This window comes from Diplotaxodon limnothrissa, linkage group LG10 (assembly GCF_057381915.1).
Source record: "Diplotaxodon limnothrissa isolate DT_005_m linkage group LG10, D_limnothrissa_male_GT1.1, whole genome shotgun sequence".
Taxonomy (NCBI): domain Eukaryota; kingdom Metazoa; phylum Chordata; class Actinopteri; order Cichliformes; family Cichlidae; genus Diplotaxodon; species Diplotaxodon limnothrissa.
This window is the reverse complement of record NC_140605.1, coordinates 35,759,135-35,861,634: the sequence shown is the minus strand read 5'-3', so window position 1 is coordinate 35,861,634 and position 102,500 is coordinate 35,759,135. Positions and strand designations below refer to the sequence as shown.

Genomic DNA, 102,500 nt, shown 5'->3' with positions numbered 1-102,500 from the left:
CGCAGGAATAAATGATGTCAGATGTTCCCGGAGCCTCGCTGCAGAAAATCTAAACCCCGCCTCCGCAGTGACTCGCCGGAGCGCGAGGACGGCATTAAGCCATTCAAGGTCGGCCCGTTTCAGGCGGTATAAGTATGCCGTGGCGAGGCCGCCGTCTATTTTCAGGGTGGCCAGAAATGTGCACCGTGCCGTTGGCAGCGCAACAACAATAACCCCCTGCAGAGGTGCTGCTGCGTGCACAGCGCAGCAGCCAATCAGAGGCCCGGGGTGGGCGGGCAGCGACTCCCGGCTGACGTCTCTTTGAGTCTTCGTCTGAAATAAATCCCCCGGCAGGACGGCGTGTCCTCGGGTCGGCAGTCAGAGGGAATCACCTGCTGATCGCAGAGGTCAGAGGTCAAACTGGTTGGAGCTGATGGAGCCGACTGTTGGGGGGCAGCGTTCCCGACGGCTGCAGGAATGACTTCCTGGTGTTCTGGGGTCGACTCTGGCCCCGCCTCACAGCTCAGCCCGTGCAGGAGGACGCGGAGCGGCTCGCCAACAGGAGAAGCTTTGTGTTTTAAGCACCGCCCCCTCGCCGTGACTCGCCTCAGTGTTAACACGGCAGGTTAGCCTGAGTGCTGCTCCTGTCTGTGCAGCGTCTCTTAGCGTTCCTAATAAAGCGTCTCTGTGTGGAGAACATAAATGTGACAGGTCAAAGTTCACGAGTGTTTATCTAACGCGAGGCCTGATGGGAGTAATTTAAGGCCAAAGTCGGCGCTGCTGTTTGTGCTGTCGGCGTGCTCGGTGAGGAATGTGAGTGGGAGCGAGGTGAGGCGGCGCCTGTAAACCGAGGGAGCACAGGGGCATGATGGGAAACAGATTTACAGGCCGTCCGTGCGCCACGTTCAGATCGTACTTCACGCAGACGGTTATTGATCCTCTCGTATCTTTGATGACATCATTTCTAAGAGTCTGCGGCCGCTCGGGGCTGATTTACAGTTTCAGGAGCGTTTTTGTTTATTTGCAGGTCATCGATGAAGAGCGACGCAGCGAGCGCCTGCAGCCCTCTGCTTACTCAGTGCACGACGCATTAAACACGCTGCAGCTGGTTGGAGCTGCTGGAGCTCATCTACCCTCCGTCATCGAGGCTTTCTGAAAACATGACGGCTGTGCTGAAACCAGAGCCAGCGGCGCCTCGCACGTCCCGTCAGTCTGTGGATGTTTCTCTGCACCCAGAGAAGGCGGCTGCTGTTCCAGCTGTTGTCAGCGCGTGGCACGATCATGGTCGCTCTTTAATCGTACGGTGACTCCACCTTCAGTCTGTGTGCCGCTGACGAGGGTGCAGGAGGATGTGACAGCGTGATGACGAGGGGTCGAGTCCTGCTGTGTTTGTGACATCGCTGGAAACACGGCGTGGGCTGCAATGGCCTGATGCTAGCTGTGTTAGCGGTTAGCTCTGATAAGAAGCCGATGCAGCAGAACTAAAGATCTTCAGCAGGTCAAAGGTTAAAGATCATGCTGATACTCAGAGCTCAGGTCGGCACATCGAAGCCGTACATACTCAGAGTTTCCCTCGGAGCTCCGGGCGGAAATTTGGCTCTAATGATCTGTTCCAGTATTTCTGATCCCTCAGAACTTCCAAAGTATCGGAGATTTCCACGTAAAGTCTTCAGGGAAGTCGACACCATGAAGGCCAGAGCCTGTGATGAGCAGCTAGCACCGAGTGTTCGCTGAACAGGAAGTTCACAGCTGAGGCTGGAGAGCGGCAGCGAGGACGTGCTGTCCCCGTCTGTGTTTACACGACGCTCAGAGTTTATTATATGTTTAACGTGTGTTTGTGTTCTGAGCCTCAGAGAAGCTCTTAAAGTCAGAAGTATGGAAGTCTTTTTAAAGTAAAGTACAGTTTTTCAAATTAAAAGCTTTCATTTGCTGATGTCTTCTTCTGTGGTGTCTCAGTCCTGACTGGTACAGGTGTTCTCACCTGCAGCTCCACGACCTGCTCGCTCTGATGCACCGTGTGACTCACTGTGTGTGTGTGTGTGTGTGTGTGTGTGTGTGTGTGTGTGTGTGTGTGTGTGTGTGTGTGTGTGTGTGTGTGTGTGTGTGTGCTCACTGGTAGCTGCCAGCGCTCTGTCAGCAAACACTGCATTAACAAAGGTTTGGACGCGGCTCATCTCTCAGCTGCAGGGCGACCTCACACACACACACACACACACACACGCACACACAGACACACACACACAGTGCGGTGGACAGCACTGCAGCAGAGGGCGGTGCATGCTGTAACTGCAGCGATGGAAAGCGGAGCAGCTTCTTGGGGCGACTCGTTCTTTCTCAAACGTCTCTCGATCCTTTAATCCGAAGCACAAACACATGCGATTATCCCAGTTTTAGGGGGACGGAGCGCCGAACCCTTCCCATGACCCCGAGGCCTTCGTGTTTCTAAAGTATGTCACGAAACGTCTTACGCCGCCGCGTTCGGATACAGTCTCATAACCATCAGCGCTGACCCCCTGAGGGGCCCCGGGCACTGGTTTGTTGTTGGGCCCCCACTGACCCCATTACCCATGTCAGTCTCTTTACCCAGAATCCTCTCTGCAGGATTTTAACAAAGACGACACACTAACATCAGTCTCAGAGCTCGAGAAACTCTGTGTCTATTCAATGACATAGACCCCACCCCCTCGCAGCGTCCGTGAGAAACACGAGTGAAATGTCCTTTTAAATAGCTCCTAAAATGAGGAGACGAGGCTCTGAGTGAACGAAGGTCACGTCAGATTAAAAATACCCGAAAATTTCATCAGCGCTCCAGCTCTGCTTATTTCTCTGCTACAGCAGCTTAGCATGAGTTCATGCTCAGCACTGCTGTGACTGCAGCACAGCCTCCAACCTTTAAAGTTAGAGCGGTGAGTGGGTGAAGCAGCCCGGCTGTGGTCTCTGTGAGGACTCACTCCTGCTGCTGTTTAACAGTTAGCACACACGACTCCAACGTTCATTCAAGCAGGATTACACAAACTGATCCCCAGCTGCTCTGTGCATGCACACACGTTGATTACACGTTTATTACACGTTTATTACACGTTTATTACACGCTTATTACACGCTTATTACACGTGTATCTGCTGTTATCTCATGTGTCTGTTATAATTCTTCTTCTTTGGCCTTAGAGGTCATCAGAACAGCCCGTATCCCAGCATCCTCCTCTTCTCCTCCTTCCTGGCAGCTCCATCTTCATCCTCCACCCTCCCTCCTCTGCACATGCTCAGACCGTCTGATGGACTCCTGACCATCTTCAGCTCAGCCTTCTGTGCTTTTGTTGCAGTTCTGCTTTAACTGAAATAAATTATTTCTATTTCATTTTGAGGACACTTTCTGTGTTGATACATGGAAGCATCCTTAAAGCTACAAACATGTGCATGGGCGTGTTTGTCACATGGAATACTTGACAAAGCTTTATTCATCCCACTGACGATCAGTGAGGACTGATCGGACGTTTGAGGTCTTTAAAAATCAAAGCAAAACGATCTGAAGTCATTACATACATTATAAAGAATAACTGATTATTGAAGTGCAGGAAACAGAGCGTCTGTGAGCTGCTGTGTGAACAGCTGGATGAACAGCTGGATGAACAGCTGGACCCTCCTGAAGCTGCGTTTGCTTTAGATTCAAAGATCTGCAGCTAAAGTAAACATGCTTGGCTCGTGTTACCGCCGCTCTGAAACCAAAGTGAAATAAAAGGAGTCAGAAACTGTGGACGGCGCTCAGCTGAGTGAAGCTGGCTCATAAAACAGGAACGTCTGTTAAAATAAGGCTCTCGTGCTTTAACCCTTTAAGCTTCCAGCTGTTTGTTGAGATTTCACCTCTAAAAATATCCAAACCCGCTAACAGCTCCAGGGCTGCCGGCCCACACAAACAGCCCTGGAGCTGCGGCTCAGCCAGCTGGAGGAGCCTCCATCCTCGGCCCGAGGACGCCACACTGAAGCTTTGCAGCTGATCTGAGCAGCGAGGTCAGGAGTGAGGGATGGAGGTGGAGGGCGGCGTGGAGGAAAGCGTCACGCTCGGGCACAGCGTGGACTCCGAGGGCTGACGAGGTGAACGCCGCTTCCTCGCAGAGTTCAGGTGGTTGGGGATGAAGCCACCGAATCACAAGCAGTTTGGAGAAATGAGATGTGCTCAGGTGTCAGGAGGTAAAAGAGGGCGGAGCTAAAACAGCTCATTTCAGACGAGGAGCTGAGCAGCAGCGCCGGACAAACAGCGATGTTGAAATCTCTGAGCTGATGATAAACTGATCTTCAGAGAGGAAAACTGCCTCTAATGGTGCTGACATCACACATCCAGGAGGAGGGGGGGCGGGGGAGGCGTGGGCGGGCGGGGGAGGGGGGTGGAGGATTAGGGACTCAGAAACTCATTTCAGTGTTGGTGTTTGAGGATGTTTGAGCTGCTGCAGCTTAAACTTCACTGTGTTTATGTGGTTTAAGGTTTCACGTTATTTCCTGGATCCAAAACGCTGAAGATCTTCATCATCATCAGCGAGGGAGGAAGACCCTCCAGCTCAGCTCGGCCAAAACCAGCAAAGAAAACCCACGGCCTCGTCTTCATCTTCCCCGAGTCTGATTCTCTGACTGTCAGCCTTACAGAGTCACGTGACCCAAGTTTTACTGTTTATCATATGAAGCAACAACTGACACATAATCTCAGTAAACGAACATCAACAAGTTTTTAGTTACTTCACCATACAATAAACATGAATTAATAAAATGCTTTAAAGGCTGGCAGCACGGTGGTGAGCACTGTTGCCACAGAGCAAGAAGGTCCCGAGTTCAATTCCACCATCAGGCCAGAGCCTGTCTGTGTGGAGTTTGCATGTTGTCCCCGCCTCTCGCCCTGTGACAGCTGGGATAGGCTCCAGCGCTCCCGCGACCCTGAAAAAGTGGAAGCGAATGGATGGATTTAAAGGCTGTTTTTCTTTTATTTGTAGCAAACGTGGCTCGTGTGGTTAAAATATGAATAAATAAAAAGTGTGTTTTCCCACACGTGAACTTACCTGACATATTTGTTTTGTTCTTTTTATTTATTTATGTAATTATTGCCTTGTTTGTTTGACCAGTTGTTCTTCGTACATAAGTTGTTTATTTATTTACATGATAAGCTCAGCTGTGATTCTGACTGTATCATCACCAGCATGTTAAACTGGGGACAGTAAACAGTTTGCTTTTTTTCTCTATGGTAATAAAACATGGGTCCTCAGGCTCCTCGCCTCCTACCGTGACCTTTGACCCTGAGAGTTTATTTGGCCGCTTGGCCGCTCGTACACACGAGCTCACAGCAGCTTCAAACGCTCGTTTGTTGTTGCAGAGAAACACTCACGATGCAGCGGGGCAGGAGGCGGTGGCGGAGGGTTCCCCACATGACCCGAATGTGCCGCGCGGCAGGATGTTTGTGACCTCACCGAGTGCGTCCTCAGAGGCCACGGCGTGCTGAAACACAGCGAAACAGGGCGAGGAAATGTGTGGTCTGGGGACCAGAAGACGATCATGTGACTGGAACAAGCTAGTCACATGACCCTTACAGGAAGTAATAAAATAATTAAACCTCCAGTTTCAGAAGCTTCACGTGTGAACGGTGGGTTCAAATCTGGGCTCTGTGGCCGGCGTCCTCTGGAGGACGGTTTCAGCTGTTGTGCAGGCACAGATGAACTTCCATAAACAAACTGTTTGTTCCAGAAATGCTGCGTTTGCATTTTTCTGCATCAGATTTCTCCTCTTTTCTTTTTTTGAAGCAGCTCCAAAGACTCGTCCCAGAGGACACGATGACCATCAGTGCAGCTCTGAGCAGTTTGCTTCATGTCTGCAGGAAGCTTCAGTCAGCTGTTATTGTCCCTGCAGCCAATCACAGCGCCGCAGCGCCACAGTGAGGACGCTCGTTTCATCTTCAGGAGGTTTCCTGACTCCGCCCACTGAGGATTGCTGTTATTGATTTTATCTGACCAATGACGACAGTGTTTGTGTATCTGTGTGTGTGTCTGTGTGTGTTTGTGTGTGTGTGTGTGTGTCTGTGTGTGTGTGTTTGTGTGTCTGTGTGTGTGTTTGTGTGTGTGTGTATCTGTGTGTGTGTCTGTGTGTGTCTGTGTGTGTGTGTCTGTGTCTGTGTGTGTGTCTGTGTGTGTGTGTCTGTGTGTGTATCTGTGTGTGTGTCTGTGTGTGTGTATCTGTGTGTGTGTATCTGTGTGTGTGTGTCTGTGTGTGTGTGTATCTGTGTGTGTGTCTGTGTGTGTGTCTGTGTGTGTGTGTCTGTGTGTGTGTCTGTGTGTGTGTGTCTGTGTGTGTGTCTGTGTGTGTATCTGTGTGTGTATCTGTGTGTGTGTGTCTGTGTGTGTGTCTGTGTGTGTGTGTCTGTGTGTGTGTCTGTGTGTGTGTGTCTGTGTGTGTGTGTATCTGTGTGTGTATCTGTGTGTGTGTCTGTGTGTGTCTGTGTGTGTGTGTCTGTGTCTGTGTGTGTGTCTGTGTGTGTGTGTCTGTGTGTGTATCTGTGTGTGTGTCTGTGTGTGTGTATCTGTGTGTGTGTATCTGTGTGTGTGTGTATCTGTGTGTGTGTCTGTGTGTGTGTCTGTGTGTGTGTCTGTGTGTGTGTGTCTGTGTGTGTGTGTCTGTGTGTGTGTCTGTGTGTGTGTGTCTGTGTGTGTGTCTGTGTGTGTGTCTGTGTGTATGTGTCAGCGAGGGCGACTGTGGCTCTGGGGGTTGGGAAGCACATCTGTTACCGGAAAGTTGCTGGTTCGATCCCCGGGCTCTCTGTCCTGGTCGTTGTGTCCTTGGGTAAGACACTTTACCGCCTACTGGTGATGACCAGAGGGGCCAATGGTGCGATACCAGTGAGTGAATGAATGGTGGCATTGTAAAACGCTTTGAGGGTCTCGAAACACACTGTTGTCATCGAAATTATTATTATTATTACAATCAGAACTGCTCCCAACAAAAATAGATGTTTACATCTGCGCTGTAACTGCAATAAGTTAATTAACCAATTCGCGATACAACCTGCTCTGCCGCTTATCTGTAGTTATTTTTATTTAATTTAATAACTGTACAGTACTCTCTGTATATAGTAACCTGTCCTTGATGTTTCTGTCCTGTGTCCTGTTTGTTTGTACATGTGTCTTTTTGGCTGCTGTTACAACCAAATTTCCCCTTGTGGGACAATTAAACGATTATTCTATTCTATTCTATTCTATTCTATTCTAATTAGCATTTTAGCATAGCATTATCATAACGCAGTATTTTTAGGTCATTTATTTTACTCTGGCGTTTCACTCGAGTGTGATTGGTTCATTCTTTAGGTTTATTTCGTGAGACGTCTTCACTCAGACTGTTTCCGTGTGAGGAACACGGACACGCTTCCTCTCAGAGGCAGCGAGCGTTTCATCAGAGCAGGTTCAAAGAGACGCTCTGAGGTCATCAGCGCTCTCTCTCCCAGGTGTGATGTTCACATCTGTCAGACTTTTAGAAATAAGTTCAAGAACAGATTAAAGTGTTCGACAGCCGTCACTGAGTCGTGCTGCGTTGTGTTTTCAGCCTGTTTGTCTTCATCATTCAGATCAGGAAGCTTCAGCCGGTCTCGCAGCGTCACCACAGCAGCCCACGTGTGTCTGCGGACGTCATGTGATCGTCTGAACAGCCGTAATTCCCCAGGAGCTCTGATCTATGTGGAAATGACATCATCACCCCACCTGAATGATGGTCGATGTGAAACTCGGGCTCCCTGCTTTACTGCAGCTGTGTGGATGTCTCTCCAAGTGAATCCTGTGACCTTTGACCTCCTGCTGACTCAGCCTGTTCTGTCTCTGAGCTGCTCTGAGAGTAAAGCATGTGAACGTTAACATGTCAGCGCCACGCCCCCCGCCCACGCCGTGACCGTGAGTTATTAACTGCCCGGCTAAAAATGGCAGCGCGTCCCTCTAAGTTTCACATTCCTGAGATTACAGCGCACTCAGTCCTGATGCAGTCAGGCTCAGAGGCATGCTGGGTAACGGCGTGATCAACTCTGCCTGAGCGCAAACAGGTTAGCACAGGGTTAAACGCTGAGCTGCACAGCAGTCAGGCCTCTAGATGGAAGACTCCTTCCTCCTCCTCCTCCTCCTCCTCCCTCTGCTCTATCCATCAGCTGAAACTCGCACCAGCTTTACAAGCGGCCACCGCTCACCGCCATAACTCAGCTCCAGCTGGAGCGGAGGAGGACAAATCTCTCCCGAGAGGAACCCTGACCAACGCTCTGAGTTTACTCGCAGAGCTGAGTCAGCCGACTTAACCTGATGGGACCCTGAGCTTCACATCACAGGTGACATCACAGGTGACATCAGCAGAGACCTTGCTGCAGGTTAAATCAAACAGGAAGTTTGGTTTGAAAGGACAAACAGCTGATTAGAACATCTGTGCATGAAGGTGACACGCCCCAGCCCCCGACACAGGCAGCTGTGTTTCATGCATTGTCATGACAAAAGTGTGATACCACCACCATGAACATGAGCTCGTCACTGTCACCAGGGGAGGAAACCAGCCCTGTCCTTCGTGTCCACACAGGAAGTGATTCAGTCACTGTGTTGACATTTTGTTGCCTCGGCAACCCTCTAATGAATCAGAGGCGTGCTTCCCTTATTGGCGCTCGCTTCAGTTGTTCACCACAAACTGAGCTCAGTGCACGTCATTAACTTTCTGCGGTCGCTGGTCGTCGTTGTCACTTCCCGTTTGGACGCCGCTGCAGCATGAGCACAATCTGCAAACAGCCTTCATGTTTGCTACAGCGCGACTGACACAGACCGAGGAAGTGTCACGGCGTGGAGCTCAGTCAGCTTTAGAGTGGTACTGTTAATCCCATGTGACCATCCTGACCCAACTACACCTGCAGGAAGTTCTTAAGTCGCGTTCCCTCTCGTTAAAAACATAAATAATCATTATGATAACCTATAATTGACAAATACGATATTTTATCAAAATAACATCTGTGGTATTTTTACCCATGATGCATTTCATCTGTCCTAACTGTCACTGTGACTGTAAAAGGAAGGAGTGTGATCTGTGGTGACATCACAGCGTCCATCACTTATATAGGGATGGATGGAGGGGTGGGTGGATGGGTGGAGGGAGGGAGGGAGGGAGGGAGAGAGGGAGGGATGGGTGGATGGATGGCTGGATGGATGGGTGGATGGGTGGAGGGAGGGAGGGAGGGATGGATGGGTGGGTGGGTGGGTGGATGGATGGATGGAGGGATGGATGGCTGGATGGATGGATGGCTGGATGGCTGAATGGATGGATGGAGGGATGGGTGGATGGGTGGATGGATGGAGGGATGGAGGGATGGATGGATGGATGGAGGGAGGGATGGATGGGTGGATGGATGGATGGATGGATGGATGGATGGATGGAGGGATGGATGGCTGGATGGATGGCTGGATGGAGGGATGGATGGATGGATGGATGGATGGATGGATGGGTGGATGGATGGATGGGTGGATGGATGGAGGGATGGATGGATGGATGGATGGATGGATGGGTGGATGGATGGATGGGTGGATGGATGGATGGATGGGTGGAGGGAGGGAGGGATGGATGGATGGGTGGATGGATGGATGGGTGGGTGGATGGATGGATGGAGGGATGGATGGCTGGATGGATGGCTGGATGGATGGATGGATGGATGGATGGATGGATGGATGGATGGGTGGAGGGAGGGAGGGATGGATGGATGGGTGGATGGATGGATGGGTGGGTGGATGGATGGATGGAGGGATGGATGGATGGATGGATGGATGGAGGGATGGATGGATGGATGGATGGGTGGATGTGAGAGTCTTGTTCTGAGTTTTGTTCCTCTCAAAGTTGAGCAGACTGTTGTTACATAACCGGGTGATTCAGCAGAGAAAGAGAGAACAGATTTAGTGAGGAAGATGAAGATGGTGGTGGTGGTGGTGGTGGTGGTGGTGGTGAGCAGCAGGTGCAGTTCAGATGACGAGGCGGAGGGTGAGCATGGTGATGATGAAGATGAGGTGCAGCTGGAGTCTTACAGCAGACGATAAATCTCTCTTTTTTCTCTTGATTCTTTGCAGACACAGATTTCTGCCTTTCTGTCTGTGAGGACCATCATGGCATTCCCAGCATTCCCAGACACAAACCTGGAGCTGGGTCTTACAGAAGACCTGAGATATCAAACAGGTCGTTGAGGGTTTATCTCACAGTCAGGACCCAATGAAGCGTCATCACTGTCCACTCTGTGTCCTCACAATGTCTGACAGTGTACCAGGTCCTCACAAAGACAGTCATGCGAGCGCACACACACACTCTGTGTTTATGGCCTCTGCAGACTATTTTTAATCCCTGCTGAGACGTTTGAGAACTTTACAGCGGCGTGCCCTCCTTATCACTGCTCTGTAAATCATCTCAAACCGCTCCTTCTTAAAAACAAGCCCCGCCCCCGCTGCCTTTAAACGTGACATCACTGAATTATCTCCTGCTCTTCAAAGAATGAGCCCACAGTTTGTTCAGCGTGTTGTCAGAGACGCTTAGCGCCTCCTGTTGGTCGTAAGCATCAGTCAATTTGGTTGTGCAAATCTTCCAAAGTTACATTAACCTGGAAGTGACATCGTGGGGGGGGGGCTGACAGCAGGCTGACAACTGAGACCTCCGCCCACTTTGCCCTGACCTTTGTCACTCATTGGCTCTCGACGTATGGCTGACAGCCAATAAACATGCACTCGTCACAATTAGTTTGAAAACACCAAAAAACGTCATCTTGAGGCTTTAAAACAGGTCATGTAGTAACTACGCCCGTGTCTTACACCACCCGTGGTCCTCCGTCTGCTTCCATGGAAGTCTGTAACTGAACGAAAAACTGATGTCAGCAGTGTTGAAATGAGGTTTTATTGTTTAAGGTAAAAACAATCGAAAAGCCGACCGTGCCGACTGTAAACGTTGCACCAGGACCGGGATGAACGCTGGGAAGTGGAAGGAAGTGAGCCTCAGACAGAAACTTGTGTTTGTTGTTCTTCAAACTTGCATCGAATCAGAGCTGTGAGCGCTCGGGCCGACTGTGGTTTCAGGAATGACTGAGTGGAGGTCTCTGAGGACCCCGCTGTCTGCACGTCTCAGCAGTTTGTCCTTCAAAGGAAAGTGAATGCAGAGAATGAAACAGCGTCTCTGTTGGTTTCACTTGGTCTCCAGCCAGAAACAAAGTGCTGACCAGCAAACCCAGAGACGGCGAGCGGCGGCGGCGGGCTCCGACCTCAGAGGAGCTCTGATTGGAAACAACTGTGAGCTCCGTCCTCAGAATGACGTCGATGCTTCTCTGCCAGACTCTGATGTTAACAAGCTCCGTCTGACAGACGGGCTCAGTTTGTTTATCGGCCACGACACGAGGTTAGAACGCCTGAAGGCTGTGATTGGACGGAAACACACAGATTAACAAGGGAACTGTGGAACGTCACGATGTTGCCAGGCAACAAAGATACACGCTGACATCCAATCAATCGATGCGTTTGATATGAGCGGCGGGGCCTGACCCATCAGAGGGAGGTGGACCAGGAAGAGCAGGTAGACGGCCGTGACCTATGTGAGTCCTCACAGGTGCCGACACACCTGAACTCCACCCGAGTCTCAGGCAGCCAATGATGGAGGTCACCTGTAGTATTGGTCAAGTTACTTGAAAAAAGTAATCAGTAACTAATTACTTTTTTTCAAAAGAAATTAGTTACTTAGTTATTTAGTTACTTAGTTACTTTTTTACAACCTGAATAGGTAACAGAGTGATAGATCTTTCAGCCCAGTTCTACTGTTTCTGCATCATCCATCATATACATGTAATCAAATGAAAACGTCTCTGTTTAAAACTTGTTTTATTAGTTTGAATCTTTTAACTTTATGCATCAAGCAAAAGTTAGACTATACACAACATCCTCTGATTGGACAGCCGGATGTTTGCCCCGGTGCAGGTGAGCCGCAGCCATCAGTGGGAGGGTCCGGGAGTTTCTCTGTGTCACACTCCCGTGGCAGCGCACTCGGTGCTCGCTCGGAGGTTTAGGGGTTTTTCGTTGTAAAAAGAAGTTTTCTTCCCACGCAGGACGCTAGTGTTTTTGTCACTTTTTATGGAATCAAACTCAAAGTAATGTGAGTACTTCCACGCTTTAAACGCTGCACGCTCATACTCTCTCCTGCACTCGATATGTGATCCATTGTTGATCTGCACACAGCTGTTGCCACGAACGTCGCACTCGGTTACGTCACTGTCAGGAGACACTCTCGCAAATGAAATCACGGTTTTAGTAACGCAGTAACGCAGCGTGCTTACGGGAAAGTAACAGTAATCTAATTACCGTTTTTTGCAATAGTAATCTCGTACTTTACTCGTTACTTGAAAAAAGTAATCGATTACAGTAATGCATTACTGCCCATCTCTGGTGACCTGTAAGGGACAAGGCCACGTGTGGTATCTGAAGCCCCGCCCATGGATCATGGTGCGCGGTCCAGGTGTCTCTCACCGAGCTCCTCCTCAGTGATGACATCACCCCGAGTCCAGACACAGGAAGTGCTGAGGGTGAAAATCTAACACAACATCGATGTAAAGGATCAAATATTTACATTTGATTTATATATTTGGTTTTTGTTAGCGACTAAAAAATGTTTCTTATTTTGGGGGCGTGGCCTGTGGACTGCTCAGTTCCTCTGCTCTGCTGCTGCTTCACCTGAGCAGGTGAGAGCAGGCACGCCTCCACCCTGTGACCCGCCCTGATGTGAAACGTTCATCTCTGAGACGTCTTTGGGAAAAAGGGACATTTTAACCACGAGTCAGTTTTTCCACATTATAAGGAAACAGCGCTGTGACGAAACCACAGCACGGCGCCTCCACTGTAAGAAGGGAAGAACTTTTTTTACTGTGTGAAAAAAGAGAACATCGTTTGTGTTACTGATGTGATTTAAACACATGAAACAAGAAGAAACGAGAGTGAGACAGAGCAACGCTTACAAACTGGCTGTTTTACAGCTGATCAGACGTTTAGGACCACACCTCCAAATAAACCAAAATAATAATGGAGCGGTTTACAATGCCACTATTCATTCACTCTCACACACTGGTTCACCACAGCTGCCCTGGGGCAGACTGACAGAGGCGAGGCTGTCGTATCGCACCATCGGGCCCTCTGGCCAACACCAGTAGGCGGCAGGTGAAGTGTCTTGCTCAAGGACACAACGATCAGGACAGAGTGCCCGGGGATCGAACCGGCGACCTTACAGTTACAGATATGCTTCCCAACCCCCTGAGCCACGGTCGCCCCGAAAACAGAAACCAAAGCTCCAAACATGAACTCAGTAATGAGGAGCTCCACATTATTGGTGACCACTGCAAAAACTCGTTGCAGTATACTCGATGCGAGCGTTTCCACGAGGTGATGGGAACATCACCTTTATGTCTTAAAGACATAAAGACCTGGATGGCCGCTAACTTTCTGCTTCTTAATTCAGATCAAACTGAGGTTATTGTACTCGGCCCTGAAAAGCTTAGAAATATGGTATCTAACCAGATTCTTACTCTGGATGGCATTACCTTGGCCTCCAGTAACACTGTGAGGAACCTTGGAGTCATGTTTGACCAGGACATGTCCTTCAACGCACATATTAAACAAATATGTAAGACTGCGTTCTTCCATTTGTGCAACATCTCTAAAATTTGAAATATCCTGTCTCAGAGTGACGCTGAAAAACTAGTTCATGCATTTATTACTTCCAGGCTGGACGACTGTAATTCATTATTATCAGGAAGTCCTAAAAACTCCCTGAAAAGCCTTCAGCTGATCCAAAATGCTGCAGCAAGAGTCCTGACAGGGACTAGAAAGAGAGCAGATTTCTCCTGTTTTGGCTTCCTGTTAAATCCAGAATTCAAAATCCTGCTCCTCACATACAAGGTCTTAAATAATCAGGCCCCATCTTATCTTAATGACCTTGTAGTACCATATCACCCTATTAGAGCACTTCGCTCTCGCTCTGCAGGCCTACTTGTTGTTCCTAGAGTATTTAAAAGTAGAATGGGAGGCAGAGCCTTCAGTTTTCAGGCCCCTCTTCTGTGGAACCAGCTTCCAGTTTGGATTCAGGAGACAGACACTATCTCTACTTTCAAGATTAGGCTTCAAACTTTCCTTTTTGCTAAAGCATATAGTTAGGGGTGGAGCAGGTGACCCTGAATCCTCCCTTAGTTATGCTGCAATAGACGTAGGCTGCCGGGGATTCCCATGATGCACTGGGTGTTTCTTCTTCACTCACTGTATTAACAGACCTCTCTGCACTGAATCATATCTGTTATTAACCTCTGTCTCTCTTCCACAGCATGTCTTTATCCTGTCTTCCTTCTCTCACCCCAACCAATCACAGCAGATGGCCCCGCCCCTCCCTGAGCCTGGTTCTGCCGGAGGTTTCTTCCTGTTAAAAGGGAGTTTTTCCTTCCCACTGTCGCCAAAGTGCTTGCTCATAGGGGGTCATATGATTGGTGGGTTTTTCTCTGTATCTATTATTGTACGATCTACTGTACGATATGAAGCGCCTTGAAGCGACTTTTGTTGTGATTTGGCGCTATATAAATAAAATTGAACTGAATTGAATTGAACATTTCTCCAAATGGTGAAGAGGGCTGCATGAAGGCATCTACTGTCTGGAGCTGTCGTCCATTTCTGTAAACTTCGCTCACCAGCCATCCCTGAAGGTTCTCAGTTGGGTTTAGATCAGGGAGCACGCAGGATGGTCCAACAGAGTGATGTTATTCTCCTGGAAGAAGTCGTAGCGTTGTCCCGTTGATAAACCCAGTGGTTACCACACAGACGAGGGCCAGGTCAGGAGGGATGTTCTCTGCAACATCTGGACACAGCCAGCAGCTGTTTGACAGCCCTGCACCTCCTGATGTTCCACTGAAGGAAAAACCACCCCCTCCACTGTGGAGTGTAGAAAACACCTCAGCTCATGCGGTTCAACAACCCGACCACGTTCAAACAGGGAGCATCCTGACAGGAAAGGACAACGAAGCCACATTTTTGCACAGATTTGGCCTTTTAAAGGCATCAGCTGTAAAACAGCCAGCTTCAGTGTAAGCGTTGCTCTGTCTCACTCTCGGTTCTTCTTGTTTCATGTTGCAGCTCGAGTTGCAACCTTGTGAAGATCCAAACATGCAAAACAGGATGTTTTGACATTTTCAGAACTTTTGATCGGGACTGTTTGATGACGTCACACACTGATTCCAATTAATGAGTAAAATCAGTGACTGTTGTGTGTGCAGGGACAGCCTGAGTAAATAAACTTTATTACTATCAGATTGTTTTTATTGAACCCGTCCAGCATTACTGTCTGTGTGTGTTTGCAGTACTCCTACTCTGTAGCAGTTTTAGGACATCTTCATCCCTCAGCGTGTGTGTGTCTGTGTGTGTGTGTCTGTGTGTGTGTGTGTGTGTGTGTGTGTGTGTGTGTCTGTGTGTGTGTGTGTGTGTGTGTGTGTGTCTGTGTGTGTGTGTGTGTCTGTGTGTGTGTGTGTGTCTGTGTGTGTGTGTGTGTCTGTGTGTGTGTGTGTGTGTGTGTGTGTGTGTGTGTGTCTGTGTGTCTGTGTGTGTGTGTGTGTCTGTGTGTGTGTGTGTGTCTGTGTGTCTGTGTGTGTGTGTCTGTGTGTGTGTGTGTGTGCGTGGGTTTGAATCGTGTTGCAGTCTTATCGCCCCCACCTGAAACACTCAAACCGCCAAACTCTCAAATGTTCCTGCAGGAAGTCTGTGGGTGAAGAGCGAAAAATAGAGACTCATCTTCTACATCCTGAAGCTGTTCCCTCCTACAGCAGGCCTCTGATGTGTGCGTGTGCGTGTTTTCATATCTCTGTGGGGACCAACAGTTTGAGACTCAAACCGTGTTTTTAGGGTTACAGTCAGGCTCAGGGTCATGTCAGCTGTGACACGTAAACAGACTCCATGTTATGAGCAGTGCTCCACATCAGGGGGCGGGACGAGGCTCATTATGGCAACGCCGCCCTTTAGCTCTTAGCTCAGGAACATCCTGACTGACTCTCTGGTCCCTGTAGCAGTGTGAGTGGGCGGGGCCTCCCCGTGCATGGTCACAGTGCAAACACGTGCACGCATCAACCACCTCATTAACGGGGGACGTTTCCTCTTTCGTCTTCTGTGCAGGCGTTCACATCTTCATCCTCATGTCCAAACGATGCTGGAGGTGGAGTCGATCATCCCGTCAAAACAAAACTTTTATGAAAGAAGGCGGATGCCAAACAAACCCGCTGGGACCATCTGCAGCTCTGACCCCGGGAAGGAGGAAGAACGCCGAGCTCCGCCTCCTGGTCCAGGAATACCAGGGCGAGGCGGGATAGCGTGGTTGCTCGCAGCGGAGGTGGATGTTTGTTCCCACATCCGTCCATTTAAAGTCTGCCTGGGCGAGGACTGCATCGTCCTACATCACAGAGCGCACACCATCGCCTCCGAGAGGAGAGAACAACCGGACAGGTGGAGTAATGCAGCCTGTCCTCATCAGTCTTACAGACAGAGCAGAAAGGGTCAGAGCGAAACCTGAACCCTGTGACCTTCGACCCCGAGGCAGCAGGATGAACCTCGGCGTCACACTGTCAGTGAAGCCAGATCATTAAAGATATCCTGATACGTTGACCTTGGATCCAGCAGGTCTGAGTGCAGCTCACAGCTACCACAGACGTCACTGTTCGGTTTGTTTCTTCCATTTGCTCTGTGGGAACAGAGTGTAATCAGAGTACTCTGTGGGGTCGTGTACACTGATTATGTGCTAATGGTGTCTCATAAAGACATAATGAGTGCGGCTGCACGCTCTTCACTCACACCTGCTGTCATAGAAACGCCTGACACAGACGCCGTGCTCACATTAGCTCACGGCGTCGACGCCGATGCTAATCTCGTGCTCATTAAGCTGAGAGCCTGCCTCTGGACGCCAGCTCGCTCACGGGTCAGAGACGGCTTTAACCTGAACGCACGCGCAGCATTTGACTCAGTTTTAAAGCTGATCTGTGATCAGCAGCAGGGAGCTCAGAGTTTCAGGCACATTCATTCATCACAGTTTCATTCTCTGTCTCTGCTTCCTGGTCTGGTCTTTGTGGTCGATGCTGGTTTCCTGCTCCAGGTTTCAGGCCGTGGTCGGGTTGTGGGTTTGAATTCCTCTCGGGTCGTGACCTTTGACACGATTCATATCAGATTAACTCTCTCACGCGTTGCTTTTTGAGGTTAAAGAGTTCATTTGTTGTGCAAAGTGTTTCATTGGAGCTTTTTTAATGACATCACGTCCCCGTGCGTCTTCTTCTTTGGTGTTTAATGGCAGCAGCTGCAGAATCAGCAGGTCGGATGGAGACGGACGTGTCGTCTCCTCGTCTCAGACACTGAAAGAAACAAACATGCTGCTTCCATCATCGTCGCAGTCATGGCAACCACCAATAAAGTGACATCAGCGGGTAACGAGGTCGACCTGATTTCCCTCCGTCTCCGCCGGGTTAACGAGGCTCTGACCTCCCTCTCCTCCTCAGCAGGCGGCGTGTTGTTGTTGTGAACGTCTCGGCAGCATGAATTAAATCTGAGCTGCGGCTGAGCGCGAGAGGCGAGCCTCCACCTGCTGGGTAACACGGAGATGACTGCGGGCGGAGGAGGCGGGAGGCCGGGCGGGAGCGCATCGTCAATGAATCCTGCAGAGTTTGGAGTTCAGTGAACGTAACACGACCCTCACCCAGCAGGGCGAGAGGCGGAGCACACCTGGACACGTCACCACATGAAGAGAACAGGGAGCTGTGAGAGTTGAACCTGTGGTCTCATGACTGCAGGGGGAGCTGCTTTACCTGCTGAGCCACTGAAGACTTCAGTCCAGCCTGAACCTGAGCTAACAGCAGTGTGAACCACAGAGAGCTGCACGTCACCTCAGAGGCTCTGATTGGCCCTCATACCAGCACCAAACATGGACTCCTCCTCCACAGGTGACGCAGCCTTCATGCTCAGTTTCTGTGCTGAGGCTTGTTTTCCTGCTCAGACTGTGTGCAGGTGTGTAGTGAAGGACCCGAGTCTGTTTTCTGCATCAGGCTTCATCCTGCTGAGGCTTCATCAGCGCTGAAGATGGTCCACGAGGGAACAACGCTACATCCAGCCCGGAGCGTCAGCATCACAGCGTGGGTTCGACTCCCACTGCAGGTATGCAACAACTCAAACCAATAAACTCCAAACTAAAAACCTTCAAGCTAATAAACAAAATAAAAACCTAAACAACAACTAAAAGGAAACAAAACAAACAAACTCTAAAGCTCGCTGCGTCTCACTTGCGTTCGCTTCGTGGATTTGCGTTGTCATCAATTTGTGACTTCCTTCACCTGCGACACACCAGACTGAAGGTAAGACAAGGTGTGTGGGCGAGCTAGCTTGGACTAAGCTAGCTAGCTCAAGAGCTTCTTCTTACTTTGATTAATGCTAACATGTTAGCTGTTAGCGCATTAGCTTTCTAATGAATAGCTAAGCTAGCTGGGGAGTTTTGTTGTAAATCTGAGCCATAACTCAGGTGGACCTGCTGCTAACACTGAGCCTAAAGACCATTTAAAACTGGTTCTTTGCTCAAGAGCACAGAAATCACAACCAAGTGTGGCTGCCATGAAGCAACAAGGAATAGTACAGCACATTACACCTGATGATGCTGCTCAGGTCCAAATGTTTAAAGTTCCACCTTAAAAATAATTCACTGTTATTGATAGATTGATTATTGATCAACAGCAGCAGAAATAAACTGACAGGAAACATCTTTAAACTCTAAACAGAATGCGAAACCAGGCCAGCAGAGTTACAGCTCACTGCAAACAATATTTTACTGATATTGGCAACATAATGGAAAAAGCTGCTGATGCTGTCAAAGCTTTAATAATGATTCTGCAAATATTGGACCAAATCTGACAGAACGAATTCCTGAGTCACTGCCATCAGCAGAGAAATGTTCCTCACAGCAGTGGGAAAAGGAATCATTGAGACTGTAAACATGTAAATATAAAACATGCACTGATTGTAAAGAAGGTCATAGAAGGAATCTCAGAGCCACTGACATACATCTGCAACTTACTGCAACTTATACGGGGCGATCGTGGCTCAAGAGTTGGGAGTTCGCCGTGTAGTCGGAAGGTTGCCGGTTCGAGCCCCGGCTTGGACAGTCTCGGTCGTTGTGTCCTTGGGCAAGACACTTCACCCGTTGCCTACTGGTGGTGGTCAGAGGGCCCGGTGGCGCCAGTGTCCGGCAGCCTCGCCTCTGTCAGTGCGCCCCAGGGTGGCTGTGGCTACAATGTAGCTGCCATCACCAGTGTGTGAGTATGTTTACATGAGTGTATATATATCTTTAAGTTGTTTTAAATAAATATATTTCTGATGGACGTAACAGGAAGAAAAAGTGTCGACTACTACTTACTGTTAGTTAGGAAACAGGGGGGTGGGGTTAAATAAGCCGATGCTTCTTCCTGCTGAGTTATTTGTGATTATTGTTTGACTTTGTTTGTTTGTCTTTTTTTCTCTGTTGTTGTTCAGAATAAAGATACAAAAAACAAAACTGACATTTGTTTGATGAAAGGTGAAAGGTCATTGTCAGGTGAGCTTTAACCTGCTGACCATGCTGTCCGTAGTATTGCCGTGAGCACGCTCTGACATGGAGACATGGGGTGGAGCGACGTGGCGCTCTGATGGTGCGACGGCTCATCTCAAACATGTTTGCTGACCTCCGGCCTGTTTTGTGCCGGCGAGACGACTCTATGAATAACTGAGTGGAAAGAGGAAGTCAGAGCGACAACTGACTCATCTGACTGCTCATCCATTTGTCTGTCTGCAGCAGGAACAACACCACCATGCTGCCGCCGCTGCACGCTGTCTGCGTCCTCTCAGGTGAGTGTAACCTGTAGGTCAGGGTCGCTCAGAGCTCCTCTGGGCTGTGGATGTTTGTCTGAGACTGCTGGACCTGGATCCTCACAGAAAAGTCAGAGTCTGGAATTAAAGCAGCCGAGGAGAAAATCTGTCAGGATCAAACTTTTCATGTGTCCAACGCGACACGGACGCTTCTTGAAAGCAGTGAGTTTACAGACGGAGGCCACAGCAGTCATTTAAGGAGGACCTGGTGCTGTCAGGACTTTTTGTTGTTTGGAAAACTCGAAGTGTTAAAGTTTTACCAAGAGAAACTCCAGACTGTGGGAAAGATGAGACCACAGACAGAGCGCTGGACGGACCACAAACACCTCACACCTGCAGGTCGTCAGTGGACACGCTTGAATCAGTTCAGTTCAGCTTTAATTATACAGCACCAAATCACAACAACAGTCACCTCGAGGTGCTTTATATTGCACAGTAGCTCGTACAATAATAGATACAGAGAAAAACCCAACAATCATATGACCCCCTGTGAGCAGCACTTTGGCGACAGTGGGAAGGAAAAACTCCCTTTTAACAGGAAGAAACCTCCAACAGAACCAGGCTCAGGGAGGGGCGGGGCCATCTGCTGTGATTGGTTGGGGTGAGAGAGCCAATAAAACCATTGATGATTTGAAATGATCCCAAAGCTGTCCTCGGATTGGTCAAATCAAACCTCTAAGTTTGTTATCCGGTCGTTAAGTGATGACGTGACGAATCCTGCTTCCGGGTCTAAAGTAGTCTGCGTTTAATATGGCTTTTGTGTTGTTAACATGTTTAATGTTTTGTATTTTCTTCTATTTAATCTCAAAAAGCTCCTAAAACAGTCAGTGATCACTGTTGACCTCCCTCGGCTTTTATTACCGCTAATCATTTATTTAAGCTCAGTTTTTAAAACCTTAGGATGTAACTACAGCCCAGCCCATGCAGCAGTATATGAATGACTAACCTCGTATTGTGGATGGATTATCTCAGTTGTTCTCCTGGCTGAAGTTTGGTCCTTTTACAGCATCCTGCCATGCGATTACATTTGTTCCTGACCACCGAGAACACTCATGTTAACTTTTATCGAGTGGAAAAAAAGTTAGCTTGTTTATATTATGCTAACATAGCTGTGTCGCTAGCGGTCACGTAGCACAACATTATATACCAGCTAGCCCAACTTCAGTAACCCTACAAACGTCACTGCTGTTTAGTTTTCTGTCTTCATTTATGCTGGAAGTGATAACAGAGCTGTACGTTTGAATTTGTTTCCAAAACCCCGCAGTCAGGACATGCTATATTGTATTTAGATAGAAGCTAGCGAGCTAACTCCCTGCTAACTTCTAACTCCGTTAAATGTCATAAATTCCGTTTTCATGGATGCCTGGATGTTAAACTCAATTGTTACACCTGGTAGAGCAGAACGCTGATCATTTTATTAAAGATGAAAGACTTTAGACAGTTTTTCAACTCTCAGTAATGCCATAGTGATCGTTTGATATATGGACCTGCAGCGGAGTTTAGGCCCAGACACGGCCAGTGGCGTCAGACTGAACAACCGGATAGAAAAAAAATCCTCCTGGATGTAAAGGGGCGTGGCCTTGCTGTCAGTGTTAAGCTGAGCTTAAATGTGTTCATGCTAACATCTCCTGTAATTATGAGCGATCAAAGGTCCTGAGTATGAAAGTGAGGTTTCTCAGATTGACACGTTTGAATGTTTCTCCACAGCAGCCTCACGTTACCATCAGCAGCCAGGAAAACAGATTTCTGTCTCTGACCCTAAAATGAGTGAAGCAGACAAATTAGACCACAAAGCTTTGAAAGGTCACGACCCCGCCTCCTCAGGTCGCCGTGAGGTCTTCGTATCTGCAGATGATACGTTTTCTGTGTGTTTGCGGTAAAACGGCTCCGTGATCATTACCTGACAGAAGAACGTGACGCACCTGTCACGGCATGGCTGGCTGTAGCTCAGGTGGCAGAGCAGGTCAGCCACTAATCAGAAGGTCGGTGGTTCGATCCCAGGCTGCCTCCTGGCTGCATGCCAAATGTCCTTGGCCAAGATACTAACCCCATGTTTGCCTACTGGTGGTGGTCAGAGGGCCCGGTGGCGCCAGTGTCCGGCAGCCTCGCCTCTGTCAGTGCGCCCCAGGGTGTCTGTGGCTACACTGTAGCTGCCATCACCAGTGTGTGAATGTGTGGATGACTGAATGTAGTGTAAAGCGCTTTGGGGACTGAGTAAAGCGCTATACAAATGCAGGCCATTTACCTGTCTGAAAGCTCGCTCGGTTTGCCGCTGCGTGCTCTGAATATTCATGAATAAGAGTTCAAAAAAACACGGCTCACATTCTTTCTTCCTGCTGTTCGTTTTTAAACCGTTTCTGATTTCTGGGGCTGACTCTCAGTGTTTGCAGCTCGTCTGGAAGCCTCGGCGCTCAGCGGTGAGCCGTGACATCGTGTCTGCTGGAGCAGCAGCTTCAGTCAGACTGGTGATGATGGTTTCCAGTATCGGCTGTCCGCTCTGACATCATCAGGTGTCTTTTTAACTCACTCCTGTGTTTGTCTTCCTGTCAGCGCTGACCTGTGTGTCAGCGGTCACCATGGAGACAGTGGTGGGCCACGTCGGGACAAAGGTGATGCTGCCGTGTCGCACAGGGGCGGGCAAACAGGGCGGAGTGGAGGTGTGCTGGGGGCGGGGCAAACCTTCACTGTTCACCTGCCACAACGCTGTGATCAACAGCGCTGCAGCCCGCATCACCTACAGGAAGTCACAGAGGTGAGCGCAGGTGTGCGTCCCATCAGAGCAGACTGTAGCTTCCTGTCAGCACGTGGAGTAAAACCAGCCTTCGTCCCTCCTGTGCAGGTACTCTGTGTCTGCCTCCTCCTCCTCTCTGTCCATCTTCCACTCACAGCCGTCAGACTCGGGTTTCTACCACTGCAGAGTTCAGGTGCCCGGACTCTTCAACGACCAGACCTTCACTGTCCACCTCATCATCCTCAGCAGCCGTACGTCCACACACGCCTGTTCAGAGCGCTGAAAACAACATGAAAACCTCAAAGTGTTTGTTTGTCTTTCGCCTGCAGCTCGCTCTGTGGCCGTAACAGAAAACACTGAGCTCTCAGACGGGGACCTGAACGCACCGCACACCACCACAGGTACCGTTCTCTTTCTCACTGCATGTCTTTACACTCATAGAAGAGTCGCCCCCTGCTGGTCATTAATAATAATAATAATAATAATAATAATAATAATAATACATTTTATTTGAAAGTGCCTTTCAGAGCACTCAAAGTCACTGTACACAGTAATGAAAAAAGCAACATAAAAGCCAGCAGTTTACACAATCATAAAAGAATAAGACATAAGACACATTTAAAATAGCCGAGTGGAGAGGTTATGTGGGATAAACTATTTTGAACTAGTGAGTTTTGAGTTCGGACTTAAAGAAAGAGAAGGAAGAGAAATTATATTTTAGTGTTCGTTTGGAGCTTCAAGAAGCTGCTCGCTGATGCTTCATGCTGTCAGTACAGGAAGCTGTTTGTGTGACGCGGCGTTACCCTGCAGCTGTTGCTAACGTGAGGTCACAGCCGTGACCCTGTGAGCGTCACACAAACACGTCCTCATGTTCAGCATCTTTAAATCTGAACACAAAGTGCGGTCAAGTCAGACGTAAACAAGCATCATGTGTTGGCCAGGTCACATCGCCCAGGAGGCAGGAAGTGACATCACAGGAGACGACACCACGCAGCCAGTGGTGGCTCTGGTTCAGGTACAAACACTTCATGTTTATGTGTTGATGTGTTATGTGTTTCTTTGTTTGTTTTTATTTGTATTTGTTTGTTTGTTGACAGTCAGCTGAGCAGCAGGTAAACGTTCTGCAGACGTTTGTTGGAAACACAGTGAGAGCTTCCTCCCTCGTCTTCATCCCAGCTCTGCTGCTGACCGCAGCTTACAGTCAGTACACACACACACACACACACACACACACACACACACACACACACTGCTTGCACACATTTAAAAACAGTTTTTGATGTTTTTCTCTTTTCGTTTTTGTCGAACCTGTGAAACAGCGCCACTCTCCTATACGTTCACGTTGTGGTTGAAAGCGGTACTGCAGCTGTGGTCACAATAAACCTTCACTGTGGAGAAGTGGTAAACAGCGCCACCCACATACATGCAGTCATTTAGTGGTCACAGCTGGTACTGCACAGTATGAGTATCCCCGCGGGAGACCGGGGTTCGATTCCCCGACCGGGAGGCGTGATGTTCTTCACCTCCATTATTGACTCTTGTAAAGCTGCTGCTTTGTCGAGACATGAGCATAGACACTTCTGTGTTCATGTCTCAGCTGACTGCAGGTTTCCAACATTATAAACACTCCATCTGCATAACTGCTGAGACTAACACTGGGTCAGCTCGGGCTCATCGTTGATCATTTACACACTGTCACACCTGTTCAGCCAATCACATTCATTCAGGGCCTGAAAGCTGACAACCACCACCCTGACCCCTGACCCCGTTATCTCTGACTGAGGTTTAGTTTTTGTTGAACTCAGAGAAAGCCTGGATCTGTGACAGGAAGTGTGTTTGTGTTCCTGCAGGAGTCTGGAGGTCCAAACAGGAAGCAAAGAGGAGGCCAGACCAATCAGAGAAGGAGGAGGAGAGCAGCGCCGTGTGACACCGACCTGATTATGAAAGTGTTTGAATTCCCATCTGGAACATCTCGGAAAGCCTCAGTCGAACGTTCTCTGCACAAGAAGCAAAATAAATCTGCTGCACTCACCTCAGGAGTGATGTCACTCACGTCACAGGTGGACGCCCTCGCCCCTGAGTGACACGTGTCCTCTGTGAGCTGTGACAGGAGCGATGTTTGTTAATAAACTCCATCGTCAGACTGTGCTTAATGTGTTTAATAAAGTTTTCATGTAAACAGTGAAGAAGTCACTCAGTGTAACTCAGGTAACTGACTCCGCCTGTCTGACATCATCAACAACGTACCTTCAGTCAGCTTTTAGCCTCATGCTCGGTCTGAGCTCCAGCAGGTCATCTCCACATGTCTACCCGCCTAAATGCTGAGAGCAGGCCTGTGATTGGCTGATTAAATATTTGGACTAACGGTGTACCCAATAAAGTGGCTGCTCTGCCTGTTTCCTTGTTCTTGTGCTTCACACAGTTTGCAGAACTTTGTAAGGAAGCTGCTGATAACAGTAAAAACGTTGGCTCAGGTCTCACCACGCTGAGCTGTCACTTTATTAGGTACACCTGTCCCACAGCAGCAGCAGCTCATGTGGAGCTCAGAGCGACCATCAGGACAAAGATGGCTGAACAGGTTTGTTGACGTCACGCAGGCTGCTGTGCTGGGGTTTTCAGCTCCAGGGTTTACTGGGAATGGTCCAACATGAGGAAATCTCCAGTGAGCAGCAGCTCCCTGTGAGAGGAGCATGTCACAGCAGCAGCTCCAATACCAGAGTGTGCAGGAGAGCCTCCATTGTCAGCATCAGCAGGACAGCTGTGGGTCAGTCGGAGAGGGTGGAGTGTTTGAGGTGTCTGCCCCACGCTCTGATCTCATATTATTTGAGCCTGTTAGCAGCACAGCTCTCAGCCTCATGGCCATGCAGGCTGCAGACACCTGTCCACGTCAGGCACGAGGTACAGAAAACACCTGTTAGTTTTACATGTTTTATTGTTTTTATTCACTTCCGTTATTTTTTTATGAGGTTGCATGTTTGCTTTTTTGTTTTTGTTTGTTTGGTTTCTTAATAAGTGAAACGATTTCTAAACTGTCGAAATGTCCCCTCCTGCTGTGATCAGCTGTAGTACTGCTGTCAGACAGCAGGGGGCAGGCCGACCATCGTAGTTATGTCATGGTCACTTTCAGGTAAGACACGTTGTGGATAAAACGAGTACTGCAGGATTAGGAAAAGAATTACTCCTCGTTAGTATAGTGGTGAGTATCCCCGCCTGTCACGCGGGAGACCGGGGTTCGATTCCCCGACGGGGAGGAAATCTTTTTCACCTCCGTGATTCACACATACAGAACAGGCTCTTGTTTTTATTGGACAAACACACTGTGGAAGCTCCGCGTAATGCTGGGCAGACACTGTGCGACGTTTGGCCCGTTTTGAGTCGTGCGACCGTTTTGGCGATCGGCCCGATTTTGGCCTTCATCGTGCGTCGTGTCGTATACGTGGGGTAACGAGACGCGATTAACACCTCACGACCAGCTCCCGATCATCAATGGCTTGATTTGAAATCCTCGCGACCGTCGTGAGGGTGTCAGCGCAGCTTCTCACACTGCGCACGCGCAAACACAAGTGTCAGCGAAAAAGACGGAGCAGCGGTGCAGCCTGTGATCGGGACACAAGCGACGGAGGCACAACTTTTGTGGCCTCACAAAATGATCACGACCACAACGACCGTGAAAATAGTTGGATTTACATCGCTGCTCAATCACAGCTGATCATGTTTTTCATCAGCAATTTAGCAAAGCTGGTGGTGTGTGTGTGTGTGTGTGTGTGTGTGTGTGTGTGTGTGTGTGAGACAGAGAGGGAGAGCGATAAGCTTCATGTTATGGACGCACAGTGTGACTCGGGTCGCATCAGAGCATCGTGACCTATGAACTTCTAACCCCTGCGAGTCAATCGTGCAGTTTGAGCAGAAGCTGAATAACACGACTGAAAAAAATCGCGCAGTGTAGCCCAGCATTAGACAGCAGGAGAAACAGAAACACCAGGTGGAGAAAATAACATACAGTTAATCACTGAAAGAAAAGTCAGTGAAAAACTATGTTAGAATAAAATTGGCTTCACAGAGTAAAATAAACGAGTTCATTATACTTTATAAGAATAATAAAACAACATAAAAGTGAAACCACACAGAAATCAGAATGAGGTCAAAATAATCAGCACTTAACGATCGATCACAAACTCATCAACTAATAATTTCTTTATCATTTCAAGTCAAACTTTATTGTCATCTCTGCTGTATCCGGTTACATCAGGACAAAAAACAACAATAAACAGAAATAAAAGAAGAAAATAAATATACACTTCAGACTAAGAGGACTGAGAGAAATTATAATTTAACATTTACAGTTAACAGTGGTTTAAAGTGACCAGTGCAGCAGCCTGTCCACAGAGCAGCATTCGTCTCACAGAAGCAGTGGTGTGGAGCACATAGACTCAGCTAACGGAGTGTGTGTGTGTGTGTGGGAGTGTGTGTGTCTGTGTGTGTGTGTGGGAGTGTGTGGGAGTGTGTGTGTCTGTGTGTGTGTGTGTGTGTGTGTGTGTGTGTGTGTGTGTGTGTGTGTGTGTGTGGGAGTGAGTGTGTGTGGGTGTGTGTGTGTGTGTGGGAGTGTGTGTGTGTGTGTGTGTGTGTGTGTGTGTGTGTGTGTGTGGTGGGGGAGCAGGAGAGCTGGTGGTGAGTTCATGATGCTGATGGCTTGTGGGAAAAAGCTGTCTCGCAGTCTGGATGATCGGCCCCCTGGATGGGAGGAGGGAAAGGAGTCCGTGTGAGTGCTGTTAACAGTCTCTACCGTGGAACCGTGGATGCTGAGCGGTGTGTGGGTGGAGCGAGTCTTCCTGAAGCCGACGATCATCTCCTTGCTTTTGTTCACATTCAGTGTTAGGTTGTTTTCACTGCACCAGAGCGCCAGCTGCTGAACCGCACATCTGTACACTGACTCGTCGTTGTTGCTGATGAGACCAACCACGGCTGTGTCGCCAGCGAACTTGTTGATGTAGCTGGAGCTGTGTAGGGCGGCGCAGTCGAGGAGGGTGAACAACAGAGGGCTGAGAACACAGCCCTGAGGAGCTCCTGTGCTCAGCCTGACGATTCGGACGGACTGAGGCGGAGGTGAAGTGCAGTGGAAACAGCATCCTCGTCGACCTGTTGGGCTGGTGTGCAGACTGCAGCGGGTCCAGAGCGGAGCAGGTCGCTCTTCACATGTGCCATGACAAGTCTGTCGAAGCACTTCATGATGATGGGGGTCAGGGCGACGGGTAATCATTCAGGCAGGATCCTGAGGATGTCTTTGGCACTGTGGTGGTGGACTTGAAGCACGCTGGACGATCATCTGGCTCAGTGATGAGTTGAAAATGTCTGTGGAGACATCGGCCAGCTGATCAGCGCGGTCTCTCGGCACGCGACCTGGGATGTTGTCTGGTCCAGCAGCAGTGAGAGATCTCACGCTGCAGGCAGACAGATGGTCTGGTCGGTGGTGGGGGGCGTGGCTTTCTTCGCTTGTGTATTGTTCAGGGCATCAAACTGTGTCTCAGGAAGTGCGGCATCTCCATCACAGCTGCTTGGAGCTTGTACTATGTGACACCTGAATGCCACAAACTGTGACAGTCTTTGTGTTGTGGACGCTCTGGATCTTCTTCTTCAATTTCTTTTCTGGATGATTTGAAAATGATAAATTTAAGATTTCATTGGAGATGTTCAGTGTTTTCATTTGAGTCTTTTTCAGATCAGCTGATCAGAGCGCAGCTGAAACTTTATGTATAACTAGACCCTGTGCACGAGAAAATGCTAACTTCCTGGTTTGAGGCCGGGCGTGGGGTTGTACATTTCCGGTAGCTTTACTTGCTGCAAAGATATCCTCCACAATCATGTCCAAAACTCAAAAACGGAAAGATGGCGTTAAGTTACAAAGAGCAGGAGGTGGGAACACTCACCGCTGCTGTGGGCGGTCGTGGCTCAAGAGTTGAGAGTTCGTCTTGTAATCGGAAGGTTGCCTGTTCGAGCCCCGGCTCGGACAGTCTCGGTCGTTGTGTCCTTGGGCAAGACACTTCACCTGCCACCTACTGGTGACTTGTGTGGACTTGGTACAGCTAAATATCCCAGAATGCATTTCATCCAAAAACTCAAACGCTGCAATGGTGGACGAGCGAGGCTAAAAACTCTTAAATATTTCTGGGTCACAAAATAAGCTTTTAAGTTATTTTCAAGCGAGAATGTAGCTGTGTAAACTTCACATATCTGCTCGATTTATCAAGATATCACATATTTCCAAACGCGCTCCGATGTTTTCAGAGACGTCTGTGACCCGCCAGCTCCACAGCAGACAGCGAGGTCGAGAACAGCGGACTCCCGGCACATCGTAACACCGCCGTCACTCCTAAAACGTTGTCATTAACGTGGCTTCACTCCACATCAGCCGCTTTGCTAAAACGCCGGCGTCGGCACATGAGGACGCTGTCAGAGCCCGTCAACGACGTGGATTAGCTGCGTATATACGAACGTGAATCGCGTGATTGGCTGGAGCAGCCGGTCACTCACTGACTCACACTGCAAAACAGACTTTTTACGTGTTTATTTTAATTTCAATGCAGGTTCGGTTTTTGTGCGCAGAGACCGTGCAACAGTACGTGACTGCAACTGCGCGCAGCTTAGAGGGAACGTTAGTGATGAGTCTTCCCGCCGGTCACGTGGGAGACGGGGGTTCGATTCCCTGACTGTGTGGGAGTGGCCTGAGTGAAGAGGGTTACTCAGATTGACGGGTGGGCAGAGATGTCAAACGTACGGCCTGCGGGCTGAAGAAGGGACGGGGGCAGACGTTCTCAGGCAGCCTTTCCATCAGCACGTTTTGTGTAACGTGACGGAACAAGTGGAAAAAAACGAGCATCAGGCTGCGAAGCTGAGCGCAGACTTTATGAAGCTGGATCAAGTCAGACCTGCTGTTATTGGCCAGCCCTAAACCTCGTGTGTGTCACGTATAGACGGGGGTTCGATTCCCTGACAGGCAGCTGTGCAGGTTGGAATTTATCAGTGACAGACACGTCTCACATGAATGATCCCTCTGTGTCAGATCCACGTCGTAACTCAGTGACCAGAACACATTTTAGACCCAGACGTGAACCCGGCGCGGACCTGAGAAACGTAACAACAGCGCCGGGGTTCCCTGCTGTGGTCAAAGGTGGTACTGCAGTGTGTGAGACGCTACGACTAGGGCTGGGTATCGTCACTGATTTCTAGAATCGATTTAATTCCGATTCACAAGGTCCCGAATCGATTCGATCCACGATTCGATTTAATTCGATTTAATTCGATTCTATTCGATTTAATTCGATTCTATTCGATTTAAATCTGGGAAATTTTGACAGTCAGAAATATTATAATTCAGATCAGTACATTTAGAAAGAAAAGAAAGAAAGTGTACTTTATTGGTCCCGGACTTGTGCGTAACAAGCAAACGAATAATGAAGAAAGGGAAACTGTTCTTGAAGTACAGAGAGAGAGAGAGAGAGGGGGGGAGAGAGAGAGGGAGAGAGAGAGAGAGAGAGCTGTGCATCGCGGTGGAAGCAAAACAGTAAAAGAGTGAATTCATGACGATGTTCATGTGAAGCGTAGTTTGGATCTTCTTTTGCTGCTGGTTCGGTCAATATTGTTTGGAGAGACATCAAACTAACAGCTTTAGAATCAGCGCATAAAGGGCGTGAACACAAAGCGCCGACAGATCAGAATCAGCAGCTGTCGGCTTTCAGCCCCGACTGTGAGAAAGGCGACATCTCACCGATTCTGATCCGCGGGTCGCGCTGTGTGTTTACGTCTTTGTGCAGAATCCGTGTTCCTGCTCTCATTTACTGTCTTAGCTGTTTGGTGGTTGTTGAAATTTTGTGAGATGTCACCAGAGATTCTGGCATTTCGGGCAAAATAAATTTATATTAAAAAATCGATTCAGGATTTTAATGAATCGATTTTACGTTATCCGAGCCAGAATCGATTTTAATCGATGAATCGATTATAAAAACCCACCCCTAGCTACGACCTCCCACAGGAAAATGTTTTTATTTTAATGAAACATAAAAATGAAGCAAATTATTTCCTTTTTTCATTTCTGGAGGCTGAAAAAATCTTTCTTTAAAATATGTGTCATGAGTCCAGCTGCAGATATTTCTTACAGCGGGCTGTCAGAGGTGAAAAAGGGAAGTGAAAGCATCCAGGGTGTAATCACAGGAAACAGCCTCCATCAGCTGCTGCAAACAGGAAACCATGGTGACCACTGCTCTCCAACCACACAACAAACAGCTCTGTGGTGGATGCTGATGGTGTTCCCTCCCTCACATGTGTAGAAATGTGGGTCAGCGCAGGAAACTGAAATCTCACGTTTAGAGAAACTGACCCTCAGATCTCAGGTTACATCACCCACAGTCACATCCTGGTGTTTCTTACACACTGTGTGATGCTGTCATGGCCGACATCACTGGTTCCATTCAAAGCACGGCAGTGAAACAAACATCTGTCAGGGGTTTCTCCACCCAGCAGCAGGAAGTCAGACACAAGGAACAACACAGGATCAGGACCTTTCAAAATAAGAGAACCAGTGGCCTGTGCTGGCTTAGATCTGCATCTCTGGTACACAGTAGCTCCACTGTGCTGATGCTAAAACCAGACATGAAAGCACAAACACCCCGATGAGTCAGAATGCTGCCACCACCGTGCTTCACTGCGGGGGCGTGGCCTCTGCCGTCTTCCTCCAACCACGAGCAGCGTCTCAGCTCGTCTGGCCGAAGGACGCTTCAGCCTGCAGGACCTTTGTCCTGCTCGTCCTTCAGTCTGGCTGCAGGCGTCTGTCCAGCTCACCTGAGACCTCTCAGTTTGTTCCTGTCCACGGTTCAGTGACGTCTTCTTTAGGACTAAACCTCCCACAAGTGTCTCTCCAGTAGTTCTGGACTGTTTGCAGACTCTGTGGCTGAGGCTACGTCCACAATGAAACACGTTTCTGTTTAAAAACGCAACGTTTGGCCTCCCGTCCACACTGAGACGGCGTTTTCCTCAAGGAGAAACGCAGCGTTTTGAAAACGAGTACATTTCAAAACGGAGCTGTCGTCGCAGTGTGGACACTCGAACACGCAGACTTTCTAAAACGATGATGCATTTTAGTCATGTGATGCAGTCACGTGACCAAATCAAGCGGAGGACACTACACAGCAGCTGTTTTGTTTGCTCTCAGCTTTGACGGCCCTGTTACAGATCTGTGCTGCAGACAGCTTTCCTTCAAATCTTTAATTCTCACTTGAGTTTGTGCTTTGGACCGTTTCAATGTGGACGCACGGCTCTGTGAAAACGACTGGAAACGCTAGCGTGGACGCCGTTTTCAGATCTATCCGGCCGGTGTGGACGTGGCCTCAGTGTGTAGTCGTCCTGATCCTGTTACCGTGTGAACACAAATCACTCTCAAGGAAACTGGGATGTTTCAAATTCTCTGTCATTACAATAACAGGCCACATGACTCGGGCTTTATATTTGATATGAAATGTGATATTCAACACTATGAACGTGATCGGTGATGAAAGACCTGCGGGAGCAAACACTGAGCTGTGGGTTCAACTCTGTCGTCGCTGAACCGCCGCAGTTTACCTCCAAGCCCCGCCCACGGCGTGGAATCATCATATCTGTAAAAGGTGAAGGTTTTTAGGAAGGAGTCACGAGAGAACACGAGCTGCATGTTATTGATGATGAATAAACCAGAATTATTATTTTAGTTCAGCAGATAAAAACGTCATCAGGTTATAAAACAATGAAATAAACACGAGTAACGACAGTCATGTGATCATAAATCATCACATATGATCTGTAAAAGCCAAAGTAGTGTAAGTAATCAGAGTAAAAACAGACTCGTCTGACTGAGCACAGTAAACCGAGAGCTGCTCTCTGATTGGTCCCTGCCTGCTGTGTGTGATGCTCCTGCCGCAGCAGCGTGTGGTGCTGGTTTTTACGCGTCACTTCATTTCTTGCAGCGTGCAGCTGTGGTGGCTGTCAGCAGCTGTTGGAGCTGCTCTGAGGCGCATTCAGCTCCGTCATGAAGCTCAGGCTGCTGCTCGCCCTGCTCTCAGGTAACTGCTGGCTCTCTTTCTCTGAAACTCTGTAAACACAGAAACTTTAGCCGCTCTGATGTCACTGCTGCGTTCTTCTTCTGCACTTTTGTAGCTTTAGCCTGAGTTTGCAGGATGAGTCTTGTTCAGACTGCAGTGAGTAAAGACGAGGAGCTGCTGTGGTTATTACTCGTGACAGGGCTGAGTCTCTGTGGTAGAGACGTGCAGAGGTCTGAGGACGAGCTGCTGGTGTTGTAACAGCTGTAACGTGGGCTCGTTCCCGCTGACCTCCTGCAGGCTTACAGGCTGAGGTCAGCGAGGGTCAGAGTTCAGGTCAGAGGTGACCTCTCCGATAGTCTGACCTGATCTGAGCAGAGTTTGGATCTGATGTAACAAAGCTTTCCTCTGTTTCTGTTTCCAGTCTGTGAATGTGACGGCAGCAGGGTCAAAGGTCACACAGGTCAGAACGTCACTCTGCCCTGTAAATATGACAGGAAATATCACGCCGCTCTGTCAGCGTGCTGGCAGCGAGGAGAAATACCAACCAGAGGCTGCTCCAATCCGCTGATCTCCACAGATGGACTCAGAGTGTCAACCAGAGCTTCCAGCAGGTATGAGCTGCTGGGCCGACTGGAGGACGGAGACGTCTCTCTGACCATCATCAACCTCACAGAGGGAGACGCTGGACGATACGGCTGCAGGGTGCATATACCCGGCTGGTTCAACGATGAGAAGCATCACTTTGACCTGAGCGTCGCCACAGGTGAGTCTGCAGGTTCGACCGAGCTCACGTGTCGGGATCATCGTCCTGAACCATCAGCGGCTCTCTGAGGACGACTCGCTCATGTCGCTGACAGCAGCCCAGAGAAACACATCTGTGAGATCCAGATGTTGATTCACAGCTGATCAGACGCGGAGTCAGCTCTGATGCTCGTTGTGTTCATGTCATTGATCTGTTTCAGACGCTCCCACGGCCCGCACGACAGACACGCCCACAGAGTCGACGTCGTCCTCTCCGACTGAAGGTGACGACAGAGCTGCCGTGAATCTGTTTGATGTAGCGACAGAATCTGAAAGCAGGAAAAAGGAGAAATTCAAATGAACTCAGATAATCCAGTCAGGAGCTCTGAGGTGAACGGGTGATGAAGGTGACGATGACCTACAGAGACCAGCAGCGTCTGTGTCAGTCAGAGGAAGTGCAGGTGTAAAGTTTTCAGTTAACTTTATTGGACACTTGAACATCGACGACGCCGCAGTGGACGACCTCTGTGTTTGTGTCTCGTGGGTTTCGTACAGTCAGACGTGTCAGGGTCAAATGAGAGCGCTATGACATCATCCTGCTGCTGACACGCTGTCCTAAAAATGTCTGCTTTCACGTCCGCAGGTCATGTGACCTCCACAGAAAGCCCCCTGACGGCCTCCTCCGGTGTGAAGCGCAGCCACGAGGTGAGAAAACGAACGAACGCTGTGAAACGTGAGACGTGTGACGCCACCGCCACACGAAGACGAAGCTCAGCACGAGCGCCACACTGATGTTCTGAGCAATGAAAATATTATTTGACCATACTCGGTCATAAAAGGACTGCACAGTGCACCCTCGCTGTGATTGGTGGATCGATATCAGCAGATAAGTTAAACAGGAAGTAAAACCAGACTGTTTATAGACCCTGATGATGATGAAGATGATGAAGTCAGATTATGACTTGATGTCTCGCTCTGACAGTTTCTTTGTAGGTTTTGAACATCAGTCTGAGCAGTGATTGGCTGTTCCTAATAAAGTGTCAGTGTTTGAGCAGACCGCGGGCCTCGCTGTGACGGTGATGTCGTGTTTTTCAGGGTTCGCAGACGATGGCGCCTCTGATCGCCGTCCTGCTGGTCTTCGTGTTTCTGCTCACGCTCGGTGGACTCGTCGTCGCCGGTGAGTACGAGAATAAACCCGTCTGTTCTCACGGCCTCGAAACATCGAGGACGGCGACCATGGTCGGTGTGGCAGCGGGTTCTTAATCCCGCCCTCAGTGATGCAGGAAACATTTATTAGTTTGAACTGTGTTTTACTCTGTGACGCACGGCGAGCTCCTCATCACGTCGTTTGTGTCTCTGCAGTGAGAAGACTGAAGCAGCTCGTCAGCACGTGAGTGAACTTCCTGTTTTCTGAATAAACGCCGTGTCTGAGCACCTCGATCGCCGCTGATGAACCCTGAGTCAGGTTTGACCTTCGTGGGGTCTCGGCTCGCGGGCCTTCGGCGCGCTGCGATCATCTTGGCAGCGTCTTCTCACGACTGAGCGCGCTCAGACTGAAACTCACAGATAAAGAAACCCACAAACCACGCGGGCGATTTCAAACGAAGGCGAGCTGAGCAGGAGGTTTCAGGTGGCGTTGAGATGCTGAGCGAGAACGAAGCAGCCTGATCGTTAAAGCCCAGCACGCAGGCCCACGGGCCCAGATGTGTCCACGCTGCTGTCACAGCGCCGGAGCAGAAAGGCGGAGCGTCACGGCCGAGGCTGTGTGCAGCGGGCTGGCAGCCATGTTCCAGCGCAGTCACAGGGTCGCAGCAGAAAGAGGAACTCGAGGATGTTTTATGCACGTGTGACAGTCATGAACGGTGACCAGACGACAGGAAACAGGAAGTTGAGGTTGTGGTCGTGCAGTCATAAAAACTTTAAATAAACTTTAAATACGTGTAAGTGAGGCAGGTGGAGCGCACAGCTGCGGCACATCTGCAGAACACCTGAGATCATCATTGTTTCCATAGCAACGCTCTTCACATCTCCTGGGGTCCGGGTGACGTACGACCAGCATCAGGAGCTCCACCCGTGAGCCCGCTGCAGACTCCGCCCACCAACCGCAAGAGTTTCGGTTCCCTGCTGCTCGGCTTACCAGAAGCTGCGAGCGAGGAGAGGAAGCTCTGAGGTTTACACCCTGCCTCCTCCTCATCCTCGCCCGGCCGAGCGCCCCGCGCTGAAATGTCACAGCCTGAATTAGAGGGTCACATGACCACTCAGCCTGAAGCACGGCGTAACCAGCAGACTCTGTGACCTTTCAGAGTCTGCTGGGACTCGTTTTTAAAGTTTGAGGCTTTTACTTTGGAAAATCAAACTCGTGATGAAGCAGGAAACGGATCCACGCAGCAGAAATATAAACGATCATCGGCGACAGTGTCAGGTCACCAGTTTATGATCAAACGTGACCGACACAGTCGATCGGCTGCCATGGTTACCATATGATCAGTCATCGTTTTTTATTCAAATTCATCTCAAAGGTTTTAAAGCTGACATGTCTAATGAGAAGCTGGAGCTTCTCTACAGGAAGTCTTTCACTGTCCACAGGAAGTCGCTGTGATGATGAAACTGATGCGTGGCTCTCCTGTCTCAGCCCTCAGGAGAAGGTCGGCCCGGGTCAGCAGGTCCAGTTCAGCTCCACGGCGTCCACTCTGCAGCTGCAGAGCTCCACCGTGGACAACATCTACCAGATGGAGAGCGACGGTGATGGCGGCGATGGCGGCGATGGTGGCAGTAGCGATGGTGGCAGTAGCGATGGTGGCAGTAGCGATGGCGGCGGCGGTGATGGAGGTAGAGGAGAAGATGGGGGAGACTATGAGTACTGCCCCTGAGGTCCCACCCACCCGCCTGGAGGCAGGATGATAACAGGAAGCAGGAGCGTATCTCTGATTGGACACTTTGCTTTGAAAGGCTCCAATCACAGAGCTCCGGGTGTGCAGCAGGTGTAGTTGCTGCCTACAGATACAGCGAGCTTTTATTCTGATAGGTTGTTTTTTCAGAGTTAACCTATAAGTATCCACAGTGACACAGGTGACCCCGCCCCTTTAGACACCCACGAAAGTTCCCTGTAAAGTTTTAAAGTTTCGTTTGATGTCTTGTCATGTGACAAGCGAGGGACTCGTGACAACACGTCCTGTCTGACACGTGACCTGAAGCCGTCAAACAAAGACGGTCGTCAGATTTTTATTGTGACAAACACACATAATGGAAAAGGTCATGTGACGTGCTTGTCACACGGCACCAATCATCTGTTTTCTTATTGATCAATATGTTTCCTGATGTTGTTTAAACAATAAAAGCATGAAAAATGAGTGAAATTGTTCAGATTTGGCTATTTCAGTCTGTCCTCACACGGCGAGTCGCGTCCTGATCTCTGAAGCTCCCCGCTGGAGCCAATCAGACGAAGCACGTCACGGATGGGCGGAGCTCCTCGTGATGTAAGTCTGATGGTCAGTTTTCTGCAGCAGCTTGTTGAAGGTGCCTCAGCTCTGAGTTTTACAGCATCAGAGCGACGTAAACATGGCTTTCTAAATATGGAAAACATTTCTCGTGTGTGTCTCCTCTGTGACATCGCTGACAGTGGGAGGGGCTATTTTTAATTAAGCTTCAGTGATGTAAGTAAGTAAAATGTATTTATATGGCACATTTCACAGATAGAAATCACAAAGTGCTTCACAATAAGATCAGACATACAAGTTAAATTAATTAAAAGCCCGTTTGTATAAAAATGTCTTCAGCTGCTTTTTAAAGGAGTCAGCAGAGTCTAGACAGAAAAGCTCGATCCCCACGTGTTTTAAACCCAGTACGTGGGACCACCAGTAACCTCTGACCTGAAGACCTGAGTGCTCGGGATGAAGCATGAGGTTTCAGCAGGTCAGAGATGTACTGGGGAGCTTCACCGTGCAGAGCTCTAAAAGTTACAACTAAAATTTTACAATGAACCCTAAAATTTACCCAATGAAGAGAAGCCGAAACCGGAGCAATGTGTGACCTCTTGTTTGTACCAGTTAAAGTCTTGCCGCTGCATTCTGAACAGACTGAAGGCGATCCAGAGCTGATTTGTTGAGACACGTAAAAAGACCGTTACAATAATCCAAACGAGAAGAGATAAAAGCACGAATCATCTCAAGTTCTGCCTTTGACACCAGTCTGAGTTTAGAAATGTTTCAGATGATAAAAACAGTTCAACAAGTTGTTTAGAGTGTTTCTCCCGAGACGTCGAACTGTCAAATATATAATATATATTATATATAAAGTTTCTGACTGAAAAAACTGATCTGCTGCTTAATTTCTGAGAGCATGTGATCAGGTGCAATAATCAAAGTTTCTGTTTTATCTGCATTTAACTGGAGGAAACTGTCATTTAACCATTGTTTGATTTCTGACAGACAATTATTGAAACATGACAATTTATCAAACTCAGAAGCTTTGAAAGAACAGTACAACTGAATGTCATCAGCATAGAGATGATAAGAAATATTATTGTAACGTCTGATAATGTGGCCTAGAGGGAGGATATACAGCAAAAAGAGAATCGGACCTAAAACAGATCCTTGAGGTGCCCCAGAAGGCAGAACTGATGCTTCAGACAGCACCTGATTTATACAGACAGTAAAGGATCTCTCAGATAGATGCGACATAAACCATTTTAAACAACACCAGTAATCCCAAACAAGTCCTTCAGCCTATTTATCAGGATGCTGTGATCAACAGAACCAGAACGGTGTACTCTCCAGAGTCTGCTGCCATCAGAGTGTCCCCACACGCTTTAAGCAAAGCGGTTTCAGTGGAGTACAAATGTCCAGAACATTGTTCTTCTCCAAAAAGTTGTTAAGTTGTTCTGCAACTGTTTTTTCCAAGATCTCTGACACCAACAGTCATTTTGATATTGGCCTGTAACTGTAAAGAGATGGGTCCACATTTGGTTTCTTTAATATTGGTTCAACAAGAGTTTGATTACAATAGCTGGAAACTGAGCCAGTATGAAGAGAAGTATTCATTATTTCCAGAATACAGAGGCCAATAGAGTCAAACACACTAATGAAAAATGATGAAGTACATCGAGGTGGCTTGAAGTCAGTTTCATCTGACCAAGCAGACACTGACGTCCTGTAAGGTGACAGGAGTAACAGAGGAGCAGGTATCAGCAACGTGTCAGTGTGATACTGGGAGGAGGATGGAGAAATATTAGACCTGACGGCAGCGACCTTATTAACAGAATAGTTTAAGAACACTGCTCTTGCTCTTGATGAAGGCGGTCGCACTTTTCTCCTCCTCCTCTCCCTTAGCTTCCCTGCTTATGTCCTTGTCTTGTGTTTTTACTTTTCCCTGGAACACTCTCTCACAGTCTGTTCTCTAGAACCTAAAAGAGGAATTATGGATTTGATCAACTGGTCCCTAAATGCAATTGACACCCCTTTCTCAACAAGAAGTCTGGGCTCGGGTGAGCCTGAGTGCTGAAGATATCTACCTATGAACCATGATAACAGGGTTCTGGCTGATCGGAGCTGGCTTGGCCCTGACTTATCGAAGAATTAAGAAAGCGGAACCGGCTGTTCAAACCCCCACAAGGCTGCCCGCTGGGATTGAAATGATGGGAGAGGCGTGAGTTTCTCAAAATGGGCTCATTGAGTGCAGCACGGAGAAGATCTTGGAGAGGCTACGGCTGCTGTGAATACTCAGAATAAGATCTCTGACTGCAGACTGGATACATCTCGGGGAGGCTCACTGCGGTCGTGAGTTCTCAGAATCGGCTCCTTGAGCACAAGAAATGACAACATCACAGAACGCAAGTATGGTGAAGCTCGCGGCTCTCCAACGGGAGATTGAGAGACCAGTGTTGGACTGTAGAACTGCTTTGAAATTCATATGAGTTGTTCGCACTAAAGTAAAAACCTCCATCACTTCATGCGGAGACCCTCTCGGCACCAGCTGTGGGCTCAAGGCTGGAGCCGAACAACAACACCCTGATAACGACTGTGTTGAGTCTGTTCTTCCCATTCCATGCAAGGCCACCTGGGTTGGCTGGAAGACTGTTTACTTAGCCTGGCAGGGTGAAGGACACTGTCTCAGCTGAACTCTGGACACGCACACACATACATATACACTGATATGCACTCATCCCCCTCCCTTTCCAAACGCCTTCGACACTTATTCCCCTCCGATGCTGACGGTGGATCAAGGAGACCAGCGCACGCAGGCCCGGATGTGCTGTCTAAATCGGCGGTCTCTCACCCTTTACCCCCCCTGTTGCTTGTCATGTGTTTCTTTGGTGTATTGACAGTGTTGGGAAGGTTACTTTTAAAATGTATTCCATTACAGAATACAGAATACATGCCCCAAAATGTATTCTGTAACGTATTCCGTTACGTTACTCAATGACAGTAACGTATTCTGAATACTTTGGATTACTTAATATATTATCGTGCTTGTTACAACAACATGAATGTACTATTGCTGTGTGATTTATTACTGTTACTGAAGGTCCGCGACTCCGAACTGTAGTAAAGGGACCTCTGACTAATACGGCGGGGTCCCTGTCGGCTCGTAGCCGAAAAATAGCTTTACTTTGTTGTGTGGGTCAACTTTTCTTGCGAGAGACAGAGAGAGGCGTTGAAAGGCTGCTCCAACGGAACTTATTGTTTTCGGAGGAAAACACGAACACGGTGTACAGTCGAGTCTTAATAGCTTACTTACATCTGGGCTCGTCAGGCTCTCTTCTTGGCTGAAGTGGTTATTATTATATTTACATGCTTCCAGCTCCCGTTTTTCCTCGACGACAACTCGTACCTTTCCACTCCCCTTTTTCTCCCTCCTCGCGCTCACAGACACATAACGTGTATGGCAGTCCCTTCTCCCTGCAGCACGGACTACACTACCCATGATGCTACATCCTTTAGAGCTATGCTTGTAGCATTCTGCCTGTTAGCTTAGCACAACAACAACAACAACGAAAAGGCGCTCTCTCACCCAGGAAACACACAGTCGCAGAGAGAGAGAGCGTCGCCCTGTAACCATGGCAACCGTAACGCTGCTGCCGCCTGGAACAACAGAACGTAGCTGTCAAACAAACCCAAACAGTCCTGACCCGCGACAATATGAAACAGGAAAGTACCGCAGTGTAATCCATTTATTTCAACAAAGTAACTGTATTCTGAATACCACCTTTTTAAACGGTAACTGTAACGGAATACAGTTACTCATATTTTGTATTTTAAATACGTAACGGCGGTACATGTATTCCGTTACTCCCCAACACTGTGTATTGATAGGTGTTTCATGTGCAGAGGTGTTTTTTTCTGTTCTCAAACTGATCTCCCTGTTGGAGCTCAGTCTGGGGGGAGTTATTTTTTTCTCCTTATCTTTCCTCATGTGGTGCATTTTCCATTGTTATACCTCTCTGACCTGTCTTCCCCATGTGATGTTTTGTGTCATGTATGTGTGGTCGGAGGGTAAGATGGCGCCGCCATTGCGTGCAATAGGTCGGCAGCCTTATGAAATTTCCCCTTGTGGGACTAATAAAGGTAAATCAATCAATTCAATTAAAATAAAGTCATTACAATGAGATTTAGTATAGACTGGTACATGAGGAATATCACGAGAGACAATGTTTTTAATTGTATCAAACAATACTCTGGGATTTTTCTTTTTTGAAGCTGTTAGATAAGCAAAATATTCAGTTCTGGCATCTTTTATAATCTCGTTAAGTGAGAAAATTGATTCCTTGAGATGTACCGTATGGACCTCAAGCTTGGAAGCCTTAAACAATCCTTTATTTAAGGCTTGATGTGTTAAATAATCACTTTCAACAGTACAAATGAGTCTGCAAATTTAATTCTTTTAATGGTCGGTTGGAACTCACCTTTTCTTCCGCACTGTGAGTTCTTCTTCTTGTGTTTCTCACTCCTGTTTAATGCTCGTTGCCTCCACCGTGTGGCTGATCGATGAACTGCAGCTGAACAGACTCAGCTGTGCTGTGGGGGAAAACTTCCCCCTCGTAGTCATCCTGCTGTCTGTGAGGCGGAAGTTTAGTAACTTAACCATGAAAGTAGTGACTGCAGCTCAGCTCTGCCTGCTCAGCTGCAGAAACACTGAAAGATGCAAGAAAATACTGTAAATAAACCATAATTACGCATAAAATATTACAAATGTACACAGAATAGATATTAAATGTTCTCTGTAGACAATAAAATAGTTTAATACACAATAAATACTGCAGCTATTAATTAAATACTATAATACATGTTTTGTAATGACTGAAATATCATATTTAATGTTTTTCACATCAGTGGTTCACAAAGCGTGGCCTGCGGCCCCTGGTGAGCTCTGAAGGTTTCATTTCTAGTAAATAGCTGTTTTTGATTAATCTAAGCGAAACGATGCTGCTGGTTTAACTCTGAGGATTCAAAGCTTCAGTCTGGCGTCTACTGTGGCTTCAGTTCTGAGAGCAGACAGAAGCAAACGTCTGAGGTCAGCTTCATCTGAACAGCAGCACCACCTTCATGCTTACGTCAACCTTCAGACATTTGTTCTATGTGCATAAGACGAGAGGGACGGACACAAAGACTCTGGACATAAACTGAACTCAAAACTATTTTTGTTTCTTTATTGTTGTTGTCTGTGACTGTTCTCAGCTCAGCTTTCAGGGGTCGCTGTGCTGCGAAACCACCATCTCTGCTCTATAATCTGCTCCTGACTGGTTAATCTGGTTAACGGCCCGGCCCAATAACAGTCCAACGAAGGCAACAAACTGAACCAAAGACTGAGGGAAGGACTATTTATACACCTGGGGTGATCAGGAGGGCGACAGACGGGGGAGGAAGTAAAACTAAGCACAAGACAGAAGAAAGCCAACTACCAAAATAAAACAGGAAATAACTCCAAGAATAAATACTACACAGGCTACACTGAACAGAGTGCATCAATCATAAACTCAAGTACAACAAGAACCACAGCGCTACAAAACATGAGACCTCCAGAAAAAAACAAACTATAAAACGTAAAGGAAGAAAACATGGAGGACACGAGGGGGTGAGGATGATAACAGAGGGAGCTAAATGTCAACAAAACGCTGAACTGTAAAGGAAATAATCTGGAGTCGAATCCGTGGATTAACTGTTTGAGTAAAGACTGTGTCAGGAGCCCCGCCTCTCTGTTTTTGTGGTTTCAGGATCATTTTTTGCAGCGTGCAGCTGTGATGACTCGCAGGCTGTCAGCAGCTGTTTAAACGTGTTGGCGAGCTCTGACGAGTCACTCGGGCTTCGTCATGAAGGTCGTGCTGCTGCTGGCGCTGCTCACAGGTAACCGGCACCTTTCCACTGTCTCTGATCCTGAGATTTATTTGTCTGGTGTCTTTATTTAACCTTCATCATCACTGAAAACGTGGGATCCACCTCAGCTGTGCTGCTGGTGAAACTTTGCTGTTTTTTTATCTCTCTGCCTCACATGGTGGATGTGATCTATAGTTGTGTGAAAACTCGATTCCCCGTCAGCACAGCTGGGTTTCCTGAAGGGTTGGCTAACAACGAGAATGAAAACCTGTTAACCGTCATGTTACCCAGCGATAACAGCTGGTTCACCGTGTGCTTCCTTTTAACCTCAGATGACCCCAAAGGTCTTTTTTTTACTGAAACTGATCTCTGACGTCTCTTCACTGATGAACAAAAAGCAGTGATTTTGTCACAACCTCGGGGGGACAGGGTCAGTGGCGGTCTAAACCTCACTGCCGTCCTCTCCAGGGTTACGGTGGATAAACGTCTTCTTCTCTCTGTCATATCTGTAGCTGTGTGAGAATTCATCTAAAGGTCAAAGTCTCTCTGGCGCTGAGCCTGGGTGAGCTGACGGAGAGCAAAGCTGGACGGAGCTTGGATTTCTAAAAAGTGAAGCCAAATGTGTCTTAAACCTGCATTCTTCTAATGACCAGCAGGGGGCCTGGGGCTGATCCCCGACCTGATGAATGTGAACTCAGTCACTGTTTTCATATTTAATCTAATTTAACGTGTAGTTTGTAGATTTTGGTCACTCCATGTGTCGGAGAGGAGGATTATCCTGGAAATGCTCATTGGCTAAAAACCTGTGACTGACAAGTTGTTTCAGTCTCATCCACCTCCTGCTTCTCATGTTTGGTTTCCATGGTGACGATGGAAATGTTCATGTTGAGGCTTCACAAACATCATCTGGGTTTGTTTTCCATGATTCTCATCCTTATGTGTTGTTTTTGAGTCTTGGAGGTCAAAGACAAAACTAACCTTTAATAACTCCAATAACACACAAAGAGCAGAGTCTGAATACCTAAAGACCGAAGGAACAAAGGGAACATACAGAGAAGAGAAACAAACTGAAGCTTTAAATGGAAGCAGCAGGTGATCCGAGAGCAAGGAAACATAAGGGTAACAAGACAGAGTTGAAAGTAATCGAGGACACTAAGATAAAGGAGGCGAAAGGGCGATCGTGGCTCAAGAGTTGGGAGTTCGTCTTGTAATCTTTGGGATGAACCAGTTTGTGTCTGAGCGTGTTGCTGGGTCTGAAACCAGGATGTCGTGCTTGGAGAAAACTCTCCTGAGTTTCTCTGATACACCGGCTACATAGGGGATGATTTTTGAACTAAACTTCTGGTTTTAGAACTGAAGAAGCTTCTTGGATGAGAGTTAAAACGTCTTCAAGCAACTTAAAGAAGTCCAGACACTTTTCTTTGCAAGCTCCTTTGACCTTCTCTTTTAAACTTTGACATCAAACTGCCAAACAAGCAGAATCTATAAAACTGATCAGGCACTGGTATCGATTAAAACGCCAGTTTAATAATGATAATAATCTATTCTTTATTGATCCCCGTTTCGAAATTACTCTCTCAGACCCAGTTAAACCAGTAAAACCAGTGAAGATGATATGACATTGACCTGATCTGAGCCCTGAGCAGAGTTTGGATCTGATGTAACAAAGCTTTCCTGTGTTTCTGTTTCCAGTCTGTGAATGTGACAGCAGCAGGGTCAAAGGTCACACAGGTCAGGACGTCACTCTGCCCTGTAAATATGACAGGAAATATCACGGCGCTCTGTCAGCGTGCTGGCAGCGAGGAGAAATACCAACCAGAGGCTGCTCCAATCCGCTGATCTCCACAGATGGACTCAGAGTGTCAACCAGAGCTTCCAGCAGGTATGAGCTGCTGGGCCGACTGGAGGACGGAGACGTGTCTCTGACCATCATGAACCTCACAGAGGGAGACGCTGGACGATACGGCTGCAGGGTGGAGATACCTGGCTGGTTCAACGATGAGAAGCATCACTTTGACCTGAGCGTCGCCACAGGTGAGGAATTATTACAACACCAGAACCATCGGACTCTGGTATCATAGCAACTACAGCTTCGTCTCAGTCTACACAGTGAGAAGAGAGTCTTCCTCACACAGTTGTCCTTGTTCAGAAATCAGCACGTCGACCAGGTCTAACCTCGGGGCTGTTTCCTTTTCCTCTTTTCATTTGAGCATCATGAAGTCGTGACTCGAGTCGTGTTTAAATAAAGAAATCTCTGTTTAGCTTTAGTTTCCTGATAATAGCATCACGAGGAAGCTGCAGCTCTCTGAAGACGTGTCCATTTAACTGCTCTCACCTGCTGATCCTCTCATTACAAAGACTCATCTGAAGCAGAGTGTGCTGACGTCATGTCAATGATCTGTTTCAGCGCCACAAACTCCCACATGGACGGTGCCAAACTCAGAGACGCCCACAGAGCCGACGGCAGCCTCTGAAGGTGACCTGTGATTAATCAGCTGATGACAGAAATGAAGTAACACATGATTGTCAGGACCAAACACAGATGACAGGAAAGAGGATCGTTTACATTTCTGTGGAACAAACTTTATTAGTCGTCACATATTTATAGCATCGCTTCCTGATTTTTGTCCAATCAGACTGAAAGTGACAGGAACTGTTTGATCTCAGACTCAGTGCGTTTCTGGAATAAAGAATCAGAGGCTAAAATTAAATCATCATGACATCATGCTGCTGCTGACACAGCTGTCTTAAAATCTTCTGCTTTCGCTTCCTCATGCTGCAGGTCTCATGACCTCCGCAGAAAGCCTCCTGACTTCGCCCTCCACCATGACGAGCAGCAGCGAGGTGAGGAAAGAAAAACACCATGAAAACATGAAGTCGCTGAGAACGACCAAAGTCAGGGTGTCGGGACTTTCACATCCTTAAAGACAGTTTCACATTAAAAACACTGCAGTCACTGCGATCTATAACCGCTAAACCTAATGGAGTTACGTCCTCCCTTAGCTGTGTCAAACCTGCTGCTGTTACCATCACCCCACATATTTCATACTGAGGATGTGAACAGTGAGAATCATCCTAACAATAATCCTGCACGCTTCCAGCTGTTTGTAGAAGTCTTTCCTCTGAGTGTATGAAATCCCTGCAGGTTCACAGAGTTACATCCAGCAGCAGGATCCATGTGAGCGACCCTCATCGAGTTACATGAATAAACATCTCCCAGGTGTCTGTGGGTCCTTACGTCTCACATCATATCTTAAAAAGCAGTAAATTGTATTCATGTCAGCTTGTGTCTTAAATGTTTCTGATCACGTTATTTGGATTGTCTGCACCTCACACTGCTGCTAACGCGGCCTCGTGTGATTGGACAGTCCAAACCAGAACCTGAGATAAAAAAGTATTTCTTGGTTCTTTATATATAAAATTAATTATTTTTTCACACACACACAGTATTTGTAAAGATTAGAGCGACTTAAAGATAACTGACAAGCTGATAAAAACTATTTATACAGCCTCAAATCACAACAACAGTCGCCTCAAGGCGCTTTAATCATACAGTAGATCGTACAATAATACGCACAGAGATAAACCCAACAATCATATGACCCCCTATGAACAAGCACTTTGGCGACAGTGGGAAGGAAAAACTCCCTTTTAACAGGAAGAAACCTCCAACAGAACCAGGCTCAGGGAGGGGCGGGGCCATCTGCTGTGATTGGTTGGGGTGAGAGAAGGAAGACAGGATAAAGACATGCTGTGGAAGAGAGACAGAGGTTAATAACAGATATGATTCAATGCAGAGAGGTCTGTTAACACATAGTGAGTGAGAAAGGTGACTGGAAAGGAAAAACTCAATGCATCATGGGCAGCCTACACCTATTGCAGCATAACTAAGGGAGGATTCAGGGTCACCTGGTCCAGCCCTAACTATATGCTTTAGCAAAAAGGAAAGTTTGAAGCCTAATCTTGAAAGTAGAGATAGTGTCTGTCTCCTGAATCCAAACTGGAAGCTGGCTCCACAGAAGAGGGGCCTGAAAACTGAAGGCTCTGCCTCCCATTCTACTTTTAAATACTCTAGGAACAACAAGTAGGCCTGCAGAGCGAGAGCAAAGTGCTCTAATAGGGTGATATGGTCCTAATATGCAATGATTATAATTGCAACAAGAACAAGAGGAAACAAAAGCAGTTTAGACAACAAGAGAGTGAGACCAGAAAACCACAAACAAGACCAACCCACTGACCACCTGATAATCAGAGAAGCAGCAGGGCTATTTATACACCACAGATACTGAATAACACGACACAGGTGGAGTCACACCTTTTACCACACCTGTCCAGGGGCAGCAGGTGGACATGAGCTTGTAGTGATTTTGTGCTCAGTCTCTGAGGGGTAAGGAGGCTAAATGGGAAATACACTGAACTTTGTGTGGATCAATACGAGTTCATTGTGTTGTTGAGCTTTTTAAAGCCATCGCACTGACTTCACTGTGGCAGCCAGATGCATGCTGGGAAAGAAGGCACCAAATATAAAAGTGTTATTTGAATAAATGCTGTGAGACCAAAGAGTAGTCAGTCAAACAGACGAACTCTCTGCTGATTGCATTACAGAAGGTGAAGCTTCCCTGTGACAGAGTCATGTGGTGTTTTTCTGGGTTTACAGGGCGAGGACGGCGGTCAGCTGATGGTGGTGGTCGTCTGCGTCCTGCTGGGGCTGGTGTCTCTGCTCGCCATCGTAGGACTCCTGGGTGAGTTTAGTCAAACTGTCCTCACAGTGACAAGGTCAAGTTTGTCTATACACATTTCCAGACAGCTCGTGCTGCACAAAGTGCCCAACAATGATGCCATTAAAACAGAAACAATGTAAAACAATAAACATAAAGGGACAATAAGAGAATAAAACAAAACCTAAGACTACTGAATAAGACCAAATGGTCATAGTGTGTTAAACAGAGTATAAAAATGTGTCTTTAGAAGTGATTTAAATATTCAGGGGGAAACTACTCCAAAGTCTGGGACCTGCCAGAGAGAAGGCTCTATCGCCACGAGATTTGAGTTTAGTCCGAGGGAAGGACAGCATTCATCCTGAGCTGGACCTCCTGCTTTTTCTGGAGCATGAAAGGAGCTCAGACAGGTATGAAGGGGCTCGGCTAAAAGTTTGATCCTGTAGGAAACTGGAAGCCAGAGCAGAGAAGCACAAAGTAAAGGAGGACAAAGAGGAAGTTCCCCGTCCATGATCTGGTGTTTTTAGCTGAGCCAGACAGGAAACATGGAGGTCATGTGACGCAGCGCGGTTTAATAAACAGGGACGCATCCTGGTCAGGTCCTCTCAGATCAGCTGATTGTTTTTATTTTTGTACAATAATCGTTGGATATTTAATGGAGCCTTGCAAAAGGACAAGAGGATGAGGAGTGGACAGGTGTTGCACACCTGTGATGGCATGGAGATGTCTCGGAGACAAGAGAGTGCGCTGAAACCAGACTGTTTAACACAAACATGGAGCTCCAGTGAGAGGGAAGCTTAGAGACACCACAGCGCCCCCTGCAGGAGGCGAGACCGCTGAGATGGTGCGGAGGCCGAGCTGAAGGTGTGAACATTTCAACAGTTTGTTCCCGAGCTTCACCTCTGCAGACACGCCCGAGGAGCTCCGCCTTCTCCTGAGAACCAGATGTTTGGGTCTGTGTCGCCGCAGAGCGAGCGCGTGGGCTGGATCGCTCATCATTACTGAGAATCGTGCGGTAGACCCTCGTGCTGACGTCAGCGCCCCCGCTCTGTAGCAGCAGCTCTGATGGAAACGCTGAGCTGCATTAGCGAACACGTCCGTGTGACGTGACTCATCATTTCTGCAGTGAATCATGTTAAAGTCCAGATGAAGGTGCGTGTCAGGGCCTCCTCTGGTCCTCCCACGGGGCCGAAGCATCTGCTGCATGCATGAAGCTAGCTGCAGTCTGCTGCTGTGCGCGCATGTAAGACAGGAAACAACGTTAAAATAAAGAAACTGAACGACGTTCTGAGCTCATTCAGCTCTTCGTGAGCTGTGATCTGGACCCAACATGGCGTCTGCAGCGTTGACCTCGCCGCCCTCACAGAGCGACGGTGTCTGGATGTTTCAGGCGAGGTCACTGATCATCAGGAGCGCGTCTCAGTGCGTTGGTCTTTGTGTTTCTCGCGTCGGGCTCGGTCGCTCGGCTTGGTGCTGATTTGTGTGCTTTGTTCTTTTTATGTCACAAACGTCTCGTCATTAACATGTTTCTGCTGTTTTGTGTCTCTGCAGTGAGAAGACTGAAGCTCCTCCACACAGTGTGAGTGCACGATCCTTATCTTTGTGTTTCTGAGTAACTAACGTGTCTCCGCACCTCGACCATCGCGGGCGCTGCTGAGAAGTCGTGACTCATCATCTCTCAGCCTTCATCGCGTGTTCAGACTGAAACTGAGAGGTGAGACAACCACAGAGTTCAAACCAGCCAACGGCGGCTCGCTCGACCTTTAAGGCCCATCAGAGTGGAATCATTTAGAGCTGACGCCCGTGTCAGAGCCTCATGTTCACCCACAGCAGCACCACACCCTCCACCCCTCCGCTACTAGAAACACCGTCCATAAAAGCCCTGAACACAGTCCGCCATTATGGCGTCCAAACTCAAGAACAAGCGCGACACTACCAAAGCTCTGCCGTTTACAGCGACGGGTTGTCTCGATCTTTGGTTTGTGATTCAGCGACTGTGAGCCGAGTCCATCAGAGCTGCTCCAGCACGAGTGGGTGTGGTTGATCCACAGCCTCAGTGTTTCCAGCTCCATCACTGCTGCACTGGAGCCTCAGAGCATGGGGAGGAAGGTCCTTCATCATCATCATTAACACGACTGCTCGTTAATGCTTCATTTGAACTGCAGCATAATCAGAGTCACGAACAGGAAGTGACCTTTCACACTGCTTTGAGTCAAGTCTGAGGCTTTTACTTTGGAAAATCTGAGTCATGATGAGGATGGAAGCAGGAAACAGATTCAATCAGCAGCTTAGAGTTTTAGATGTGTGGATAAAATTAAATCATATTTTTTAATATTTGGTTTATAATAAAATGTGACAGAAGCAGCAAATCGTTTTATTTTGGAGCTTCTCTGCAGGATGTTATAATCTCCTGCAGTCAGAGTAATCTCATTAATGTTTCTATAGCCAAAGGTCAGCTGACTAACACTCTCGCTCTCATGTCTCAGTCCTCGGCAGCATCGGCATATCAGCGACTCGGTGCGGTTCAACCCCACGTCGTCGACTCTGCAGCTGCACGCTCAGCCCGCCGCCGTGGACAACATCTACCAGATGGATGGTGGTGAGGGAGGCGTATACGAGAATTGCCCCTGAGCTCTGAGGCTCCACCCACTCATCCGCAGAGTCTGGAGGCAGGACGATGACGAGCTCTGTCGCGGACAGACGAGACAACAGCTTTGCCCTGAGAAGCCTCCAGTATTTTAGGAAGATAGCCTTGCTCTCACGCTTTGCTTTGAAAGCGTCCAATCAGAGAGCTACAGCTGTGGTCCCAGGTGACTAACCCCGCCTTCAGGCTGAAGGTTTGCAGACAGCAGGTGCTAACATGTAAATAAAGATGTAAAGAGCTTTTATTGTGAAAGGTTTGGTGAGGTTTCCTGGCTTTTCAGATTTAATTTAATAAAATGTTTGGAGGACTTTTAAAGGTTGGTTTGAACTCTTCTTCTGTTCCTTGAAACACGTTTACCTCTGACTGGTAACCTGGGCGCTCAGTTCTTCTTCTGCACGCTGCTTCCACCTGCTGGCCGGACAGATGACCTGCAGCTACACAGACTCAGCTGTGCTGTGAGCTCAGGCTGTTTGATGGACTGACTATGATTAAAAAAGACTCTGTAATATCTCTAATCACAGCCATGGGGGCGGAGTTACGCGTGAGAACCCCACACCTGTACTAGGGTAAAGATGCAATTTTGTAAGATCGCTATGACGACAGTAATAAACGTTATTTGTTCCTTTGATCCAGCTCAGATGTGACGTCTTTGTTTCTGAAAGGGGAAAAAAAGTTGACATGTCAGAAAAAAGCACACGAGCTTTATTTCATCCATGATGGCGTTACACCAACATCACCATCATGGCGGCGCCCTCCCCCTGTCTCTCCTGTAAAGACTCTCTGCTCCAGCAGCAGCACCACCTTCATGCCCAGCAGCTCACTCAGGAAGTTCATCTCCAGCTCTCCTGCTCCACCCGCTCAGGCTGAAGACACCACAGCACCCCCTGCAGGAGGAGAACGGCTCTGTACTGCTGGATTTTTTCCTCCACCACCTCAGTGATCAGCTATCTTCACAGATGGAGCCTCCTCCTCAGATCACTGATTCTCTGATTAAGAGAGAAGACCCTGTGAAAGAACTACAACTCCCATCAGGCCACAGGCTCAAAGCTACACCCCGGCTGGAGGACTCTGTGCTGCAGGTGCAGGTGTGTTTTGTGCGTGTCATGGTCCGGGGGTGTGCTAGTGCGTCTCCCTCTGAGCCGGCATCTCCACCGCTGGGAGGGGCCTCTGTGTTCTGCTGATTGCTCGCACCTGTGGGTGATTAAGCCGGAGACTCATAAGGCCAGCGTACGCAACCTCTCTTCGGCAGATTCTCAGCTAACCCTTCCACGCATCAAGTTGCTGGACGCAAATCTCTGCCGAAGAGCTCCCATCTGGACGCTGGACCACCTGCCAGTCCCACGGGTTGTTCACCCCGTTCACCTGCCTGCCTCCCTGCCACTACAGACCACCTGCGCTAACTCACAGCTTGCCCATATTCCTCCCGAACCCTACCTGAACGTCTATATTCAGTGACTCTGACCCTTTCCCCGGACCCAGGTTGACTCTCCCTCCAGCCCAATCCTCGGAGCAGCTGTTTTCCACTGACGAATGACCAGATTGCTCACTTAGCTCAGGCTGCATAAACCTCTATGGTTTAGTTGTTGTATTTAGCATTTGTGAAACTCACATTCCAGTTGTGAACACTTGTGGTGAAAATAAAAGTTGTCACTGAAACTACTTGCGTGCTGTTCGGCACCCAGCAATTGACCGTGCATACCTGATGTGGTAACAATGGCTCTCTTCTCCTCTGGTTGGCTCAGCACGCCCTCCTGACTGTGACACGTGGCGGTCGTGTAAGGATGAAGCTTGTTTATCTGTTTGGAGCTCAGGCTCAGCACCCTCACCTGCACTGCTGTTTACATCAATAACGAACTTCTGCTTAGTTAGAAAAATTAAGCAGACTAAACTTGAGTTGCTTAAATTAGAAGAACTAAGTAACCTGGAAATTAAGCTTTTCAGTGGTGGAAGGTAACTAAGTACATTTACTCTTTATACTTTACTAGGTTATAGTAGGGCTGTTCATATAACCATATATATCGGATGACGATATAAAAACATCTATCGTTTCATTTTACGCTATCGTTTGTTTCGTGGTGTCGTAAAATAAACTGTTTACGATAATATGTTTTTCATCGTTCTGATGTCGCTGTAGTGGCTATGTTAATTTATTAAAGTTCTCTCTTTCTCTTATATTTAATATAACCACACTACGGACGGACAAGCGCCTGTTTTTATGCGTTGTCGTTAGCAACAACGATGGTAAGACCATCGCGTGTTCGCTTGTTTATGTTCCACATAAACCTTTTTTGCTGGGAGTTGGCAAACCTATTAGTTAGGCTGCTTACTCTTTAAAATACCAGAATAGGAGGATTGAGCAGGTTTAAGTTTATTAGATTGATCAGTTTTGCTGAACTATGAAATATTTTGGGTGCAGTGTATTTTTTGCATACAGGTATAACAGGATAGCTTTAGTGTTGTTGTTTATTTAAAGTTGAGTTTGAACTTATACAAAATGCAGAAAGATATTTCAAAAACAGTTTTATTTATTAAAACACACTATATCGGATTCATATCGGTATCGGACATAAAAAAGTGGTATCGTGCCATCTGTAGTACGCAGTAACGGAGAGCATGGAAGCAGAGCAGCCCACTAAAGCACCAGACATCATGAGCGAATATTCTGACGTTTTCAAAGGCATTGAGGAATTCCAAGGTGAGTGCAGCTTCACAGTGGACCCGACTGTCGCACCAGTCGTGTGCCCACCAAAAATAGTGCCTTTTGTCCTCACAGATCGGGTCAAATCAGAGCTGAACAATATGGGAAGAGACAAGATTGTCCAGAAAGTGACAGAGGCCACCAAATGGGTCAACGTTCTTGTAATCTGCGAGAACCCGAAAAGACCCAAACTCCGGCTGTGCCTGGACCCAAGACCTCTAAACAAAGCCATAATGAGACCACACTATCCACTCCCCACTCTTGAGGATGTGACATACAAGCCTACAGGTGCAAAGTTTTTCAGCATCCTCGACGCACGTTCCGGCTATTGGCCCATCAAGCTAAGTGAAGAGTCGTCCTTTCTGACTACTTTCAACACAATCTTCGGCAGACACCGTTTCCTCAGACTCCCCTTTGGCATTGTGTCTGCTCAAGATGAGTTCCAGAGGAGGATTGACGAGACGTATGAAGGCCTGGAAGGAGTGGCAGGCATCGTGGACGACATCATTGTGTTCGGGAAAACAAAAGAGGAACACGACAAGAACCTCAAAGCCATGCTCAACCGCACAAGAGAGAGAGGTTTAGTGCCGCATCTGTGTTACAGAGGTGAGCTTTTCCGGACATAAGCCCACAAACAACGGGCTGAAACCAGACCCACTCAAGGTAAAAGCTATCAAAAACATGAAACCTCCAGAAAACGCTGCAGAGCTGGAGACAATCCTAGATATGGTGAATTATCTCGCCAGATTAATTCACCTGGCAGAAATGAGCGCACCACTCAGACTGCTGCTGCGCCAAGACATGCTGTTCAAATGGGAAGAAGAACACGTGCGTGCTTTCCAGCAAATCCAAGACACCCTTACTGCCGAACCAGGGCCAGTGCTTGCATATTTCAACCCTCAAAAGGAGGTAACACTACAAATAGACGCTTCTAAAAAAAAAAGAAGGAAGGCCGGTCACATACGCGTCGAAACCGCTCAACAAAACAGAGCAAAACTACGCCCAAAGAGAGAAAGAACTCTACGCCGTCCTCTATGGCTGTAAAAGATTTCATCACTACATCACTGCACCGCCTGGACTACAACGTACGCTGCTTGCGCTTCAGAAGTACAGCATAACACTTGTCCACAGGCCTGGAAAAGAGATCCCAGTAGCAGACACGCTATCAAGAAAGTCAATAGACGACAGTAACAGCTCACTAAGTGAGGAAATGGAAACACAAGTACACACAATCATCCAGACAGCACCAGTGAGCACAGAGAAACTGGAATGCATCAAAACCGCCACGGCCCAAGACGAACAACTCTCTACCCTCAAACGCATCATCCAGTCAGGCTGGCCAGAGACACGCAAAAAGTGCCCAGAACCTGTCAGTGAGTACTGGAACCATCGCAATCACTGAGGCCGATGGACTCCTTTAAGTTACTTGAAGACGTTTCACCTCTCATCCGAGAAGCTTCTTCAGTTCTAGGGTCAACTGAAATTAGCAAACTAATTCCATTAGTAGAAATATGTCTAGCTTATAATTAAAATTGTGGAGAAAAAAACACAACATCCAGTATCTCAACAAAAACGTTTCTGCTCTGAACTGGAAGAAAAAACCCTGAGTAGAAGCTCACATCAAGACAATAGCTCCTCGGTTCACAGTAGCATCGCTCTGCTAACAGCACATTTGACCAGTGTTGCAAACTCCTCAGTAAGGAAAATCGCTATTGGTTGTCCTAAAAGTCGCTAAATGACGTCATCGCCTAATTTGCATAATTGGTCATGCTAATGTAATTGTAACCTATGTTGTTGGAGAGAGAAATAACATCGTGGAAGAGACATAAAGTCAGTAAAAAACGTCCTAAATGCATTTAGAGTTTATTTAGAACTACAAATTAAATTTCTTTTAGCAATTATTGTTTTTTTTTAATGTCACAATTCCAACCCTGCTCCTTTACCCGGGCTTGGACCGGCAAAAGTGACCCGAAATAGGCGCTCTGGTGGAGTTACTTTGTGTGTGTGTGTGTATAAGTAGTTTTAAACCTTGTGATCCACAAAACAGCATAAGAGTAAAAGAAGAACTGACTGCGTTACAGCACCCGCTGCTTGTTGAGAGTAAAAGCGATACGAGCTTTCACGTCTTTTTTTAGCGACTTTTTTTTTTTTTAGAAAAAAAGTCGCTAAGGGGTCTGAAAACTCGCTAAATATAGCGACAAAGTTGCTAAGTTGGCAACACTGCATTTGACTCACTCACCCCCTCCCTCCTGGCTCACAGCTTCTTCTTCTTGGTTGGCGACCAATGTTAAGGCGCATTACCGCCCCCTGGCTCACAGCTCAGTGGACATTTAGATGAGAAAATATATATTTGACACATTTGAGGAAAATACTAATAAAAAAAATAAAAATAAATATTTCCTTTAGAATGTTTTAATGTTTTTGCTCTATAAAATAGTTGTTTTCTTTTACAATCACTCGTCTTAGCAGTAGGATTTACATGAAAAGAGAAGCAAATTAAGTTTGAGTGAAAATGTACATTTTTGCACTCTCTGGTCGACTGACTCAGTGACTCAAAAAACCCGATTCACTTCGGTGAGTGACTCATTAAAACTCGATTCAGTAAAAAGAATCAAATTTATCATCACTAGCAGTTACTCGATAAGAGCCCAGACCAATCACATGAGCCAAGGTCTGAACACAGGTGTGGGTCACAATCAGCCAAGGTTTCGGGTGAGCTCGTTGTCAAACCTACCCAACCCTATCACGTCACTTCATTTCTTGCAGCGTGCAGCTGAGGCACAACGCATTGCTTGCATTGAAGAGTCCTGCATTTTGGGTCCTACTTCCCCACACACCCACGGTCTGCCACCACAGACTGCGACAAATTTGGTTGGATAGAAATGTCTAGAAAAGGAGCTGATGGACACAAAGACATCAGCGGGAATTATTTTGGCTTTTGTCAGTCACATTTATATTAATCAGGCTACTCTCGATCAGCCTGTGTTACCGTTCGTTTCATTGGTGCTTTGGTTTGGGGAAGTTGTTTCTTTCCTGATCTTTTCCTGTCTTCTGTTCTCAGACCTGAGATAGGACTGCTCTCTGCTCTATGTCTACGAGACGTGCTGTGGAAGTAAACAAACCACAGTTTGGTCTGCAGCTATTCAGAGATCAGATCCCACAGAGGGTCCAGGCTGTCTGCACTGTATGTAGTCACGTCTGCAGCTTTTCGTGTCCAGATTTTTCTGCAGATCATCAGAATGAAAGTGATCGGCCATGTTTACAGAGCCCTTTTTAAAATGTACTTTCGTGACATTATTGTGTGCGTGTAAACAGAGAGCTGCTCTCTGATTGGTCCCTGCCTGCTGTGTGTGTGTGTGTGATGCTCCTGCCGCAGCAGCAGGGCGTGTGGTGCTGGTTTTTACGCGTCACTTCATTTCTTGCAGCGTGCAGCTGTGGTGGCTGTCAGCAGCTGTTGGAGCTGCTCTGAGGCGCATTCAGCTCCGTCATGAAGCTCAGGCTGCTGCTCGCCCTGCTCTCAGGTAACTGCTGTGTGTGTGTGTGTGTGTGTGTGTGTGTGTGTGTGTGTGTGTGTGTGTGTGTGTGTGTGTGTGTGTGTGTGTGTGTGTGTCTCTTTCCTCTGCTTCAGTTTTGTCTGTAAAACCTTAAATCCAGATGAGCAGATCTCTAAGAGTCTCTGACTGTGAGCAGCTTCCTGTCTCTGAGTCGTTGATAGCAGCATTAAAGCAGAGCCCATCATCAGGTCTGTGCTGCTCTCTGCTCTGTGTAGGTCAGTGAAGCTGACGGGGGGCTGGCACCACAGAGGAGCGCTCTGTGTGCAGAGCGGTCGAGCTCAGTCTGAATGAAAATGCTTTTACAGAAACGAGCGCGAGTCTCGCCTGCTGATGTGTCTGTCAGGACAAACACGGCTGCAGAGCGTGTTAGGGTCAGAGGTCAGTCTGCTGTTGGAGTTTAGTTGTTCAGTCTCAGCTGCACAGCTGGGTTATAGACACAAGCGTGTGGTCATGTTGTGACTTGGACAGACCCGGGTCACCTGTACATGAACACACACATCAAACCTGGTTTCATCCCAGTCTGCAGCCTGAACTGGTCTGGGAGGGTTTGTAAGTGTTTGATGGGACGACTTCATGGAGCTGTGTGAGATGTCCCAGGCTGCACACCTGAGTCTACTGGAACCAGTGAAACCAGTGAAGATGACGAGACGCTGACCTGAGCAGAGTTTGGATCTGATGTAACAACGTTTTCCTGTGTTTCTGTTTCCAGTCTGTGAATGTGACAGCAGGGTCAAAGGTCACACAGGTCAGGACGTCACTCTGCCCTGTAAATATGACAGGAAATATCACGGCGCCGTGGAAGTGTGCTGGCAGCGAGGAGAAATACCGCTCAACAAGTGCTCCAATCAGCTGATCTCCACAGATGGAGACAAAGTGTTAACCAGAGCTTCCAGCAGGTATGAGCTGCTGGGCCGACTGGAGGACGGAGACGTGTCTCTGACCATAAAGAGCCTGACAGAGGGAGACGCTGGACAATACGGCTGCAGGGTGCATATACCCGGGCCGTTCAACGATGAGAAGCATCAGATCGACCTGACCGTTGTCCCAGGTGAGTCTGCAGCTGAGGATCAAACAGCAGAATCCACTCGTGCGTTTAAACTGTCTGCCTGAACTTTTATGTTCATGATGGTAACGAGTTCGTGTTTGTTTCAGCTCCACAAATTCACACATCAACAGCCTCGACGACAAAGACCACCGCGGCCTCTCAGACTGCAGGTGACCGATCCAAAGCTGTGTGTAGTTTATAACGCGCTGCACACTCGTCCTGCTCACAGCAAATCTGCACATGAAACCAGGTCTTTCAGCTTAAACCCATCATTTCCTCAGTGACACACAAACAAACAACAGCATTTCTGTGGAGTAAACTTTATTAGTCGTCACATATTTACAGCAGCAGCTCCTGATTTGTCAGATTGATGGTCCCAGTGATGCTGTGACATCAGGCTCCCAGTGTGTCTGCGATACAGCATCAGCAGGTTAAAGTGAAGCTCTAGAGCGTAGGTGTCAAACTCTGGCCCGCGAAGCCACACCAAATTACTATCAGAGCTGGCCTACTGCTATTATACAGCTAATATATGTATTGTTTAGTATTAAGCTTTGCTTGTTCCATATTCAGTTTTCCAGCAAAACGTGTCCATAAGAAAAGATTCATTCTTATATCTGGAGGAATAAATATATTTCAATAAATATTAACGTTAGCCCGCGACTTTGTTCCAGTTTTGAATTTTGGCCCACTGTGTATTTGAGTTTGACAGCCCTGCGCTAGAGCGTCGGGCTGCTGATGAAACTCCCTTTAAAGCGGTTGCTTTCACTTCCTCATCCTGCAGGTCACCTGACCTCCACAGAAAGCCTGCTGACTTCCTCCCACAGTGTGACGAGCAGCAGTGAGGTGAGAGATCCTGTGAGAAACACAATGAGTAACCTGTTCTATTGATGTCAGGCGTGTCTAATGTTGGAGACTGAAGCTGTTTGTAGAAGTCTCTCCTCTGAGTACCAGCAGCAGGATCCATGTGAGCGTCCCCAAAGGACGGAGTGATGTGCACAAACAGCTGTGGCTTCAGGGTGTCTGTGGTCCAACTACACATGCACTAATGAAAGGTCCTTAAATGAAACAGCAGCACTGAATCCTTTCGCATCCTGTCATCAGGGGCCAGAAAACGGAGGCAGAGGACGGCAGGCTAAGAGTTTGGTGCTCGTTGATTGTTTGATGCTTTTGATTGGTTGGGTTTGGACGTTCAGTGCTTTGAGTCTTTGGTTCTGGTTATAATTTTGTTATCGATGTTACCGTTAGTACTGCCCATCACCCCCCGCGGTACGAGCCACCGACGGTCGATCTCCAGAGACTTCATTATGGACGTAGCCTGGTCTAATGGTTGCTTTTACTCCCATGTGACTATATTATTAGCGTGAACGTCCTGATTACCCGGTGTGTGTATAAATAGTCCCGCCCCTCAGTTCCTGCTCTGGATTTTGTTTCTTTGCCTTTTTGTTGTCTTGGATCAGCTCAGTCTGCTGCTCACGTGTTGCTAATCTGCACAGACGTGTGACGTGTTAAACCGCCGCTGTGTGTTTGTGTGTCTGCAGAAGCAGGAGGGCGGAGCTCTGACGGGCGTTGTGTTCTACGTGCTGCTGGGTTCGGTGTTGCTGCTCCTCATCGGTGAGTTCTTCAGCTCGCCACAGCTGCGTTACATGTTTGACCCACTGCTGTTTCTCATGTTACTGATCAAAGACGACTGTCAGAACCTCACCTCCACACTGAATGCTGCGAGTGACGCCCTCACGCAGTCACGACCTAACTTCAGATGATCAGAGATGGAAAACCTTTCAGTTCTGTTATTGTCTGAAGTTTCACATCCAGTGAGTGTGAAACTCTGAAGCCAAAACAAAGCTTTAGTTCTGCACTGAGCCTGATGTGTTTCCACCTTCGTTTGGTGCCAGGATGGGATCCAGATAAACATCCATCCTGTTCAGTTTCAGCACTCGTGACTCCATTTATGACGCCTTCTAACTTCCCATCAAAGTAACTGTAATGATCAGAAGCTCATATCTGCAGAGCAGCTCGCCCAGCTGAAGCTCGGCCACGGTGTGCGTGTCCGGGCAGCTCTGTGGTTTGTAGATGGCGGCTGCAACAGGGTTTCAAATGTTTACAGGGGCACGAGGTCGCCCACAGCTCACGTCTGTCTGTCCTCTGTGTCTCTGCAGCAGGAGGCCTGAAGCTGCTCTGCAGACGGTGAGTATGATCATGGACTTCTTCTTTGTGTCTCCTGAATAAATGACGCGGCTCAGCGCCTCGATCATCGACGGCACTGAAGGACGACATCTATGAGCTTTTCACGATTTCTCAGCCTTCAGTCTGTCAATACAGCTTCATCATAACGTCTTCACACGCGCTCAGACTGAAACCAGATGTGTCCAAAACCACAAACCACACAGCCAATTTCAAACGAGCGGAAACTGAGCAGCGAGCTTCAGACCCTTTAAGCATCCTCATGAAGCTGCAGCCCGCTCGTTATTTTAACGCTCACTCCGCTGATCATTTATCTGCAGTTTATTTTCCAATTTCAAGTCAACATAGTTTCTACAAATTTCCCTGAAAGTTCAGCAGCTTTAAAGAATCCTACAAATGAGTCTAGAACGTCTCCACAGGAAGTCTTTTATTCTGTACAGGAAGTAACTATGAAGACATTTAATAATAATTAAAGCTGCTGACTCTCGGCTCTCGTGTCTCAGCCCTCAGAAGTTTCAGCAGTTCGACACCTCGGCCCGCTTCAGCTCCACGTCGTCTGCTGTGCAGCTTCACAGCAAAAGCTCCGCCGGGGACGCCGTGTACCACATCAGCGGCAGCGAAGGCGTATACGAGAACTACCTCTGCAGCTCTGAGGCTCCGCCCACTCAGCTGCCGGGGCTGAAGACGATATAACGAATAACAACAGGCTTTCTGGAGTTTGAGCCAGAGCTGTGCCTTCATTTCTGTCCAATCAGAGAGCTTCAGGTGGTAAATCTCCCTCAGGTGGGAGGGTCTGTAGGCAGCAGGTGGTTAACAGACTAACATGTAAATACAAATGAGCTCTTATTGTGAAAGATCTGGTATGATTTCAGGTTTTTCTCAGATTTAATAAAATATTTGAAAAAATTTTTGAACTTCTTTGATCAGAGTTTTTATAGCTATTAGTTTTTCATCCTTTAAACATTTTCTCTGTTTGTTGAACATTTAAACCTATTTTCTGCACATAAAATAAAAATTTTTGTGTTTATGCACAAAACAAATTTCCCCTTGTGGGACAATTAAAGGATTATTCTATTCTATTCTATTCTATTCTATTCTAAAAATCAAGTAAACCACAGCAGAAAATAAATAAAGTCAAAGACTCAGCGGTCCTGTTGCTCTATTTTCACCTGTAAAGCAGGAGTGGGGTAGGCGGAGGTTTACCCTGGTGCAGGTGTGCCGCGGTCAGTTGAAGAATCCGCGAGTTTCTCTGTGAGTTTCCCATTACGTCGTAGCTACTCGGTGCTTGTTGGAAGTTTAGGGGTTTTTTCCCTGTAAAAAGAAGTTTTCTTCCCACGCACAGCGGACACTAATGTTTTTGTCACTTTTTATGGAATCAAACTCAAAGTAAGGTCAGTACTTCCACGCTTTAAACGCTGCACGCTCATACTCTCTCTGCACTCGATATATGATCCATTGTTGATCTGCACAAAGCTGTTGTCACGAACGGCGCACTCGCTTACGTCACTGTCGTGAGACATTCTCGCAAAAAATCACAGTTTTAGTAACGCAGTAACGCAGCGTTCCTACGGGAAAGTAACGGTAATCTAATTACCGTTTTTGCTAAGGTAATCTCTTATTTTACTCATTAATTGAAAAAGTAATCGGATTACAGTAATGCGTTACTTGTAACGCGTTACTGCCCATCTCTGCCCGTTAGTGACTTAATCACTATAATCATAGTAATAATTTGTGGCACATCTCGTATAAAGTACAACATTCTTGTTGTTTTTGACATGTTGGCTCTCCCTCGCTCCTCAAATATAAAAAACTTTATTATATTATTGTGTTTTATGCATTAAAATCTAAATATGTCTTACAATTATTCAGATCCTTCCACTGCATACTCCACATTTACTCAAACTACAGAGTGACTATAAAGAAAAGTAATCTATTACACATTACTTGTTCCTTTTCTTAAATGTAATGCAGTATGTTTGTTACTTTCACGTCTCTGTAAAATGACCTGAAACACACGGTCTCATAATATACTGTAAACCTGAGGCTAAGCACACCGTCATGAACTCCTCGTGAGGACACACCGGATGTCTCAGCACAGAGAGGCGGTCGCCACGGTGATTCTACTGTAGAGACATGAGCAGGTAGAAACAGCAGCCTGACTGTTACCTGGTGAAGTTCAGGCTCTGGCTGCTGTGCTGGAGTCTGCATACATCACTGAGTCTGTGGCTAGCTTACCGTTAGCTTAGCATTAGCATGGTGATGTGTCGCTCATAACAGCAGACTCCTCAGGGAGAGCCGAATGTTCAGCACTAGTGATGCGCGAATCATGAACGAATCGTTCAATACTCGAGAATCATTTTACTGACTCGTGAATCATGATTCACAAGCCCAACTGACTCACTGACTCATCCCTGTTGCTGTTAGCAAACTAATTCCATTAGTAGAAATATGTCTAGCTTATAATTAAAATTGTGGAGAAAAACACAACATCCAGTATCTTAACAACAACGTTTCTGCTCTGAACTGGAAGAAAAAACCCTGAGTAGAAGCTCACATCAAGACAATAGCTCCTCGGTTCACAGTAGCATCGCTCTGCTAACATGCTAACAGCACATTTGAGCTACTCACCCCCTCCCTCCTGGCTCACAGCTTCTTCTTCTTCTTGGTTGGCGACCAATGTTAAGGTCCATTACCGCCCCCTGGCTCACAGCTCAGTGGACATTTAGATGAGAAAATATATATTTGACACATTTGAGGAAAAATAAATAAATGTTCCCTTTAGATTTTTTTTTGCTATTTTTTGCTCTATAAGATAGTTGTTTTCTTTTACAATCACTCATCTTAGCAAATTAAGTTTGAGTGAAAATGTACATTTTTGCACTCTCTGGTCAACTGACTCAGTGACTCAAATGACTCAAAAATTCGATTCACTTTGGTGAGTGAGTCATTAAAATCCGATTCAGTAAAAAGAATCAAATTTATCATCGCTATTCAGCACCTGCTGCTCAGCCCTGATGAGAGTCCAGGCAGGCGGTACTTTGTACTGACGGGCACACCATGCAGCCAATCACATGCAAAGACACACTAGGATCATACTATTATGTCAAATATGGAAGGGGGGGGACAGATCCAAAGACAGCGAGTGTACAGCTGCAGGCCTGGAGGACAAAAGATTTGAAACTTTTGTCCGGGTGTGTTCTCCATAGTAAAAACATTCAAACGAAGCTTTTAATAAAATGTTTTCCCAAAACATTCAGAATTGATAAATTACACTAAAATACAGTGTTGGACTGAAGAGCCATCGGACAGCACGAGTTGTGTTAGCAGTGCTGCTGCTTCTGTCCTGGAGCCGTCTCCACTTTACCGTCACGCTCTCATCCTTTTGTGCAATGACATAAAAGTCACGTTCACAGCTGTGTGGCTGCTCTGCTGTCCGTCCTGCAGTGATTAAATGCATTACTTTACTGCATTACTGAGAATGTAATGTGATTATAGTAACGTAGCAAGTGATGATAACACGTTACACTCAGCACTGACTGTAAATGAGGCAGTTTATGTTAAACTGCATTGCAAATGTCTCAATCTGACATACAGGTTAAAAAAAAAAAACTGGAACATATAAAGTGTTTTATTTTAATTTATATATTTTTATAAAGTTGAATGAAACCAGTTTAAATAAATAATCAAACTTGTTTTTAACACATTTTAAATGAACGAGATGAGACCTCGTATGCAGCTGAGTTCAGCAGGCTCCGCCCACCTGAACTCCATCAGGTTTATCCGAAACCTTCACCTCTCCAATCAGAGCGACCACATCAGTCACACAGGTAAGACGATCCCACTTTTATATCATCTCATTATTGTTCAGGTTTTAGTCGCAGCAGCTGGGATTGTGGGTTTGTGTGTTAGTGGGTTTGTGTGTCTGCTGCTCTTTGCTTCTTCAATGGTTTGAAACAGTTATTCTAACATTCCTGTCACGTTGTCTCACATGAATGTTGTTGTTATACCTTTAAAATGTTCCCTGAGCAGCTGGTAGAACTCCACACCAAACTCCATGCAAATATTGTCTTATTTTACCCGTGTCTGTGTATATCCACTGATCACAGTCTTGGGCTTGATGATGACTGTACAGCGTGTGACAAAATATTTGGTATTTTCATTCATCCTCACTGCGTCCACAGGATACAAACATGGGGGATTCTCTATAGAGCTCACCCTGGGTCAACACACCTGAATCACATGATTAGTTCATTACCAGGCCTCTGGAGAACCTCAGGACATGTTGAGGAGATAATTTAGTCATTTAAATCAGCTGTGCTGGATCACGGACACTCGAGTCCTGGTGTAGACGGTGATGAGAACTGTTTCACCTCGAGCTTCATATTTTTTCAAAAATCATCAGCAACATTTGGATTTGATAAGACTTTTTAATGTGGTTTGTGTGACTTGTCAAATCAAATCAAATCACTTTTATTGTCACATCACATGTGCAGGCACACTGGCACAGCACATGCGAGTGAAATTCTTGTGTGCGAGAATTTCACTCGACTTTTTAATGTGGTTTGTGTGACTTGTGTACATAGTTTAATGTAACCTCATATTTCCTGTTTGTAAAATATCAAAGTAAAAGCTTGAACTCGTGACAGCTGCATGATCCTTTCAAGATCACAGGAAGTGGACCTGACTCTTTGGACCGTGGAGGTTTGTCTTCTCTCCTCTGTGGCTGCGTCGTGCTGTTAGTGCCGACGTTCTCGGATGTTTCTTGTTATTGTTTCTCCCATTGCTCACACGGCTCTCTGCATTCCTGTGACAGTGCAGTTTGTAGATAAAGTCTCGGTGCTGGTTTCTGTGGGTCACATCTCTGTGGGCGAGTTTTGGTCCACTCTTCTTTACAGCTGCAGGTCATTGAGGCTCGCAGCATCCATGCACAGCTCTCTGATCTTTGGTTCTTGTGGTTAGTTCAGGTGCAGCTTTGCAAACCTAAGTCAAGCTGCCTGGCGGCTCTTCCAACCAGGCTATACTCTTCCAGCAGCTGTAAGCCCAGGGTCCCTCACTCACACCAGTCAGGAGCTGCGATCTGTCCGTGAGTCCCGGCTCTGTCCCGGGGCCTCCGTCAGTACGACATGCTTCAAACGCCCAGCAGGAGCCCAAACCTCCTCGACTGGCTCCTCTCGATGTGGCGCAGCGGTTCAGGTTGGAGCTCCTCACCCTAACTCTAGGAGAGGGTTCAATCTTTTTCTCATGTCCTGTCATGAACTTTGACCTTTACCCTGCTAACTCAGGGAGGCAGTGACCCGTGTGAATAACTTGTACTAACGCACACTTGTGATGATTATGGAATCTGTTAATAAATGATCACTAACGACTGGGTACCACAGGTGTGACGATGAGCCGGCCGGTGATGACGCAGCCTCAGCAGCTCTTCGTTTCCTCGGTGGAAGCTGACTGGGCTTCAGGGATCTGCGACTGCTGCGACGACAAGAAGCAATGTAGAGTAACAACCACGCTTCAATCAGAGCGGACTTCACTGATCCCACGCTGACACTCGGGACCAGACTAACAGCTGGACACGGGCATGCAGCCGACGCTTTAACAGCTCATAAGAATTATTATAAGAATCTAATTGAACATAAACAAACACTCGTTCTTTAATTTATCAGCTTCCACAGAGACAAACATCAGCTGTCATCTGTTTTCCTTTGATTTTAAATAAGTTTATCATTTTAAATAGATCAGAATATAAACAGCACTGAGGTCACATGTTCGTTCATTCACACTGAATCAGTTTGAATCTAAAAATGTCCCAAAGTTCAGAATCAGACACAAAGCTTCTTTGGTTCTTTGATGAGTTCATATTCAGAGCAGCTGCTGAGGCTCTGCACCAAACTCCATTCAAAAAGCGTCAAATTATCATCAGTGTGTGAATCCATCCAAAGGCTAACAACATCAGCTGAGGTTTGGTTTTACTCGCATCTTTAAAAAAACAAAAACATGGTCTGAACCTAAGCAGCATCTACAGTGTAAACAATACGTTTATTTGTTAAACAAAAGGAAACAATTCATATTTTATGATTGAACTTTTTTTTAAATCAAATATAAAGATGCTGTTTTTATTTTTATTTAGAGTTTGCAGTTTGTTGCTCTTGTTTTTTTCAGTTTTTTGTGTTACTTTGTTTCATGTCGTTATTCAGTTTGTTTGTCGTCGTCTGTCGTTCAGGCTGCTTCGCCTTCTGGTGCTGCCCCTGCTTCGTCTGTCGAACCACCAAACAGTTCGGTCAGTGTCTCTGTCTCCCCCTGCTGGACGTGTTCGGCTGCGTCCGTCCCATCACGATGGCCATCAGGGTGTCGCTGCGTCAGCGCTACGGCATCAAAGTAGGACCACGAGGTGGCGCTGAGACGCTCGTTTGGTTGTAGTTAGCAGCCGCTAAGCTAACATTAGTCAGTGTGGCTCACTCTGCCTGTTTCAGGGGAACCTCTGCACCGACTGTTTGTGCTCCACCTTCTGTCTGCCCTGCGTTTGGTGTCAAATGGCCACCGAGATGAAGAAGCAGAAGCTCCCCACCATGCAGTGACATCATCCGCCAGTGATGATGTCATCAGCGTGAAGTCATTGCTCCAGACCGGCCGTCGTGGCCCAGCTCCGCACCAGGACAAATCAATAATCATCAGTGTTTACTGTGTTTATCAGTTATTTGTTTTTAACAAACCAGTTTTTGTTATGTTGTTCATCTGTTTACTCGATTTAGATGTTTGTTAGCTTAAATTCATTAAAATTAAATTCATGCTTGTGACTGAGCTTAAAGATGAATCGAGACTGTGGAGAGAAGCTCAGATCTGATATTTAATCATTGCACAAATATTCAGTCTGTGTGAGCTTTGAAGGTGATTTCAGGATTCCCAATTCACATGAAATCATTTAAATGTTTTTACACAATTCAGGTTTGGCTTCTAGCCAAATTCAATACTGACAAAATAAAAACCTTTAAAAATGGAAATTGTATTTAAACTTTTTTTTTATTTCTTCCCGATCAAATGTAATGAAATAAACACTATGAGTAATGTGTATGTGGAATCAAAGGTCTTATACTGTTCATTACTTTTCATTTAGCAGTTTTTCATTTTACTGTCGTGTCACTTTGCAATAAAACTTGATCATTACGTTTATAAGAAAAATATTAATAACATACTCTCTTCAGATTATTCTGATAAGCAGTAATTAATTTGTTTGTTAGCTTCTTGTAATGAAAGAAAATTCGAGTGTCCACACAGTGAAGCTGGTTTTTAGATTTTAGGGGGAAATTATTTCCTTCTTACTGAATCCAAAACTCTTCACTTAAACTTTCACTTTTTTTAATGTTATTATTTATCTCTTTATAGACATAGATATAGATATATATTTACGAGGAAATTTTCTGACGTGTCAGTAAAATTCTGACTAAACCTAAAAAAGGAAGTTTGGTATTTTATTTTGAAGGGTGGTGCTGCCGCTGCCCTCCGGGCCGCTGGTGGCGCTGTGGTTCAGCATTTTCATAAACGGCAGAGAAAGAGTCTTGAAACACGTGTGGGGTCTTTTCTGTGTGCGTGTTGTGATCAGCAGGCAGGAGTCCGAGCAGAAAACAATTAAACGGGTATCGATCACCAGTGATTATCGATCAGAAATGACGAAGGTGAAGAAGGAGAAAGTTTCGGAGGAGGGTGAAGAAGCCGGTACCGGGGGCACCGACAGGTCGTACCAGGAGCTGATCGCTCACCTGAACCCGATCGCTCAGCCGCTGGCCTCCAAAAAACTCAGCAAGAAGCTCTACAAATGCGTGAAAAAAGGTGAGAAGAAGAAGAATAACGGCCGGGAAATGTTGGAGATTGCTGTTCTCGTGGAGGTGGCGCCGAACTCTGTTTAAAAATTCACGAATTTAACGGTTTCTTTCTGCTCTGCAGTTGTTAGAGTCGATGTAGGACTTTAAATAAGAAAGTGTTCGAGTCGTCTAAAGCTTCTGGTTAATTCGGCCGTAAACACGTCGTTTATAGATGCACAGTTTCTAATCTATTGGTAATTTTCTGTGAGAAATCAGCGGCTGTTTGTACAGCGTCATCCTCAGTGAAAGGTTCAGTCAGAACCGCTTCCGGTTACACTGGGCGTTTTAAAAGGCAGCTGCATGTGCTTTTATTTTGAAGTGTTTTTAGTATGTGAGAAAATCTCCTTCACAGTTTGGTTTGTGAGGGAACTTTTGTTGTCGGGAATCATGTGAACGATGTGTTCACACTGCAGATGTTAGAGCTTTAAACATCCAGATGTGCTCCTCCTCACTTTAAATGCAGTTTGCAGCTGGACTGGGCTTGAAGGAGGCGCAGATCCTTCATGTTGCACTTGAGCTTAAAACTGCAGGTTTTTGACTGGAGTCTGGTTCAATGTGTCTCTGTTTCTATCGTCCAGCTGCCAAAGTGAAGAACATCCGACGAGGAGTCAAAGAAGTTCAGAAGTTCATCAACAAAGGAGAGAAAGGGTGAGCCGCTGCTGCACCTTCCAGCGCGTCCTCAGGTGTGTCCAGGTGTTCGTGACGATCACAGGTGTGTTTATGTGTTTCTGATGTGTCTGCAGCATCGTGGTGATGGCGGGCGACACGCTGCCCATCGACGTCTACTCCCACCTGCCCGTCATGTGTGAGGACAGAAGCCTGCCGTACGCCTACATCCCGTCTAAAGTGGTGAGTGACAGTGGACAGGTGTGCTGAAGGTCTGTCACCTGATGGGGGCGGGCTCTGAACGCGTCGCTCTGTCAAGGTTGGATGGAGGCGTCATGGGCGTGGCTGAAACTCAGTCTGTGCTTGCAGAGCGCCGCTCACACAGCATGTGTGTGCACTGCTCGCTGCACTTTCCTCAGCGCAGCAGGAAAACGTTACAGTCGACACGAGTGTGTCTCAGAGCGCTGTGTGAATGTGACGTCTCAGACGGTCCGTACGAGTGTGCAGGCGTCCGTGTCTCTGCCTGCTGTTTCTGACCATGTGGACACGGCTGCCCGCGCTCCGGCTGCCCGCGCTCCGGCTGCCCGCGCTCCGGCTGCCCGCGCTCTGGCTGCCCGCAGGCGCTCCGGCTGCCCGCAGGCGCTCCGGCTGCCGGCAGGCGCTCCGGCTGCCCGCGCTCCCCAGGCAGCAGATTATACAATCAGGAGTTCAGCTCTTACTCTGTCTTTGGACAGCGTGCACCGTCTGTGGCTGTGGCGCTCATTTGACCTCACGTCTTGTAGAAAACAGTTGGTGAGGATGTCGGAGAAGCTGATTGGTTCTTGTACAACACTTTGTACGACTCACAAAACAAACTTTTCAGCTGAAGCTCCAAAAGTCGATTCTGTTCATCTGGACGTTTTCAGTGGGAGAAACGTTTCGTCATCATCAGCTGACTCCTTCAGGGTTCGTTCGCTTGAAATCCTTGAAAATGCTTGAATTTTAATGTTGTCTTTTCAAGGTTTGAAAAGTGCTTGAATTTCAGATGTGGTGCTTAAAAGTGCTTGAAAGTGTAGCTGTGTTTCATTCACCACAAATAACTGATTGAATCGTTTTCTTATCAGATAGAAATAAAATGAGTCGCGAATTTTCCCCGCCTGGCTGCCTTGCATCTGTTTCACCGTGTGGCCCCGCCCCTCCCTCGGACAGTCGGGGATGAGTGCGCTAACATACCTGTAGGTCGCTGTTTTAATGAGTGTTTGATGGAAAACAACAATGGCGGAGTTTGTGCTCTCCAGTCATGATAGGTGAGTGCTAGTAAATATTTTCCAGTACGTGTACGTTACACACGCTGTTTTTAAATTGTGATTATTATTTTGCTATCAAACTCGCTGGAGACATGATTGAGATGCACTGAGTGTGATGCAGTATGGCAGCGCTGTTATGGGATATGCTGTGAGCTTAGCTAACATTACTGAGCAGTGATATGAGTTCATTTACTCCAGTGAAAGCTTTAAACATTAGCCTGATACATAACTAGCTAACGTAGGCTTTCTGGTTAACCCTCTGGGACCAGTCTCCATTTCAACTTGGGTCGAATGTGCAGATTTCAAACTATGTATCAGTGTTTAAACTGTGTTGATAGGCAACGTAAAACCGATGTTTGTTTGTTTGTTACAACAGTGGCGTTTCCTCCGGGAAGAAACGGTAAAAACAGCGTTTTCTAAGGAGAGCGCCAGCAAGCACGCTTTGCTTGTGAGTGAAAAAAGAAAAAACACTCCATCCCTATTGGTGGAAAAATGTTAACGTGTGGACCAATCAAAAAATGATACGGCAACATGTGGCACCTGGTTGTTTGGGAAGAGGAGGTGGTTTTAGGAGTGAGCGAGAGAGAGAGGGAGGTTTGTGACGTTTGCCATGTTTGGAGTCTCAAGTTAGTGTGTTGCATTTTGTAGTTAGTGTGTAGTCGTTGTTTTGTGTGTCAGTTCTAGTAGTGAACGTCACAGTTGCTGCAAAAAAGCCACCAACAGCAGACTGCAGTGTAAACATGTTTGTGGGTTTTGCAGTCAGTAATATCTCTTTCTACTCGTATTTTAAATTTTGTCTGAATTTAGATCAATTGTGCTGAAACAGTTTGTCAAAATGAGAAAATAACAGATTGGCAAGATAAACAGTTTTTAAAGGTGAAAGATAGAGAACAAATCAACCCTGGACCCAGAGGGTCAGAGGCTAAAAGTACTCTTTATATTTGTGTGTATAGCTGCAGCTTCTTTGAGTATTAACTTGGTGCTTTTGGGTGAAGTGATGGTGATATGACTGATCCAAAGAATAGCCTCTTGTTTCTGTGCGACCACAGTTTCATTCAAACTGTGTTTATCGTCAGCACCGACACATTAAACCACTTCAACATTATAAATGTCTTCAAGCTCACACTGAGGCCTGTGGGGCACAATCAGCTGCTGAGACAGTTCACACAGTTATGTGTGTTTGTACATGAATATTTCATACTGTAAGGCTGCCTGTTTATTTAAGGCAGATGAACAAAATACACTGGACTTGTACATAATAATATGACAGATGATAAATTAAATATTTTAAGTGGATGCTTGTGCATCCTTAAAGTCTTATATGTTGAATTGAAGTATGTGATGTGTTCAGAGCCTCCCAGTCTGTGCTGTTCTCCAGTCTGACTGTGCATGATGTTATCAGCACAAACACTTCAAAGGTGACGTTTAGGCCTTCAGCAATGATACAGACAGCGACGTAGTTAGCAAAAGGTTTTATTGGGAATTAACTTAAAAAACAAACAAACATCTGTCTCCTACAGGAAAGAAGCATCAATATCTGATGAGAAGACTTACTTATTTATTTTTGGGGGGGTCAACAGGAGAAGAATATCTAACGAGTTGATTTGACTTAATTTTAAGTGAAAGGTGCATTTTGAGTTTATACACGATGTATAGAAGGCCGTTTCCTTTTGCAGTGGTTTGTTTTTCTGTTTCTTAACAAAAGGTGAACAAAGATGTTTAAGTTCACCTGGGATGATTTGTTTTCATTTTCACATGGTCTTACTGAGGTGACGCGAATCGAAACATGCATTCTTTTTTTTGGGGGGGGGGGTGCTGGAAAAGCTTGAAAAGGGACCTTGAAAGTGCTTGAAAAGTGCTTGAATTTGACCCTGAAAAAGGCGTATGAACCCTGCTTCTTCAGTCTCAGCTGACTGCAGATTTCAATCTTATAAACAGGACATTTGCATAATGACTGAAACCAGCCCACTGAAGGAACAACGGGCTGGGGGGTCAGCTCCTTAATCTTAATTATGCAGATTCTCATGACCGCTGATCAGTGGCCATGAGCACCATTGAAAACATCCAGATGAACAGAATCAACTTTTGCAGATTTACTTCCCTGGATGATCGAGTTGAATTACAAACACCACTAAGTGCGGCACATTTTCTTACTCTTAAATCCCCCAAATTATTATCTAAAATATACAGAACACTTTCTAAATTAGATGAATCAATATCCCTTCCTACTGCAAAGTGGGAAGCAGATTTATCAGTCAACCTAGACCAAAACTTCTGGTCTCAGATTTGCTTAAAAACTTTTAAATTAATTAAAAATCCCAGTCTGCAATTAATACAATACAAAATACTTCATAGAGTGCACTATACAGGTCATCGGATGTTCAAGATGGGCTTTACATCTTCCAACAACTGCTCACACTGTCAAGGCAATACACCAGACAATTATATCCACGCTCTTTGGTTCTGTCCACCAGTGCAGAAGTTTTGGCGCGAGATATGTGAAGACTTATCAAAGTGTCTGAAATGTAACATTCCAACTTCCCCCTTAGTGTGTTTGTTGGGCAGCTTAGATAATGTCACTTCAGAAAAGAATATAGCCCATATGATTTTCACTGCCCTATGCATAGCCAAGAAAACAGTCCTCATGAACTGGAAAAATAAAAATAATCTTAATTCTAACCAATATAGAAATTATCTATTAGATTACATTAGTCTTGACACAGCCTCTGCCACCACATCAGATCAATTGCTCTGGGCCCCTTTTATCAGCTCCATCACCTAGTGGGGGTGGGGGGTCATAGTTTGGTCCCGCCTTCACTGTTGTGATTGGTGAGGGGGTAGGGACAGGCTTAGGGCGTCGGGGGGTTCCCCGGAGGCATCTTCCTTGGGGGGCTCAACCCGGGGTAGCGGTCACGTCCGGTTGAGGGCTCTGTTGGCTCTCAGGTGACTGTTTCCTCGCGGCTGCGTGCAGCGGGGCTAGGGGAGGGTCTGTGCTGACGGACGTGGGTTACTGACCTGGCAACCTGGCTGCCCCTGGGTGGGTCCGGGATGGGCGTGAGGTTCTGGGGGTGCTCCGTCTCTGGGCGGGGGCCCGGGCCGGGCCTCGGGGGCTCGGGTCCTGGTTGGTGTGTTGCCGGGGTTGTGGGCGGGTGGGTGCATGGGGGCCCGGCCCTGGAGCAGGGTGCCGCCGGTGCATCGAGCCGCCTGGGGGGCTCTTCAACTGGTGGGGGGGATGGTCACATCTGGCAGGAGCTTTCTTCTCTCAGGAACTCTCTGCAGGAGGGGGAGATACAGGAGAGGTGGAGGAAGATCTCAGCCTGGGCGTTTACCGTCTTATGTAGTCTGGAAGATGTGTGGTTGGTGGGGTGGGTGCAGTTTTCTCTGTGGTGGGGTTGGGTGGACTGTCCAGGGCTCTGTGGAGCCGGGGGGCGCTACTGCACTGGGCCCCGGTCTGATGGGCCTGGGCCCCCCTTCCCTGGCGGGTCGCGGAGGGTGGGAGTGCCTACTGGGGTCAGCGGGGGAGCTGGCCCCAGGGAGGGGTTACCTGCCCCTCCCTTCCTTCCCTCCCCATCTCCAGCTGCCTCCCTCTTCCCGCTCCTCCACAACCACCCACACATGCAGGGCCTTGGAGTGGGGGTATGTCACCAGGGTGCAGAGGAGGCTACCCCCCCCCCCCCCTGTCCCCTTCTGGCTGCCTCTGCCTCAATTTTATCCCACAACTTAGACATTCACATTATTCACACTCTCATTACACATACATATAGGATCTTGGGGGTGGGCACAATCACGGAGTCCAAATCACCATCAGGGTGTATACCTCACCCCTGACGTCGTTGCCCACCTCTCAATTTTAAATACACTTAGTCATTGAGGGTTAGCAGGAGGGACTATGCGCTTACCTGCTGCTCTCTGGCAGGTAGCTCCAAGCCCTCCTGGGTTTTAATTGCACCTTAGAACACATATGCATCAACACTACAATGAGCGGGTGGAGGGAGGTTTGGAGTCTTCTCCCACCCCCATTCTCTGCGGCCTGCTGGAGCGGGAGGGCTAGTAGGAGGAGTTGGCCGTCCGACTGCGGTCTGGGGTGTGGGGCCTCCCTGCTGCTGCGGAGTCGGGGTGGTCTGCCTCTCCCCACCGCAGGGAAAAGGGTAACACCACCTGGGTCTGGGTGCAATTCCCCCCTCCAGGGGCAAGGGTACCTAGACCCGGATTGTAGAGTACGCTTGGGGAGTGTGATTGTGTGTACAGCGTCTCTTTATGTCTGTCTCCACGTTGGTTGAGTGTGGAGTAAGTGCATATGAGAGCATGAGGGTGGGAATGGATGTTTGTGTCTGTGTGTGCCTGTATGTCTGTGTCTATATGTCAGGTTGGGTATCAGACGCCACCTCTCTGGGGACACCTCAGGCCCTCCAAGGTTTGGAGGCCTATCTCCACCCACCACCACTTCCCCTGCCGGTGGCGGACTCCTTCAGGTGTCGGTGTGTTGGTGGTTCTTTGTGTCTGGGGGTGGGCGTCCGGGTACACACCGGCTCACTCCTTGGCGGCCGCTTGTCGGGGCCTGGGGCCTGGGGCTCGCTCGGGCCCCCTTTGGAGGTGGGGTGCCCCCGGCCTCTCGGCCTAGGGCTCGGTCACTCAGGCGCAGCTGGGGGCCGGCGGAGCTCACGGGCGCGTCACTGCAACCCCCCCTGGCTTCTGCTCCGCGGCTGCTGAGTGAGCCCTCATCTGGGACTCTCCTCAGCTCTTACTGGAACAGTGGCGCGGCTGCCCCTCTGTTGGTCTTCCATGGTCTCTTGTGTTCTGGGGGCCTCTGGATGTCTGGAGTTTTGATCTCCTCCATACCCGCTTCACACCCTGGAGGACGGGGCTGAGGCCCCCCCACACTCCCTAGCAGATCATTACATGGAGAAACCTTTGGAATGCAAGCATGCTGATCCACACAGGTATGCACACATGGGTATTCACAGACGCGGACTAAAGCTTTCTTGGCTGCTGCCTCAAAGCACACTGTGCGCTGTCTATCTTGCGTGCTGCACAATATCGTTTATTACTTAGTAAATACTGATATCTATGACTAGCTAGTTTATTGTGATGGTGCTTTGTTTTCTCTATTATTATGTTGCTCTTTGTTGTTTGCTGTCTCCTCTGTTTGTTTGTTTGTTTTTTTCTCCATACAGGTGACCCAGGAGTTTTTTTTTTTTTTTTTTTTTTTTGTTTTTTTTGTCTCTCTTCCCCCCCCTTCTCACCGTCTCTTCTCCCCTTTGGTTTTCTTTTTTTCTCTCCCCCTCTCTCTCTCATTCATTCCCCCTGTCCTATTTATTAAAAAAAAAAAAAAAAAAAAAATGACAAAGGATGAACTGAAGCTCTGCCATCACGTAATGTCGCATACTGCTGTTTCTGATGTCATTTAGAAAAAAAAAAAAAAAAAAAAAAAAAGATGATCGAGTGTGCATCGAGACGTTTTCAGTAGAAAAGCTTTCTTGCATGCAGATCAAACCACCAACCTTCTGATTAGTCGATGACCGGCTGAGCTTCAGCCAATCAATCAAATCAAACGTCTGATCATGTGACACGTGAGCACGCGTCAGCTTCAGACTCTTATTTTCAAATCTTTTGTGATTTCCTGACTTTTAGTGTTGGGATAATTTCTCTTATTTTGAAAAGTCTGTGTGCTTCCAATTCAGTTTTATTTATACAGCAACAAATCACAACAACAGGTGTTTCAGGGAGTTTTTAGGACTTCCTGATAATAATGAATTACAGTCGTCCAGCCTGGAAGTAATAAATGCATGAACTAGTTTTTCAGCGTCACTCTGAGACAGGATATTTCTAACTTTAGAGATGTTGCACAAATGGAAGAAAGCAGTCTTACATATTTGTTTAATATGTGCGTTGAAGGACATGTCCTGGTCAAACATGACTCCAAGGTTCCTCACAGTGTTACTGGAGGCCAAGGTAATGCCATCCAGAGTAAGAATCTGGTTAGATACCATATTTCTAAGATGTTCAGGGCCGAGTACAATAATCCTTTTTTGTCTTTAACTTATGAACATATGAAACCCAACAATCATATGACCCCCTATGAGCAAGGGTGGGGCGGGGCCATCTGCTGTGATTGGTTGGGATGAGAGAAGCAGAGAGGTCTGTTAACACATAGTGAGCAAAGAAGAAACACCCAGTGCATCATGGGAATCCCGGCAGTCTACACCTACTGCAGCATAACTAAGGGAGGATTCAGGGTCACCTGGTCCAGCCCTAACTATATGCTTTAGCAAAAAGGAAAGTTTGAAGCCTAATCTTGAAAGTAGAGATAGTGTCTGTCTCCTGAATCCAAACTGGAAGCTGGTTCCACAGAAGAGGGGCCTGAAAACTGAAGGCTCTGCCTCCCATTCTACTTTTAAATACTCGAGGAACAACAAGTAGGCCTGCAGAGCGAGAGCGAAGTGCTCTAATAGGGTGATATGGAACTACAAGGTCATTAAGATAAGATGGGGCCTGATTATTTAAGACCTTGTATGTGAGGAGCAGGATTTTGAATTCAATCCTGGATTTAACAGGAAGCCAAAACAGGAGAAATCTGCTCTCTTTCTAGTCCCTGTCAGGACTCTTGCTGCAGCATTTTGGATCAGCTGAAGGCTTTTCAGGGAGTTTTTAGGACTTCCTGATAATAATGAATTACAGTCGTCCAGCCTGGAAGTAATAAATGCATGAACTAGTTTTTCAGCGTCACTCTGAGACAGGATATTTCTAACTTTAGAGATGTTGCACAAATGGAAGAAAGCAGTCTTACATATTTGTTTAATATGTGCGTTGAAGGACATGTCCTGGTCAAAAATGACTCCAAGGTTCCTCACAGCGTTACTGGAGGCCAAGGTAATGCCATCCAGAGGAAGAATCTGCTTAGATACCATATTTCTAAGCTTTTCAGGGCCGAGTACAATAACCTCAGTTTGATCTGAATTAAGAAGCAGAAAGTTAGCGGCCATCCAGGTCTTTATGTCTTTAAGACATTCCTGCAGTTTAACTCATTGGTATGTGTTATCTGGCTTCATGGACAGATAGAGCAGGGTGTCATCGGCATAACAGTGAAAGTTCTGGCTTTAAAGTGTTTTTCATTTCCTGACTCTTATTGTGAAACTCTGTTCCAGGATCTGGGTTCCTCTGCGGGCTCGAAGAGGCCGACCTGCGTCATCCTCATCAAACCTCATGAAGAGTACCAGGAAGCGTATGACGAGTGCTTGCAGGAAGTTTCCAGCCTGCCCAAACCCCTCTGAAGCCCACCCGGCCTCCCCTTCATAAGCCCCACCCCCTTCATAAGCCCCACCCCCAAAGGAACAGTTCTTCCTCCAGCTGCGCTAACAGTTTCCATCCACTGCCAGTGTTTGTGCTAAGCTAGGCTAATCCAGCAGGAGAATTTTAAATCCAGACTTCAGATAAAGAACGATGTTGATGTTTGAGTGAAAAATGTTTCTGTATGATCGATGTATTGATCTGTGATCAGGACTGTGAAGGCAGATGTTTCACAGATGTTTTTGTTTTTTTCTTATTAAAGTCGTTAACGCTGTGACGCGTCTGAACTCGTTCCTGCAGCCGCACAAACATCTTGATGGTCGCGTCGCCTCCTCCCCTTCATAAAGGATGCTTCAGTGTCTCCTCAGGTAAAGGAGGCAATGAAGGATGCACTGACCTGACAACAGCTGTTTGAAACGTTACCTGTGAAACACGAACGGGAGCTTTAACGAAACAGGTCGTTATTATATTTACATACGTGCTGAACAAAAGGATCGAAAAATAATTTATTACAACATTTTTATTTTTTACATAAAATCTGGACTGAAAATTATTTTGTTCAACATATTTTCTCTAATTGTTAAATTATTACAACATGTTTGATTATATATGTAAACAATATCAAATGTAAAGGTTATAAAAGCTTCGTAATAGTTAAAATTTCTAATTTTATGACATTTTTTAAGGTATTATTTACCTGCTAAAGTGTAACAACAAGAATACTGATGATGATGATGATGATCTGTGCTGATCAAAAATCAGTTTTTGTTATAATAATAATAACACATGTTATTCACAGGCGCCTTTAAGACCTCAAGGTCACTTTACAATAGCAGCAATAAAATATAATAAACATGGCAAAATAAAATTTAGCCATAAGGTCAAAACAACAACAACTATGGTAAAGATGGACCGAGACAGATCAGCTGTACGCTGCTCTGAACAGATGAGTTTGAGACGTGATTTAAAGGTGAGAGAGAGTTTGTGGTCTGGAGACCTGACGAAGAGTCCCGCGGTGCTCAGGCGAGCAGGTGGAGCAGACAGAAGGCTGGAGAAGAGCGGCGTGTACGAGGGGGTGGGTGGAGAAGATCAGATAAATATGGAGGATGTTGGAATTGACACGGAGGTGAACCAATGAACAGCTGTTCTATGTTCAGTGGATCTAGCTCTGGAAATATTACGAGCAGCTGTTTTTGAACCAACTGCAGTTTATGGAGGGATTCATGAGACGGACCATAAATCACAGAAATCCAGAGCAGATGTTTATAGTGTACTGATTGGAGGAGGTCAATGTTATGGAGATGAAAGTAGGAAGGCTGAGTGATGTTTTTTCTGTGCTGTCGAGGATGACACCAGGACCTGCGGGGAGGGTGTGACATCAGAGTGATCAGTGACTTCTGGTCGGGACTTTGGTCAGTTTTGATCTGGTGCCTGTTAAAATGAATTCTGTTTTATTGCCATTAAGTTTAAGAAAGTTGTGAGTAAACCAGAGCTTGATTTCACTTAGTCAGAAATGGAGATGTGATTCGGCTGAAGGTAAACAAACAAATCCGATCACCTCGATTGATCAGTCATATTTCGATCTGATGAATCAGTAAATTAAGGCTGAGTGTGAAACAGCTGTGCAGGGAAAACATCTGGAACATGTGGCTCAGTTTCAGCTGCTGCAGGTCTGCGGTGCAGCCACACGGGGGCAGCAGCGCCACACAGAGGCTGTTACTGCAGCACAGAGACAGTGTTTGTGTTCAATATGGAGCAGCTTTGCTTATTTATGCAGCCCTGGTTTGTTACAGCAGATCGATGATGAGCGACAGCGAAGCAACATGAGTGACTCGTCTCACCAATAATCAATAAACACACTCATTGATCCACAGAAACGAGCAAAAGGACCAAAAATGAGTAAAAATACAAATAAATTTGATCGAAATTGAAGAAAGAATCAAATGAATATTTGAAGTTTAAAAAGCACAAACATTAAAGGGTGAGACAGGAAATGATGTCACAGCTGTTACATCATCAGTGACCCTGCAGCATCTAACCTGCGAGCTGGACCCGGAGCCACGTGCCGGGTCTGAAACAGGAGGACGGACACGTCTCCGGGGTCGTCCGGCACGGTGGGGTCAGTGTGGCCACAGACTGTATATAAAAGATGGTCATGACCCAGTGAGGCTGCTAAAACCACGAGCAGTTTCATTATTAGCGTTTTGTTTTTCCCCACATCATCGCTGATTACTGTCAGGAATGTTTTCACGCTCGGTCAGCTCAACGTGCCTCAACACAGCATTTAATCTGTTATTAGACTCAACCGGCTTCTGTCAAAGTGTAAAAGAACCCTGCAGGTTCCAACCTTATAAACAGGACATTTGCATAATGACTGAAACCAGCCCACTGAAGGAACGAAGGGCTGTGAGGTCAGTTCTAAGGTCTCTAATCAGAAGTACCTGACTCCGTGGTATAATTCTCAAACACGTAGCCTAAAGCAGATGACTCGTAATCTGGAGAGGAAATGGCGTGTCACAGATTTAGAGGATCATCATTTAGCCTGGAGAAATAGTTTGCTGCTTTATAAGAAAGCCCTCCGCAAAGCCAGAACATCTTACTATTCATCACTGATTGAAGAAAATAAGAACAACCCCAGGTTTCTCTTCAGCTCTGTAGCCAGGCTGACAAACAGTCAGAGCTCTGTTGAGCCAACCATCCCTTTAACGTTAACTAGTAATGACTTCATGAACTTCTTCACAAATAACATTTTTATCATTAGAGAAAAAATGACCAGTAATCATCCCACAGATGTAATATTATCTACAGCTACTCTTAGTACCATTGATGTTAAGTTAGACTCTTTTTCTCCAATTGATCTTTCTGAGTTAACTTCAATAATTACTTCCTCCAAACCATCAACGTGTCTTTTAGACCCCATTCCTACAAAACTGCTCAAAGAAGTCCTGCCATTAATTAATTCTTCGATCTTAAATATGATCAACCTATCTCTAATGATCAGCTATGTACCACAGGCCTTCAAGCTGGCTGTAGTTAAACCTTTACTCAAAAAGCATCTCTAGACCCAGCAGTCTTAGGTAATTATAGGCCAATCTCCAACCTTCCTTTCATATCAAAGATCCTTGAAAGAGTAGTTGTCAAACAGCTAACAGATCATCTGCAGAGGTTTATTTGAAGAGTTTCAGTCAGGTTTCAGAGCTCATCACAGCACAGAAACAGCTTTAGTGAAGGTTACAAATGATCTTCTTATGGCCTCTGACAGTGGACTCATCTCTGTATCTATTATTGTACGATCAACTGTACAATATAAAGTGCCTTCAGGCGACTATGAATTGAATTGAATTGGCTCGATGACGGCAGGCGCTCCTTTGGTTTCTGTTTCAGCCTGACTCTCTGCGGAGCGTTGTTTCGTCCCTCTCTGAGTCTTGATGCTCCTTTTGAACGGCTGCATTAATAAATCACCTGTCCACGTGTGCGTCTGCAGGAGCTGCGGGACACGTTGTTATTGTTTGCAGCAGTTATTACCCCCATGACGCCGTGCTCGTGTCTCAGCGTGCCTCCTCGGGTCGGGACGTCCTCACGAGAACTTTACACACCAGCAGTTTCTGTGTTTGTCCGCCTGACAGAGGAAGCTCAGCAACCCCAACACCACGGTAACGTTAACAATCCCTGCCTGCATGTTTCCTGATCCACTCGCAGGAGATCGCACGACGCAAACACCTGCAGCTGTCTTTGTGCTCTCTGCTGGTGTAGAAACATCACAGACAGGCCAGAGCTCAGACCTCTGCCGAGTCTCTGTCAGCCCACTCTGCGACCCACGGCTGTGACCGAGCCCACCTCATCCCTCTGCACTACAGAGGGCGTAAATCCCCCCATGAGACACGTCATCACAGAGTCTCTGTTGCTAAAGGGCACATCAGCACGAGGGCTGGCAGAGGAGCTGGCAGCAAGTGGCAGCATGTCTGGCTGCCGCATATTTGCATAACGTCACATAGATGGAGTCTGAGAGCCGGAGAGGGAAACTGACAGCAGCACACCCTCATGTTTATTACATATATGACAGTCTGACCTCAGTCTGACCTCAGTCTGACCTCAGTCTGACCTCAGTCTGACCTCGGCACAAAGCTAATCTCACCCCGACCCTGCAGATATGACCTAACCTCTTCCAACAGTCGTAACTCACCTGTGTAACACTCGGTTCTTACTGCTGCACCGAGTCTGTCTGCAAGTTTCTCCTGACGTCATTGTCTGAGCTTTATTGAAAAGGACGGGGCTCTGTCCCCTCTGTCCCCTCTGTCCTCTCTGTCCCCTCTGTCTCTGTCCCCTCTGTCTCTGTCCTCTCTGTCCCCTCTGTCCTCTGTGTCCCTCTGTCCCCTCTGCCAAATCTACCCACCCCTAAAGCAGATTGATGCGTCTCCATAAACCTCTGGCGTCTGGATGACAGTAAAGCTCGGTTGGCTCTAAACTGTTTACATTTGAAAGAAAAGACAGCAGGTGTTTGGTCCTGGTGTCCCTGTTTGGTCCTGGTGTCCCTGTTTGGTCCTGGTGTCCCTGTGAGTGCTCTTGTGTAGATTTGGGATCCTGATGTTTATTTTAAACCTGTTGTTCCTGACGTGGGTTTCAAAGTGGACAGCTAAATCAGAGCAGTGGGGAAGTCCAGTTTTTATCTTTTAATGCGACTGACAGCACCTTTGAACCTGATCCAGGCTCTTACTTGTGTAGCTCACCACAGTAATGAGGAGGTGAGCCAGTCGCTGCTGTCGCAGGTCAAACAGAGCATGTGACCCTGTGCTGGCCTCTCTGGCTGTCGGTGCCCTCAGTCTCGCCTCTCTGAGCTTCTTCATCCCCACACATCCTGTCGGTCTCTCAGGTCAGCTGACCAGAGGGGGCGGGGCCTTTTCTATGGTGGCTCCTAAATGATGGAATAGCCCCCCTCCACACGTTAGAGCGGCCGCTTCTTGTTCACTTCAAAGACGCGTTAAAGCCATTTTCATTCTGTCATTATTTTACTTTTTCTTATGTAATTTGATTCTTTAGTGAACAGCATGTGTTTAAAGCGCTAAGTGATGATGATGATGATGATGATGATGATGATGCGCTGAAACAGTTGACGGTGAGCTGGCGGGCGGCTCGTCACGCTGGTATCCTGACAGCTTTATTCAGGGCGACCTCTATCCTTCGTTTCACGTCCGTTAAAGTGAAACCACATCGGCTCCTCCCCCAACCATCAGGGAGACTCACCTGCTGACAGCTCTCAGAGCAGCGACAGTTTGTTTTCTGAGCACATTCAAACTCAAACTGGTGAAACCTGCAGAAACACAAAACACTCAAATCTGCTCCATTAAAAATCTTTTCTTCAGCCTTCAGTCAAATCTGGATCACAGCCCCCGAACAAGAGAAGCCTCAGCTGACCTGCTGCTGTTCACTGGAACCTCTGTGAGGTTTTAAGTGGTTTGATTGGTCTTCACTGTATCTGGACTGGTGAAACCTCTGAGTGAGCCCATGCAGAGCTCTGCTCCCCGTAACTTCATATCCATACAGGACCAATCATAACACTGTATGGGTGTTATGATTGGTCCTTCAGGACATCTGAACCTCCAGACCTTTAGCAAACCAGACACACAGACAAGTGAACCCTCTGAGTGACGAGTAGAACCTCTCGGATTTGGTGTGTTAATGTGTTTATATCCACCAGACACATCCTCAGAGGAAGGCTCAGGGCTGCATGCTAAAAAGTTTCATAACACTGAAGATCAGAAAGCCTCAAAGCCAAGACCAGCCAAAGAGTCGTACCAGCAACCCTACGTACCCAGAAACACTGGTGCTGTAAACCCACCACCATCACCCAGTGAGAGGATTCAAAACCGTCACAGAGCTGAGCAGTGGAAAGTTGCTGTGGCCTCAGGCTGAGTGTTGACAGGAGTTTCTACACATCACAGCCGAGACATCAGGAGGACGAACAGGTGAGGAGGGGGAGGGCAGGGGGGGAGGAGGGGGGGGGAGGTAGACCACGTCGCTGCACAAACGCTGGACTTGAACCAGCGTGAGTGGAGCTACACAGCCTGACGGTGGCGACGTCCACACTGTTGTTTTCAGTCGAACAGCTGTTCATCCTCACTGAAACGTCCCGTACTGCGCATGCATGAGGCTCGTCTGCCGCTTTACTTTCCGGCGCTCTGAAATGTCGCAGCAGCAGAACGTCGAGGAAAAGCAGCGAGTTTTGAAAATGGACCGACGATGAGGTGGAGTTGTTGCTGCGCGTTAAAGAATTTGAAGAAAAGCTACGAGGAGCACAGACGGTAACAGGGCTGCAGACAAACAGCTGCTGTGTAACGGCCTCTGCTGTCTTATTGGTCACATGACTGCATCACATGACTGAAATGCATCATTGTTTCCAAACACCTGCGGTTACGCAGTCCACACTGCGATGGAGTGTTTTCAAATGTATCTGCTTGGGAGAGCGTTTCCAAAACGCTGCGTTTCCCTTGACGTAACACGCCGCCTCAGTGCTGACGGGAGGCCACAACACAGAACGCGTTGGTGTGGACATGGCGTCCGTTGCTGCTGCGAGCACAGAGGCGTGGACCGATGAGCTCGCCTCACGCTCATAGGATGTCCTCTGTAGGCGGGAGCTACGCTGTCTCCAGCTGCTCCTCACTCAGGGATGGAGCCGGGACGTCAGGGAGCGGGGAGTCTGAGGTGGAGGAGGACAGGACGCCGGTGCAGGACCACGGCGGTCTGCGAGCTGCGGCGTCTGCTGAGGAGGCTGGCGTGTTTCTCTCTGCTTGTGCCGGAGCAGCTGATCAGGACCATCACACGCATCTCCGGACTCTGGAGGAGGATGCTGGTCAGACCGGCACAGGGGACGGCGGGGGCGCTGTCGCCTCACAGAACCAAGGTCCCGGGTTCAGTCCAGCCTGCGCTCTTGCCCGGGGTTACTGGCTGATAAGAGATAAGATAAGATAAGATAGAACTTTATTAATCCCTCGGGTGGGTTCCTCTGGGAAATTCGATTTCCAAAAAAGCACAGCACCGACAGAAGTTACAGAGTTACAGAATATTATATATATATATATATATATATATATTAGGGGTGCAACGATACACAAAATTCACGGTTCGGTTCGGTTCGATACTTTGGTGTCACGGTTCGATATTTTTTCGATACAAAAAAAAAATGTTCATGCCTTTTTAATTTTTCATTTATTAAAATTATAAATTTATATTTTAACTCAAAAGTACAGTTTTTAAATTTAACCCTAACCCTTGTGCATGTTTTTTATTTTGACAGCGAATGCGCACCTGCGGACCACTTATGTGCAGCCCTGGTTATTTAGCTCATCATATCGCAGCCACAGAAATTCTTTTGTCCATGAAACCATAAAGCTGCACTTTCTTTTTGCCTTATAGTCTGATTTGTCATAACTTCTCCGTTTTGTGGTAAGCTTTTCTTTGGCTGTCACTTCTTCACCCTGACCTGTCTTATTTGGCTCAGCAGAACTAAAATATATATCCTGCTGCTTTTACACACGCACTCACATAAGCTCAGCGATTCTCTGCGCGATCAACCTCTCACATGTTTAAGCTGCGGGAGATTTCACTTGTCATGTTTGCATAGTAAGCTAACGATTAATAAGACGATCTCAGAGGAATTGGTGCACAAATTATCATCACTCACAGATCAGTGCTGTCGCTCTCTATACACAGTTCGCACGATTGCAAAGTGAAAGCAAAAAAACAAGCGCAAATTCAAACGCGATTTCAATATGTCACATATTGACAGTGGCTCACCGATGCCAATGACATAATTACCCAGCTACATTTCTGAAAGAATGCAAAAGCATTGACATATATTTTTCCTACAATAGCCCGACGGGCAGGGAAGAGATAGATTTTGGTAGCCCGACTGGAAAAAATCGCTAGCTCCGGGACGTCGGGCTAGCGATATTGCGAGCCCTGTATCTGATTGAGGAATCACTCATCTTTGGAAAAGAGAGTTTATTACAGAGAAATGGCTCTTTCCAAAATAAAAGCTATACTATCCGCTTCTTCTGGGCTATATTCTCAGCAGCATAAGGAGAATCACGTGCTAACAGCTGTCTAAATGACTCGGCTAAAGTTAGTAGCATGCTTGTTGTTTTTGTCTTTGCACTAGGATGATGTCGGCGTAAATGTGCAGTCATATTCGTTGTGTTCCCACTAGTGCTTTCAGGTTAATCTCGTTGAAATGACCTTAACGCCACAACACGGCAAATCTCCGTTAACGAGCTACCGCCGATCGCTCCGTGCATGGGGCTAGACGGCCAACACGTTAACGAGCTAACTGCGCTAACACACTAGCTCCCACCCATGTAATTAAGCATTGCATGGCACATTCAACATACTGTTTTACTTTAGTCCATGACTCGCTTACCTTCAGGGTCATACGTCACATGAAAACCAAAATAATTCCAAACGCCAGATCTGAATGAGGGTGGGGAGGTCCATGTGTCTTGCTAGCTTGCCCTGCGCTCTTCCTTCTGACTATGCTGTCTGTGTTGAGCGCTCAGTGGATCTGCGCTGGACAGTGCAGCCTAGGCGGAGTAGTCGAACGCAGATTCACTGAGCGCTCAACACAGACAGCATCGTCGGAAGGAAAGTTGATAAAATAAATTACAAATGTTGTATTGTTCGATACATATGCGTACCGAACCGAAAGCACTGTATCGAACGGTTCAATATCGATATGAATATCGTTGCACCCCTAATATATATATATATATATATATATATATATATATACACACACACACATATATAATACAGAGACAATATAAATAAAATATACGAAGGGGATAAATAGAATAAATAGGAATAAAAAATAAAAATACAAGTGAATTGCACATTTCAAGTATTGAGTCTATTGCACTGTTGACTATTTACAAAAGTATTGTACAGTGAGGTGAAGAGGCACTACAGCTTAGTTGTTCCCTCCTTTGTCCTCCTGTTTCCCCTCCCTCTCCCCTCCAGAGAGGAGTTAAACAGTCTGATGGCGTGTGGGACAAAGGAGTTTTTAAGTCTGTTAGTTCTTGTCTTTGGGAGAAGCAACCTGTCACTGAACAGACTCTTCTGGTTGTTTATGGCCGTGTGCAGAGGATGCCTGGCATTGTTCATAATGTCCAGCAGTTTCTTTAGTGTCCTTTTCTCTGCCACTGTCATGCTTCATGCCGACCACAGAGCTAGCCTTCCTGATCAGTTTCTCCAGCCTGGATGAGTCCTTCTTTGCTGTGCTGCTCCCCCAGCACACCACAGCATAGAAAAGTACTCCAGCAACCACCGACTGGTAAAACATCCTCAGGAGCTTCCTGCAGATGTTAAAAGACCTCAGCCTCCTGAGGAAGTACAGTCGGCTTTGGGCTTTTTTATACAGGTGCTCTGTGTTGCATGACCAGTCCAGTTTATTGTCCACCCACAGCCCGAGGTACTTGTACTTGTGATGTGTTAGTGCTGTGTCCTCACAGCGCAGCCTCACCTGTAGTCTGCTCCCTGCTGTCTGACCTTTGACCTCCACGCTGCTGTTTCAGGGGACCTCTGATTGGAGGATAATGAAGTCGAAGCTGGATGTGGCAGAGGTCAAAGGTCAGGTTTCTGTAATGACTGTGTGCACGCCATCGTTTTCATAACTGCGTCTAAAAAAACGACTTCAGATTTGACCGAAGACCAACAACCTGCTGTGAGTCTGTGTGTGTGTCTGTCTGTGTGTGAGTCTGTGTGTGAGTCTGTGTGTGTGAGTCTGTGTGTGTGTCTGTGTGTGTGTGTGTCTGTGTGTGTGTGTGTGTCTGTGTGTGTGTGTCTGTGTGTGTGTGTGTCTGTGTGTGTGTGTGTGTCTGTGTGTGTGTGTGAGTCTGTGTGTGTGTGTGAGTGTGTGTGTGTGTGTGTGTGTGAGAGTCTGTGTGTGTGTCTGTCTGTGTGTGTGTGTCTGTGTGTGTGTGTGTGTGTGTGTGTGTGTGAGTCTGTGTGTGAGTCTGTGTGTGTGTGTGTGTGTGAGTCTGTGTGTGTGTCTGTCTGTGTGTGTGTGTGAGTCTGTGTGTGTGTGTGTGTGTCTGTCTGTGTGTGAGTCTGTGTGTGTGTCTGTCTGTGTGTGTGTCTGTCTGTGTGTGAGTCTGTGTGTGTGTGAGTCTGTGTGTGTGTGTGTGTGTGTGTGAGTCTGTGTGTGTGTGTGTGTGTGTGTGTGTGAGTCTGTGTGTGTGTGTGTGTGTGTGTGTGTGTGTGTGAGTCTGTGTGTGTGTCTGTCTGTGTGTGTGTGTGTGTGAGTCTGTCTGTGTGTGAGTCTGTGTGTGTGTGTGTGTGTGTGTGTGTGAGTCTGTGTGTGTGTGTGTGTGTGAGTCTGTGTGTGAGTCTGTGTGTGTGAGTCTGTGTGTGAGTCTGTGTGTGTGTGTGAGTCTGTGTGTGTGAGTCTGTGTGTGTGTGTGTGTGAGTCTGTGTGTGTGTGTGTGTGTGTGTGAGTCTGTGTGTGTGTGTGTGAGTCTGTGTGTGTGTGTGTGTGTGTGTGTGAGTCTGTGTGTGTGTGTGTGAGTCTGTGTCTGTCTGTGTGTGTGTGTGTGTGTGTGTGTGTGTGTGTGTGTGTGTGAGTGAGTCTGTGTGTGTGTGTGAGTCTGTGTCTGTCTGTGTGTGTGTGTGTGTGTGTGTGTGTGTGTGAGTCTGTGTGTGTGTGTGTGAGTCTGTGTGTGTGTGTGTGTGTGTGTGTGTGTGTGTGTGAGTCTGTGTGTGTGTGTGAGTCTGTGTGTGTGCAGCCTCATCACTGAGTCGTACCTCAGGGCTTCAGTCATCCTGCCAGCTGAGATCATTCAGCACCACCCTCCCTCTCCTCCCCCTCCTCCTCCCAGTCTCAGATGCAAATGCTGTGGTTTTAATGGGGATGACTGGGGGGGTGTTTTGCCCCCACGCGCTGCATGGATGAGGCCTGTGGCGGCAAACAGACGGCACACGTTGGCCCTCCGCCTCCTGTTGTGTCAATAAGAGTGTGATGAAAGCTATCAGCAGCTGATCGATGTGTGTGTCTGAGGATGTGTGGAGTGTAAACAAGCGGCACACTTACACCTCGTCCACCAATCACACGCAGCCTGTTCGCTGGCGACGTGATGACGATCAATCATTTCTACATTTATGTCGTACATTTGAAATCTGCCTCAGAAAAAACTAAGAGTGTAACTCCTGAGCGCGCTCAGACTTCACCCTGCAGGTTGAAGGCAGGTAAACCCGACAGCAGCTCAAACATGGGGTCAAAGGTCAGGAATGTCTGAGGAGGAAGGAAAGTCCACCTGGGGAAAGTTTATGACCACATCCAATTCAATTCAGTTTTATTTATAAAGCACCAAATCACAACAACAGCCTACCTTATTAAGTAGACTGGTACCTGATTACATCACCTTACAATGACACACACATGACACACATGAGTGCGCACTTTGGCCACAGTGGGGACGCAGCTCACGGACTCACAGTGATATATCACATGGATAACACTGCAGGGCCAAATGTAAGCGCCCTGGTAGCATCCTGCTGTCCCAGGAGAGCTCAGTCTGAGCTTCAGCCGCGGATACAACAGGTTTACGCTGTCCTGACCTTTGACCTGTAGAACCTAAAAGTCCGCTCTGTGTCAGGAAGTCGTCCTTTTTGATTCAGAGCTTCCTTTCTGCTTAGAAGAGACGTCAAGTACACAGCTGAGCCAGGAGGGTTAGGGTTATGATGCTGAAGTTTCCTGTCACAACGTTTGAACCTGTGCTGATTTATTTTCACTACAAAACAAGAAGCATAAACAGTCACACAGCGCGGCCGTCAGCTCGTTCTGATAAAGTTCATCATGAAGCTGTAACTGTGACCTTCATGCATGCTGACTAAAAATGGCAGATTCCCAGTGGGACCTTTGTAGTGAGCTGCTAACACGAGCCCTGACAACACAACAACACGTTTGCTGTGTTGTCAGTTGTGCACATCAGCAGGATGCTGTGACAGGTTTATACATTTTTATTACTGGTTCTAAACCAAAGTACGGGAGAGCACCGGCTACAGAGGAGGATTTGTGTGTTTGTAAAAAATATTTACACGAGTTACAAATGTTTTTGTTAAGGTCTGCTTACAAAGCAAAAAACTACAAGTAAAACTGCGCTCAGGTTTCCTGGCTGCGTGTGGATTTCAACTTGCAAGTACAAATTTTGACCAGATTTTTCTTCCTTTCAGCTGATTGGTCAATGTCAAGTCAATGACAAATTTAACAATCCAATTGACCCTGTGCACGAGAAAATGCTAACTTCCTGGTTTGAGACCGGATGTGGGGTTGTACATTTCCGGTAGCTTTACTTTGCGGTCAATCACTACTGTGAAGATATCCTCCACAATCATGTCCAAAACTGGAAAACGGAAAGATCGCGTTAAGTTACAAAGAGCAGAAGGTGGGAACACTCACCACTGTTGTGTCATAAAAAGTCTAATGATCAGTTTTGATGTTTAAAGAGTTTAGATCGATCAGTTGTTTACATCACTCAACACAAGCAGAACTGCATCACTGCAGCAGAAGACACATCGTCCACATTCAGAAGCACATCTCTATATCCGGTTGTTCAGTGATGACGCGACGAATCCTACTTCCTGGTCTAAAGTAGTCTGCGTTTAATATGGCTTTTGTGTTGTTAACATGTTTAATGTTTTGTATTTTCTTCTATTTAATCTCAAAAAGCTCCTAAAACAGCCTGGATGTTAAACTCAATTGTTACACCTGGTAGAGCAGAACGCTGATCATTTTATTAAAGATGAAAGACTTTAGACAGTTTTTAACTCTCAGTAATGCCATAGTGATCGTTTGATATATGGACCTGCAGCGGAGTTTAGGCCCAGACACGGCTAGTGACGTCAGACTGAACAACCGGATAGTGACTGGTCTCATGATTTAAACAGGCCAATGTTCAGCATTCAAACTACAGGTGAACAATAGTCAAACCAGATGCTTCCCGTTATGTCGAGATCAGCTAGTCAAGTACACACCTACACAGCATGTTAACAAACCGTGAAAAAAAAGCCACACAAAAAATGAACAATTGCTGGTAAGGGTTTCTATACATTAGTATTTACGAAGGGTATGTTGTGACTTACCTTCAAAATTACAGCGGTCCCTCGCTATAACGCGGTTCACCTTTCACCTCGCTGTTTCACAGATTTTTTAGTGCAAGTTCGCATGCTTATTGTTTTTTACGTCACATTGTGTCCTGCGTCCTGATCGCTGCAGACGATCTCCTCCGTGACATCTCTCCTGTACAGTACAGAATCGCTGCATCGATCGCTAGCAGTGTGACTCTGAAGTGCAGTGCTGTATGTCCACGATGTCCAGGAAACATTTTGCACCGTCAAAAAATAAAATTGGCTACTTGAGTTCACCTATCGCTGGTTATTTTTAGAACATAACACCCGCGATAAACGAGGGACAGCTGAGAAATATAACATTTGAATCCCTTTTCGCTTTTGCTCTGAGGCGGGGGTAATATCGACAAGTCGATGAACATCATTTACAGATATATTGGGTAAATGCCCGAGACATCTAGAGAAATGTAAATCGCCGCTTGATTCATTCATTTGCTTAACTTGTTTTAGACCGTAAACAGGGCGTGAATAGGACACCGGAAACAAAGCTCCCCACAGGAGTTTCCGCACCGGAAGTAGCATATGCTAACGTGCACATGGTCTATCAGAGAACAGATGGGTTTGGCTGTTGGAGGGGTGCTTTACGGAGACCTACAGAAACCCCTAATGCTAACACAGACTCCCAAACAGTGTTGCCAAGTTAGTGACTTTGTTGCTTTATTTAGCGAGTTTTCAGACCGTGCCAAAGTGCTCACAGGTAGTCCTCACTCAGCAGTTGTCAGAGCAGGTGATATTCATCCCTACGTGTACAAACTGCAAATGAATCGCGCATGAGCGAAGCCGCTGTCCCCCCGACTGTAACGCATGGTGGGAGCAGCGGTTCATGTACATTTTTCTTTGTCAAAAATAAATCAGTGCACTAAAATACATCATTCCCATCTCTGCAAACTTAGAAATCGGATGTCCTCGCAAAGCCTCAAGTCCCTCTTGTACATCCGATTTCAAATGAAGCTTTCTGGTAAGGCTTGCTATGTCCAGTCTGATTGTTAATGGTTAAAAATGTTCTTCTTTTAATGTTACATTTTATGGATCACAAGGTTTAAAACTTAAACACACACACGGAAAGTAACTCCACCAGAGTGCCTATTTCGGGTCACTTTTGTGGTGTTCACGCTCCCAAGTCCAGATAAAAGCGCAGGGTTGGAATTGTGACATTAAAAAAAACAATAATTGCTAAAAGAAATTTAATTTGTGGTTTTAAATATATTCTAAATGCTTTTAGGGTGTTTTTTACTCACTTTATGTCTCTTCCACAATGTTATATCTCTCTCATCTACAGTGTCTGTTACAATTACAGAGCCATAAGCAATTATGCAAATTAGGCAATGTCGTCATTTAGCGACTTTTAGGACAGCCAATAGCAATTTTCCTTACTGAGGAGTTGGCAACACTGCTCCCAAACAGAAACGTATAAAAACTCCAAAGACCCCAAAAGAACCACAGACCTCCAAAGACTCGTCTTAATCTTACTGGACGACTTTTGCTCAAGAACTGTGTGATTTTAAACAGCTGCTGATAAAGAACAGACAGACCTTTAAGCTAAAACTACATAAAGATGCTAACGTCTTATACACTCATAGAAAGAGGCCATCTTTACAGCTAAAACTAGCTAACATAATCATTTAAATATGCTAACTGCACAGCTAACATAACCATTAACTAAAGTTATAAAAAGGGGCTAGTTACACTGCTATGCTACACTGCTAATGTTATAGAGACATTCTAATTGAAAACCTGTAAGCTAAATGCTAATTTCATTGCTAAAGTTATGCAAAGACAGCTGCTCACACGCTAAAACTAAAGAACTAGCTCAGCAGCTAAAGTTACCCAGAGATGCTAATCAGCTTCATATAAATTCAATGTTAGCTACACAAAAACACCAGAAGCTAAAATAAAGCGTCGCTATTCATTTCCCCCTTTTAATTTGTATGAATAGCAAACATCTACTGTACTTCAATGAAGTTTAGCTATTCAGTATTGTTTTAAAAAAAACCTGCAGCAAAACTCATGCTAAAGCTAAACTTAGCTGCTTTTGTTCTTATAATTTAAATATAACCTGTAATAAGTTATAACTTAATGCAGTGTAAAAGTTTAATTATGGTTATTTTTATTTTAAGAGATAAAAATTTTAAGATACTGATTAAATCTCATTTACTTAAGTCTTTTCTTCTCTTTACTTTTTGGTTTTAAAAGTGACTTTTTACAAATTCTGTTTTTGTGCAGTTAAACGTTTCATTGACATGTTTGGAGACATTGAACAAAAACATTGTTTTAAACTTAAATGGTTTTTTAATTCCAAACACCAACATTCACTCATATTTACACGTTTTCTCACTTATCCTAAAGTTGTGAAAGTATAAAAAAGATAAAAAGAAACTTTTCAGGGCGGACAGGCTAGTCTGTTTCAGTGCTGGAGGACCAGCGAGTCGAGGGGCAGAGAGTCACTGAAGCCCCCGGAGAACAGAGGCTGGCTCTGGGCCTGCAGCTGCTGCAGCTGCTGCGTCTCCTGGAGCTCCACGTGAGGACAGGACGGCGTCTGCAGCTCAGTGTAGAGTGACGGGGAGCCAGTCTGAGGGTCAGGGAGCGGGCAGAAGTTAAAAGGACTGGCCTGGGAGGACGAGAAGAGAGGAGGCGGCGAGGTGTAGAAGGATGGAGAGGAGCAGCTGGTGTCCCACTGCGGCACCACGGCACCGGGCGAATAAGAAGACGTGTACCCCTGAGGCGACGGGAAGGCCTGCTCTGGTAACTTCATGTAAGGTGCAGAGGAGGGAGGAAGAGGAGGAATGAGGAAGAGGGAGTCCTGGAGGTGGCAGAGGAAGCTGCTGAGGTTGGACGCAGCGTCTGAGAGAGGAGGAGGCTCCGTGCTGTAACTGCTGCTGCTGTGCACACTGGGAATTTTTGGGCTGGGCTCTGAGGAGGACGGTGATGATGAAGAGGAGGAAGATTTCTTCTCATTGGTCTCACAGTCGTTCTTCCTCTTCCTCTTGCGGCGGAAGTTTCCGTTGTCAAACATTTTCTCACAGTTCGGGTCCAGAGTCCAGTAGTTCCCTTTACCTGCAGGGAGGAAGAGGAGGAGGAAGGTTAATCAAACTTTTCAGACAAAACCTGGATGAAGAAACGGAGTTTATACTGGAAACAAAGCACAAAACATCTTCCTGTCTCTGACGAACCAGAGCCTCAGAGCTCAGGTGTGCTCGCCTCACCTGGATCGCGCTCGTCCCGGGGAACTTTCTGGAAGCAGTCGTTGAGCGACAGGTTGTGGCGGATGGAGTTCTGCCAGCCGGCCTTGCTGCGGCCGTAGAAGGGGAAGTTGTCCGAGACGTACTGGTAGATCTGGCTGAGGGTCAGCCGCTGCTCTGGAGCGCTCTTTATTGCCATGGCGATGAGGGCCGAGTAAGAGTATGGCGGGCGGACCAAGCTCAGCATCTCGTCCTGGGAGAACCAGGGCATGCTCCTCTGGAGCCCGTAGAAATGAGGGTGGAAATCCCTGAAGGGTGGGGGCAGCCCCGGTGCACATCCTGCGGCGAAGCTCTGGTCCAGGCTGGAGGCGAAGCTGCAGCTGTGGGCCGGCTGGAGCCATGCCGATGGGCTGGACGCAGGTGGAGACAGAGGGCCGTACAGGCTGAAGTCGGACGGGTCGAGGCCCAGAGATGGGAGCTCCTGCTGGGGCAGCAAACGTCTGCAGACGGGGGGGGACGGGCCACGCTCCGGCACAAAGGACGCCATGCTGCTGCTTCTTCCAGTCTGCCTGCACCTGTCTGCTCCATACACCTGCTGCTCACCTGAGACACTTATACCCTGCTGCCCCGCCCCCTGTACGAGCCGATTGGCTGCTGGGGCATGAGCGCGAGGAGTGGGCTGATTTGAATAAGAACAGGTTGACTTGTTGCCCTGGGGCAGATCAGGAGGATCGAATGCAGACGCCAGCTCGACCCTGCGAGAGGGGAGCAGACGCAGCTCTGATCTCACAGCTTCATCGCAGCTGCGTCGCTGCTTTCTTCAGCTGCATTTGAGACATTTTAAACTCTGAAAATTCAAATATGTTCATGGTTTCAGTTCTTAATTCTGAGTCTTTTTCTTGTTGAATGTCTGTTTGCTGTTGTTCACAGCTGGCCCTGTGAGGCTGTGGATGAGGGTTAAAGCTCACTCAGCTTCTGCAAACACTGAAACACTGATATTTGTTTATTGGTGTGTTTACGGTGATTTCCTGTGACCGTGACTTTCCCACTCAATGAACTTTGTAAGCCATAAAATGCTGAAAGCGTTGTCGTGTTCCTAAAGAGCGTGTCTGTGACCCCTGCCCGTTCACCTCCTCACAGACCCTGAGTCGTTTCTGCAGCTGCTGTTTGAGGCGTCGCCCGAGCCCTTTGTTCTGCAGACGTCCCCCGACACGCTGACAGTCAGCATGTCTGCAGGCCCGATCAAAATAACTCACATTCTCATGTAAATGCTTCAGCGCGCCTCCCAACGAGGGCTCGTTTTCACTGTGGCTCTAACTGCTCAGCTGATCTGTGGCAGACGCCCCGACGATCGTCTGTCAGCAGACACGAGCTCGGGTCTGAGGCTTCAGTCCAGCAGCTCCATCACAAAGTCCTGAGTGATGGAGCAACACGGAGGTCATGATCCTGATGCTGCAAAGCTGCCACACACAACTTTCTACTTTACTCAGTTACTTTACAGCCTGAAGGAGTTTGTTCAGAGTGAGCAGATGCATGAGGACGGAGCTGAGCCCATGTTTGTGTAATAACTGTCCTCATGGCTGTCATGTGACTGCGCTGTCATGTGACCATCCTCCTGTCAGAGCCTGCAGTTCCTCCGACGTCCAGCAGAGGCAGCAGAGTTCAAATAAAGCTGTTTACAGCCTGATGCACCAACTGGTTTCTGTCCGGTCGTTAAGTCTGACGTCACTAGCCGTGTCTGGGCCTAAACTCCGCTGCAGGTCCATATATCAAACGATCACTATGGCATTACTGAGAGTTGAAAACTGTCTAAAGTCTTTCATCTTTAATAAAATGATCAGCGTTCTGCTCTACCAGGGGTAACAATTGAGTTTAACATCCAGGCATCCATGAAAACGGAATTTATGACATTTAACGGCGTTAGAAGTTAGCAGGGAGTTAGCTCGCTAGCTTCTATCTAAATGCAATATAGCATGTCCTGACTGCGGGGTTTTGGAAACAAATTCAAACGTACAACTCTGCTATCACTTCCAGCATAAATGAAGACAGAAAACTAAACAGCAGTGACGTTTGTAGGGTTACTGAAGTTGGGCTAGCTGCTATATAATGATGTGCTACGTGACCGCTAGCGACACAGCTATGTTAGCATAATATGAACAAGCTAACTTTTTTCCACTCGATAAAAGTTAACGTGAGTGTTCTCGGTGGTCAGGAACAAATGTAATCGCATGGCAGGGTGCTGTAAAAGGACCAAACTTCAGCCAGGAGAACAACTGAGATAATCCATCCACAATACGAGGTTAATCATTCATATACTGCTGCATGGGCTGGGCTGTAGTTACATCCTAAGGTTTTAAAAACTGAGCTTAAATAAATGATTAGTGGTAATAAAAGCCGAGGGAGGTCAACAGGGATCATTGACTGTTTTAGGAGCTTTTTGAGATCAAATAGAAGAAAATACAAAACATTAAACATGTTAACAACACAAAAGCCATATTAAACGCAGACTACTTTAGGCCCGGAAGTAGGATTCGTCGCGTCATCACTGAACAACCGGATAGCAACTGTGTTCCATAACTCACCTGTATTAGGGTTCATGTTTGCATTATTAGGGGCGTGGCCTCTCTGACTGACAGGTGGATGGTGACACAGTGTACCCCCCACCCCCACTGAGTCGTGTGCAGGACACGATCACTCCGTCAGCGTGGTGGAGGAGCTCAGCACCATGAGGAAGATCCTCCGATGAAAGGCTCGTGGAAGCTGAGACAGCGAGAAGAGAAAACATGACTTACGGCGCAAAGACCAGAAAGAAAAAGGAGGCAGCAGAAAGTTTCTAGATGGTGGAGCTGGTGTAGAAGCTGCTGTGGACTGTGGGTGCAGTGGGAGCTGCAGGGCTCGAGACTAATGTTTTCCCACAGTTGCACTTTTTCTCTTTGGTGCTCCCAAATTTTTCAACCGCATCACTGAACACTTCAGCTTTACATGTAGACTTTTTTAAACTGCTGTCCATACAGACAACATTGATGAATGATTAACAATCTGTCAACACAAAGTTCTTTATTTGGAGCTCATTTCTACACGTTACCGTATTTTTAGGGCACCGGATTATAAAAATAGTCAAACTTTACGCCATTGATTCATTCATGCTGAACTCTCTCACAGCTGCTCTGTTCTCATGCGGGACGGGAGGAGGTGCGACCTCTCACAACGAACGTAATATGGTCAACACCTTGGAGACGCTTACAGCTGCTGTGAAGGCTCAAAACAACACCATTGAGCGTATGAGGGGAAACATCAGAGAGAGGCCTGCTCAAAATGAGACCCTTGAGCGACAGTTGGAAAACATCGCGGAACGGATCACTGCAGTTGTGAAGTCTCAGAATCAAAAGACTGACAACACCACGGAACAGAAGTTTGATACCATCATGGGGAGGCTCGCAGCTCTTCAACGGGAGATCGAGAGACCAGCCTCGGAGTGCTAGAATTCGAGCTGCTCACAAAGGAGAAATCAACACAACATTTGGACACCACGGCCCCAGCTGCAGGCCCAAGGCTGGAGCCCACCAAAACAACTCCCTGATAACGACTGTGTGATGACTATTCTTCCCGCCCCATGAAGGACACCTGGATTGGCTGGAGGACTGTTTACTTAGCCTGATAGGCCGAAGGACACTGTCTCAGCTAAACTATGGACACGCACACACACACACTTACACTGATAAGCACTCACTCATCCCCCTCCCTTTCCAACGCCTTCGATGCTTGTGCCCTACCGGGGATGATAGCAGTCAACTGGACCAGCACAGATGCTGCAGGACCGGATGCGCTGCCTACGCCGGCTCTCTCTTACCCTTTACCCGCCCCTGTTGCTTGTCTCGTGTTTCTATGGTGTATTGATAGTTATGTGCTTTTGTGCTGAGGTGTTTTTTCTGTTATCAAACTGTTCTCCCACTAGGAGCTCAGTCTGAGTGGAGTTTTTTTTCTCCTCCTCTTACCTCATGTAGTGTATTTTCGTTGTTTTTTTCCTATCAGCCTACCTTCTGACGTGTCTGCCCAATGTGATGTTTGTGTAAAGTTGGTCAGAAGGTTCCTTTGTGAGTGCGCATGCGCCATTAGCGTGCTGCCTGCTGTAACCCTAATTTCCCTCGGGATGAATAAAGTATTCTGATTCTGATTCTGATTATGCTGCGCGACTGATAGAGTTTGAAGCTTCGTAACCATGTCTCTTAGCAGGAGCCAATTTGGGCTCCTTATGCACGCACAGTACAGTAATATTATGTTGAAGCACGGTACGTATCACTCCGCGAGGGTCCTGACTACAGTAGCTGTAACGCTCCATCGAGCGTTGCGGGTTCGTAGCTTAGCAAAGTCGTGCTAAACATTTTAACTGCTTTGAGCGCCGTGTAGCACATCAAATCAGTTCGAGGTCAGTAAACACAACCAGAATTCATACATAGGGCGCACTTTTGAGGAAATGAAAGGATTTTAATTGCACCTTATAGTCCAAAAAACACGTTACTGAAAAGGTTCTTGTGCTTAAAGGGTTTCACTGAGCTGAAATTTAAACTTAAAATATCTCAAGACATATGAAATAAAAAGAAAGTCTAAATTAAAAATGCCTCAAAGGCTTCAAACTGAACATCTCAAAGGCTGTATCCCAATTCAGGGTCTGCAGCCTCAACGGTCCTCATGGGCCGCGTACTTAAAGACCGCTAAGGCCGGAAGTGCGAGGTTTGTGAAATGGGACGCTCTAGCCTCCGTCACGCTGCCCAGGTTGCCTAGCAACCATGATACTAACAGCTGGAAACGTGTCATACAGCTGTGTTTGACAGAGATGAAGGGGAAAATCTTTTGTTCATTTGTTTGTTTCTACATGAGCTTTGATCATTCTGTGATTAAGCTCAGCTATTGAACGGCGTGTATTTTGAAGTAAAGGTTTTAAAACCAAGTTAGTACAAACGTCACTAATGTCACATGACTTTGCCGACATGTGGCCAACAGCAATGTTTAATGTTCTTCGTTATTAAACATTTGCACATCAATAAGTGACATCATATTCAGTACTTAAAGTTTACTCTTCGGGCGCCCCTCATCCGCCGTTTTTTTCCCAATATTCTGGGATATGTTGGGCCACGAAGTCTACACCACCACGTCCTTAAAATTCAGGGAAATGAAGGACGCATTTGAGGGCCGCATTTCGAGCAGCCTTTGAATTGGGACAGCCTTCGTCTGTCGCAGTTACGTAATTAAAATGCGGCCTTTCAGGCTGCAGACCCTGGATTGGGATACAGCCAATATCTGAACATCTTACCTTGGGCAATAGAGAGGTCCCGCCCCTGACTATCTCTGATTGGTTTAGACCACGATATGGGCATGATGTGTGTGTCGGCTCAGTTTGGGCCAATAAATCATTCTAATGATTACCTGCAGTGTGTTCATTGGCTTATAACCTGTCAGACCCGCCCCTCCTCGTACCCTCTGCGTCTGAACACACTCTTCACACAGCTTTGATACTGTGTGTGTGTCGTTAATTTAAAAATAATGATTTACATGAACAGACGACTGAGTATGTTTTCTCTTCCTCCATTTCTGCTGCACCGTCCTGCGCCGCGCTCTGCTGCGCCGCGGGTCCAGGTCCTGCGACGACGTCACGTTTGAGCTGCGAACACAGAGCTGCTCTTCTGCACCGGGGTCTGCAGACCAGCACGCAGTGCACAGAGGGAGCTCAGATCGTCTCAGGCTGGTGTGTCATCATGATGCAGCCCACACATCTGCAGCAGCTGTGATGATGTCTTGATGATGTCATGTCTAAATAGAGCAAAGCCCTGATGAATGTTTCCTGCAGCGTGTTGAGTCTGAATCATGAAGAATTAAAGCAGCTCTGAAGAAGAGGCCAGACGTTTGTACAGTCAACCCCTGCTGGACATTACAAAGAATGCAGGTTTAAGGCACGTCAGCATTGGCTGCTTCCGTCTTTTACCATCAGGTGATACAGAAGGCGGAAAAATATAAAGATGAAGGTTTTTGTGCTTTGTTAAAGAAATCCAGACACGAATGACATCACATGATGGTTTTATTGAGGACAGCTGGGACAGACAGGTGAACAGTGAAGCACAGGTTACGTGGAGGTGAGGACGTACAGGAAACTCTGACAGAAACAGTCGGCTTAGTTTGAAAGTATTTTAAGTGAACGCTGTAGATTTGGCCCAGCGTCATCGAGTGTTGACAGAAATCCCAAAGACAAGCTAAAACTTTTAAGAACTCTTCTTAAGATTCAAAGGGACATTTTTTTGTCACAAACCCGTAAAAACTGAGGAACACAAAAAGGCAAACAAACAACTGAAGCAACATGTGCAAAAATCCAACATTTTCCTCTGGCGCCACACAGCACGCCTTCCTGGAAACAGGAAGACGTTTAGCACAGCCGCTAGTGGCGTTTGAACATTCATCGTAAATCTAACCGTTTCCCTCTGCTGCAAAATTCAGCCGTGCCGCTTCGATCCAAGTTTGATCCGGTTCAGTCCGGTCAGGACCAGTTCTGGCCACCCATGTAGTATCCTGCCGGGTCTGAGAGCATGCACTGGTTCTGCTGGCTGGCGCTCCGGTTTTTGGCATCGATGAGCAGCAGAGGAGACTGGGAATAATGGCTGATGATGTCACTGACTGACGGGAAGGACTGGACATACAAGACACAGTTAGATTCCACCTCCCCCTACAGGTCAAACACAGTTATTACAGGTGAACGCTGAAGGTGGAACTTTACTGATGTTGTTAGGTAACCTTGGTATTCGCTCTGACATCACAGCATTTATATCAACAACCCCTCAAATTGTACTGGACGAGTTATGAAGGCCAACAAAAGTCTGGATGCTTCTCAGTGTTTACAAGAAACACAGCAACTGGACCTGGAGTCACTGGATACGGTCACTTTCAGGTATTTCCCTGATCTTTATTACATTTTCAGGTTAACACGTCTCTGTGCACTTATATTGTCACATACACAATCACACAGAGAACAACATGTAGTGACTTGTGTCCGAGCATTGTGTGTCTCTGCCCGTAGGTGCTGCTGCTAGCTACTCTTAGCTACTGTTAGCACATGTAAGCTTCGCCACAGTTTAAGCTTTAGTGTAATGTTAGCTGCCGTGATGTTAGCTTGTAACGTTATGATGTTGTTTAGTCGTCTCTTGTCAGCTGTCCAGAGACGGAGGGTCGCATGTCTACACTGTGATAACAGACAAGATTGATTTGTCATGTCAGAAGCCTAAGTTCAGGTGAGGAGGAGGAGGGTGGTCCTGGAGGAGGCTGATGAAGATGATGAGACAGAAAAGGAAACTATAAAAAAGTTGAAACAGATGCAGTCACACAGTTTATCTGATGCTTGTATCTGTTGTGATGGGACAAAAAGTAGTGATGATTTCACGTATGTAGTGATTGGACGTGATCAAAACTCCTTGTCAGGTCCAATATGGCGGACAGCTCTTGAGTGAGCTGCACATGACATCATGTGGAAAACCTCTGTAGCTGATTAAAGTGCCCTGAACACTGAAATCTGCTGCAAACGTGAATAAGAAAGCCTGAAGTAAACAGACATGTTGGCTGTATGACTGAAGAATCCAGGATTTTACCTCCTGGACTTTGAGTCCGGTTCCCAGCACGAACTGCTGGTTCTGCTGCCTGATCTGGATGTTGTAGACTTTGTCCTGGTAGTAGACCATCAGGGTGAAGGGCTGGTTCGCCTGCTGCCGGGTGCTGTCCCTCACCAGGTACGCCCCATCCTAGATGAGACACAGGATTTAAAATGTTTAGACCACAGTGTTAGCATGCTGGGTATGTGACTGCTGCTCCACTGAGTCCTGATAAACAAGTTTGAAGCCTGAATAACAGAAACTTTTATTATGACGCTCTGTTCCTGGTACCTTGCGGACTCGTTTCAGACATCCTTCAGCCTGACCTCGGGTCACTTTACCCACATACCAGCGAGGGTCCAGCTCCTGCACACAGACACGCACAGTAATAAACCCTCTGATGACGAGCTCTGTGTGTGTTTCAGCAAAGACAAAGGAAACAGCACCACCTGCTGTTCACACTGAAGAACATCACCCAGAACATTGTTGTAATTATTATTATTGTTGTTGTTGTCGTTAAAAGTACATATATTAAATCAAATACAAACAAAAACATCTGTGCCGTTTCCTGTATTTTAAATTAAAAACTGTCTGATAGAAACCGTCATTTCTTGATGAAGCTTTTATTGTGAAACACTTCCTCTGTGTGCAGTACTGACCGTGGGTCAGTAACTCATGCTGCTCCTCTTTAAAAGGTTCTGATCAGTATGGACCTCATAATGTTTATGTGACCCACGGTGCCCACGTGTCACAAAGACAAGCGCGTGTGTATTTTAGTGTTACCTGTGTGTATCCTGCTGCAGATGGAGGAGGACGAACTGACTGTCTGCCCGACGGCATCGCTGCAACACCACAAAAACACACAATCACACTACCATCACTTTACATTCATTTATCATGTCTATGTGCAAAGACAATAAAGGGCTATTCTACTCTATTCTATTCTATGTCCTGAGGACTCAACCAAACCACGGCCCAAACCAACCCACAGCTAACCTCACATGACCTTTTCACCCACTGTGTGTTTCAACTGTGATTCTGATGGAGCCATAGTCAAATATTTTATTTAAAAGAGCAGTCGCCCCCTGCTGGACATCAGTGCAGTTCCATGTTGATTTAACTTTTAAGAAATCATTTTGTATAAATTTGTGCTGTTATTCATAAATCTGTTTATTCTAATGTATGAATCATTAAAGCTGTTTCATCTCTGGTCTGCTGGACAAACTGAGCACGCTCACAGAGGCATTTTAAACCTTTTCACTGGTTTCAAATCGATTTCTGGAGTTTTATTGTGAAAGGACAGATGTATTTACACTCTGAGAAAAAGTGTATTTCACAAAATGTCAAACGAATTTTCTTCTTACGAGGTTGCAGTTTGTGTGGCAGCGATCCAGTCCTGTTAAAAACAATAAAAATAAGTTTACCATGAAATATTCTCTATTTTTCACTTAAAATTAAACTTGTAAAGGTTTGTGTTTTTGTAAACCACCACAAACAGAAATCTTATGGTCTAACGGTCACTCACATTTTGTCTCCAGTGGGAGGGCCCGGGGGTCCGGGCCGGGGAGGCTTGCTAAGGGGGAAAGTGTTGCTGTTTGACACTGAAGGGGAAAAACAGCGAGAACAGATTTAAACACACGTTTTAAACAAGTAACAAAGTTTAATTTTTTTTTATTTAGGAAGTAAATCTGGAAAAAATGAATAAACCTCACCTTCGTCTGGCAGCTGCTGAGGAAAAAAAGAAAAACACAAGAATTTAACTTTTATTTCCCAATGTTACAAACCTCAGACGAGGACATCAATACAAACATATGTCTTCATCTAACTCAGAGAAACACGATTTAAAATGTTCATTTGTTTAACCAGAGATATTAAACCTG

At 46.9% G+C, this 102,500-nt stretch overlaps 8 protein-coding genes and 1 non-coding gene across 9 annotated transcripts in view; 7 read left to right on the top strand and 2 right to left on the bottom strand.

The window, feature by feature from the left end:
* Positions 1 to 19,866: 19,866 nt before the first annotated feature.
* LOC146624894 (hepatitis A virus cellular receptor 2 homolog) lies at positions 19,867 to 24,582 on the top strand. Its single transcript, XM_085364802.1, has 7 exons — positions 19,867 to 19,903; positions 22,475 to 22,676; positions 22,764 to 22,906; positions 22,985 to 23,056; positions 23,597 to 23,670; positions 23,753 to 23,855; positions 24,506 to 24,582. The coding sequence occupies exons 1-7, from the start codon at positions 19,867 to 19,869 to the stop codon at positions 24,580 to 24,582; spliced, it is 708 nt and encodes a 235-aa protein (XP_085220928.1).
* Positions 24,583 to 25,834: 1,252 nt separating this feature from the next.
* Positions 25,835 to 25,906, top strand: trnad-guc (transfer RNA aspartic acid (anticodon GUC)). Its single transcript has one exon. It is a non-coding gene; the product is annotated as a tRNA-Asp (tRNA).
* Positions 25,907 to 32,706: 6,800 nt separating this feature from the next.
* Positions 32,707 to 34,252, top strand: LOC146624892 (hepatitis A virus cellular receptor 1 homolog). The gene is made up of 4 exons (XM_085363491.1): positions 32,707 to 32,740; positions 33,141 to 33,494; positions 33,682 to 33,744; positions 34,104 to 34,252. Exons 1-4 carry the CDS (start codon positions 32,707 to 32,709, stop codon positions 34,250 to 34,252), a joined length of 600 nt encoding a protein of 199 aa, XP_085219617.1.
* Positions 34,253 to 42,740: 8,488 nt separating this feature from the next.
* On the top strand, positions 42,741 to 50,117 carry LOC146624891 (hepatitis A virus cellular receptor 2 homolog). Its single transcript, XM_085364799.1, has 7 exons — positions 42,741 to 42,798; positions 44,461 to 44,802; positions 45,176 to 45,244; positions 45,551 to 45,612; positions 47,426 to 47,510; positions 49,038 to 49,065; positions 49,973 to 50,117. Exons 1-7 carry the CDS (start codon positions 42,765 to 42,767, stop codon positions 50,115 to 50,117), a joined length of 765 nt encoding a protein of 254 aa, XP_085220925.1. The 5' UTR covers positions 42,741 to 42,764.
* Positions 50,118 to 56,315: 6,198 nt separating this feature from the next.
* LOC146624890 (hepatitis A virus cellular receptor 2 homolog) lies at positions 56,316 to 60,301 on the top strand. The gene is made up of 7 exons (XM_085364798.1): positions 56,316 to 56,349; positions 57,092 to 57,430; positions 57,535 to 57,597; positions 58,209 to 58,270; positions 58,966 to 59,038; positions 59,584 to 59,611; positions 60,112 to 60,301. The coding sequence occupies exons 1-7, from the start codon at positions 56,316 to 56,318 to the stop codon at positions 60,299 to 60,301; spliced, it is 789 nt and encodes a 262-aa protein (XP_085220924.1).
* Positions 60,302 to 63,181: 2,880 nt separating this feature from the next.
* LOC146624889 (cornifelin homolog B-like) lies at positions 63,182 to 66,180 on the top strand. The gene is made up of 5 exons (XM_085364806.1): positions 63,182 to 63,202; positions 63,327 to 63,435; positions 64,987 to 65,097; positions 65,826 to 65,980; positions 66,076 to 66,180. The coding sequence occupies exons 1-5, from the start codon at positions 63,182 to 63,184 to the stop codon at positions 66,178 to 66,180; spliced, it is 501 nt and encodes a 166-aa protein (XP_085220932.1).
* Positions 66,181 to 67,154: 974 nt separating this feature from the next.
* On the top strand, positions 67,155 to 76,908 carry nhp2 (NHP2 ribonucleoprotein homolog (yeast)). The gene is made up of 4 exons (XM_085364803.1): positions 67,155 to 67,429; positions 68,040 to 68,109; positions 68,205 to 68,310; positions 76,499 to 76,908. The coding sequence occupies exons 1-4, from the start codon at positions 67,267 to 67,269 to the stop codon at positions 76,622 to 76,624; spliced, it is 465 nt and encodes a 154-aa protein (XP_085220929.1). The 5' UTR covers positions 67,155 to 67,266; the 3' UTR covers positions 76,625 to 76,908.
* A 15,309-nt stretch (positions 76,909 to 92,217) lies between these two features.
* Positions 92,218 to 93,539, bottom strand: LOC146624887 (forkhead box protein I3-A-like). The gene is made up of 2 exons (XM_085364785.1): positions 93,017 to 93,539; positions 92,218 to 92,867 (listed from the first exon to the last, which is right to left on the bottom strand). Exons 1-2 carry the CDS (start codon positions 93,537 to 93,539, stop codon positions 92,218 to 92,220), a joined length of 1,173 nt encoding a protein of 390 aa, XP_085220911.1.
* A 5,879-nt stretch (positions 93,540 to 99,418) lies between these two features.
* Positions 99,419 to 102,500, bottom strand: part of lcp2a (lymphocyte cytosolic protein 2a) — a 12,110-nt gene continuing 9,028 nt past the window's right edge. Inside the window, exons 15-21 of the mRNA XM_085364815.1 lie at positions 102,333 to 102,348; positions 102,146 to 102,221; positions 101,985 to 102,016; positions 101,404 to 101,462; positions 100,912 to 100,986; positions 100,621 to 100,770; positions 99,419 to 99,668 (exon numbers count right to left, since the gene is read on the bottom strand). Coding sequence (XP_085220941.1) covers positions 99,519 to 99,668; positions 100,621 to 100,770; positions 100,912 to 100,986; positions 101,404 to 101,462; positions 101,985 to 102,016; positions 102,146 to 102,221; positions 102,333 to 102,348 — 558 coding nt within the window. The 3' untranslated portion in view covers positions 99,419 to 99,518. The remainder of the gene's footprint in view (positions 99,669 to 100,620; positions 100,771 to 100,911; positions 100,987 to 101,403; positions 101,463 to 101,984; positions 102,017 to 102,145; positions 102,222 to 102,332; positions 102,349 to 102,500) is intronic.

Coding starts and splice junctions, on each gene's coding strand:
- LOC146624894 (XM_085364802.1), top strand. CDS start 19,867: ATGCTGCCGCCGCTGCACGCTGTCTGCGTCCTCTCAG. Junction 22,677..22,763: donor ACCTACAGGAAGTCACAGAG/GTGAGCGCAGGT, acceptor CCTCCTGTGCAG/GTACTCTGTGTCTGCCTCCT. Junction 22,907..22,984: donor CCTCATCATCCTCAGCAGCC/GTACGTCCACAC, acceptor TTTCGCCTGCAG/CTCGCTCTGTGGCCGTAACA.
- LOC146624892 (XM_085363491.1), top strand. CDS start 32,707: ATGAAGCTCAGGCTGCTGCTCGCCCTGCTCTCAG. Junction 32,741..33,140: donor GCTGCTCGCCCTGCTCTCAG/GTAACTGCTGGC, acceptor TTCTGTTTCCAG/TCTGTGAATGTGACGGCAGC. Junction 33,745..34,103: donor GTCGTCCTCTCCGACTGAAG/GTGACGACAGAG, acceptor TCACGTCCGCAG/GTCATGTGACCTCCACAGAA.
- LOC146624891 (XM_085364799.1), top strand. CDS start 42,765: ATGAAGGTCGTGCTGCTGCTGGCGCTGCTCACAG. Junction 44,803..45,175: donor TGACCTGAGCGTCGCCACAG/GTGAGGAATTAT, acceptor GATCTGTTTCAG/CGCCACAAACTCCCACATGG. Junction 45,613..47,425: donor CCATGACGAGCAGCAGCGAG/GTGAGGAAAGAA, acceptor CTGGGTTTACAG/GGCGAGGACGGCGGTCAGCT.
- LOC146624890 (XM_085364798.1), top strand. CDS start 56,316: ATGAAGCTCAGGCTGCTGCTCGCCCTGCTCTCAG. Junction 56,350..57,091: donor GCTGCTCGCCCTGCTCTCAG/GTAACTGCTGTG, acceptor TTCTGTTTCCAG/TCTGTGAATGTGACAGCAGG. Junction 59,612..60,111: donor CTGAAGCTGCTCTGCAGACG/GTGAGTATGATC, acceptor CTCGTGTCTCAG/CCCTCAGAAGTTTCAGCAGT.
- LOC146624889 (XM_085364806.1), top strand. CDS start 63,182: ATGTCTCAATCTGACATACAG. Junction 65,098..65,825: donor CTGCGACGACAAGAAGCAAT/GTAGAGTAACAA, acceptor TCTGTCGTTCAG/GCTGCTTCGCCTTCTGGTGC. Junction 65,981..66,075: donor GTCAGCGCTACGGCATCAAA/GTAGGACCACGA, acceptor TGCCTGTTTCAG/GGGAACCTCTGCACCGACTG.
- nhp2 (XM_085364803.1), top strand. CDS start 67,267: ATGACGAAGGTGAAGAAGGAGAAAGTTTCGGAGGAGGGTGAAGAAGCC. Junction 67,430..68,039: donor CTACAAATGCGTGAAAAAAG/GTGAGAAGAAGA, acceptor TCTATCGTCCAG/CTGCCAAAGTGAAGAACATC. Junction 68,110..68,204: donor ATCAACAAAGGAGAGAAAGG/GTGAGCCGCTGC, acceptor ATGTGTCTGCAG/CATCGTGGTGATGGCGGGCG.
- LOC146624887 (XM_085364785.1), bottom strand. CDS start 93,539: ATGGCGTCCTTTGTGCCGGAGCGTGGCCCGTCCCCCCCCGTCTGCAGA. Junction 92,868..93,016: donor CCGGGACGAGCGCGATCCAG/GTGAGGCGAGCA, acceptor TCCTCCCTGCAG/GTAAAGGGAACTACTGGACT.